Source organism: Scyliorhinus canicula, chromosome 2 (genome assembly GCF_902713615.1).
Source record: "Scyliorhinus canicula chromosome 2, sScyCan1.1, whole genome shotgun sequence".
Classification (NCBI taxonomy): domain Eukaryota; kingdom Metazoa; phylum Chordata; class Chondrichthyes; order Carcharhiniformes; family Scyliorhinidae; genus Scyliorhinus; species Scyliorhinus canicula.
This window is the reverse complement of record NC_052147.1, coordinates 223,176,632-223,320,810: the sequence shown is the minus strand read 5'-3', so window position 1 is coordinate 223,320,810 and position 144,179 is coordinate 223,176,632. Positions and strand designations below refer to the sequence as shown.

The 144,179-nt window shown below is 45.5% G+C and overlaps 1 protein-coding gene across 5 annotated transcripts; it reads right to left on the bottom strand.

Moving 5' to 3' along the window:
- Positions 1-30,116: 30,116 nt before the first annotated feature.
- On the bottom strand, positions 30,117-134,958 carry LOC119961976 (TRAF family member-associated NF-kappa-B activator-like). Of its 5 annotated transcripts, none has more exons than XM_038789658.1 (9): positions 134,939-134,958; positions 109,821-109,955; positions 106,258-106,339; positions 99,706-99,851; positions 93,192-93,377; positions 83,804-83,880; positions 75,975-76,090; positions 69,034-69,590; positions 30,117-30,972 (listed from the first exon to the last, which is right to left on the bottom strand). In XM_038789658.1, the coding sequence occupies exons 2-9, from the start codon at positions 109,920-109,922 to the stop codon at positions 30,805-30,807; spliced, it is 1,434 nt and encodes a 477-aa protein (XP_038645586.1). In that variant the 5' UTR covers positions 109,923-109,955; positions 134,939-134,958; the 3' UTR covers positions 30,117-30,804. The 5 variants fall into 5 exon arrangements, with proteins under 5 accessions (XP_038645586.1, XP_038645584.1, XP_038645582.1 ...); XM_038789656.1 differs by lacking the exon at positions 134,939-134,958 and adding an exon at positions 134,470-134,905 and having other exon boundaries at positions 109,821-109,977; XM_038789654.1 differs by lacking the exon at positions 134,939-134,958 and adding an exon at positions 134,470-134,905.
- Positions 134,959-144,179: the final 9,221 nt, after the last annotated feature.

Below are 144,179 nucleotides of genomic sequence, written 5' to 3'. Positions count from 1 at the left end.
ATACCCATCCCTTCCTCAGCCTTGTCTGATCTCCCAACTTCAGATGCGTCTCCTGAAAGAACACAACGTTCGCCTTCAAACTCCTCAAGTGCGGGAAAACATGCTACTGTTTAACCGGCCCATTCAATCCTCGCAAGTCCCAAGTGACCAGCCTGGCTGTTGGGGGGGGGGGGGGGGGGGGGTGGGGGGGGGGGGGGGGGGGGGGGGGGTCGCTCTTACCCTCGCCGATCAGTCAGATCCCGTATTTGGCCGACTCCCCCCCCCCCCCCCCCCCCCGGTTCGTGTCCTCGCAGTTTTCCAGGCCCACCCCAAGATGTCTGCCACTATCTTTCCCTACTCAACTGTGCCACACCAAGCACACTCATGTCAGCATCTCTTGCTCCCACCACCCTCCCCATAACCAAACTAAAATCCAATGCACCCCACCCCCCAACTCCTCCTGATACTCCCCCATTTCACTCCCGTTAACTACCCAGCATGGTGTCCCCAGCCCCAGACCTCTGACAACCCGTCATCCCCCAATCCACCCCTCAACCCCCATCCCTCCAAAAAACAAACATACAAGGAAAAACAAAAGGCACACTCACCCTCACTGATTCCACCACCCCCGTCATAACCATCGCCAACCCACCCATCCTGTGTGCCCACCTTTTACACACAACTCTACTCCAAAGTTCAATGTCCTCATACTCTTCCCAGTCCATTGTCTCTCATAAAGCCCTTCACCTCCACCGGAGAGTCAAGATAAAACTATTGCTTCTGGTGTGTAACCCACAAGTGAGCGGGGTACAGAACCCCAAACTTCACATCCTTCTTGTAGAGGGCTGCCTTGATCCGGTTGTACCTGTCCCTCAGCTTGGCTAATTCCGTTCACAGGTCCTGGTATATCTCCAGCTCGCTTTCCTCCCAAATGCACTTCTTGATCTGCCTCGCCACCTCAAGATCTTATCCTTGTCAAGGAAATGATGCAGCCTCACCATTAGTGCCCTTGGTGGCTGCCCCACCTGCAACCTCCTTCTCAGTGCTCTTTGTGCTCGATCCACCTCGAGAGGATGGTCAAAGACCTTTCCCGCATCAGCTTCTCCAGCATGCTCGCCATATACTTGGCAGTCTCCGTACCTTCAATGCCTTCAAGAATCCCCACTATCGGCAGGTTTTGCCTTCTCGAGTGGTTCTCGAGATCCTCCAGCTTCTCCCTCAGCCTTTTCTGGCTGCTCATCATCATCGCCATCTCCGTTTCTGGCGAGGTCAACTGATCCTCATGCTCCCCCGCTGACTCCTCCACCTTTTCGATCTCCAGGCCCTGTACCTCCAGCCACTGCTCTTCATGCTTGATCACCACCCTAAGCAACTCCACCACGTTAGCCAAGTCCTTTAAGGCCTCCTCCTTCCTCTGCTGCTGGAACTTCTGTTGTGGAATTCCACCAGCTGCTCCGTAGACCAATGGAACGGCAGTGCTGCCCCCTCTACTCTCCACCATCTTCTGTGTCACACCATAAAAACTTTCTTGCTCAAGTTGCTGTCTCTTTCTCATTGCACTTCGCTTACGATGAGCCATAAACCAACCTCACGAGAGGAATTTTTCCCTCAGTGCTCATGCACCATCTGCCATCAAACACCACATGATTTGGTTGGGGAAGAAAAATTCCACGTGGAGCGGAAGCCACCAAATGTGCGACCACTCACACCATGACTGCCACCAGAAATAGCTCTCAATCTATCTTAAAATCAACATGGCATAAAGTAATATTTGCTTGACAAAACAGATTTTGTTCCTGTTAGAACCGCTTCAGACAATGGATGAATATCTTCAAAAGGCTGGTTCACATGCCATGTTTCAGCTTCTTCCTTGTCCTCAGACAGTACTGCTCTGCTTTAAATAGTATTGCTCTTGTGCCAACCATCCTGCTGTGAGAGAATTGTGGACTCAGTGTCAGACAGATCAGAGTTCAACTCCTCGTTCCAAAACTTTCTGCTCAATTGACTCCCTGTATTCCTTGGTTCCACCCAGCAATAGTATCTCAATATTATCTTCTCAAGCTGAAATATAAATTAACTCTGCAGACTGAATGTACATTAACTCTCCAGGGACATTCCAATGTTAAACCACAGTGCATTAGCCCAGATTGAAAAAAAAATGTTCCTTTGGTCAATTTCATCTTCTGATTCATAAAACCTCCTAGGCTTTTAAATAACAAAATCAATTAAAAAAACATGACCACTGCAGTCAAGCACATTATAATGCAGGCTTTTAATCCTTTAAATTGTCCCATAATTTAGAAGCAATATTCCTAAAATCTTCCATTCGTCACAAAAGTCGTAAATTGTTTCACAAACTTTAAGAACATTACATAAATTATATTTTTAATTATTGTAGATGACAGCTTTAAATCATTTACCACACATCAAAACTCAGAATCATCAACTTATATCAGTAATAATTTGGAAGGAGAAACAATCAGGCAGTTGATCAAACACAAGTGCAAATTTGATACCAGTACAAAAAAAGAAAATGCTGGCCAATCTCAGCAGATCTGACAGCATCTGTGGAGAAAGAATGGAGATAAAGTTTTGAGTGCGGATGGCTCTTTGTCAAAAGATCCAGCATCCGCAGTAATTTTCCTTTATTTAAATAATTATAATAATCTTTATTGTCACAAATCGTCTTTCAGGACTTGTGGGAGGAAACCGGAGCACCCGGAGGAAACTCATGCAGACACCGGGAGAACGTACAGACTCCGCACAGACAGTGACCCACGCCGGGAATCGAACCTGGGACCCTGGCGCTGTGAAGCAACAGTGCTAACCACTGGGCTGCCCCAGTACTGACACAAAATAACAATGTTCAATTAACTAATGTATTATTAGGGGCAGCACGTGGCACAGTGGGTTAGCCCTGCTGCCTCACGGCGCCAAAGTCCCAGGTTCGATTCTGGGTCATTGGCCGTGTGGAGTTTGCACATTCTCCCCGTGTTTGCGCGGGTTTCGCCCCCACAACCCAAAAATGTGCAGGGTAGGCGAATTGGCCACACTAAATTGCCCCTTAATTGAAAAAAAAAATCAATTGGGTACTCTAAATTTATTTTTAAAAACTAATGCATTATTATATTCCACGTTATCTGCTAATTTTTCCGATGGGACAGTGTCATTGTGAATTTTGTAAATCAGGAATTGGAGACCAGCCTCAGCATTTTGATTTTGATGCCGTATTGAAAGCAGGCAAGGCTACGGATCAAGTGGTGGAAAATAGGACGAAAATAAATAGGTTTTGATGGCTGGCGCAGACAAGATGGGCCAAAGGGCCTCTTTCTGTGCTATAAAGCTCTATGACTCTAAATAAGTCTGCAAGTAGATTTCTATAATTCACTTGTCCTTTACAGTTTAGGTGGGAATGGACTGTGCCACTAAAACTCCTGCAGAACAATTTTTTGGAGGGTTGGGAAAGAAAGGGTAAAGGAGTGTACCTACTTTTATTATTCATTTGTTTTTATACTTTAATCAGAATAAAACTAGTACATATTAGAACACAGTCTGCAAAACAGCCTGGTTTTAATACGGTGCACCTGTGGCCTGTGAACTAAATATGGTGAAAGGAACTAGGTTATTAATGAATTTTCAATTATTCAGAAGAGTTGGCCATCAGAAATACATATAAAGGCGTTAAAACATTCAACATATTAAAATCTTATTCTCTATCATTTTATATTCAGGTTTCCATATTTAAAAAAAGAGGAGGAAATCACCCTGTTCTTTGACAGTGTGATTCAGGCTGATTTGGTAAAATATGTGCAAGAATCAAAATGGTGTTATCATTGTTTGGACAATTACTTGAAATTGGACATTGGCTTTTATCTTACTGTCAGTGCAAAGCTGTCTCTTACCCCACTGGCTGCATTTCAAATTACATGTTGACCTTTTTCGTTGGCTTCAGTGTGGATCGATTGTCAAGGAGAAATGCAAGGTCTGGTGGCTAGGTGCAGCCAGGCCCTCCTTTGTTTTAATAAACTGAAGCAATGCCCCTTGAGGTCTGCTTTCAGTTCAATGTTTCCAAGGTCATTTTTAATTAATTCTTTGTTAGAAGTTCCTCCCCCTTCTGCATCCCAGTGCCACTCACGGGCCTCCATGCCCAGGGCCTCATCTTATCCCCCTCCCATCCCTGGCACATCACCACTGTCTTCTGGTACTGCACACCCCTTTCCACTGTAGCCCCGGTGCTGTTAAACACCCTCCTATCAGCCCTACCTCCTGTTACCGCTCTGCACCCTGACTCACCCCCCCCCCCCCCCCTCACCCCCCGTCACCGCTGCCCTTCCAACTAGTGGGGAAGGTGGAGGGGTGAGCCGTATCGGGAGTGAAGGGAGTATGCAAACACTCCTCCTGATTTCCTACACCTATCAGGAACCATGCTAAATAAGCCAGTATGGAAACGTTTTAGTGAGATCATCAACAGGGGTTCTCCGTTCCAATCTAAAGTTGGTTCATGAGCGCCCAGCGTCTCAGCATCCGTACTATTGGGAGTGGAAGATCTGAGGTAATATGTATATTAATTGAAGATGTATTTTAATCCTTGCAGTTGATGTTAAGCATCAGAGCAAAATAAAGTTCATTACACAGGAGTCGTTTGACAATGTGTACCCCCTTTTCAGCTTTGCCATTTGACTTGAATTAGAGAAGTAATCCACCGTGAGGACATAGTCCCAGCCTTGTGCGTGGAAGAGATCAATGCCAACCTTGGTCCATGGGACGACACCAGTTCATATGGCTGCAAAGTCTCTTTCGGCTGAGGCGGCTGGAACCGTTGGCACGTTGGGCAGTTTAGAACAGTGTTGGCGATGTCCTGATTGATGCCAGGCCAGTACACTGCCTCACGGGCCCGCCGGCGACACTTTTCCACCCCCAGGTGACCCTCATGAAGCTGACCAAGGACGAGCTCCCGCATGCTTTGCGGAATGACGATCCTGTCCAGTTTCAACAGAATTCCATTTACCATTGCCAGACCATCTTTAATGTTGTAGAATTGCGGGCACTGGCCTTTTTGCCACCCGTCCGTAAGATGGCGCATGACCCGTTGGAGCAGAGGATCCTCAGCTGTTTCACGACGAATATGGATGACAACATGAGCATCAATTTGGCAAACAAAGTCCGACTGCTCGCACAGCGTAGTGACAGAGTGGGAGAGTGCATCGGCCACGATGCGCTCCTTGCTAGGGGTGTAGACCAATTCGAAATCATACCGCCTGAGCTTGAGGAGGATGTGCTGCAGGCGCGTCGTCATATCGTTGAGGTCGTTCTGTATAATGTGAACCAGTGACCGATGGTCCATTTTGACTGTAAAATCGGGGAGTCCATACACGTAGTCATGGAATTTGACAATTCCCGTGAGGAGGCCCAGGCACTCTTTCTCGATTTGAGCATAGCACTGCTCAGTGGGTGTCATTGAGCGCAATGCGTATGCGACTGGGGCCCATGAGGAGGATTTGTCGCGCTGGAGGAGCACTGCCCCAATGCCGGACTGACTCGCATCAGTGGAGATCTTCGTCTCCTTGGCAGGGTCGAAGAATGCCAGTACCGGGGCCTTGGTGAGTTTTGCCCTGAGTTCACGCCACTCTTGCTCGTGAGCAGGGAGCCACTGGAAGTTTTCTTCACAAGATTGTGGAGAGCTGTGGTGTGAGATGCGAGGTTGGGGATAAACTTCCCCTGGAAGTTGACCATCCCCAGGAAGTGGAGGACCGCCTTCTTGTCCTCTGGTGTCTTCATAGCATTGATCGCCGACACCTTGTCTGCATCTGGCTGCACACCAAACTGCGAAATATGGTCGCCGAGGAACTTTATTTCTGCTTGACCAAAGGAGCACTTGGCTCTGTTGAGGTGGAGGCCATGCTCGTGGATCCTCTGGAACACACGCTTGAGTCGATCGATGTGTTCCTGCGGAGTGGTGGACCAGACAATGATGTCATCGACGTACACCTATACTCCCTCGATGCCCTCCATCATTTGCTCCATTATTCGGTGGAACACCTCCGAGGCGGAGATGATACCAAAAGGCATCTGGTTGTGACAATACCGACCAAACGGGGTGTCAAAGGTGCAAAGCTTCCGACTGGTTGCGTCAAGTTGTATCTGCCAAAACCCCTTGGAAGCATCCAACTTTGTGAAAAATTTGGCACGAGCCATTTCGCAGGTGAGCTTTTCGTGCTTTGGGATAGGGTAGTGTTCCCTCATGATGTTACGGTTCAAATCTTTGGGGTCGATGCAAATGCGCAGTTCCCCTGATGGTTTTTTGACACAAACCATGGAGCTGACCCAGTCGGTGGGTTCCGTTACCTTAGAAATGACGCCCTGGTCCTGGAGGTCCTGCAGCTGCTGCTTGAGGCGGTCCTTAAGGGGCGCCGGCACCCGGTGGGGTGCATGAACCACAGGCGTGGCATTCGGTATTAAAAGAATTTTGTACGTGTATGGGAGTGTGCCCATACCCTTGAAGACGCTGTGGTATCGTGCAATGATGTCCTTCAATTGTGTCTGGATGTCGGCGTCTGGCGAGGCTGATGCCTCAGCGGGCGACATGGAGTGACCCCGCTGTACAAGATTCAGGATCTTCCACGCCTGAGCACCGAGCAGGGAAGCTTTGGTGGACCCTACAATTTCGAAGCGCAGGGTGGCCTTTAAGGACGGTGCGATACCACAAGCTGGCATGAGCCACTGGCAGCAATGGCATTGCCATTGTAGACGAGAAGCTGGCAGGCTAATGGAAGGATGATCGGCTTGACGTGGATGTTGTCCAGGTCAGACTGCAAAATGAGGTTGGCTGAAGCGCCGGTGTCCAGCCTGAAGCGGATGCGAGATTTGTTGACCATAAGGGTGGCACATCACTCGTCGTCCGGATCAATGCTCATCACTGGGAGGGGCTTGTCCTTATTTTTGGAAAGCATCGTATGGTTGGTGATGATGCCCACCCGGAATGGGGATGTGAGATCCTCGGTGTCGGGGTCTGGAACCATGTCGGAGTCGGAATCTGTAACTGGTTGTTTCACGGACCGGACATTCCTGCGCTGCTGCTGGGAGCGATGTGAGGTGGGTAGTTGAGATCTGCACAGGGCTGCGTACTGTCCAAGCTTGCCACACTGGAGACAGGGTCTAGGTTTTTCGGGACATTGCCGCTTTAAGTGGGAGGAGCCACAGTTGTTGCACGTCGTGGCGCCAACGTCAGGACGCTCTGTGCGCCACCGCGCATGCGCGGTGCGGTCGAACATTGTGCGCACCTGCGCAGTTCGGTCCTCGGCCTCGCCGTCCCCTCGGTCGTTGCGCGCATGCGCAGGAGCCCAGGAAAAGTGCACAAAATGTCTCCCCTCATCCAGACTCAGGCCCTGGAGCTGTTTTATGGCCTGCACCCGCTCCGCATTGTGGGGGCCTTGCCGCACCGTCTCTGCTGCTTTAATGTGCGAGTTCTGGTTAGTAGCGTGCTCATGCAGGACGCGGGTTTCGATGGCTATAGCGAGGGTGAGCTGCTTCACTTTAAGGAGCTGCTGGCATAGGGGGTCTGAGTGCACCCCGAAAATGATCTGGTCGCGGATCACGGAGTCGGAGGTGGAGCCGTAATTACAGGATTGCGCGAGGATACGCAGATGGGTTAGGAAGGATTGAAAAGGTTCATCCTTACCCTGCAAATGCTGTTGAAACACGTAGCGTTCAAAACTCTCGTTGACTTCAATGTCACAGTGGCTGTCGAACTTGAGCAGGACTGTTTTGAACTTGGACTTGTCCTCACCTTCAGCAAATGTGAGGGAGTTAAAAATGTGGATGGCGTGGTCCCCGGTCGTGGAGAGAAAGAGAGCAATCTTTCTGGCATCTGAGGCAGCTTCAAGGTCGGTGGTATCGAGGTACAGCTGAAACTTCTGCTTAAAAATCTTCCAGTTGGCACCGAGGTTGCCGGCGACGCGGAGCGGCGGGGGAGGGCGGGCGCTGTCCATATTACCGGATGGCTGATCACTGGTCAAAGGCAGACTACCTCAGGGTAGGTCCGTCAGACTCTAACATCACGCACTGGTACCATGACGTGTTGGGTATGCTGGGTCTGCGAGGACTGCGTTTACCATAGCAGTGAGAGAGACAGGCTTCCAACACTTGTAGAAATCCAACTCTATTTTATTGAACTATGAACTGTTAAACATACTTGCACTGTGGGTTGACACTATGCTAAGTTGACTGGAGACCTGAGGCTAACCTGACCAGACTATCCTGCTACCACATGGTGGATGTTCGTGTTGCTGCTCACGGGCTCTGGCTGTCTCAGAGGCTGCATCCCAAAAGAGCGGGAAAACTAGTGCCCTCTGGCTTCATAGTAGCCATGTCCTGTCTGGTGATTGGCTGCTGTGTTCTGTGTGTCAATTGGTCATTCAGTGTGTCAGTCAGTGTCTGTCTGTGCACCATCATATACTTGTGTGTATATTATGACACATAGTGCTGGTATAGCAGTTTAGGACCTCTCTCTCTTCAGGTACCATGCCCCAGAATGGTAGTCGTGACCATGGACTTACATGTGTTGAGCTTTAGTTTTCCTGGGCAGTGATTTACTGTTGCCTCCTGCAGGTTCTGGCTGACCAGAAAACTCTGCTGCTCCTATTGCCTATCGTAAACATATCAGAAGGATAACATTTTTATTATTTTTTATAGTATCCAATTATTTTTTTCCAATTAAGGGGCAATTTAGTGTGGCCAACCTACCTAAACTGCACATCTTTGTGTTGTGGGGGTGAAACCCATGGGGAGATTGTGCAAACTCCACACAAAGAGCAATCCGAGGTTGGGATAGGATCTGGACCCTCAGCGCCACAGGCAGCAGTGTTAACCACTGCGCCACCGCGCCGACCCATATCAGAAGGATTTGCAGGTTGACAGTCAACCTGCTTGGCCACACCACGAACGTACCATCCTGGGGTGGCACTCAAATGCAGAGCGCGTGGCACAGATGTAGGAATGCTATTCACTGTGCAACAAGACCTCTTGTGAATTTAGAGATTGTTTTTTTTTAAATTTAAAGTACCCAATTCATTTTTCCCCCCCAATTAATGGGCAATTTAGCGTAGCCAATCCACCTAGCCTGCACATCTTTGGGTTGTGGGGGGTGAAAACCACGCAAACTCGGGAGAATGTGCAAACTTCACACAGACAGTGACCCAGAGTCAGAATCGAACCTGGGACCTCGCATTTAGAGATTGTTGATGGATTCTCCGTTTCCCCAGCCGCATGTTTCGCAGCAGCGCGATTCTATCTTCCCGCCGTCTGTCAATAGGATTTCCCATTGAAACCACCCAAGCCGCCGGGAAACCCACAGGTCGGGGTGCGTTGCCGCCGGGGAAAATGAATTGTAACAGTTGGAGAATGCCGCCCTATGAGTTCATAATCTCAACAAAGCAAATTGTGAAAGTGAATTAAATAAATCTGGTATTCTGTATGAGTCTTCTTCCTCTGAAGAAGTCATACGGACTCGAAATGTAAACTCTATTTTCTCTCTGCACAGATGCTGCCAGACCTGCTGAGTTTTTTCCAGCATTTTCTGTTTCTGTTTCAGATTCCAGTATCCCCAGTGTTGTGCTTTTATTTTAATCTTTTTTCCTAACTGCTTTAACTGTCACACGTTTCACTATTTTCTCTGACCACCTGGCAGAATGGCAGAATAATTATCACATGAATGGCCTTTACACAAACATAATGCTTTTTTCACCAATTACCTTTGGATATTTCTTCAGCCAGGAAAATTGTTCCAGTCTTTCAGATCGATGACTTTTCATCAGAATTGTTCTGGCAAAAGCTTATCAACCTAAAATGTTAACTGTCCACAAATGCTGCCAAACCAACTAATTATTTCCAGCATTTTCCATTTTTTTAATAACAGTTTTAAAGGCTTCACAAATCTCTCAGCAGATGGGTTTTGTCCACCTACTTATGTAGCACCAAACAAGATATTCAAGGTATTGAATAGAATTTAATGGTGAATTCTGTGTTGGCCAGGCCTGCATTTGTTGCCTATTCCTGAGGGCATTTAAAAGTCAACCACATGGCTGTGGGGCTGGAGTCACATGTCGGCCAGATCAGGTAAGGATGACAGATTTCCTTCCCTAAAGGACATTAGTGAACCAGATGGGTTTTTACAACAATCGGCAATGGTTTCATGGTCGTCATTCGACTTTTAATCCCAGATTTTTATTGAATTCAAATTTCACCATCTGCCATGGTGGGATTCAAACCGGTGTCCCCAGAGCATTACCCTGGGTCTCTGGATTACTAGCCCAGTGACAATACCACTATGCCACTGCCTCCCTAATCGGACAAAATAGCAATAATGAATTATTTCTATCAGTTTGCAAACTCTCCTTAGCATCTGGAAACATCAGATTATCTGCTAATGCAATGAACGTCTGGATACAGCGACCAACATCAAGAAAGGAAAACCAGTTTCACTAGATAACTTTCATAAAAGAACAAGGATGGGAAAGGATCATAGCTGGTTTATATGTTGACTCGAATTACTCACATTGTTCCAGATCCCTTGGTACCTTTTGTAATAATAATCTATCGATTTCAGTCTTAAACATTTCAATTGGTCCAGAATTAATAACCTTTTGTAGAAGAGTGTTCCCAGTTGCTATTACCTTCTGTGAAAAAGTTCTTCTTAATTCTACTACTAAATGGCCCAACTCTAATTTCAAAATTATGCCTTCTTGTTCTGGATTTCTTCCACTTGTCAGAATAACTTTGACGAATGCATCCGGTCAAATCCCTTCATCGTTTAAACAACTTGAGTAGGTCACCCCTCAACCTTCTAAACTCAAAGGAATACAAGTCAATTTTATGCAACCTGCCCTCATAATTTGGTCCCTTAATATCATGAAGGTGAACCAACACTGTATCCTTTCCAGTACCACGACTTAGCTCAGTGCTCAAAACTGAACTCATACTCAAGGTAAGGTCTGACCAAAGGCACTCAAAACAATCCCTTTATTCCCTACTCTCATACCACCATCCCAAATACCAAGCCATGTCACATGGTTACCTCCATTTCTGTGCTTAGTTTTTTGATAATCTCTTTGTGCATAACTTTATTAAATGCTTACTGGAAATCCATATAGACACTATTCAGAGATACTCAGTCACCTCCCATGCTAGTGGCCTCCGAAGAAAACTTAACTGGACCGGTCAGACATGGCCGACTATTCACAAATCTACATTGACACTCTTTCTTTAACGTCTCCATAATTGATGATAAACTGACAGATCTGTAGTAACCTGGTATCTTCCAGTCTTCTTTCTTAAATAATGGAATGCCCATGGCAATTTTCCGACATTTGAGTAACTTCTTTCCATTTGAAATGTGCCTCAGAACATTGCGCAGTCATAGAATTAATCATTGTCTGAGACGTTGGTCTGCAAGGTTGGTGCATTAGTGCAGATGATGTTGACAGTGCCTCCATTAGACAGGTTCAGAGAGATGAGGCATTCAGAAGTTGTTACTGATAGCCTAATCTGTTGCAGACCGTGTCAATCTATTGCTGACTGAAAAGCCAACACCATGCTCATGGCAGTCTTCTATGCTCTTGCCACGCTAATAAAAGGTATAATTTGCCTCAGGTGTTAAGCCTGTGTCAGCTAATCTGGTTTCCTTTAGTATGGCAATGTTGACATCAGATTTGTGTGGCTCACTGTGAATCAATGCTATATTTTTCACACTTGCTGTGAATGAGAGTTGTTCTTGCAGGGCACCTATTCCTGACACTCCAATTTCCGAGCCTGAAAATCTCTTTTTTCTTTCTTTGCGATTTACCCTGAGCACGGTTTCAGGAGGGCAGACTTTCCAAGCATCTGAACCTCCCATTAGACCTTCCAGGCTAATAGCCAGGGGAAAGATAAACAGCGATATGTATGTGGTGCCTAGTTGGTTGTAGAAGTTGCACTAATCCGGCTAGATAAAGCCCCACCTCATGAGACCCTCTCAAAAGTACCCCAATATCACAATTAAACTCCCTCAATAAAACCTCCATCACAATGCAACATCCTCAATAAAGGTTCCATCACAGCAATGTAACACCCTCAATAAAACTAGCATGCCAATACTAAACTTCTAAATCTCCACCTCAGCATTAAACCCCCTCGGTAAGGACCCAATCTGAGCACTAAACTAACATTACCTGTGTTCAAAATTCTGTGCACTGTATCAACTTGTTCCTCACTTGCTCTGGCTTTTCCACATCCTAAGCCCATGCTAGGCCACCCACCTTACCCGACCTCTTGAAAAACCAGGTCAGGATTTGTCACCAACCAGCTCCTGACTCCAATCCATCCCCGGTGCCTGCCACAGCCCAGTTCCCAAGGGAGACACTCCACATCATGGCCAGTCCTGGGTTACAGGACTCTGGTCTCTGACTCTTGCTGCTGTGCGAACCATGCCCGACCTTCCCTGCTCCACCAACATATGTTTCAGGAGCTCATCAACTTTTGTATTGGCTATTTTAGGTGCATTCTGGGCATCTATAGAAGGGCAAAGTCACAATTGCAGCAGTCCTCTCAAAGGCAAAACTCCCAGGTATGTTGGTACTGATCTAACAGAGGCGGCTTCACTGGCAAACTCACAGGATGGAAGATCGTCGCATACCTAAGGATTTTCTGTAAGGTGAAGTCGTCGGAGCCAGGTGACCGGGAGGACACCTACAGGTCAGCTTCAAGAAAGCTTGCCAGCATGACATGCAGCTCCTAAATGTTGATTCCTCTTCCTGGGAGACACTAGCTGACAACAGAGGAATATGGCAACATCACCATGCACTGGTGTGTGGCATGACAATGAGTTTGTCATGACCACAGCTGTTTGGCAAAAGCACCAACACTAAAAACAAGAAGACACAACTCCTGGTAAGCACGCCATATGCAACACCTGTGGGAGCTTGCTTCTTATTGATTGGTCTCTTCAGTCAGCAGCTACAGTAGCACAGTGGTTAGCACTGTTTCTTCACAGCGCCATGGTCCCATGTTTTATTCGCGGCTTGGGTCACTGTCTGTGCGGAGTTTTCACATTCACCCTGTGTCTGCATGGGTTTCCTCTGGGTGCGCTGGTTTCCTCCCACAAGTCCCATAAGACGTGCTTGCTAGGTGAATTGGATATTCTAAATTCTCCCTCAGGGTAGAACAAAGATCAAAGAAAAGTACAGCACAGGAACAGGCCCTTCGGCCCTCCAAGCCTGCGCTGACCATGCTGCCTGTCTAAACTAAAATCTTCTACACTTCTGGGGTCCGTATCCCTCTATTCCCATCCTATTCATGTATTTGTCAAGATATCCCTTAAACGTCACTATCGCCCCTGCTTCCACCATCTCCTCCGGCAGCGAGTTCCAGGCACCCACTACCCTCTGTGTAAAAAACTTGCCTCGTATATCTATTCTAAACCTTGCCCCTCGCACCTTAAACCTATGCGCCATAGTAATTGACCCCGCTACCCTGGGAAAAAGTCTCTGACTATCCACTCTGTCTATGCCCCTCATAATTTTGTAGACCTCGATCAGGTCGCCCCTCAACCTCCTTCATTCCAGTGAAAATAAACCGAGTTTATTCAACCGCTCTTCATATCTAATGCCGTCCATACCAGGCAACATCCTGGTAAATCTCTTCTGAACCCTCTCTAAAGCCTCCACATCCTTCTGGTAGTGTGGCGACCAGAATTGAACACTATACTGCAAGTGTGGCCTAACTAAGGTTCTATACAGCTGCAACATGACTTGCCAATTTTTATACTCAATGCCTCGGCCAATAAAGGCAAGCATGCCGTATGGCTTCTTGACTACCTTCTTCACCTGTGTGCCCCTTTCAGTGACCTGTGGACCTGTACACCTAGATCTCTCTGACTGTCAATACTCTTGCAGGTTCTACCATTCACTGTATATTCCCTGACTGTATTAGACCTTCCAAAATGCATCACCTCAAATTTGTACAGATTAAACTCCATCTGCCATTTCGTTGCCCAAGTCTCCAAATGATGTAAATCCTGCTGTATCCTCTGACAGTCCTCATCACTATCCGCAATTCCACCAACCTTTGTGTCGTCTGCAAACTTACTGATCAGACCAGTTACTTTTTCCTCCAAATCATTTATATATACTACGAACAGCAAAGGCCCCAGCACTGATGCCTGCGGAACACTACTAGTCACAGCCCTCCAATCAGAAAAGCACCCTTTCAGTGCTACTCTCTGCCTTCTATGACCTAGTCAGTTCTGTATCCATCTTGCCAGCTCACCTCTGATCCCGTGTGACTTCACCTTTTGTACCAGTCTGCCATGAGCGATCTTGTCAAAGGCCTTACTGAAGTCCATATAGACAACATCCACTGCCCTACCTGCATCAATCATCTTTGCGACCTCCTTGGAAAACTCTGTCAACTTAGGGAGACACAATCTCCCTTTCACAAAACTGTCGCTAATACGACCACTTGCTTCCAAACGGGAGTAGATCCTGTCTCGAAGAATTCACTCCAGTAATTTCTGTACCACTGACATAAGGTTCACCGGCCTGTAGCTACCAGTAGGTACCCAAACAGGCGCCGGAATATGGTGGCTGGGGGATTTTCACAGTAACTTCATTGCAGTGTTAATGTAAGCCTACTTGTGACAATAATGAAGATTATTTTTATTATTATTAGAGGTGCACCACGTGAAACTACCCTACCCCTAACTAATTCGATTTGCTGCATGCCCATCATTTTACCCAGGTGAAAGGATGCAACAGGGAGTTAGCAGTTTTCAGGTCGAAAAGTTACAATCCTGAATTAGGAGAGTTATAATATAATGATTACTGAATCTGTAGTTTCCTCATTTAAAAAAATCCTCTTTAATATGCTGAAAGATCTACTTTAGCATTGGCTATGGGGAATTGGAAATTATGCTACTACAAGGAAAAGTTTTGGGATATAGAAGTAGGCTCGGGATGCATATGTTGATTATTAAAAATTACTAAAATGTAGTTCAATTATATTTAGCATGTTTTGGTGGTTTTGCTGACTTTTCACGCTTTAAAAAAAATTCTATTTTAGTTTTAATATTTTAAATATGCAACCCAACAAAGCAAACCACCCCCCCAACAAAAACCCCAAACCCCCCTCCACACCCCAACAAAAGACCCACTTCCCCTCCCCTCCCACCCAGCAGCTGATGGTAACCAACTCCTTAAAATGCAGTATAAACAAACCCCACCTCTTGTGGAACCCCTCACCTGCACCCCTCAAAATAAACTTGACCTTCTCCAAATATAGGAACTCTCTCAAGTCCCCCAGCTATACCGAGGCACAGGGCGGAGAAACTGACCTCCGCCCCAACAGGACCCACCTGCGAGCAATCAGTGAGGTGAAGGCTAAAGCATCTGCCCCTCTCCCGTCTGCAGCTCCGGCAAGTCCGACAGCCCAAATATGGCCCCCAGGGCACAGGGCTCCAAGTCCACATGCAGGATCGTCGACATGGTACTGAAAAAATGACCCCCAAAACTTCTCCAACTTCAGGCAGGACCAGAACGTATGTACATAATTGGTCAGATCCCTCCCACACCGCTCACAATTGTCCTCCACCCCTTCAAACAACCAGCTCATCCACGACTTTGTCAGGTGCGCTCTATGCACCACCTTTAGCTGTATCAGCCCCAGCCTCCCGCACAAGGTTGAGGCGCTCACCCTCCACAGCACCTCACACCACAACCCCTCTTTGAGCTCTATGCCCAACTCCTCCTCCCACCTGGCTTTGACCCCTTCCAACGACACCCTATCCTCCTCCAACATCCTCCCCTAAGTTGACGAGATGAGCCCCCCCTCCAACCCTATCATTGCCATCACCCCCTCCAACAACAAAGAAGGCGGCACCACCGGAAAAGTCGTAAAAAAACCTCCTTTGCAAAATCCCGCACCTGGATATACCTGAAGGCCTCCCCTCGCGGAGTCCCAGCCTTCCCATTAACTCCTTTAAACTCCCGAACTGCCCATCTAGAAATATTCCTGTACCGGCCTCCCTGAACAGGCGCCGGAATGTGGCGACTAGGGGCTTTTCACAGTAACTTCATTGAAGCCTACTTGTGACAATAGCAATTATTATTATTATAGAAAGAAGTCCTTCATATTCGTCAATCCCGTTCCTCCCAACCCCAAACCTTAGCATCTATACATGATTCCCTCATATTTGCATCAACATCAACCTCGCTCCTTACCTAAAGTACTGCTGAAATTGCTTCCATACCTTCAGTGTGGCCACCACCACTAGACTCCCCGAATACTTCCCTGGGGCAAATGGGAGCAGCGCCTGCACCCGGGACCCCTTACAAAAGCCTGCCTCCATCTTCACTCACAATGTCTCCGGCTCCTTACCCCAAACCCGCACCTTCGTGGCATTTGTCGCCCAAAAACAATACAGCAGGTTTGTAAGGGCCAGCCCCCCTGAGTGCCGCCTCCGCTGAAGCACCGTCTTCCTAATCCCTCCACCAGTCCCAATCCCTCGTACTCCATTTTTCCCAGTATCAATACCACTGCCCATCCCAGGCCCTCCACCAGTCCCAAACCCTCGTACCCCATTTCTCCCAATCCCAGCCCTTGCCGCGTGTTCAACATACCCTCTGACCTTCCCCTCTCTGAGGCTGAGCGTGCTGTTCTCAGCAAAGGACCCAGCTTTGTACCCTTACGTCCCCACCTCAATGAATTCCGGGCTCGACATGATATTGAACTCCGTGCCCACTTCTTTGGGCAAGAATCCTCCCCCCGTTCCACTGATCCTTTCATGTGCCTCCAACATTCTGCCTCCAAGTGGACCCCCCCGCCGGGACAATTACCTGCCCTTGATCTTTTCATTGAGAACTGTCGACAGGACATTGGCCGTCTTAATTTTTCTGCCCCCCTCACCCATTCCAACCCCTCTCCTTCTGAACTTTCTGCTCTTCACTCTGTCAGGTCTAACCCCAACTTTGTCATCAAACCTGCCGACAAAGGGGGTGCTGTTGTCATCTGGCGCACTGACCTCTACCTCGCAGAGGCTGAGCGCCAACTCTCCGATACTTCCACTTACCTTTCCCTGGACCATGACCAGACCACTGAACATCAAACCATTATCTCCAACACTGTCAGTGACCTCATTTCCTCCGGATGCCTTCCCCCTACGGCTTCCAACCTCATAGTCCCCCAACCCCGGACAGCCCGCTTTTACCTTCCTTCACAAAAAGGACTGTCTCGGCAGGCCCATTGTGTCAGCATGCTCCTGCCCCACCGAACTTATTTCCTCTTATCTTGAAAACCGACAGGTCCTCCTAATCCTTGCTACTTTACCTGTCCAGACAAATGACAAAATCGACTGTTCCACTTCCATAAAAAATGTTTTTGGCAAAAAGACTGGTAGGCACTGAAATAAGAATAAAAACCGTTGCAAAATATTAATCTTTACTGACTGCACCCAGCCTTATGATAGGGGAATGCTGTACCATCTCAATAAATCCACCTTGACCCTATTCACCAGGCTCGAGAATTTCAATTTACGAAGCTGGGCCCTATGATACAGTGGATATCATAGAATTTACAGTGCAGAAAGAGGCCTTTCGGCCCATCGAGTCTGCACCAGCCCTTGGAAGGAGCACACTACTCAAGCCCACACCACCCTATCCCCGTAACCCAGTAACCCCATCAGCCTTTTTGGGACACTAATGGCAATTTATCATGGTCAATCCACTTAACCTGAATATCTTTGGACTGTGGGAGGAAACCCAGAGGAAACCCAAGGCGGAGGACACTGGGAGAAACCCGGAGGACACTGGGAGAACATGCAGACTCTTCACAGACAGTATCCCAACCAAAATGGTAACCTCCCCCAGACCGGCTCCTGCTGCTGGAGAAGACAACAGAAAACACTCACTCTTTTCCAAATTCAACTTATAACCTGAAAACACCCCGAATCTCATGAGCAGTCCCATTATATCCTCACCTTAGAACCCGGGTTAGAGATGCCCAACAACACATCATCGGCATACAAAGGCACCCTATGCTCCATCCAGCACCCCTCACTAGCCCCTTCCACTTTTCCAAGCACCTCAGCGCAATGGCCAAGGGCTCTATCGCTGCACAAACAGGAGGGAGGGACATGCGGTACACCCTGCCGCATTCCCCGATTTAACTGAAAGTACCCCGAATTCACCTTGTTCGTGTGGACCCTCGCCTTTGGTTCCTTGTATAAAAATTGGACCCACACCACAAATTTAGGCCAATCCCAAACCTTTCCACACCGCAAACAAATAACTCCATTCTACATGATCAAATGCTTTCTTTGCATCCAGTGCTGCCACCTCCTTTGGCTTCCTCCCCTCTGATGGGGAGAGCACCACATTTAACAAACGCCACACCTTCAATGACAACTGCCGACACTTTACGAACCCCGTCTGATCTTCCCCAATCACCTGTGGTTGCACTCTTCCAACCTCACCGCTAACATCTTGGCCAGAATCTTGGCATCCACAATTTGCACATATCAGCCTCTACGACCCACATTCCAGTTGGTCCTTATCCTTTTTTAACAACAATGAGATGGATACCTGTTCCATCGTCTCCGGGAGTGCCCCCTTAACCACAGTATCTTCGAACATTTCCATCAACAGCTGCGCCAACCTATCCAAAAACATCTTATCAAACTCCATTGGAACCCATCCGGCCTCCGTGCCTTGCCCATTTGCATCCTCCCAATCGTCGTCCGAATCTCCTACATTCCCACCGCCTCTTCCAACCCTGCTGTCTCTTCCTCTTCTAGTCCTGGAGCCCAATCCCCCCAAAAAATTCCTCATATTCGACTCGTCCCTTGGGGGCTCTGACCTAAACATTTTCTAAATCCCCTCAATTGCCTTGTTCACCAGCTCCTGCGCCACCAACTCCCCGCCTCATCCCAGACCTGAACAATCTCTCGTGCAGCCGTCTGCCGGTGGAGCTGGCCTGCCAGCAAACAACTGGCCTTCTCCCCATATTCATACACCCGCTTTAACTGTCAAACCGCCTTCCCTGTGGACTTAAGGCCAAAATGTGTCTGCAACTCATTCCTCCTCACCAGGAGTTCTGGAGTGGGATCCTCCGCATACATTCCAACCACCTCCAGAAAATCCTCCACCAGCCTCTGCCGCTCCTCTCTTGCCTCTCTGCTACCTGAACCTTAAACAAGATGATCTTGCCCCCTACCACCACCTTCAGCACCTCCCAGACCTCCCTGTTCCGATTTAACACCACAGTCACCAAACACCTTTCCCATCTTTAGACAAAAAATCGGTCTGAAAGCTTTCCTCACTCCCGACAACAACTTCCTCATAATGAAGAAGTCGATCCTTTAATACACATTATGCACTGGTGAAAAGAAAGAATACTCTCTATCCCGTGGATGCAGAACCTCCATAGACAACTACCCCCCATCTCCTTTATAAAGGCAGCCAATACCCTTGCACCCTACTACCCCAAGGGAGTCAGCGAGCATGGCTTAGATCCATCCACCTCAGGATTCAGCACTGTATTCATGCCCCCCCCCCCCCCCCCCCCCCCCCCCAACACCTCAGAATTAACTGGTGTGTGTCCAAATTCGGTATGGCAGCAACCTTTCTCTTCATAAATCTCACATCATCTCAATTGGGGCCATACACACGAACCAAAACAAAGCACCCTTTACTATAACGTATCTGCCACCCGAAACCTCACTCCCATATCCACCAGTACTGCTACCCCCCAGACCCTGCTGTCGAAGCCCAAGTTGAACAACTGATTCACCCAGGCCTTTCGAAACCTCACCTGGTCCATCACCCTTAGATGGGTCGCCTGCAGCAGCACAACATCCGTTTTCAAGCTCTTCAAATCTGAGAAGGCTCTTGCTCACTTCACTTGCACACCCAACCCTTGCATGCTCCACATTACCATATGATCCTGTGTCCCTCACCTCCACCTCTCCTGCCCAACAAGCAGGACCCAACCATATCCCTGATTACTGCCAGCCAACTGCATCATCCCCCTTGTCAGAACCCCACCCCCACCCCAGTTCCTCTCAAACCCTCCTCTCCCTGCATGGTTCCGATCCCCCAGGCCTATCAAAACCTATCCATCCAGGCTCCATAAGACAATAAGACATAGGAGCAGAATTAGGACACTCGGCCCATCGGGTCTGCTCCGCCATTCAATCATGGCTCATATTTTCTCATCCCCATTCTCCTGCCTTCTCACCATAATCCCGATCCCCTTTTTAATCAAGAATCTATCTATTTCTGCCTTAAAGCCACGCAGTGATTTGGCCTCCACAGCCAGCCTTCTGCGGCAAAGAGTTCCACAGAGTCACCACCCTCTGGCTGAAGAAATTGATCCTCATCTGTTTTAAAGGATCGTCCCTTTACTCTGAGATGGTGTCCTCTGGTTCTAGTTTTCCCTACAAGTGGAAACATCCTCTCCACGTCCACTCTATCTAGGCCTCGCAGTATCCTGCAAGTTTCAATAAGACCCCCCCTCATCCTTCTAAACTCCAATAAGTACAGACCCAGAGTCCTCAACCGTTCCTCATACGACAAGTTCTTCATTCCAGGGATCATTCTTGTGAATCTCCTCTGGACCTTTTCCAAGGCCAGCACATCCTTTCTTAGATACGCGGTCCAAAACTGCTCACAATATTCGAAATGTGGTCCAACCAGAGCCTTATACAGCCTCAGAAGTACATCCCTGGTCTTGTATTCTAGCCCACTTGACATGAATGCTAACATTGTATTTGCCTTCTTAACTGCCGACTGAACCTGCACATTAACCTTAAGAGAATCAACAGCTCCAACAGCCATGCCCCTCCCCCCACCCGTTCACCAGCTAACCTACATTTGCTAGCGAGTTGGCCTCTGCCAGGGCCCAATACCAAAAAGCTCCAACATAAAAACCCCACCATACCCAGTCCCTCCAAACATCCCCACAAAACAGATCCCCCCCCCCCCCCCCCCCCAAGCATAGGGAAACAAATCCCAACATATTACCCCAATGCCCCAAAACCTTCCCCTCCCAACCACAATATGAAAAAAAAACAAAGTCCAAACTCAGTTCAATCCCAGTCTTTCAGCCTTCATGAACACCTCTGCCTCCTCCACCATTTTGAAGTAATAGTCCCTGGAGTAGTGTGTAACTCTCAGCTTCATCAGGTAGACCACCACAAACCGCATGTTGCTCATGTACGCTGCCATTACCCTACCAAAGGTCGCTTGCCCTCTTGCCAGCTCTGCCTTGAGGTCCTGGTGTATGCAAATTCATGTGCCTGCCCACTTCACCTCTCAATTCTGCTTGGCCCATCTCAGCATTTTCCCCTTCACCTAGTAACTATGAAAGCAGACCATCACATTTCTTGTTTGTTCATTTGTCAACATGTCTGCAAAGTATTCTGTCGGCTTCTGACCCGCCAGCCCCTCAGGAAATCCCATGATCCACAGGTTCTGCTTTATAACCTGTTCTCTAGCTATTTTTTACTCTCCTACACCTTCAGCAGCTCTGCACCCATCGAGGTGAACTACTGGTCACTCTGCCACAACAATGCCTCCTCTACCCTCTTCAACGACTCTCTTTGCTCCCGCACTGCTGTTGACATCTTTCCCAAAGCCTCCTTTTTCGGGGCAAGAGTCTCATCCATCCACTCCTTGAGCGAGGCCATCATCTCCTTCAGATGCCTATCAAAGTGTTTGGTAAACACCACAACTATCACTTCAGCTAGTGAGTTTACTGTAATGGGCGCAGCTCCACCTAGCGAACTTTCTCCTGCCATCTTTCCTCTCACTGAACTCCGTACTAAACTACAGTTCACAGGGGCACTATCGCTAGCACCTTTTCTCCCCGTATTCTTCTTCTGGGTTTTCGACATCCTTTTGTTTCCGCAAACTTTCTAGAGATCAATCACATAAAAGTTCCCCCCACATCTGGGTGAAAAGGACCTAAAGCGAAAGCTCTAGAAGGGGCCACCCAGCGTATGACCTCCACCTACATGTCGTCACCAGATATCCCGACTATTCATGCTTGACTCATTCTTTTCATGTGTTCTTACTAGATGCTCATTAGTTTACAAGGGCCTGGTCAGTTTTGATTGGTTACTGTTTATTAGTCTACAGACAAAACTTTACCTAATCAACGATAAGGCACTTTTCAATTGTACTTGTGTGATGCTGAGTGATGGGTGATAGGTTAAATACATGTTCACACAAATTGCTAAAGATCGAGACAAAGGATTTTATTCAAGGAAAAAATAGATCAATACAAATCAGTAGATGGCAAAAATAAAAGAAAGTTTTTTCCCCCTCACCAATTCTGACCCTTCATCTACAGCAGTTATCAACTCACAAAACTTATAGTTCCAGAGGCATAGTTACTCTCCACCACCTCATCTAACTGGATATTATTCATGTGCAAAGTTCAAAAGATGAAAGCTATATAACCAAGGATATCCCAATTGGACTTGGCTTTGATCGTTCCTATGCCCACATTCAGGGAGAATTAAGGGTCAGGCGTCTAAAACAGAAATTTGACAACTTTTCTTCCTTGACCTGAGAACATCAAAACCAAATTTAGCCAACACAGATGACATTATCGAATTTAACAGAGCAGGGATCGAACATGCAACCTTTTTGGTTTAGATAACCAAGATAATTGCTATTCAAGTTGCTAAATTATATAGTCCAGAAAGTATTTCAGCAGTTTAAATAAAAAGTATTTGAATTAATATTTTTTCTAGAAATGCTTACTGGATGAACATTTTAATTGAGAGAAGGCATGTAATCCCTTTTATTAATTAGCAACTTTTGAAGTACATAATTGTATTTGAAATGTGCCATCATAGAAATTCCAATTATTTGTACTCCAACTTTTAATGAACAAACCTAGAAGAAATAATATATAATTTGAAGTACTTCCTTTCCATCGATTTATATATTTTTAAACAAAATACCCATCCATGATTCAAGAATAGTATACAAAACTCTCTCTTATTTCTCATGTCAATCCAAGTTTGCAAAATGTTTTCAAAGCAGAAGTAGAACAGAGAAAAGATGAAGCATCAATTACATTATCTGCAGTTTAAACACTCCAACACAGTCATCTTGGACATCACTTTATTAAGCAGGAATCTATGTAAACAAGGATTTCACTTTTTTTACTTAAAGATTTGTACTTAAAAGCATGTAAAATTAATTTTACATCCATAATGGTTAAAATATGTCAATCTTCAGGTTTTTCCTCACTTAACTATTGTTAAAACACAATGTTAATTTTCACACGTAAAAATACTTACACATATTAAGGATTACACACATTTGGCTGCAAACTGATTTACAGTGGAGAAAGTATACATAATATCCAATGGATATGGACAGTCTATTACGTCAACTACAATTTCATAGTAGTCAATGAATTAAAACTTTTCAAAGTCCAACTTTTGGTCTAAACCTTGACACGATTCTCAGTATTGTACCCAGTCAACTCCAACTTTTGTACATTTCACCTAATTACATAATCTAATTACATAAACAGTAAATGAAAAGGAAACATTGTGCAATATAATGGACAATGAGGCACATGTGGGTTAGATCACATTTTCACATCTCAGGCAAGCGATTGAATGTAGTACCCCTGTAGGAGAATTTATGGTATTCTGGATTAGTCATATGATTATTCTGGAAATATTACAGGTTTCTGGGAAACTAAAATAGATTAATCCTTATGTATGGGAAATCTGAGGCACAAATAGAAGACATATATGAACATCATAGTGTGCTCCCAATTAAGGCTGCTTTTCTATTCAACTGGACTTGAATTGATTAGCGAAAGAAGCATTTCAGGACCTTCAAAATCCTCATTTAAAAAAAGACATTGGCCCAGACCTTGCCGTCTCTGGATGGTCGGAGATGGATGTAAGTGAAAGATGCACTATGGTACCCCTTGGGGGTCCCAACACATGAACTCCATAGGAATTGCTCAGGAAGTTTCAACTTCTTTTTAATACAATTTTAGAGTACCAATTATTTTTTCCAATGAAGGGGCAATTTAGCGTGGCCAATCTACCTAGCCCGAACATCTTTGGGTTGTGGGGGTGAGACCCACACGAACATGGGGAGAATTTGCAAACTCCACACGGACAGTGAGGCAGCACCGTGAGGCAGCAGTGTTAACCACTGCGCCGCTGATGAGTTAAAATTCCTGATGGGCAATTCCTTATTTCCCCAGGACCTTCCGAAAATGTCCCTAACTCTGAGTTAAGAGTTGGAAATTTCTGAGGGTTCTGACTTACTTACCTGGAAAGTTTCCAAGAAATATCAGACTGATAAAAAACATGTTTAACTCCTGGGTATCGATACAACTCATCCCGCACCAAGCCCAGACTGGACACTGGCCCCTCGACTTCCCTCAACACTCCGAATCCTGACCCTTCGAATTCCAACACCCACGCTCGACTCTCCGACTTCCCCCGACCGAAGCTGAGCTGGCCTCACCACCCTACCTACTTATATCACTCATTCACTAATACACTGAAACTCTATTTAAATGTTCCAAAGCATTTCAGTGTATTAATGAATGAAGACTTCTTCAAAAATAAATTTAGAGTACCCAATTATTCTTTTCCAATTAAGGAGCAATTTAGCGTGGCCAATCCATCTATCTGCACATCTTTGGGTTGTGGGGGTGAATCCAGTCCGCAGCAATGTAGGCAGCAGTGCAGGGAAAATTTGCATCAGTGCATTGCGGTCACTACATCCAGAACATGTACCTGAGCAAGGCACCCTCCGTGTTCAAGTGAAGGCAAGCATCCAGTAGAGGGCAGTAGAGCGGAGCTGCTAATTGGCTGTTGCGGGGAAAATTTGCATCAGTGTATTGCGGTCACCGTATCTTGAAGGTGGTTTGTGGAGGAGCTGTTGTCAAGTGACAGTTAGAGCCCAAACACCTCTTCAGTGTTTACCTCCCTACCTCCTCTTCTAACCAAAAAAAAAAATCACTAAGGATCCCAGCCGTGTAAAGATAAAGAGGGAGACTCAAGGGCAGGTAGAAGTAGAAAGAAGTTGAACCATAACGTCACAGCCTACAGGTAAGTGATTGGCTGGTGACTGGTAAGTAGCTTTTCTTTTCCCTGAGGTGTTATCGTGCGGGGCGTAGTGGTTGCTGAGTGAGTGCTTGCTGGGAAGGGGAGTAAATTTAAAAAATACTTAACTGTTGGGAGTTTCCAGCTGAATCCGGTTGGAGTGAGGACAGAGCTGGGTAAGTGGTAAAGATTGAAATTGCTGTTCTTGTGTGGGGCGCAGTGGTTGCTGGTTAAGTGTTTTATTTTTACCTGTATTTAAGTTGGGTGGTTCCTAAACCCTAGACACTACACTTGTAGTGTCCCCCACCATTCCAGCTCCTTTAACCTAAGGGGTAGAGTGAATAACAGATAAGCTTTCTTTCTTTTTCTTTTTCTATCTAGAGGGGGTGGCAGGGAAGGCAGTGCAATGTTCCTTCTGCAGAATGTTTGAGGTAAGGGACGCTGTCAGTGTCCCTGCTGATTTCACTTGTGGGAAGTGCACCAATCTCCAGCTCCTCAGAAACCGCGTTAGGGAACCGGAGCTCGATGAACTTCGGATCATTCGGGAGGCAGAGGTGGTCATAGATAGTAGCTTCAGGGATGTAGTTACTCCGAAGAATCAAGATAGATGGATGACGGTGAGAGGGGCTAGGAGGAAGCAGTCAGTGCAGGGATCCTCTGTGGTCGTTCTCCTCAGTAACAAGTATACCGCTTTGGATACTGTTGAGGGGGACGACCTACTAGGGGTAAGCCACGGTGAACGGATCTCTAGCACTGAGTCCGCCCCTGTGGCTCAGAAGGGAAGGAGGGAGAGCAAGAGAGCAATAGTTATTGGGGACTCGATAGTTGGAGGGACAGATAGATGGTTCTGGGGCAACGTAAGAGACTCACTGATGATATGTTGCCTCCCAGATGCCAGGGTTCGTGACATCTTGGACCATGTTTTCAGAATCCTTAAGGGGGAGGGGGAACAGTCACAAGTCGTGGTACACATCGGTACCAACGACATAGGTAAGAGAAGGGACGGGGATTTAAAACAGGAAATTAGGGAGCAGGGATCAGTGCTGGGTCCTCTGCTATTTGTGATTTCTATCAATGACTTGGAGGGGGGGGCTGAAGGGTGGGTCAGTAAATTTGCTGATGACACCAAGGTTGGTGGAGTAGTGGATGAGGTGGAGGGCTGTTGTAGGCTGCAAAAAGACATTGATAGGATGCAGAGCTGGGCCGAAAAATGGCAGATGGAGTTTAACCCTGATAAGTGCGAGGTGATTCATTTTGGTAGAAAACATTTGAATGCGGATTACAGGGTCAGTGGCAGGGTTCTGAGAAATGTGGAGGAACAGAGAGATCTTGGGGTTCATGTCCACAGATCTCTGAAGGTTGCCACTCAAGTGGATAGAGCCGTGAAGAAGGCTTATAGTGTGTTAGCGTTTATTAACAGGGGGCCTGAGTTTAAGAGCCGTGGGGTTATGCTGCAGCTATACATGACCCTGGTGAGACCACATTTGGAGTATTGTGTGCAGTTCTGGTCACCTCATTATAGGAAGGATGTGGAAACGTTGCAGAGGGTGCAAAGGAGATTTACCAGGATGCTGCCTGGTTTGCAGGATAGGTCTTATGAGGAACGGTTGAGGGAGCTGGGGCTTTTCTCTTTGGAGCGGAGGAGGATAAGAGGCGACTTAATAGCGGTTCATAAGATGATGAGGGGGATAGATAGAGTGGACGTTCAGAGACAATTTCCTCAGGTGGATGGAGCTTTTACAAGGAGGCATAACTATAAGATTCAGGGTGGGAGATATAGGAGGGATGTCCGAGGTAGGTTCTTTACTCAGAGAGTGGTTAGGGTGTGGAATGGACTGCCTGCTGTGAAAGTGGAGTCGGACACTTTAGGAACTTTCAAGTGGTTATTGGATAGGCACATGGGGCACACCAGAATGACAGGGAGTGGGATAGCTTGATCTTGGTTTCGGACAATGCTTGGCACAACATTGAGGGCCGAAGGGCCTGTTCTGCGCTGTACTGTTCTATGTTCTGTGTGCCACCCCAAGTGAATGAAGAGTTACCAGAATAAGGCAGTAAGTGCTGTAAAAAAGGGGTGAGATCTGGCTTTCCCTGATGATTCTGTACTATGAGTATGGATTCCAACAGCAGAAATGCTCTTGCTCTGCATTTCTGAAGAGGCCTGGTTCGGAAGTATGGGTCAGAAATGCAGAGCTCTAACATTGTGCAAAAAATAGGAGTGTGATTGCCACTCCTCAGTTTTAGCCCATTATGATTTAGACAATAAAGAAGAAGAGATATAACACCTAATTGGACTCCTGTTCTTCAAGAAACAAATTAAAATTTGAGATTATATTTATAGCACTTGCCCCTTCAGTTGATTGACATCTTTAAAAAGTATCAATGTGAGCTGAATTGATCACCTTGGTTTGATAAAAGTAGATCTGTCTACTAAGTGGACTTCCATAATGATAAACTAAAAAATTTGAGGTAATTTTTGGTTCACACACTATGAGAGGAGAGGGTGAGACTTTAAGAAGCCAGTTTGTTCCAGAACGATCAAGTCTAGGGACTCTCCTCAAAGATTCAATTTGCAATGGAAACCTTTAGTCTAGATCAGGGGTGGGCAAACTACGGCCCGCGGGCCGCAAGCGGCCCGACAAAGGTTTTTATGCGGCCCGCCAATGAGGTGCCCGGAATCATAACCGGCATTTTTGAAAAGCCGCCGGGGAAAAGCCGCTGAAGTAAATGCGCTTATTCAATAAGCGCATTTACTTCAGCGGCTTTTCCCCGGAGGCTTTTCAAAAATGCCGGTTATGATTCCGGGCACCTCATTGGCGGGCCGCATAAAAACGCGCGTAGTGGGGTGGATGAGTGGGGCTGTCTCATTGGTCGGTTTAGTTGGGTGTGCGACTAATCGGAGTCCAGGTTACAAACAATAAGCCTTATTATTGTTTGTAACCTGGACTCCTATTGGTCGCACACCCAACTAAACCGACCAATAAGGCAGCCCCACTCATCCACCCCACTACGCGCGTTTTTATCGTTGACTCGGCTAGGCTGTGCTTCTGTCAGTGTTAAGGATCAGCACAAGCAACTTGACACCTGATTTCAACAAACTGGTAAATGACTGCAGTCAGATGCATCATTCTCATTGACATTGTTCTGTTACTTACTGAGTTACTTTGTTTTTCAAATAAATGTGCTTTTTTTTTCTTTAAAGACCTTTTATTTTGGCTATTTAAAATATTAATTATTTTACTTAATATACTATGCGGCCCTTTAAAATTGTGAATTTCTGAATGTGGCCCTTGCACGGAAAAGGTTGCCCACCCCTGGTCTAGATGTCGCTTGTTTCAGTTAACGCAACTCTTTATCTAACTTCATCTCTTATGACATAGGCAAATGGGAATTACAAAGGACTTGTGGTGATTTAATAGGCTCAAGTAACTATTAGATAGATAGATAGAACAGTACAACACAGAACAGGCCCTTCGGCCCTCGATGTTGTGCCGAGCAATGATCACCCTACTCAAACCCACGTATCCACCCTATACCCGTAACCCAACAACCCCCCCCCCCCTTTAACCTTACTTTTTAGGACACTACGGGCAATTTAGCATGGCCAATCCACCTAACCCGCACATCTTTGGACTGTGGGAGGAAACCGGAGCACCCGGAGGAAACCCACGCACACACGGGGAGGACGTGCAGACTCCGCACAGACAGTGACCCAGCCGGGAATCGAACCTGGGACCCTGGAGCTGTGAAGCATTTATGCTAACCACCATGCTACCGTGCTGCCCCAATTGACCCAATCAGATATTGATATATCTGAGATTTTGTTTTGTGGAACAGTCAAGGATAATCTCATTTTGGCAGCTTTTAAACCTCAACAGATGAAGGCTTGAATCAATCCTATTTTCCAATGTATAGGATGTTTGTAACGGGCAGCATTACATACTGGAAATTCAGATAAAATTGGCTAGATTTTCCCTGCCCAGTGGTGGCAGGAATGAAGGCCAGGAAAATAACTGGTAGCTGTTCTGGGAGGCCCACGTGTGTTCCTACCACAGGAAAGGTTAACCGGGGTTGACCAAAGAAGCAGATCGCATGGAGGTGGCAGACAATTTAAGTAGTCAATGCCTCAAATAGGGGCAATTGTGCAACACTGACAGTATTCTTTAAAAAAAATAAATTTAGAGTACCCAATTATTTTTTTTCCCAATTAAGGGGCAATTTAGCGCGGCCAATCCACCTAACCTGCACATCTTTGGGTTTTGGGGGTGAAACCCACGCAAACACAGGGAGAATGTGCAAACTCCACACGGTCAGTGACCCAGAGCCAGGATCAAACCTGGTACCTCGGCGGCGTGAGGCAGCAATGCTAACCACTGCGCCACCGTGCTGCCCCACTGCCAGTATTCTGACAGCGGTGGAGTGCCCATTTGCGAAATGGGAAGTTGTCAGGTCCATGGAGGTGACTTCCCTGCAGCAGTCTGGTGGGTGGGGGGCATCAAAGCCTAACGTTATAGCACCCAAAATGGGGGGCCATGAGCAGAAAAGGCACCCCCCACCCATGGCCCTTAGAATACAACTGAAGGAGTTTCCCCTCTGGTTCCAGGGGCTTGTCATCTCCCTCCACCCTGAAATGTTTCATTATTTTCATACCTTTGAGGGTACCTCTATTTTGAGGGTTCCTTCCTGGTTACTCACCAGCCTCAGCAGGGACCACCTTTCCTGGTGAGGCTGCTGACAGTCCAGAGCTACAAGCCCTCTGACTGGATCAGTAGCATCAGGAGTTTTCCCACGCAAGCACGGAGGTGGCCAATTACGAGGCTGTCTCCAGGATAATAGTTCCGCCAGTCTGGCTCCTGCCGAGTGCGGACTGAACCCACATTTGGTCCTGTGTCAGCATCATAAGAAATGGAAAAATCCTGGCCAATACTTCTGATTGTGTGTGATTTAGCATTCATCTATCCAGCAGCCTAAAGCAATGTGGCAAACATCTCTTTCTGATGGCTTAAAGGAATTACTTAGACAGTCTCAATAATTTAATATTTGAAGCAAGCTCAAAAGACAAATTCTTCATAATTCTCTACTAACTCATCAAAAAATTCATATTAATGCAGGATATGAAAATGTGACAGCAGTACATTAATGGTTTCAGTTGTGACATTCCAGTTAAAGCATGTTGTGGAAGAGATTGAAGTTTTTTGATGCTGATATTAAGGTGAAAAATGTGCAAGGTGACCGGAAACTTCAAGTATAAACAAATAAAGAAAGAAGCAAACTCACAACAATTCTTCAGAAAAAAATGTAAAAAGATTGTGGGGTAATAACAGTTATTGTACTTAATCCGTCAGCTTTTTAATACTAGAACTCCACTCATGATCTGCTCATTTTTTAATACTGATTTGGATGACCTGAAATTCGAATATTCAAATTCCATGTCACACAAATGACCTGCAGGACTACTTGCTTCAAATTAACTTGCGTCAGAATGAATAACTACATAATATATTTCTTCAAAAACATTTTTCCCCACTTTAAATAAAAAAAACATTATTGTGCCAGCCTTCAATTCATAAATGTCCTTTTGTTATTTGCTATTCCACACTAACAAGAACTATTTTGTTCAACGTGCATACATGTTAAGTTCACAAGACAAGTTTCTTCATCTCAATGTGGAAATGTACAAGCATTAAGATCCATTTTTAACAACCTCCTCAAAAGTGTGAATTAAGATGCCTGAGGAAGTCTTCCCTAGACGTGGGGCCTGCTGGGAAGACTGTCTGACAGAATTCACAGATTTTGGAGTTTAGGTCCAGGTCAGAGTCTTTGGATGCTTGATGCAGTAATTCACCCTCTTTATTGTGGTATGGATTCCACACAGGCTGCAGGAGAGAGGAGACATTTTTCATTACTGAACGTGCTGTGTAAATGGAAAACACACCATATGTCTATAAAAGTCAGATTATAATGCAACAGCTTTAGCAGAATAATCAGCCCTTATGGCAGTCTAGAAAAATATATTCTGATCAACCTTTTTATCTACCTCAGTACTGTGTCGGAAATCAGCTCAAAATACCCATTTTGCACAATTGTTTTTCTAAAACAATGACTCAACAACAATAAATGCACACACGTATGTCCAAAAGATAGTTTCTCAAATTGGTTAAAGTGATTCATCAGTTAATTTGCATTAGAAAAACACCTAATAAGAGCAGCACACTATTATTCAACAGTAACGCAGTTTCTCACTTTCATAAATTCCAGAGATTTTTTTTGTCAATTTTTATACGTCTCAAATACACAATTGCATGTTTATGTATCACAATAATTTGAGAGTATGTGAAGGCTACAGAGCATGCAATTATTAAAATAGTTGATACACAGCACATTTTACTTGATGTCACGCACAACTGATGTATTGGGTCAGAAAAGTAAAAATTTAGCCACCATGTGACAGCTTGTGTGCTGATCTGAACTATTCTTTAAACTTGCTATGCAGCAGAGTGCATGAAATCTAACTGCATAGCTGGGTCAGCATCAATGCATATTAATATCCTAATTTTAAGTGTAATAGCACCACTTCCTGTTGTTAATAAACATTTTGCTTGATGTATGTAACCAGCAGTTGGTGTAAATTGCACATTAAATCTGCTTAGGTGCAGACAGAACATTTATCTAAAGCTACTGAAACATATGTATTTGCTAAATACTGTACTTGACAGAATATAAAACTCATATTGTAACTGCTCCCAGGAGGGTGCAATTTATAAGGGGATTTTGTGTTGCAGACTACTTCTAAATGTTCACTGACTTAAGCTGTCTTTGTACCTTATCTTTGGCATTGGTGCTAGACCAACATTTTCTGCACATAGTGCCAAAACAGTATAAAGCTGCCAGTGCAGGCTGCTACTGGAGGAAATGCCAGCGCTTTGTTTCATTTTATACCAGTGGCAGTATAATGATTTCTGGTGTGATGTCTGCTTTTTAAAACTTACCTATATATTTTTGAAACATAATTCTGGGTACAATGGCTCATCATTTAATTTCGACCAACTGAGAAGAGATTGACAATAATAAACTGCCCCAAGTGGGACTCCAAAAAGCAGTGCTCCATAAATGCATTTAAGAGGTGCAACTGGGCAGTACAACATGGGTCCCTAATAACATCTCAGTTAATTCAAGTCAACAGATACATAAAAACTGATTTAAAGATAAACTTGCAGCAAGCATAATGGCAAACAATCTTTCCATTGAGACTTTCTGTCATCCACCATGCCAAAGAAGGCCAGAGACTAGATTGATATTCAAATTCCCATCCAATGTCTCAGTGAACTTGTTTAGGGACATTAGGGAGGGCAAAGTTGGCCATGTTATCCAGTGACTCCTGCTGGAAATGTACATGTATGGATGGAAGGGAAGGACTGAACTGGTTCAGCTGCTAGGGCCCTTATAGCTGAACAATGAACTCTTTAAAACTTTAGCTTTAAAACTAATATGCAATTAATAGCCACTTAGTGACTTACCATTGGATTCTCAGGACCTGGTAACCGTGTACAGTAAGTATGCAATGTCTTCAGGGAAATAAGGAAGATAATTGGCAAACTAAATCAATAATATGTCGATTCCTGTGTAAATTATAGAAACTCAACTGGAACACAAAACCGATCAACTGAGTGAACTTCTAAAAATGTTAACATAATCAGGCCACTGAATTAGCAGAAGGGCAATATGCCAGTCTTGAAGTATATTTTAATTTTTAATGTAACAGTTGAGTCATTTAAAATTTTGAATAACACAAATAAGTCATAAAAAATATCATGACGCTTGTACTTTGACCTAGACAACTCAATACCAGATTGATTTGAATAACTTCATGCAATATGATAATCTTCCTTTATGTCTAAACAGCATAAGTATTTTGCAAGAAAAGAATAGAATGTTTTGCTCCATGGCGCACAAATAACAGGAAGGAACTTTGGAACAGATAGCTGACGTGATACATTAGCAAACTGAAAGCACACAGAAGGGAGCTATATTCGATGATAGTTAAATAGGTCTACTTCATGTAATTTTATTAATTTCCTTGAAAACAAAGATCTCTAAATAAGTGACAATGTTATGGAAAACCACTTTTTCATCATCAACAATCTCAGATATATTAATGTAACTTTTACGAACTGCAGATTATAATCTGTGAGTATGTAGCCCTTTCTATGCAACTTAGCAGCAATACTTGTTTTATATTTTTAAATAACATGTCTCTTCATAACATGTAATTACATACCAGCTGCTTCATTTGCTTCTGTACAGTTTTGCACTGTACAAAGCAGGGTGCCATCTACTGAAAATAGATACTCAGATAACTAGTAAAAGAACAATCCAATGAGATAATAGAAAAAGGCATTAGTAACAAGTAATGTGATAGAGTGTGTGTGTTTCACAGCTCCACAGGGCTTCTAAGTAATAGAGGAAATAGTGTAATTTGTTTTTGCTAAATCTCTTACAACAGCATCGGTGATAAACATGATGCAAAAGAATTAATATACTGTACTGTCTATATAGCAAGCAACAGACCTTGGGCTAGAACATTTGAGAAATCCTATGGACCACACATTTCTGTCTCAATAAAAATGCAAGACTTTCTTTAGAAGTTGTGTTTGTTACTATGTTCATGTTTGCTCCTGAACAATATGGCCTATAATTTGACAATACTCGTCCTGAACATCCTAAGTTAGACTGTTGTGCGCCCCAGTTCTCCAGCTGTAAATTTACAACACAATTTGTTGGAGAAATAATGAGAATATATGCAGCAAGCATAATAGTGGATTGCAAGCAGTGCAGCTAATGGCTGAAGTAATGTAACTTAGACCGAGATGTGTTTAAAATAGATGTGTAAAAGTTGATGAGTAGAAACAAGCACATTAAATGCAATAATGACCTCTGAACAACACAAAAAAAAATGACTCCAGTATTGGCAGAGCAGAAACTGCCTCCAATTAATTATCGTGAGGCCTGGTGCCATTACCTTTGGTTCCATACCACAAATTCTGTCCTCTAAGTGGTAAAGGTTACAAATTTGGGAGGTACTGTTGAAGAAGCCTTGGCAAGTTACTGCTGTAGATTAAGCAGATAGTATACAATGCAGACACAATGGAGAAAGTAGATGTTTTAGGGGTGCAATCAAGTGGACTGATTTGTCCTGGATGCTACTGAACTTCTTGAGTGCTATTGGGGCTAAACCCACCCCAGCAAGTGGAATGTATTTCATCATGCATCTTCTGTTGTGCCGAAAGGCCTTGGCAGTCACGAGGTGAGCCTCTCGCTACAGAATATAATATTATCAGCCTCTGATTTTCTCTAGAAGCCACAGTCCTTATGTAGCTGGTCCAGTTGGATTTCTGGTCAATGGTAACCCCAGGATGTTGATATTGGGGTTTTCAGTAATGTCATTCAACATGTGGTGGAGTTATGATCTTATGTTAGAGTTATGATCTTATGTCACACTTGTGTGACCTGACAGCTACTTGCCACTTACAAGTCCAAGCCTGGATGTTATCTAGTGTTGCGCGCATGGACTCATCATCAGAGGAATTCCAAATGGAACAGATTCTAATCATCTGCAAACAAAAAACACTTCTGATCTTATGATGGAGGGTAGGTAACTGATGAAGCAGCTGAAGATAGTTGGGTCTTACACAATTCCGTTTTACACAGACCCCTTGGTGGAACATGTGGTCATATGATCCCTTGATATCAATGGTATTCTCACCTCACCTGTCAATCTCAACACCATCTTCCACAAGGGATGCATTCAGTTCCAACCAACCATCCACAGATCCTCAAGTGTGTTATCTTGCAGTCAATCTGATCTCAAAATGATCCAACTTATTTCCTCCACCACTAAAGATCATGGACACTGGTTGGTTATAGATACCAGTTGGTGGTTATAGATAGTAGTTGGTTATAAGAGAACTACGTGGTTTGAGTTTATGCCCTCACTAGATGGATAGTAAGTCTCAGGAATTTGTCCAAGGAGAGCACAACCCACACATTTTATGGAGCGGTGTGCACTGCCACGATTCTGCCGGTCATGTTTGAACACAGATATTAACCCATTAAGTTCCAGTAGTTGGAGGTATAAAGTTGAAGGAACTACTCACTTCTCTACAGCTCAGTCAAGGTAGACATTGACCATTGATAAATGTGCATGTGTTTATACAATCAGCCTCCAACTGTTGTTATTCCTAGCCTGAAGATTTCCATCATCAGCTACACGATTAATTCCTACCTTCAAAGTAGTAGAAGGAGCTATACATGACAGTTGTCTTGATGCTCAAAATCCAAGTCTAATGCCAATTACTAGGTTTACTGATAAACAACCGTTTAATATGGCTGATTATGAAAATGCCTTTGGCAAACAAACATATTCACCACAAAACTGATTTCCTTTGCAGGCAACTAAGCAGCAAGTTGAAGTGTTTGAAGCCCTCCCTCCCTCTCGCCATCCATCCAACCATTTGCTTTTTCCCTCTAGATCGTACACAGGCGAAAGACAATTCAACTTCCAACTATGAAAGAGAACTCGTACTACCGTATTACATCCAGGGTTAACCTGCACTGGGACTTTGAAGGGGATGGAAAGCGGACAGTTTTCTTCACCCCTTCTTAAGGAGTAACATCCAAGCTCTTTATCCAGCAAAATGCACAGATATTGTTATGAATAGACAACCGGGAAATACATCATTCATCTCCCAGAACTATCATACTGTGCTAGATGGCAAACAGCATCCTATTCCACTGGTTACTCATTATTCAAGATGGTGAACAGTGCACATTAGATCTTGAACAAATCCACTAACACCATCTGTGAAAACAAGCATCACGACTTTTTGAGAAACAGCTTGAATTGACATTCAAGCTGCTGTGTTTAATACAAAAGCAAAATACTGTAGATGCTGAAAATCTGAAATAAAATAGAAAATGCTGGATATACTCAGCAGGTCAGGCAACATCTGTGGAGAGAGAAACAGAGTTAAAGTTCTGATGAAAGCTCATTGATCGGAGTATTCCAACACTTTCTGCTTTCATTATAGTGCTGTATTTAATGCCCTTTGAACCTGTTCCCTCAAGGTCCTCTGCATTGTAATAGGAGTAGGCAATTTCCTCCCCTCTTATCAATATTACTTTGTAGTTTGCGTTGGTCTTCTAAAGAAAGAACTGAAACTCCTATTTTGGTTTCATCTGCAAATTTCAATATAATTTCCTCGAGGGCTATATAAGCAGCGAGTGGTTAGGATCTGCAATGTACTGCCTGAGAATGTGACGAAAGCAGATTCAATAATGCCTTTAAAGAGAAGTGGATCATTATCTCCAGAGGACAAAAAATGCAGGGTTATGGGGAAAAGGCAGGTGAGCGGCACTAGGCGAATTGTTCTCGCAGAGAACTGGCACAGACACAACAGGCCAAATGGCCTCCTTCTCTGCTGCAATCATTCTGATAATGTCCATTTAAAAATAAATTTAGAGTACCCAATTCGCTTTTTCCAATTAAGGGGCAATTTAGCGTTGCAAATCCACAACCTTGCAAAGCTTTTTGGGTTGTGGGGGTGAGACCCACGCAGACAAGTGGAGAATGTGCAAACTCCACTTAGACAGTGACCCGGGGCTGGAATCTAAACCGGATTCCCTGTGCCGTGAGGCAGCAGTGCTAACCACTGCTGCCCTAATATCCAATTTAAAAATATTGCTACACCCAGTGAACAGAAGGAGCCCCAGAGTATTACCACCCTCTTCCAACCACTCTGATAAATAGCCCTCAATGTTTTTTATTTACTCTTCCACAAGGTGTGGATGTCGCAAGCTAGGACAGCATTTATTGCCCATCTCTAATTTCCATGGCTTTTCCCCCTTCTAGCTAAGTTTTAATCCAGTTTCCAAATTCCCTTGATTTCCATTTTCCTTAAGGTTCCCTAATAATCTCCATTGGGTAATGTTGTCAATGACTATCCTACATTCACTATACTTCTCGAATCGACCATACCCGTTACATCCTTAATAATTGTGATGATGGTCTCTTTTGAAATCAATGTCGACAGCTTATAACTATTTTTTCTTTATCCAGATATATGGTAATTTCACCAATAATCGAAGGCTCCAAAATATTTCCTGCCACATTTATTGAGCAAACTAGCCTGTAATTGCCCAGATTAACATGTTTTCTGTTCTTTTTAAAAAATTAAAAAATCGACACTGGCCACTCTCCAGTCCTCCAGCACAGACACCCACACTCAAGACTGCCCTGAAATATAATTATTTGAGCCGTTTCAATTTCTTCCCTTCAGGACTTTGTCTACCTTTAGCTGGAAAATTTCCTTCCATCTAACACAATATCACTCACCTTGCTCTTAATCACATTAGGATTCATGTTCTGCGAAACTCTAGTACTGCAAAATTCAGTTTGGTTAAATCCCTAGGTGTCATCCCATCCAGCACAAACCCACTTGCAAACTCAAGAACAATTGTAACAAAGCACGAGGGGCGGAATTCTCCCTTCTGATGGCACAGTGTTTTTTTTTTTTATAAATGTTTTTATTCAGTTTTCATATTTTATATTGAACAAATTACAAATTGTTAGGAGAGAAAAAGAACAAAAAAAACAAACAAACACGCAAAAATTAACATACATATTTACAGGTAAGCATCTTCGTAGTAGTAACTGCGCCCGCCCCCCCCCCCCCCCCTCAACATGTTTATTTAGTTTGGTTTTGGGCCTTAGCTAGCCATCGAACCCCCGTACCGAACCTGTAGCCCCCCCCCCCCCCTCCCGCTACCTTCCCCCGACTATTCTTCCTCTTGTGCATTGGCCACAAATAGGTCCCGGAACAGTTGCATGAATGGCTCCCACGTTCTGTGGAAGCCGTCGTCCGACCCTCGGATGGCAAATTTGATTTTCTCCATTTGGAGAGATTCCGAGAGGTCGGACAGCCAGTCCGCAGCTCTGGGCGGTGCTGCTGACCGCCAGCCAAACAGGATTCTACGGCGGGCGATCAGGGAGGCAAAGGCAAGGGCGTCCGCCCTCCTCCCCAGGAATAGATCTGGCTGTTCTGAAACCCCGAAGACCGCCACTATCGGGCATGGCTCCACCCTCACTCCCACCACTTTGGACATAACCTCGAAGAAGGCTGTCCAGTACTCCACGAGTCTGGGGCAAGACCAGAACATGTGGGCGTGGTTGGCCGGGCCTCTTTGGCACCGTTCACATCTGTCTTCCACCTCCGGGAAGAACCTACTCATACGGGTTCTTGTTAAGTGGGCTCTCTGTACCACTTTTAGTTGCGTCAGGCTGAGCCTTGCGCACGTGGAGGTGGAGTTGACCCTATGCAGTGCTTCGCTCCAGAGTCCCCACCCTATCTCCATCCCCAGGTCGTCCTCCCATTTCCTTCTTGTTGCGTCCAGTACGGTGTCGTCCCTATCTACCAGTCGGTCATACATGTCACTACAGTTCCCTTTCTCTAGGATACTTGCGTCCAGTAGGTCTTCCAGTAGTGTCTGTCGTGGAGGTTGTGGGTACGTCCTTGTCTCCTTTCGTAGGAAGTTTTTGAGCTGCAGGTACCGTAGCTCGTTCCCCCCAGCTAGCTGAAATTTCTCTGTCAGTTCGTCCAGTGTTGCGATTCTGTCGTCCGTGTATAGGTCCCTGACTGTCAGTGTCCCCCCGTCCTGCCTCCACCTTTTGAAGGTGGCGTCAGTCAGTGCTGGTGTGAACCTATGGTTGTTGCAGATGGGAGCCCTGTTCGACATTTTGGTCAGGCCAAGTTGCTGCCGCAGTTGGTTCCAGGATTGGAGGGTGGCTGTCACCACTGGGCTGCTGGAGTGTTTTTTGGGTGGGGATGGGAGTGCTGCCGTGGCGAGGGCCCGGAGGGAGGTTCCCATGCAGGAGGCCTCCTCCGCACGCACCCACTCAGCCTCTGGCTCCTGGATCCATCCCCTTACTCGCTCGGCTGTTGCTGCCCAGTGGTAGAATTGTAGATTCGGGAGGGCTAGCCCTCCCCTGGTTTTTGTTTTTTGTAAGACCTTCTTTGGGATCCTAGCATTTTTACCCCCCCATACGAACGCCATGATGAGTTTGTCCAGCGCTTTGAAAAAGGCCTTGGGGATGTAGATCGGAATGGATCTAAACAGGAAGAGGAACCTGGCAGTACGTTCATTTTGATCGTCTGAACTCTCCCCGCGAGGGAGAGCGGGAGTGTGTTCCATCTTTGCAGGTCCTTTTAACTTCCTCCGTCAGGCTGGTGAGGTTCCATTTGTGGATCCCTTTCCAGTCATGGGCTATTTGGATCCCCAGGTAGCGGAATTTATGTCGGGCTTGATTGAACGGCAGCCCCTTTAGTGCTGCCCCCCCCCCCCCCCCCCCCCCCCCTTGCGGGTGTACTGGGAAGATCTCACTTTTGCTCATGTTGAGTTTGTAGCCCGAGAAGGCTCCAAACTCTTTCAGGAGCGCGATGATTCCGTCCATGCTGCTTTGTGGGTCCGAGATATAGAGGAGCAGATCATCCGCATAGAGTGAGACTCTGTGCTCTCTACCTCCCCTTCGGATTCCCCTCCAATTTTTTGCTGCCCTGAGCGCGATTGCTAGCGGTTCAATTGGTAGTGCAAACAGCAGCGGGGACAGTGGGCATCCTTGTCTGGTGCCCCTGTGCAGCTGGAAGTATTGGGAGTTGGTATTGTTGGTCTGTACACTCGCCATGGGAGCGTTGTACAGGAGCTTTACCCAAGCGGTGAACCCTGTTCCAAGCCCGAACCGCTCCAGTACCTCTATGAGGTATTTCCACTCGACTCTGTCGAAGGCCTTTTCTGCGTCCAGGGAGACGATCACCTCTTGTGTTGTGATGGCACAGTGTTGACGCCATCGTAAAAACCGGAGAGTTTAACGATGGCGTCATCGGACCGCTAAGTGTCGCGATCTTCTGCCGCACAGGTGGCCAGCACGGCACTGGATTGACTCACGCCACTCCAGCTGCCGATACTGGCGTCAAACGTGCGCCGCAGGTCGGCGCATGCACACTGCGGCCGGCATGAATGCGCGCTGCGACCAGCGTGAACTCGCGAATGCGCGGTAGCTTCCTTCTCCGTGCCAGCCCCAACGCAACATGGCGTAGGGCGACATGGGCCAGCGCGGAGTAAAAGAGACCCCCACCAGGAGAGGCCGGCCGCCGATTGGTAGGCCCCGATCGCGGGCCAGGCCATGGTGGAGGCCCCCCCCTCTGCGGGGTCGGATCCCTCTCCCCCCCAACCAGGCCGCTCCTTGCAGGATGGACGCCAAGGTCCCGCCGGGTAAGACCACATGTGAAAGGCGCCGGGGGGCTCGGGCTTTCTTGGTGGCCACTTAGCCTATCCCGGGCGGACAATCGCCGGGGGGGGGGGGGGGGGTCACGTAGTGCAGGCCCTGACCGGTGGCGCACTGATCGTGCCAGCCGGAGAATCAGCAGCCCGGCGATTCTCCGACCCGGGCTCAGAGTGAGAGAATCCCGGCCCATATCTTAGCACTTCCATTCTAAAAAGGTGCAGAACTCGCTCCAAATGTTACAGAATCCAAGATTCCACTCCCATATTACTAAACCCCAGGATTTCAATTCTCCACAGTTTAGGATGCCCATCTCCACATTGCCAAATATCAGTAACCCAACACCAGATCTTCCAAATTGCACACGCGCCCAAGCGCTCCAAAGGACAAATTCCCCCACTAGGTGCTGCCAAGTACGAATATTTTAGAATATTTTGTCGACTCCCATGACTTAGTCTGTCATAGTTAATAATGATCTTGGTAATACATTGCATATTACACAGCATAACACTCCTATGTCACCCACTCACCATGTGCAACACCACGAGAGATCAGTTTGTAAATCCAAGGAGATGTCTCAAACGGCTGCACATGAGAAGCCAGATGATATACTTGAATAAACAGAGGAGCATTATATAATGCAGTGTCGAGTGTGTGATTCAGAGACTAAGATAAAGCTGTTGTTTTCAGAGAATAAAACATAATTGGTGTCAAGCTCAGAGAGGAGCAGTGAATTCAAATTTAATTGGTTTTTGATTACATTGATTAAGCCAGTGATTCCCAACCTTTTATCTGTCACGGCACACCTTTATACTATAAAAATCTTGAGGCATACCTCCGATATTCTTCTTTAATAATCTTTATTATCAGTGTCACAAGTAGGCTTACATTAACACCGCAATGAAGTCACTGTGAAAATCCTCTAGTTGCCACACTACTGCGCCTGTTCGGGTACACTGAGGGAGAATTCAGAAATTCCAATACACTTAAGAATCAAGTCTTTCGGGACTTGTGGGAGGAAACTGGAGCACCCGGAGGAAACCCATGCAGACACGGGGAGAACTTGCAGACTCCACACAGACAGTGACCCAAGCGGGAATCAAACCCGGGACCCTGCTGCTGTGAAGCAACAGTGCTAACCATTGTGCTACTGTGCCGCACACTGAGTTGCCCTCGAACAAAACCCTTTTATCTCTAAAACTTCATAAAAGCACATCAAGGTGCCATTTAATGAAATTATCACAAATTTAATTTTTCGATGGAAGCATTATCACCATTTGCATGTTAAATACAATATTTTCATTCAAAATGTATGCAATTTAAAAGTGTTTTCCATTAAAGTTTCAATTGTTTAAAGTTTTTTTTAAGTCTACATTTCTCAATGTGAAGGTTCATAAATGAAGGAAATATTGTGGGCAGCATTTTACCTATCGTAATGTGACACCCGAGTCTGCCTCTGTGAGCAGTCTCTTAATCTGGGGAGGATCTTTATAGTAATAATAATATATATTAGTGTCACAAGTGGGCTTACATTAACACTGCAATGAAGTTACTATGAAAAGCCCCTAGTCGCCACACTCCGGCGCCTGTACGGGTACACAGAGGGAGAATTCAGAATGTCCAAATTAGCTAACAGCATGTTTTTTGGGACTTGTGGGAGGAAAACAGAACGCTCGGAGGAAACCCACGCAAACACGGAGAACGTGCAGACTCTTCACAGACAGTGACCCAAGCCGGGAATCGAACTTGGGACCCTGGAGCTGTGAAGCAACAGTGTCAGAAGAGGGCTTACATTTACACTGCAATGAAATTACTGTGAAAAGCCCCTAGTCGCCACACTCTGGCGCCTGTTCGGGTACACGGAGAGAGAATTCAGAATGTCCAAAGCAGCTAACAGCATGTCTTTCGGGACTTGTGGGAAGAAAGCAGAACACTCGGAGGAAACCCACGCAAACACACAGAGAACGTGCAGACTCTTCACAGACAGTGACCCAAGCTGTGAAGCAACAGTGCTAACCACTGTGCTACCATGCCACCCATTTTATAATCCAAATTTGCACAATGTCACTTTGCCATGGCAAGGCCAGAATTTATATTGCTCCTCACTTTCACGGTTGGATATTGAACAATGGGCCATCCCACCAGGGACGAGAGGAAACTGTCTGGTGTTTGGGAAGACCCACACTTTAGAATGAGCTGATCTGGGGTCGGAGACCGGAAACTCTCCGAATTGCGCAGAACCCTCACGTTACTTGGACATGTTTTGGTGAACCCTAGTCCTGCAGCTTATTCCAGAATCCTTCCCACCCAAAGCCATTAGAAAAGAGCCAACCTTCCATCAGAGAATTATTCAAGGACAAATGAGGAACTAAAACTATTCTTCATACATAGATACAAAATGTTCTCGCCCGAAACTCCAGTCTTGGTCAACAGACCCGTCAATCTTCTTGGCAAATAATTTGAGGAAAAATTTGACACTCCAATGTAACTCTAAGGCTGCAGATGCTCAACAGGCCGAGCATCATCTATTGATGGTGAAACAGTAGAGTAAATGTTTCAGAGTGCTAACCTTTCATCAGAACTGGATGTTGGTACAAATAAGTTAGGAACATGAGTAGGCCATCCAGCCCCTCGAGCCTGCTCTGCCATTTGACAAGATCATATCTGATATGAACGTGATCTCAACTCCACTTTCCTGCGTGATCCCATAACTTCTTCGTCATCCATAAATCTATCTAACTCGGCCTTCAATAAATTCAATGACCCAGCCTTCACTGCTCTTCAAGGAAATAAATTCCACAGGCTAATGATCCTCTCATTTCTGACCTAAATGGGAAACCTCTTATTTTTAAACCATATACCCAAATTCTAGTCTCATCCATAAATGGAAACATCTTCTACGTCAAGTTCCCTCAGGATCTTATGTGCTTCAATAAGATCACACCTCATTCTTCTAAATTCCAATGGGTATAGGTCCAATCTGTTCAACTTTTCCTCGTAACTAATTCCTAATCTGAAGGGATTGAGTGAACCTTCTCTGAACTGCTTTGAAACTTTAAGTAAGGAGGCCAAAACTGTAGACAATACTCCAGATGTGGTCTCACCAATGTCCTGTACAGCTGCAACAACACGCCCATGTTTTTATATTCCATTATCGTTGCAATAAACAACAACATTCTATTTGCCTTCCCACTCACCGGCTGTATCTGCTCAATAAGTTTTAGTAATTCATGTACCAGTACACCTAGATCCCTTTGTGCTGCAGAGTTCTGCAGTCTCTCGTCATTCAAATATTTTCTGCTTTTCTATTCTTCTTGCCAAAGTGGATAACCTCGCATTTCCCCATTTTATACTCCCATCTGTAAACGTTTTGCCCACTTAACCTATTTATATATCCCTCTGTAGACACTTATGTTCTCATGACAACTTACATTCCTACCTATCTCTGTTCATCTGCAAATTTAGTTACCATACATTCAGTCCGTTCAACTATGTCATTGATGTGGGTTATAAATAATTGAAGCCCCAGCATTCATCCCCAGGCATTGCAATGTTCACATGCTGCTAACCCGAAAAAGATTATCCTTCTTGTTGGTTAACCAATCCTCTATCCATGCTGATATGAGGGGCTGGTTTAGCTCACTCAGCTAAATCACTGGCTTTTAAAGCAGACCAAGCAGGCCAGCAGCACGGTTCGATTCCCGTACCAGCCTCCCCGGACAGGCGCCGGAATGTGGCGACTAGGGGCTTTTCACAGTAACTTCATTTGAAGCCTACTCGTGACAATAAGCGATTTTCATTTTTTCATTTCATATGGTTCCCCCTACACCATGAGCTCGTATTTTGTGTCGTAACCTTTGACGTTGCACCTTATCAAATGCTCGGACCTTTCCAGAATCCAGGATTGAAAGGTCACATTCAATGCATCCACTCATCTACAACTTCTGCAGCCTTGATTTTTAATACTCTTGGATATAGGCCATCAGGTCCACGGGACCTGTCCGCTTTTAGCGCTATTAGTTTACCCAGTACCGTTTCCTGTTGATTTTCTTCACAAATGTATTGTTTTGTAATGATGATTCAATGCAAAATCATTAATTCTTCTGCTGAAATGAAAATGTCTCCTTTAAGATTGTAAGATGCAGGCAGTGCGTATGTTCCACCCACCTGATGAAGTTAACAGGAGGCTAACTGGATTTTCCTGATCAGGCCCTACTTAAATATAGAATTGAGCTGCCATCACCATTTCTGCTGTTTAAGGGCAACTCGTGGCTTGAGGCAGCACAAAATTACTGGTGTATCGATTGTATGCACCTTCAGCACCACCTTAATGGAGACAGTCAAAACAATGAAAGTTGGTGGTGGTAGTGGTGGTGGCAGGGGGGTGTGTGGGGTTTGGCAGGAGGAGTCGGGTAACAAATTTAAGTGTGTGATGAATGGAGGATTTTAGGACCATTCGGTGGGATTCTCCGACCCCCCCGCCGGGTTGGAGAATCCCCGGGGGGGGGGGGGGGGGGTTGTGGTGTGAATCCCACCCCGCCGCTCCGATGCCGGCTGCCGTATTCTCCTGCGCCGGTTTTCGGGGGTAGTTGGCAGCGGCCCCCCCGGCAATTCTCCGGGCCCCGATGGGCCGTCAGTTCCTGGCAAGTCCCATCGGCGGAAAATGGATATGGTCCCACACGGCAGGACCAAGCTGGGAGGCCAGCTGGAGCAGTCCTCTGGGAGGCGCGGGGAGGCACGGCGGTCTGGCCCGCGATCGGGGCCCACCGATCTGCGGGCGGGCCTGTGCCGTGGGGGCACTTCTTCCTTTGGCGCCGGCATGTGTAGGGCTCCGCCATGACCGGTGTGGAGAAGAAACCCTCTGCGCATGCGAAAGAACATGCCGGCGGTTGGCGATTCTGCGCATGTGTGGGACCACGGCGACCCTTCGGCGCGGCGCCAACTTCTCCAGTGCCGGCCTATCCCCCGGAAGTGCGGAGGATTCCGCAACTTCCGGATGGCTCGATGCTGGAGTGGTTCACACCGTTCTTGCCGTCGGCGTCGGTCCATCCTGCCGATTGCGGGATTATCCCGCCTATTGGCGTTGAAATATTGGGCAATTTAAGAGTTAAAAGCCTGGAGTAAAATTGTGCTTGACTGCAGTGTCATTTAAAAAAAAAGGATTTTGTTATGCAGGGCCTGGAAGGTTTTAGATGCCATAGGGTGAAATTGACCAGTAGAATGTAATTAGCACAGGCTAATGCACTGTGGTTTGACTGGGGAAAGTCCCTAGGAAGGTAATGTGCTTTCAATTGTTTTGCAGCTTGGGGAGATGATGTCATTGTTGGGTGGAGTTGAGAGACATTTTGGAAAAACTTTGGAGAGCAGTTGAAGTCTGATCTGTCTGAGACCGAGTTCACAATTCTCTCACATTTGGACAGTTAGGAAAAGAGTAATAGTATTTAAAGCAGAGCAGTTGTGTGAAGACCAGGAAGAAGCTGAAACCCGCCAGTGAGCTAGCTTTTTAAGATATTCAGCCAGAGCCTGAAGGGGTTCCAACAGGAACCAAATCCGTTCTGTAGAGCAAATATTGCTCTCTGCCATGCTGATTTTAAGATGGAGTGAGAGCTGTTTCTTTTAAAAAAATATATATCTTATTCTAAAACATACAGAAAGTTCCACATGCATAAAAACGTAATTTCAAAATTTTTCCTTTTCATCCCTTTTACAAACTTAACTAACTCTACCACCCAAACTCTCCTCGCTCCCCCCCCCCCCACCCACTCGTTGGCAACAAACAGATCCTTGAAAACAGAAACAAATAGTCTCCATTCTCCTCTGACCCCAAAAGGGCAAACTTTTGGCATTTGCGGAAATTCCACCACATCCCCCAACTATGCAGACCCCCTCGGAGCCCCGTTAGCTTGCAACCCAGTAGGATCTGTCGCCGAGCAATCAGAGAACCGAAGGACATGACATTGGCCCCCTCCAGCAGCTCTGAAATAGCAAAGATTGCCACAAAAGGGCACAGCTCCACCCTCAAAATCTTCCACAATGTCTCAAATACTGACCTTCAAAATGCGACCAATTTCAGGCAGGACCAAAACATGTACACATGATTCCTCGGTCCTCGTGTTTTTTAAAAAAAAGTATTTTTATTAAGGGTTTGCAGAATTTTTCATAATAAAACAGTAGTAACCATAAAACAAACTAGAGTGAACATTAACATAGTGCAATAAGAGAATATACAATAACAATTAAATAGACATTGCCCCACGCGTCCCAGTCTTCCCACACCATCCCAATGAAGCACTCGCCCCCCCCCCCCCCACGGATTGCTGCTGCTGACATTTTAATTTTCCCCGAGAAAGTCGACGAACGGCTGCCACCTCCGAGAGAACCCTAGCGTAGACCCTCTTAAGGCAAGCTTTATTTTCTCGAGGCTGAGAAACCCAGCTATGTTGTTAACCCAAGTCTCTACACTCGGGGGCTTCGAGTCCCTCCACATTAATAAAATCCGTCTCCGGGCTACAAGGGAAGCAAAGGCCACGACGTCGGCCTCTTTCGCCCCCTGAACCCCCGGGTCTTCTGACACTCCAAAGATCGCTATCTCTGGACTCGGCACCACCCGTGTGTTAAGCACCTTGGACATTGCCCATGAGAACCCTTGCCAGAACACTCTAAGCTCCGGGCATGCCCAAACCATGTGGACATGGTTTGCAGGGCTGCCCTTGCATCTCATATAACTGTCTTTTACCCCAAAAAACTTGCTCATTCTCGCTGCCGTCATGTGTGCCCGGTGGACCAACTTAAATTGAATTAGACTGAGCCTGGCACATGATGAGGTGGAATTAACCCTGCTCAGGACCTCTGTCCACAGACCCGCTTCCAACTCCTCACCTAGCTCGTCCTCCCACTTGCCCTTGAGCTGCTCCACTGGGGTTTTCTCCACCTCCTGTAGTTCCTGGTAGATATCGGACACCTTCCCCTCCCCCACCCAGGTGCCGGAGACCACCCTGTCCTGTATCCTCAGTGTCGGAAAGGCCACTACCTGTTTTTTCAGGAAGGCTCATACTTGCAGATATTTAAAGGCGTTTCCTGGCGGCAGATTAAATTTGTCCTCTAGCGCCTTCAAACTGGGAAAGCCTCCGTCTATGAACAGATCTCCCATCCTTTTGATGCCTGCCCTCTGCCAGCTCTGGAACCCACCATCCATCCTATCCAGGACAAACCTGTGGTTGTTGCATATCGGGGTCCAGACCGACGCTCCCTCCCCCTTCTTGTACCTCCTCCACTGTCCCCAGATCCGCAGTGTCGCAACCACCACCGGACTTGTGGAGTAACGGGTCGGCGGGAACGGCAAAGGGGCCGTTATCAAAGCTCTGAGTAATACCTTTACATGACGCCACCTCCAGCTGCTCCCACGCCGCCCCCCCCCCAATCACCCACTTCCTAATCATAGCTATATTGGCCGCCCAGTAGTAGTTTCGAAAGTTTGGCAGCACCAACCCACCGCCCCCACCCCCCGACTACACTCCAACAGCAATCTCCTTACTCGCGAGGTCTTATTCACCCACACAAAGCCCGTAATGATCCTACTCATCCGCTTAAAAAAGGCCTTAGGGATGAAGATGGGGAGGCACTGAAAGACAAACAAAAATATGGGGAGGACAGTCATTTTCACGGTACGCACCCTCCCTGCCAGTGACAGCGGGAGCATGTCCCACCTTTTAAAGTCCCCTTCCATTTGCTCCACCAACTGGGTCAGGTTGAGCCTGTGTAGGGCATCCCATTTCCTGGCCACCTGTGTACCCAGGTAACAAAAACTTTTCTCTACCATCCTGAGCGACAGCTCTTTCAGTCTCTCCTCCTTCCCCTTGGTCTGGATCACAAACAGCTCGCTCTTTCCCATGTTCAGTTTTTACCTTGAAAAGCTACCAAAATCCCTCAGGATCCGCAGAACTCCCCCATCCCCTCCACAGGGTCCGAAATGTACAGGAGCAAATCATCCGCGTATAGCGAGACCCGATGTTCCACCCACCCCCCCCCCCGAACCAGTCCCCGCCAGTTCCTCGAGGCTCTCAGTGCCATAGCTAGTGGTTCTATAGCTAGCGCAAATAGTAACGGGGAGAGGGGACACCCTTGCCTCGTTCCCCCAGTGAAGCTCGAAGTACCCCGACCTCAGCCGGTTTGTACATACACTTGCTACAGGTGCCTGGTACAGCAATTTCACCCAGCCAATAAAGCCCTAACCAAACCCGAACCTCCCCAGCGTGTCCCACAGGTACTCCCACTCCACCCGGTCAAAGGCTTTCTCTGCGTCCATCGTTGTTACCACCTCCGCCTCCCCTCCACTGAGGGCATCATGATAATATTCAAAAGTCTCTGGACATTGGTATTGAGTTGTCTGCCTTTAACAAACCCAGTCTGATCTTCCTCCATCACCACTGGGATTCAATCCTCAATTCTTGTGGCCAGAACCTTAGCTAGCAATTTGGCATCCACGTTTAAAAGCGAAATCGACCTGTATGACCCGCAATGTTCTGGGTCCTTCCCTCGATTAAGAATGAGTGAGATCAAGGCCTGTGACATTGTTGGGGGGAGGGTTCCTTTCTCTCTAGCCTCATTGAAGGTCCTCATCAGGAGTGGGCTCAATATTTCCGAAAATTTCTTATAGAATTCTACCTGGTAACTGTCCGGCCCTGGGGCTTTACCCGATTGCATGCCCTCTATACCCTTGACAATCTCCTCCAATTGAATCGGGGCCCCCAGCCCCTCCAACAGGTCCTCTTCCACCTTTGGAAACCTCATCCCTATCTCCCCTTACTATGCCTTTCCAGTCCTTTGACGCCTGAAATGCAATGACCAGGGGCTTGGTAGCTAGCATAAATAACACCAGAGATAACGGGCATCCCTCTCTCATGTTCGTGTGGAGCCTTAACTATCCCAAATTTGCCGCATTGGTTCTCATACTCATCAGGGGTTTCATAGAGCAATCTTACCCAGAAGATGAACATTGGCCCGAATCCCAACCGTCCCAGGATCTCGGACAGGTACTTTCACTCCAACCAGTTAAACGCGTTCTCTGCATCCATAAAAATAATAGCTTCTGGCACCTTCCCCCGAGACGCAGTCATCACCACGTTCAGAAGCCACCTAATGTTACTTGACAACTGTCGCCCCTTGACAAAACCTGTCTGATCCTCAGAGACCACACCCAGCACGCACCGCATAAATCGCCTCCCCAAAACCTTTGCCAGCACCTTCACATTCGTATTCAACAAGGAGATTAGCTGATAAGATCCACACTCCACCAGTATCTTATCTTTCTTTGGGACCACGGAGATAGATGCCTGCACCAATGTGGCAGGCAATTCTCTCTCCCCCCCCCCCCCCCCCCCCCCCCCCCCGCCCGTACCCATGAATCATTATATATCCCTAGGAGATGCGGTGCCAGCACTGTCGAAAACTGTTTATTAAATTCCACCGGAAAGCCATCTGGCTCCAGTGCCTTCCCAAATTGCTCAATGCACTCCATTATCTCCTGCAGTCCCAATGGTGTCTCCTGTCCCTTCCCCTCCTCCACTTCTAGGAATTCCAAACACTCTAGAAAGTGCTCCATCTCCGTGTTCCCCACCTGGAGCTCGGTCCTATACAACTCCCCATAACTGCTTCAATGCCCTGTTATTTTCTTCTGAGGTCGTCACCAGCATGCTCCCCCCAAATCCTTAACTGTGTTATCTCCTGTGTGGTTGCCTTTTGTCTCAACTGGTGGGCTGACAGGCGAATGACCTTCTCCCCATACTCATAAAACTCTCCCCTTGTGCGACGGAGTTTTCCATTGCCTTCCCTATCGATATCAGACTGAACTCCACCTATAGCCTCCATCTTTCCAATAACAGCTTCTGAGTCGGGGCCGCAGATACCGCTTCCACAATGGTCTTGACCAACCTCTGCCTCTCTGCCCTTTCAACCTTAACCCTATGGGCCTTCTAGGATATTACCTCCCCCCTAATCACTGCCTTGGATGCTTCTCAAAACGTGGAAGGTGAAACCTCCCCATTCTGGATAAACTCCAGGTAATCCTCTATGGCCGAGGCTAACTTCCACAGGGGACGCTGAGCTCGGCCCGTTTCGAACCTCACATCCACATAATGTGGCGCATGGCCAGATATTACTATATATTTACCAATAAATACTTCCTATAACTATTTACCAATAAAAATGTCGTCCAGCTCAGAGCCCTTTCACCATCACAAAGCGCCTCTCCCCCAGATCCAGTATATTCACCACAAAAGCCACCCTCCTGTTAAACATAAGCGCATCCCCTCTCGATACTGAATCGAAGCCCGAGTGAAATGTCGGTCCAACCCATCCTTTCCTTAACCTAAACTGATCCTTTACCCTCAAGTGCATCTCCTGTAGGAAGACCACCCCCACCTTTAAGCTCTTCAAATGGGCTACTCGCGATCTTTTAACCATTCATCCCTCACACATTCCATGTCACCATCCTCACGGGAGTCTCTGGACCATCCCCCCCCCCAAAACTATTAAGGTCCGCCATCCCAATCTAACGCGAAAATCCCACTAACACCAGGGCCCTCTCTAGTGCGGGCCCACACAAAATAGCTGCCCCTTCCATTTCTATCTACACCTAACCAAAAAAACACATGCGCCGCTTTCGTCCTCCCCCCAACCTTCCCCTCCCACTGATCCACTGTCCCAAAGCTCCCGGCCCCACTGTACCTACTCGTACTGCCCCCCACCTTTCCTGGTGACCTGCTACAGCCCCCTCCCCAATACTACTTATATTTTCTAGCATCCCTGCTAGCACGGCAACCCCGACCTGAAGATCCACACAAAGGACCCTATCCACAATGCCAAACTACCCTTCTCCCCCACTCCTCCTCCCCAACCATTACTCTTTGGAAATTAGTCCAGGTTCCCCTCCCAACAATACCCTCTCCCCTCCCACCTCCAGCAGGAGAAGGAACCCATGACTCAGAACCGTCTCACTATTGACCATAACAAAAAGACCAACACGTGCAGCAATAACACTTCCCAACAATCACATTACAAAAACATCAAAAGATACATGATTCCTCCATTAGCCCTCCCCTAAACCAAGCTTCCTACAAAGTCATTTGTATCTTCTGGTGTGTTCAGATAATGTTCTTTGCCCTTGTACGTTACCCACAGTTTAGCCGGATACAACATCCCGAATTGGACCTTGCTCTGAAAGACCATTGCCTTGGCTTTATTAAAGCCCGCACACCCGTTTGCCAGTTCGGATCCAATGTCCTTATAGATCTGACTCCGATGACCCTCCCAGCTACAGTCCCAGGTGTACTTCATCCACCTCAGAATGCGCTCCTTCTCCTGAAACTTGTGCACCCAGACGATCCAATACCCACGGCAGTTCTCCAGCTCTCGGTCTCTTGACCCAGCAACCGATGTGTCAGATCAACCTCCAGGGGTCTCCCCCCTCCCCGACCAGCTTCCCGAACATCTTCGTCACATTGTCGGTGGCACTTGACCCTCTCCGGCAATCCGACTATTTGTAAATGTTGCCGCCTGGATCAATTCTCCTGGTCATCCACTCTTGCCTTCAACAACGTATGGGTCTCTCCCAGCATTGTCGCCTCTGCCTCCAAAGACACAATCCGGTCACTGTGATCAGACACGTCCCTCTCTAACTGAAGGATCGTTGTATCCTGTGACTCCATATGCTGCTCCACTCGTCCCAAAGTCCCGCGACGAGCGATTGCCCTGGACAAGTCCTCCTGCATCTCCTGCCGTGCTTCTCAAATTCACCTTTGGTGAATTCCGTCAACTGATCCACATGCAGTGGGGCAGGTGACCACGACATGGCAAGCTCTGCCATACATTGTGTTGCTGCACCATGAGGGCCATCCACCTCTTGAGCCAAGGCTTTATTCGATTTAAGTCGGGTGTTGTAATCTGTCGATCTCCACATTATAGGAGACCGACACACTCCAGTTCTTTTACACTTTTCCTCACCAAAACTCCCATTAACCGGGTAGAAAGGGCCAAAACCGGAGTCTCCAAGTGGGAGCCACCTTTTGTGCAAGTGATCAGGTCATGGCTGCCACCGGAAGTCATTTTTGTCTTGTGGTTTAATGGAGAATTAAGTAGTAGCATTTAAGGGGTAATTGTAAGCTATTGTTTCCGGGTGTGAAGTTAAAGAGTTAAATGCTGTATTCCTAATAAAGTTTTGTTTTAAAAATACCAAATTCCTATTCCTTCAAGCAATCACTCCCTGAGCGAATTATTCTTTCTCCAGTCTTACAAATAAATCAAAATATTGGGGTTTCGGTCCAGTATCCCAGCCACTGTTGTGGTCTGGTCTGGGATTGTAATAAATCACAGGAAATAACGTACAAGAGCTCAGCAAGTAGTGATTAGTTCACATTTAAGGATTGAATGTCCCAAGAAATGTCTTTGCACACTTGCTTCCAGCCTTGCCCAAACGTAGCTTATGATCCTTAAAGGGCAGCACGGTAGCATTGTGGTTAGCACAATTGCTTCACAGCTCCAGGGTCCCAGGTTCGATTCCCGGCTTGGGTCCCTGTCTGTGCGGAGTCTGCACATTCTCCTCGTGTGTGCGTGGGTTTCTTCCGGATGCTCCGGTTTCCTCCCACAGTCCAAAGATGTGCAGGTTAGGTGGATTGGCCAGGCTAAATTGCCCTTAGTGTCCAAAATTGCCCTTAGTGTTGGGTGGGATTGCTGGGTTATGGGGATAGGGTGGAGGTCTGGGCTTGGATAGGGTGCTCTTTCTAAGAGCCGGTGCAGACTCGATGGGCCGAATGGCCTCCTTTTGCACTGTAAATTCTGTAAGTAGTGCTGTGAATGGCTTTCTTCCAACCAGAATACCTGCGATTGAGGTAGTGACAGTGCTTACTGACAAAAATGGCAGTGGGGCTCAGTAGAATTCTTTATTTTCACCGAATCTCAGAACTTGTACGGCGCAGGTGGTGGTCGTTCGTTCAATTGTGTCTGCACCAGCTTTCTGAATGAACGACTCATCTTGGGCCACTCATCCTTTTCAGATAACAGCGGTATACAGTTCTGAATGCTTCATCTGAGCCTGCCTCCACCAAACTCTCAGGCAGTGCATTCCAAACCCTAACCATTTGCTGGATAGGAACACTTTTGCTTCTTTTACTAATTACTTTAAATCTGTGCCTGCTTGTTCTCAATCCTTTTCCAAGTGGGAACTGTATATCCCTATCTACTCTGTCTGGACCCCTTATGACTTTGAAAACATCTATCAAATCTCCTCTCAACCTTCTTTTCTCCCAAGGTAAAAAGACCTAACTTCTCCAATATATTTCCATAAGTCTTGGACCCTTAGCCTTGGAACCATTTTTGTGAATTTTTTCTGCACCTTCCACACCGATTTCACATCCTTCCGAAAGTGCAGCGTCCAGAGCTGAACACAATATTCTAGCTGAGACCAAACTGGTGACTTAAGAAATTCAATAACCTCTTTGCTTTTGCATTTTATGCCCTATTATTAAAGCCCAGGATACTGTGTACCTTAGTAACAGCTGTTGCAACCTGTCTTGCCACCTTCAATGATTTATGCACATACACACTCAGATCCCTGTGCTCTTATGGAGTACATAGAACATACAGTGCAGAAGGAGGCCAGTCGGCCCATCGAGTCTGCACCGACTCACTTAAGCCCTCACTTCCATCCTATCCACGCAACGCAATAACCCCTCCTAACCTTTTTTGGACACTAAGGGCAATTTTGCATGGCCAATCCACCTAACCTGCACGTCTTTGGACTGTGGGAGGAAACCGGAGGAGCCGGAGGAAACCCACGCAAACACGGGGAGAACGTGCAGACTCTGCACAGACAGTGACCCAGCAGGGAATCAAACCTGGGACCCTGGTGCTGTGAAGCCACAGTGCTATCCACTTGTGCTACCGTGCTGCCCTTTATACTCTTTATATTACACTAACTGGGATTTTCCACCCGCCCCGTCCCCCAGTGTATTTTTCGGTAGTGGAAGTGATTTGCCATTGGTCACAGATGAAATCTTCCAGTCCCGTCGAGGTCCATGGTATATTTTATGGCTCGCCCGCCCTGCTGCAAGGAAACCTGCTGCTGAGTGGTCGCCTTTGGCAGTACTTAAAGATCCCGCCAACAGGAAGGACCAGGAAATCCTGCTCAGTTTCTCTCCCTGCTCTTCCTACCAATTAAAGTCAATTACTTATACACTCATTGGTTTCAGGTAGGAGTATTGTTGAGGCCCATCTGAAGATTGCAATGGCCTTCAGCAATAGGTTGGCAACTCCTTTTTTGGCTGTAATTTTCTTTCTGATACTGCCAGTTAATACACAGAGAAACAGGGAAGCAGGGAACTAAAACATCAAACCTTGTAAATTCAGAAATTAATAGCTGGAGCTTAAGGTGTCAAGCTGTAGTTGTTTCTTTTGTTTGGTTCAGGCAGAGGTTTGAGATGATCAGGTGCCAAATAATTATTTTCTACAATTGTGGCACTGAAATTTGAATGTGATATTTGAAACATGCACGTAGGAAATGTTTGGAAAAGTCGGATGAAAAAAATGTTTGGATCTCCAGGAAAATGTTAGAATCATAGAATTTACAGTGCAGAAGGAGGCCATTTGGCCCATCGAATCTGCACCAGCCCTTAAAAAGAGCACCGTACTCAAGCCCACGTCTCTACCCTATCCCCGTAAACCATAACCCCCATTTAACATTTTTTGGACACTATGGGCCTTTTTTGGACACTAAGGGCATTTTCTGCAGGGCTAATCCACCTAAACTGCACATCTTTGGACTGTGGGAGGAAACCGAAGCACCCGGAGGAAACCCACGCAGAGCCAGGGAGAACGTGCAGACTCCGCACAGACAGTGACCCAAGCCGGGAATCGAACCTGGGACCCTGGAGCTGTGAAGCAACTGTGCTAACCACTAAGCCACCGTGCTGCCCATTGGTCACCGGCGGGATCTTCCAGTCTCTTTCTTGTTTGTTTTCACTCCATCTAATCCTTCATTTTTGGTAGGTGGAGTAGTGTGGTGTCTACAGAGGCTGTAGACGGCTACATTTGCAGTAGGACTTGCAGGCAAACAGTGATTATGTCCATGTTTTCATGGAAAATACAAGTCAGAGGCTGTGATTATTGCATATTCCTGCAGTTTTTACTTAATTTTGTCCAATTATTTTTTTAAGTTGAGGATTTACAGAAACAGCAGAATATCTTTCATGTTCCAGATAAGTAGGAGGACATTAGAAGTATTGAGGAGAGGGAGTTGATATGGGTCAGCTGTATTGGGAAGCTGGGTTCGATCTTTGGAAAAAATGGTGTAAGTTGGTGGGATATGAACATTTTGTTTTTATATAATTTAGAGTACCCAATTCATTTTTTCTAATTAGGGGGCAATTTAGCGTGGCCAATCCACCTAACCTTTGGGTTGTGGGGGCGAAACCAATGCAGACATGGGGAGAATGTGCAAACTCCACACGGACAGTGACCCAGGGCCGGGATGAACCTGGGACCTTGGCGTTGTGAGGCAGCAATGCTAACCACTGCGCCACCGTGCTGCCCTGGGATATGAACATTTAAGACTAATGGGGAGAAGGGTCATTGGGTCTTGGAGCAGTGGCCAGGGATTCTAAGGCCTGGACTTTCAGTTCAGTGGATAGATGTGATGGAAGAGACAGTGCTAGAGTGTGATAATGGTGTAAGGTTGTTCTTAGGATATCGAAGCACTGGGATAGTGTGACAAAATGGGGCATATTGAAACTTAAACCTGGTTTCTGGGACAAGGTTGAGAACACCATGACCAAGGTTGGCTCAGAATCTGGTTGTCAGTTGGAAACATACGAAAAGACGGAGTGCCTGGCATAGGTGCTGTGGGTGTGGAAAGCAGAAGCAGTAAAGTGCGTGGGGGGGGGGGTGGGGGCAAGCGGAGAGAATGGGCATTAGGAAAGGTAACAGGCAAGTGTATTTTAGGTATGGTTGATAGAATAGTGGATAAAAAGCAGAATAGAGTTTGAAAAGTCTTCCTCAACTCTCCAAATTATTGCCCACCAGGAGAAGTTTTCCAAATGGTCTGCTCCATTAGTGAGACTACCACAATTATACTATAATTATTACTAATATGTACAACTGTATGGAATAGAGGCTTTATCAGTTCAGTGCTAGACAGACTTTTGGGAAATCCCACCTTGAGTGAAATAAGTCATATTAAGCCCTTGTTGTACTTCAACTAATTTTATAAAATTAGACCAAGTGCTTAAACAGCACACACCTGGAGCTGATGCCAGGGATGTGGTTTACCGCATTGTGGCCATGGGAAGAAAGTGTACTTTAGGATGGGTTAGTGAAAAAAATGAAATGAAATGAAAATCGCTTATTGTCACGAGTAGGCTTCAATGAAGTTACTGTGAAAAGCCCCTAGTCGCCACATTCCGGCGCCTATCCGGGGAGGCTGGTACGGGAATCGAACCGTGCTGCTGGCCTGCTTTAAAAGCCAGCGATTTAGCCTTGTGAGCTAAACCAGCCCCTAGTGCATGGCAAATGATGACAAAGATCAAGAGGAATGGGTGCTTGGCTGCCTCTGGGCAGTAAACAAGACAGGATAATAAAAGAGAGTCAGATTGATGGTTAGAGTTATGGAGAACATCTTGACCTGTCTTGGAGAGATGGTGGGGAGGCTTTGGTTTTGGACAAACATAATGAACAGCTAAGTAAGTAAGATGAGCAAGTTCCAACATAATGTGAAAGCATAATAAATTGCACATTCTGCCCATTTTATTAGTTAATGGGTGACGTCTTCCAGCTGCTCACATCAGCGGAATCTTCCAGTCTCTCCAAAATGCACCCCTGCCGTGGGTTTCCTGGCGACATGGAGTGGATTGAATGGGAAATCCCATTGACTATTAGTACAGCTAAGTGAGGCAACGAGGAGGAGTGGAAATCCCATTGTCAGCAGCGGGACCAGGGGATTCTGCTGCCGGCCAATGGCAGGTCACCGCCAAGAGTCATGTCACAGAAAAGCCAGAGAATCACCCAATGTTTCTCTATCCCTTCCATATTTTGCACCACTTTTTGATTTTTACATGCCTGAGGTGATCAGACATTAAATACATTGTTAATTTGAAACCTTCTTCCAAAATCACTTTGTATCTTGCCAATACGAAGAAGGTGGCAATGATCCAAGGACAAATGTATTTAATAATGAGAAATGGAAAGCAATAGAAATAAAATAATAAATTCAATTGTGTAATAGAGTAAGAATAAAATCTTATAGTCTGTCAAATTATGGATCAAATCAATCAAAGATCATAGCTGCAGAATCGCATCAAATGCTGGAGTATGCAAACTGATACATGAGTGACAAGTCCAAGAAGTGTGAGTTACACTGTACACAACACTCCTGTTGTAGTCAGCATAAATAGAAAATAATAGAAAGACAGTAGAGAAAATTGCAAGAATAAAGTTGATTCTGGATTATCTGTTATGAACAGAAGCTAAGGAATATGAATTTATGCTCACTGGAAAAGAGTGAAGTATATGTTCTTAGTTCTTGAACTATTGAAGCAACTCATTGGCTGCAGATGCAGAGAAGTATTTAATATGCATGAAAAAGGAGTCAAAGATAAAGCCAAGTTAAAGAATAACATCTTGATGCTTAAAACTTCAATTTATAAAACAGATTTATCTGGTGCAGAACATAGTGACCGAGTTAAAATATTGCAAATAAATTAATTTGATTCCCAACTCTGCACAGTGGAAGCACAGGTTTTTAGAAATCAGAATGAACCCCGAAATATAATAAAATGAGGGAGTGAATTGAATAGGGGTGCTTCTCAATTCTACTTTCTTGTGCTTTTATTAAGTATAGGGTGTATGATTGCTGTGCCTTAAAAAGATAATTCTCAATTAGATTAACTGCCGCTCATTTCCATGTACAAATTCAGCTCATGATTAAATTGGGGGCGTACCCTGACACTACAGCATTGCTCATGATTATGAACTATGTGAGGTTTTAAGTCGTGATTAGATGCAAGCCGAGCCCGACTTGTTCCAGACAAACCATTTAATTTTAGTTCACAAAAAAGGTGATGCCATGCCACCAAGATATGGGGAGTGCTATATATTGTTTCTTACTCCTACAAACACCAGAACCTCCACATCAGCTGTCTATTTTGAACAAAGACATCAATTAATTAATTATATGATTCTACAGGCAGTAATGGTGTATGTGTATTGTTCCAGTGTGGCTGTTTTGCAAATACCATTACCTGGAACCTAGTTAAGCAATGTTCTAGATATTACAGAATTTATGATCTTTAATTTTATCCATGCTTTGCTTCCTAAGAGATGACAGCAGTGTAGATGTATTCTGAAGTTGCCTAGCTAGCCTCTGCCCTGCTTGATAACTGATTAGTCTTCAATAACAGGGAATACATAACTGTACCAGCTTCAGAAGGTACTTGGTATAGATGTTGTAGAACAGTTTAAATCAGCGAGAGGAGAGCTGGGAGTTTCAGTGTTTAAACCAGCGAGAGGAGAGCCGGGAGTTTCAGTGTTTAAACCAGCGAGAGGAGAGCCGGGAGTTTCAGTGTTTAAACCAGCGAGAGGAGAGCCGGGAGTTTCAGTGTTTAAACCAGTGAGAGGAGAGCCGGGAGTTTCAGTGTTTAAACCAGCGAGAGGAGAGCCGGGAGTTTCAGTGTTTAAACCAGCGAGAGGAGAGCCGGGAGTTTCAGTGTTTAATCCAGCGAGAGGAGAGCTGGGAATTTTATAGTTTAAACCAGCGAGGGGAGAGCCGGGAGTTTCAGTGTTTAAAACAGCTAGAGGAGAGCAGGGAGTTTCAGTGTTTAAACCAGCGAGAGGAGAGCTGGGAATTTTACAGTTTAAAACAGCGAGGGGAGAGCCGGGAGTTTGTGTTTAAAACAGCGAGAGGAGAGCCGGGAGTTTCAGTGTTTAAACCAGCGAGAGGAGAGCCGGGAGTTTCAGTGTTTAAACCAGCGAGAGGAGAGCCGGGAGTTTCAGTGTTTAAACCAGCGAGAGGAGAGCCGGGAGTTTCAGTGTTTAAACCAGTGAGAGGAGAGCCGGGAGTTTCAGTGTTTAAACCAGCGAGAGGAGAGCCGGGAGTTTCAGTGTTTAAACCAGCGAGAGGAGAGCCGGGAGTTTCAGTGTTTAAAACAGCCAGAGGAGAGCCGGGAGTTTCAGTGTTTAAACCAGCGAGGGGAGAGCCGGGAGTTTCAGTGTTTAAACCAGCGAGAGGAGAGCCGGGAGTTTCAGTGTTTAAAACAGCGAGAGGACAGCCGGGGGTTTCAGTGTTAAAAACAGCGAGAGCCAGGAGCAGAGAGGAGCAGACTCTGTGCGGGACATTGCGCTGCAGGTAGAACAGCTGCTTGTCTGTTTGTTCATTTCAAATTGAAAAAAACCCGGTAAGGTGATGTCGCAAGATACTGTGACCTCATTGGCTGAAAGGCAAATTGGGCTAAATTTGAATATTTGTGGAGTTACTAGTTTTAATTTGATTTAAATTACTATTTTTAAGTTGGTTTGAATTACTATTTTTAAGTTGGTTTGAATTACTATTTTTAAAATTTGACTTAAATTACTATTTTAAAGTTGATTTGAATTACTACTTTTTAATTTTTAAATCTCACTTAAATAACTATTTTGGGTTGATTTAAATTACTATTTTTATGTTGATTTCAATAACTTTTTAAATTTTAATTAAGTAATTTTAATTTCAATGAAATAACTTATTTAATTTGTTGTCAGATCAAGCAAGATAAATACTCAGGGATGATGCTAATTAAATAGTATACAGGAGATTGTACATAATGAGACACAAAAGCATCTTTCTAAAGTTTAGAACATAGAACATAGAACAGTACAGCACAGAACAGGCCCTTCGGCCCTCAATGTTGTGCTGAGCCATGATCACCCTACTCAAACCCACGTATCCACCCTATACCCGTAACCCTACAACCCCCCCCTTAACCTTACTTTTATTAGGACACTACGGGCAATTTAGCATGGCCAATCCACCTAACCCGCACATCTTTGGACTGTGGGAGGAAACCGGAGCACCCGGAGGAAACCCACGCACACACGGGGAGGACGTGCAGACTCCACACAGACAGTGACCCAGCCGGGAATCGAACCTGGGACCCTGGAGCTGTGAAGCATTTATGCTAACCACCATGCTACCCTGCTGCCCCGAATTTCAAAAGTTTAATTTAAAGGAATAAATCATGGCAGGACAGCTCCGAGGCGTGGTCTGCTCGTCTTGCTCCATGTGGCAGGCTGGGGACAGTTCCAGTCCCCAGGGTCAGCATGCGTGCAGGAAGTGTCTCTGGTTACAGCTCCTGGAAGCTCAAGTTTCAGAACTAGAGCAGTGGCTGGAGACATATGGAGCATCCGCGAGTCGGAGGGCATCGTGGATAGCACGTATAGAGAGGTGGTCACACCGCAGTCTCAGACTCCGCAGGCAGGAAGGGAATGGGTGACCACCAGACAGAGAAAGAGAGCGAGGCAGGTAGTGCAGTAATCTCCTGTGGCCATTCCCCTGCAGAACAAATATATCGCTCTGGATACTGTTGAGGGGAATGGCCTCTCAGGGGAAAACAGCAATAGCCAAACTCGTGGCACCACAGTTGGTTCTTCTGCAGAGGGGAGGGGTGATAATTGTGACAGTGCAATAGTTACAGGGGATTCAATTGTAAGGGGAATAGACAGGTGTTTCTGTGGCCGCAAACAAGACTCCAGGATGGTATGTTGCCTCCCTGGAGCAGGTACAGGACATTCTGGAGGGGGAGGGTGAATAGCCAGTGGTCGTGGTACACATCGGTACAAACGACATAGGTAAAAAAAGGGATGAGGTCCTAAAAGCAGAATACAGGGAGCTAGGAGGGAAGTTAAGAAATTGGACCTCGAAGGTAGTGATCTCAGGGTTACTACCAGTGCCACGTGCTAGTCAGAGTAGAAATGACAGGATATATAGGATGAATACGTGGCTGAAGGGATGGTGTCAGGGAGAGGGTTTCAGATTCCTGGGGCATTGGAACCGGTTCTGGGGAGGTGGGACCTGTACAAACTGGACAGGGTTACACCTGGGCAGGACTGGAACTGATGTCCTAGGGGGGCTATTTGCTGGAGCGGTTGGGGAGTGTTCAAACTAATGTGGCAGGGGGATGGGAACCGATGCAGGAAGTCGGAAGGTAGTAAAACAGGGACAGAAACAAAAGACCGTAAGGGGGAAAGTGTAAGGCAGAAAAGCCATAGTCAAAAACCAAAAAGGGCGACAGTACAAAGTACAGTGACTGAGGGGAGCTCAGTGAATAGGCCCAGTAATATTAAAAGGAATAAAACTGGAAGTAAAAACATAAATGGAAAGCAATGCGGCAGGTTGTTACATGAAGATACGAGTTCAACGACAAGGAGAAGGAGGAGAAAAGTTAAGAGGAAAAATAACTTAGGAGAGGTGCTGATCAAGGTGTTAAGATTCAAAACAGAGGTATAAAAGCCAACATAAGTGGACTTTACCTGAATGCTCGTAGTATTTGGAATAAGGTAAATGAGTTGATGGCGCAAATCATTGTGAATGACTATGATTTAGTGGCCATTACTGAAACATGGTTAAAGGATGGTCACGACTTGGAGTTAAATATCCAAGGGTATCAAACTATACGGAAGGGCAGAGTGGATGGTAACGGAGGTGGTGTAGCTCTGTTATTTAAGGATGACATCCGAGCAATAGTAAGGGATGACATCGGTGCTATGGAGAATAAGGTTGAATCCATTTGGGTGGAAATCAGGAATAGTAAGGCGAAAAGGTCACTGATAGGCCACCAAATAGTAACATTATGGTGGGGCAGGCAATAAACAAAGAAATAATGGATGCATGTAGAAATGGTAAAGCAGTTATCATGGGGGATTTTAATCGACATGTCGATTGGTTTAACCAGGTCGGTCAAGGCAGCTTTGAGTTTATCAAATGTATCCGCAATAGTTTCTTATAACAGTATGTAATGAAACCTACGATGGAACAAGCGGTCCTAGATCTGGTCCTGTGTAATGAGACAGGATTGATTAATGATCTCATAGTTAGGGATCCTCTCGGAAGGAGCGATCACAATATGGTGGAATTTAAAATACAGTTGGAGGGTGAGAAGGTAAAATCAAACACTAGTGTTTTGTGTTTAAACAAAGCAGATTACAATGGGATGAGAGAAGAGCTAGCTGAGGTAGACTGGGAGCAAAGACTTTATGGTGAAACAGTTGAGGAACAATGGAGAAACTTCCAAGCGATTTTTCAGAGTGCTCAGCAAAGGATTATACGAACAAAAAGGAAGGACGGTAGAAAGAGGAAAAATTGACCGTGGATATCTAAGGAAATAAGGGAGAGTATCAAATTGAAGGAAAAAGCATACAAAGTGGCAAAGATTAGCGGGAGACTAGAGGACTGGGAAATCTTTAGGGGGCAACAGAAAGCTACTAAAAAACTATAAAGAGTAAGATAGATTATGAGAGTCAACTTGCTCAGAATATAAAAACAGATAGTAAAAATTTCTACAAATATATAAAACAAAAAAGAGTGGCTAAGGTAAATATTGGTCCTTTAGAGGGTGAGAAGGGAGATTTAATAATGGGAGATGAGGAAATGGCTGAGGAACTGAACAGGTTTTTTGGGTCAGTCTTCATAGTGGAAGACACAAATAACATGCCAGTGACTGATCGAAATGAGGCTATGACAGCGGAGGACGTTGAGATGATTATGCTACAATTATTATGCGGGGTTATGCTGCAGCTATACATGACCCTGGTGAGACCACATTTGGAGTATTGTGTGCAGTTCTGGTCACCTCATTATAGGAAGGATGTGGAAGCATTGGAAAGGGTGCAAAGGAGATTTACCAGGATGCTGCCTGGTTTGCAGGATAGGTCTTATGAGGAAAGGTTGAGGGAGCTGGGGCTTTTCTCTTTGGAGCGGAGGAGGATGAGAGGCGACTTAATAGAGGTTTATAAGATGATGAGGGGGATAGATAGAGTGGACGTTCAGAGACTATTTCCTTGGGTGGATGTAGCTGTTACAAGGGGGCATAACTATAAGATTCAGGGTGGGAGATATAGGAGGGATATCCGAGGTAGGTTCTTCACTCAGAGAGTGATTAGGGTGTGGAATGGACTGCCTGCTGTGATAGTGGAGTCGGACACTTTAGGAACTTCCAAGCGGTTATTGGATAGGCACATGGAGCACACCAGAATGACAGGGAGCGGGATAGCCTGATCTTGGTTTCGGACAATGCTCGGCACAACATCGAGGGCCGAAGGGCCTATTCTGTGCTATACTGTTCTATGTTATCACTAAGGAGGTAGTGATGGGCAAGTTAATGGGGCAAAAGGTAGACAAGTCTCCATCCCCTGATGAATGCATCCCAGAGTGCTAAAGGAGATAGCTAGGGAAATTGCAAATGCACTAGTGATAATTCACTAGACTCTGGGGTGGTCCTGGCGGATTGGAAATTGGCAACATGACACCACTGTTTAAAAAAGGAAGTAGGCAGAAAGCGGGTAATTATAGGCCAGTGAGCTTAACTTCAGTAGTAGGGAAGATGCTGGTGTCTGTCATCAAGGAAGAACTAGCGAGGCATTTGGATGGAAATTGTCCCATTGGGCAGATGCAGCATGGGTTCATAAAGGGCAGGTCATGCCTAACTAATTTAGTGGAATTTTTTGAGGACATTACCAATGCGGTAGATAACGGGGAGCCAATGGATGTGGTATATCTGGATTTCCAGAAAGCTTTTGACAAGGTGCCACACAAAAGTTTGCTGCATCAGATAAAGATGCATGGCATTAAGGGTAAAGTAATAGCATGGCTAGAGGATTGGTTAATTAATAGAAAGCAAAGAATGGGGATTAATGGGTGTTTCTCTGGTTGGCAATCAGTAGCTAGTGGTGTCCCACGGGGATCAGTGTTGGGCCCACAATTGTTCACAATTTACATAGATGATTTGGAGTTGGGGACATGCTGCTGTGCAGAGAGACCTGGGCGTGCTGGTGCACGAGTTGCAAAAAGTTGGTTTACAAGGGGCAGCACAGTGGTGCAGTGGGTTAGTCCTGCTGCCTCACGGCGCCGAGGTCCCAGGTTCGATCCCGGCTCTGGGTCACTGTCCGTGTGGAGTTTGCACATTCTCCCGTGTCTGTGTGGGTTTCGCCCCCCCCAACCCAAAGATGTGCAGAGTAGGTGGATTGGCCAAGCTAAATTGCCCCTTAATTGGAAAAAAATAATTGGGCACTCAAATTTATAAAAAGAAAGTTGGTTTATAGATGCAACAGGTGATTAAGAAGGTAAATGGAGTTTTGTCCTTCATTGCTAGAGGGATGAAGTTTAAGACTAGGGAGGTTATGATGCAATTGTATAAGGTGTTAGTGAGGCCACACCTGGAGTATTGTGTTCAGTATTTGTCTCCTTACCTGAGAAAGGATGTACTGGCGCTGGAGGGTGTGCAGAGGAGATTCACTAGGTTAATCCCAGAGTTGAAGGGGTTGGATTACTAGGAGAGGTTGAGTAGACTGGGACTGTACTCGTTGGAATTTAGAAGGATGCGGGGATCTTATAGAAACATATAAAATTATGAAGGGAATAGATAGGATAGATGCAGGCAGGTTGTTTCCACTAGCGGGTGAAAGCAGAACTAGGGGGCACAGCCTCAAATAAGGGGAAGTAGATTTAGGACTGAGTTTAGGAGGAACTTCTTCACCCAAAGGGTTGTGAATCTATGGAATTCCTTGCCCAGTGAAGCAGTTGAGGCTCCTTAGTTAAATGTTTTTAAGGTAAAGATAGATAGTTTTTTGAATAATAAAGAGATTAAGGGTTATGGTGTTCGGGTCGGAAAGTGGAGCTGAGTCCACAAAAGATCAGCCATGATCTCATTGAATGGCGGAGCAGGCTCGAGGGGCCAGATGGCCTACTCCTGCTCCTAGTTCTTATGTTCTATGTTATAATGAATATCAGTAGAACTAATGTGAAATCACACACACATACGTGGTCGCATTGGCAAATTCATTTGCTCAAATCTGTTTGGTGGCTGAGCAATCTTCATTTGAAATATGAGGGCCCAGATCTTCTGTGAAGCGGCAATCATTGTCAGATTGTTGCTCCACTTAAACTTTTCAACACTCTGGAAATACTCCACATTTCTGGCTGGGTCTTGCAAGCCTGGCTTCTTCAGAAATGTGGAGTATACAGTCCCACGGAGAACTCCACTGTAGCAGCGTAAGGTAAGTTTAAATGTCCAATGTGAATGTTAGTGAATGGTTGAATGAATTAATGTACAGAGTGGTAGAGTGGGTAGGTGGATGAGCTGGCTACGTAGATTGGGGACTAGTTGGGTCAGGTCGGAGGATAGCATGTCTAGTCAGGGATTAGCATGATCGTGAGGGATGGTCAGGATGCTTCGGGAGCTTTGTCGGGGTGGGTAGTGTCAGGGTGAGCAATTGGTGGGTCAGTTCTGTGGTTAGCTAAAATTAGACTAGGATTTTTCTGTCAAACGTTTCCAGCGAAGTCCCAAGGAATTGTCTGCAGTCTTTGACTCTAGAAGAAATCACTGACTCAGCAATCACCCCATTTTAATAGGGTGCAATAAACATGAAGGTTTAAGATTTTAGATGTAACATTTGGGACAGATTAAAGGCAAGGGCAGACATCAAAGCATTCAGGGCCAGCACACTGAATAGCTTTAATTAGAATTGGGCATTGAGTGTGAAGCTGTATTGTTTGCAGATGCCACTTTGGTGTTCCTTCTTGGATTTGTCTGGTATTGACCAGCTAATGCGGTTTAGGTGTTCTGAGGCCTTAATTGAGAATCTTTGACATCAAATTGTTGTTTGCAAAATAATGATAATTAATTGGCTTTGAAGCACATTGGAAAACCTGAGAATATGAAAAACAATATATCAAGTCCAAGTATATCTTTGTTTGCGATCTGGTATGCTTGTCTAGAATGGTGGGACGATTTAGCGAGGAAAGTTGAGACAAGAGGGTGGCATTACTCGCTGGACAATGTTTTCTTGATGATCTGGCAATACATTTCTACAGTAGCCAGGACTGTTGATTTTGTAGATTACAGATCTTCCTTGACGTTGGCCTCAAGGTCATTCTTCCAGAGCTGCCAATCATCCTCAAATGAGGCCTCCAATGATGAGGCCAAAGCAATAACCAAAGTTTAAGGTTCCCATTTGGAAGCCCGTTCAGCAAGATCAAAGCACGGTAGTACAGTTGTTAGCACTGTTGCTTCACAGCTCCAGGGTCCCAGGTTCGATTCCCGGCTTGGGTCACTGACTGTGCAAAGTCTGCACGTTCGCCCCCTGTCTGTGTGTGTTTCCTCCGGATACTCCGGTTTCCTCCCACAAATCCCGAAAGACGTGCTGTTCCTTAATTTGGACATTCTGAATTTTCCCTCTGTGTATGCGAACAGGCGCCGGAATATGGCGACTAGGGTATTTTCACAGTAACTTCATTGCAGTGTTAATGTAAGCCTACTTGTGACAATAAAAAGATTATTATAATAAAACCTTTAGTATTCTAATTTTCCTCTTATTGACAAGAAGAGTTCCTGCATTTGCCTCACTGTACCAATGTTCAGCTGCAAAGATAGACATTAAGTGAATCCAAAAGCCAGGTAACAAAGGTTGGCTTCTGTCACTGAGAAACCGTCTACACATAACTACCCAGGTCTTCCTCAAAACCAGCAAACTAAAATGTAATGTGACAGCTTCCAGGAAAGCAGGTACTGGCACACAAGGCTTAGAGCTTGGTTAGATACCAATTGGACATTGAGGAAGTGGGATCCTTTTCTATCTGAGAAATTCAACGGGTTATTACAAGGGCTTCATAAGGCAATGTGGATCCCACCTAGAGCTTCCTCAAGTTGATAAATCCAGCCACATAATAACATTGTATCACTCAGCTATGCTGTTGCCACGTTACCATACCAAAAAGTAAAGTTTGCATCTTTCTGAAATATAACTTGTGTCCTGGTGAATGAAACATTTACTGAATCTTGGATAATGATCTGCAAATCTCCCACTGCAGCAAAAAAATGTGATTAACCCATCTTTGCCATACTCTTCCAACCATGAAAGGGTATAATACTTCGGGACAATGGCAATCTGAATCAGTCATGGATAGCTTATGTGCAATAATAAATTTTATACAAAGTAGTTTTATTGAATGACAGTGTTATTGTTCTTTAGAAGCTGGAGGGTTTAAGCTACAAACTAAGGTTAGATGTTGATTAACATTGTATTACGTTTAATCATGAGGATCACATGATTAGATCTTGTATTAGAATGAAAATGCTGGCATTGCACTCCCCAGTTTCTACAAAAAATAAACTTACCTTCTGGGGGCTAGCAGGGACCTGGGGAGCTTCACGCAACTTTGGCTGCAGATACGGGCCCCTGCACTTCCGGTTTCGAGTCCATGCATGCGCACGGCGGCGGCCTACAGCAGCCGCGCAGAGTGCCATGGCGGACTCGGACCAACACCAACAATCTAGGCTCCCCTGATCGGTGGCACGCCCGAGGATCCTTCCGGCCTTATCACTGCCCCGGCTGCCCATAAGGCACCCCTGCCAGTGCTCGGGGACCCCGCCCTCTGCCAGGGCGGCCGTGGACTGAATCCGCTGACGCATTCGAGAGTCCGGACCGGCCATACCACATTAGTTCCACGCCATCGGGAACTCGGCCGGTCGGGAGCGGAGTATCGCTGGGTGGGCCTCTGGCAATGGCCTCCCCAGCCGCGCGGCGTAAATTGCGGACCCGCGATTCTTTGGGGCCTGGAGAATCGCTGGAGCGGTGCTGGGTCCGATTCGGTCGGGAACTTCGATTCTCCGCCCCCGCGCCAAACGCGATTTTGGTGCGGAGAATCCAGCCTTGGATCAGAGTACGAAGTTAAAGTCCAACAGGCTTGTTTGGAATCACTAGCTTTCGGAGTGCAGCTCCTTCATCAAGAAGGAGCTACGCTCCAAAAGCTAGTGATTCCAAACAAACCTGTTGGACTTGTAAAAGAATGACTGGATTATGAGAGACAGAAAAGAAAAAAAACTTTTAAATATAGAATTTTAAAAATCTCCAGCAATTAATTCCTGAAGGACTGAAACTCCACATTTGTAATTGTTAATTTTCAAGAGATTGATTGGCAGCAATGATCACATTATTAAGAGCATTTGCGATTAAAAGGAATGACAAAAAGTAATTTCCTGTGACAAGCTTTTGTATTATTGTGTAAATGCAGCAACTTCAACATTCAAAGGATGGTGAGGCAGTTCGCAAAATGCCATTTTTGTGAAGCTGATACAGAATGATGACAACTCAAAAAAGACTTTTGGATAGTGGTACTTAACCATATGCGCCCTTCTCACCTGAAGTTATTCTCTTCATGCATAGATAATTCTAAACATGTGAGCCTCAGTGCTGCTTTGACAACAAAACAAGATGACCAATAATTGGAAATTTAGACTTGTGTCACTAAGTAACTAAGAATACAATGAAAATGCATTATTTAAAGTGCTGGTTTTGGGATGTTTTGACTTACCTGTTGCGGTCCTCTTATCTCTGTTGGTGCTGATGGAACCATCTGATGAGATTCAACATTTAGAAAAGGATTTGAAGGTTGAAGAGCGGAAGGGCTTGAAGGATTTCGAAATGTGGTCTTACCAACTGCGGTACCTACGGAAGTGTTAATGTTTGTAGGTTTTCCTTGCTCATCATAGAAAGGATTATGTGTTGCTTTATTAGTTGGTCCCACAGTAAATGGTTTAAATAAAGTGCATTCTTCCTTGTTTTTATGTTCCAAGTCTTGGGTATCATCTTTCAACAACACCTCTTCAACTTTACATATAGGATCTATAAAGTGACCTTTTGGTCTTAGTTTTTCTGGTGTGCTGTTTAGGAAATCATAGTTGTCTGAAGGTGGGAATTTGACATCTAGATCAGACAGAGACTCAACAACTGGAAGTTTTTCCATCTGCATTCTGTACCCTTGTGTTCCAGTTGAGCTCTTTGACATTGTTTTGTTCTTCTTCCCAACAAAATGTTCTTCTACTTGTTCTCCTTCCTCTGTACACTGTATAGGCATTGAGAAAGACATATCTAGAATAATTTAAAGAAAAATCATCAATAATTAGATCACAAACTCTGTGGAAAAATCAAAAGATAATGAAAGAAGAACAGTACTAGAATTTTGATATCAACCTGTAGGGCAATGTTCAAGCTATTTATGTCATTAAGACTTCTCCTCTTTCGAAGGACAAAGGCAGCGGATTCAGAAGAACGGTCGTTCCCCTGAGTAACAAGTATACCGTTTTGGATACTTGTGGGGGGGACGACTTACCAGGGGTAAGCCATGGGGTACGGGCCTCTGGCACGGAGTCTGTCCCTGTTGCTCAGAAGGGAAGGGGGGAAAGGAGTAGAACACTAGTAATTGGGGACTCAATAGTCAGGGGCACAGATAGGAGAATTTGTGGGAGCGAGAGAGACTCACGTTTGGTATGTTGCCTCCCAGGTGCAAGGGTAAGTGATGTCTCGGATCGTGTTTTCCGGGTCCTTCAGGGGGAGGGGGAGCAGCCCCAAGTCGTAGTCCACATTGGCACTAACGACATAGGTAGGAAAGGGGACAAGGATGTCAGGCAGGCCTTTAGGGAGCTAGGATGGAAGCTCAGAGCGAGAACAAACAGAGTTGTTATCTCTGGGTTGTTGCCCGTGCCACGTGATAGTGAGATGAGGAATAGGGAGAGAGAGCAATTAAACACGTGGCTACAGGGATGGTGCAGGCGGGAGGGATTCAGATTTCTGGATAACTGGGGCTCTTTCTGGGGAAGGTGGGACCTCTATAGACAGGATGGTCTACATCTGAACCTGAGGGGAACCAATATCCTGGGGGGGAGATTTGTTAGTGCTCTTTGGGGGGGTTTAAACTAATTCAGCAGGGGCATGGGAACCTGGATTGTAGTTTTGGGGTACGGGAGATTGAGAGTATAGAGGTCAGGAGCACAGATTTGACTTCGCAAGAGGGTGCCAGTGTTCAGGTAGGTGGTTTGAAGTGTGTCTACTTCAATGCCAGGAGTATACGAAATAAGGTAGGGGAACTGGCAGCATGGGTTGGTACCTGGGACTTCGATGTTGTGGCCATTTCAGAGACATGGATAGAGCAGGGACAGGAATGGTTGTTGCAGGTTCCGGGGTTTAGGTGTTTTAGTAAGCTCAGAGAAGGGGGCAAAAGAGGGGGAGGTGTGGCGCTGCTAGTCAAGGACAGTATTACGGTGGCGGAAAGGATGCTAGATGGGGACTCTTCTTCTGAGGTAGTATGGGCTGAGGTTAGAAACAGGAAAGGAGAGGTCACCCTGTTGGGAGTTTTCTATAGGCCACCTAATAGTTCTAGGGATGTAGAGGAAAGGATGGCGAAGATGATTCTGGAAAAGAGCGAAAGTAACAGGGTAGTTGTTATGGGAGACTTTAACTTTCCAAATATTGACTGGAAAAGATATAGTTCGAGTACATTAGATGGGTCATTCTTTGTACAATGTGTGCAGGAGGGTTTCCTGACACAATATGTTGACAGGCCAACAAGAGGCGAGGCCACATTGGATTTGGTTTTGGGTAATGAACCAGGCCAGGTGTTAGATCTGGAGGTAGGTGAGCACTTTGGAAACAGTGACCACAATTCGGTGACCTTTACGTTAGTGATGGAAAGGGATAAGTATACCCCGCAGGGCAAGAGTTATAGCTGGGGGAAGGGCAATTATGATGCCATTAGACATGACTTAGGATGTGTTGGTTGGAGAAGTAGGCAGCAAGGGTTGGGCACACTGGATATGTGGAGCTTGTTCAAGGAACAGCTATTGCATGTTCTTGATAAGTACGTACCAGTCAGGCAGGGAGGAAGGGGTCGAGCGAGGGAACCGTGGTTTACCAAAGAAGTGGAATCTCTTGTTAAGAGGAAGAAGGAGGCCTATGTGAAGATGAGGCATGAAGTTTCAGTTGGGGCGTCGGATAGTTACAAGGAAGCGAGGAAGGATCTAAAGAGAGAGCTGAGACGAGCAAGGAGGGGACATGAGAAGTCTTTGGCAGGTAGGATCAAGGAAAACCCAAAAGCTTTCTATAGGTATGTCAGGAATAAAAGAATGACTAGGGTAAGAGTAGGGCCAGTCAAGGACAGTGGTGGGAAGTTGTGTGTGGAGGCTGAGGAGATAAGCGAGATACTAAATGAATACTTTTCGTCAGTATTCACTCAAGAAAAAGATAATATTGTGGAGGAGAATGCTGAGACCCAGGCTATTAGAATAGATGGCATTGAGATGCGTAGGGAAGAAGTGTTGGCAATTCTGGACAAGGTGAAAATAGATAAGTCCCCGGGGCCGGATGGGATTTATCCTAGGATTCTCTGGGAAGCCAGGGAAGAGATTGCTGAGCCTTTGGCTTTGATTTTTAGGTCATCATTGGCTACAGGAATAGTGCCAGAGGACTGGAGGATAGCAAATGTGGTCCCTTTGTTCAAGAAGGGGAGTAGAGATAACCCCGGTAACTATAGGCCGGTGAGCCTAACGTCTGTGGTGGGTAAGGTCTTGGAGAGGATTATAAAAGATACGATTTATAATCATCTAGATAGGAATAATATGATTAGGGATAGTCAGCATGGTTTTGTGAAGGGTAGGTCATGCCTCACAAACCTTATCGAGTTCTTTGAGAAGGTGACTGAACAGGTAGACGAGGGTAGAGCAGTTGATGTGGTGTATATAGATTTCAGTAAAGCATTTGATAAGGTTCCCCACGGTCGGCTATTGCAGAAAATACAGAGGCTGGGGATTGAGGGTGATTTAGAGATGTGGATCAGAAATTCGCTAGTTGAAAGAAGACAGAGAGTGGTAGTTGATGGGAAATGTTCAGAATGGAGTTCAGTTACGAGTGGCGTACCACAAGGATCTGTTCTGGGGCCGTTGCTGTTTGTCATTTTTATAAATGACCTAGAGGAGGGCGCAGAAGGATGGGTGAGTAAATTTGCAGACGACACTAAAGTCGGTGGAGTTGTAGACAGTGCGGAAGGATGTTGCAGGTTACAGAGTGACATAGATAAGCTTCAGAGCTGGGCTGAGAGGTGGCAAATGGAGTTTAATGTGGAGAAGTGTGAGGTGATTCACTTTGGAAAGAATAACAGGAATGCGGAATATTTGGCTAATGGTAAAATTCTTGGCAGTGTGGATGAGCAGAGGGATCTCGGTGTCCATGTACATAGATCCCTGAAAGTTGCCACCCAGGTTGATAGGGTTGTGAAGAAGGCCTATGGTGTGTTGGCCTTTATTGGTAGAGGGATTGAGTTCCGGAGCCATGAGGTCATGTTGCAGTTGTACAAAACTCTAGTACGGCCGCATTTGGAGTATTGCGTACAGTTCTGGTCGCCTCATTATAGGAAGGACGTGGAAGCCTTGGAACGGGTGCAGAGGAGATTTACCAGGATGTTGCCTGGTATGGAGGGAAAATCTTATGAGGAAAGGCTGATGGACTTGAGGTTGTTTTCGTTAGAGAGAAGAAGGTTAAGAGGTGACTTAATAGAGGCATACAAAATGATCAGAGGGTTAGATAGGGTGGACAGTGAGAGCCTTCTCCCGCGGATGGAGGTGGCTAGCACGAGGGGACATAGCCTTAAATTGAGGGGTAATAGATATAGGACAGAGGTCAGAGGTGGGTTTTTTTACGCAAAGAGTGGTGAGGCCGTGGAATGCCCTACCTGCAACAGTAGTGAACTCGCCAACATTGAGGGCATTTAAAAGTTTATTGGATAAGCATATGGATGATAAGGGCATAGTGTAGGTTAGATGGCCTTTAGTTTTTTTCCATGTCGGTGCAACATCGAGGGCCGAAGGGCCTGTACTGCGCTGTATCGTTCTATGTTCTAACACCTGCAAGTTTCCCTCCAAGTCACACACCACCCTGATTCGGAACTATATTACCGTTCCTTCACTGTCGCTGGGTCAAAATCCTGAAACTCCATCCCTAACAGCACTTTGGATGTACCTACATCGCATGGACATGCAGTGGCTCAAGAAAGCAGCTCGCCACCACCTGTCTCAAGGCATTTAAGCATGATCAATAAAAATAGCAAATTTACTTGCTTCTACCAAATCCATTACTAATAAGCTAGATCCTGATACGTACAGCATATTACACAGAGTGAAGGAAGGGGAATAAATGTACTTAATGTATCACACATTTTGTTCCAAAATAATGCTAGGGTAATTAGCCGCCGGGTAATTCCGGTCCCATGCCAGCGCACGGGGCTCTTGGCAATGAGTGGTGCTGTCATGGGGAAATCCCGTTGACAATGGCAGGGTCAGAAGATCCTGCTGGCGGGTCGCCTCCACTGTCGAAAAGCACGTGGCGGAGTGGTCAGTAAATCCCGCCCTAACTTTTTTTAACCTGTGAGAATAAATGTTAATTTTCATCAATACCTGGGAGGCCATTTAAATTCCGGCCAATACAATGATTTCTAAATTGTTCTGGAGTTCAAACACCAGTATCTTTGGCTAGAAAGTGCTGCAGTCTACATGTTAGTTTTGCAGCTAATGACTAACTGTTCTTCTGCAAGACCAGCATAGCAGAATGGACTTCTTAGGATCTAGCTCCATGCATGAAATTCTGAAAACGAAACCCCTAGTTTTTCAATCATCGTTACATCGGGTGGTGCGGCAGCACAGTGGGTAGCACTGTTGCTTCACAGCTCCAGGGTCCCAGGTTCGATTCCCGGCTTGGGTCACTGTCTGTGTGGAGTCTGCACATTCGCCCTGTATCTGCGTGGGTTTCATCCGGGTGCTCCAGTTTCCTCCCACAAGTCCCAAAAGATGTGCTGTTAGATAATTTGGGCATTCTGAATTCTCCCTCTGTGTACCCAAACAGGCGCTGGAATGTGGCGACGAGGGGTCTTTCACAGTAACTTCATTGCAGTGTTTATGTAAGCCTACTTGTAACAATAAAGATTATTATTATTATTTTATGAGTGGTTCACCCATTTGTATTAAAATAACAGTGATGGGAAAATCTTGGTTTAAGTATCTGATCTCTATTCTTTCCCATAAGGAGTTCTGAATTAGCTGCGAGAGGCCTCTTCACAGACAAAGACAAATATAGACCTCCTGGACTGAAGACAAAGGTCTCAAGGATGAGAATGGTGTACGGTAGAAGAAAAGAAAGGGGATAGCTGAAAATACCTACAGCGGAAAAATGAGTGAATTATTCATTCTTGAAAATACTGAATTTTCTCGAGATTAAAATGAGTAGCTATGTACACTATTGAACTATTAAAGGAAATATTAACCTTGTTACTACATTTTGAAATACGGAGGTGAACTGTTTTACTCTTAATCTTTTCCACTGTAGATTTAGTGTAAGCAATCCTTTTATTTACAAAAAACCCAAAACAAAATCAAATTTTTACTACTGACAACCCAACTTGCTGCACCACACAGTGACAATCAGTGGTCTAGAGCTTGTCCATAGTGGGGGGAAATTGGAGGCCAAGTGAAACTTAACTTGTACACCTTCCAAGGACTGCTCAAGAATAACATTGGTATAATTCAGGGAGTAGTCACTTGCTTCCCCACACTTCCATCCAAATTATGCGACTGGGAACGGCTAAAGGCAGAAAACAAATGTGTGGCAAAAGTTGTATTTCTATTCATAACTTTCTTTAAAGCTGCCTGAAGTGAAGGAAAGTTTACATCCCTTTCTAACTCATGACATAAATAACCAATTGATGGAATTGACCTTTATTAAAAAGTTAAGCAATGAGGTTGTGAAATCAGTTGTTTTGACGGGTCATTCAGGGTTTATCGGAAACATCTTGTAATTAGGTGCTCATCGCTTTAGTATCACCAATACTGACATATTAAACACTCCTTTTCATCAGTTCCTGGAATTGTTACATCATCGATGTAAAGGCAGATCTTGTATTTTTGGTATTCTCAAATTAGAAAGGAAAAGACGCAGGGTTGGTGAAGGAATTCATATTTGGCAATCATTGATAAATTTCTAACAGTGCTTTGATCACATGAAAGATTTCTACAGACTAAATTTTGATTTAACTTCTTGTTTTCCCCCCCATTTCATAAATGTTAAGACATTTATTATTACAGTCAGACGTAATAATGCATTTCTATAGGTTGACATGAATTACTAATATGTAATGGTATAATTAATGAGCAGTCTTCAACATTGCGTTTTCAACACTGTCCAGAAACCCTGCAGGTTTCCCTCGATAATTAAATGTTTGTCCATCAGTATTATTTTAAAGTTGTTTCAAATATGGTGAAAATACAAGGAAGAAACCAAAGGATTCAGATAATGATGATTTACAAGGAAGGATATGACATTCTAGTCAGTGGCAAATAATCCAGGTATGCATTTTTGCAATTTTACAAAGATGCCGTTCGATTCCCCCCCTAAATGACTGAAGTACAATGCAAAGAAAATGTGCACAGTACTCACTTATCATTTCTTTGTTGTAGCTACATATAGTCAGAAGTTCCGTTTGTTTCTTTGTTAAGGCAGACAGTTGTTTAAATTCTTGACAAACCTCCTGAAAAGCAAATTCCAACGTCTCTCTGTAATACAAGTATTGGTATGTCAGAAAAGCAGTTTAATGTTAATTTTCCTATATAAATCACTTGTCATTACACAGCCTTCTTCAGTAGAAAGGAGGGACGGTCTAGGTCTCAGACTTGGCCGTGACCATAATCAATGCTGTTACACGATCAGCTGACAGAAGGTGCGCTTATAGCAAAGTAGAAAACTGCCAATTTTTCACATTTCCTGAACCTGTGATCATCTGGTTGGGAGGCAGGCCACCAGGTGGTGATAAGAACCACATTCTGAATAAATGGCTTTATTTCATTGTGCAGGTACGAATACCAACATCCCTTTGCATCAAACCTTTATATATAGATACAATGACATTTATTGAAGAGGTAACCTATAATATTTTGCAACTAAGTATTAGTTTCATGGGAGAATATCACATTTGGAACTAATTCCTCAACACAGAAGTCGAATGTTTTATAACCAGTCTATACTGCCAAGTTTGTGTCCAATTTAAATTTGGCATTTACAATGATCCAGCACTAGACTGGCACTATAAATCCTGCTGAATTACTACTTCAAGCTCGTACCAGCATGGCAAGATAATCACCCCTTCAGGGGTTGGTATCATGCCAGTAGGAATTCAGAGGTACTTCAATGAAGACTCTGGCATGAATGCAAACTGGCTCCGTTATCCTGGCACCCCCTGTACCCATCTATAACATATCTGGTCTGCTTTCATTGATGGTTTATTACTACCAGTTAATAACTGAATAAAAGGATCTTGTGAACTGTAAAATGTGCTCCGATAACACAAAACATACAAGAAACAATTCATTTTCTCTCTCAATTTTCTTCCTTTTCTTGGGGAACAGCTTCCAAGTTGTGATTAACTAGCACAACAGAACATGCATGTAATTCTCTGATGCAGAGTGCCCACGCCGGCAGTGGGATTTTCCATCCCCCCAGCCGCCCAATGGGGTTTCTCATGGTGGGCAACCCAACTCTTTCGGGAAATTCCCCGCCTTGTGCGTGCTGCCGGTGCAACGGAGAATCCCGATAGCGGAGAATCCATCCCCATTTTTCAATTCTAAGGTCACATATGTCAATTGGCCAATGTGCTGTGGCAGGCATCACAGCCAAGCACCCTTATATGCATGTGGGTAAACTTCCAGCTGGTCACTGTGTAGTCATGAGGAGCAATATTCTTCTTTGATTTATTTCCCCAACCAAGCCAAGAGTACAGGGGCTAATTGTGATATCTTTAATACTGTCCCATGTGAGATCAACTGCTGAGCACAAATATTGGAGCCTTCTGCTTTAGAACATAGAACAGTACAGCACAGAACAGGCCCTTCGGCCCTCAATGTTGTGCCGAGCATTGTCCGAAACCAAGATCAAACTATCCCACTCCCTGTCATTCTGATGTGCTTCATGTGCCTATCCAATAACCGCTTGAAAGTTCCTAAAGTGTCCGACTCCACTATCACAGCAGGCAGTCCATTCCACAACCTAACCATTCTCTGAGTAAAGAACCTACCTTCGATATCCCTCCTATACCTCCCACCCTAAATCTTATAGTTATGCCCCCTTGGATTGGATTTGTTTATTGTCACGTGTACCGAGGTACAGTGAAAAGTATTTTTCTGCAAGCAGCTCAACAGATCATTCAGTACATGGAAGAAAAGGGAATTAAACAAAATTCAAGAAAATACATGAGAATACATAATAGGGCAACACAAGATATACAATGTAACTACATAAGCATTGGCATCGGTTGAAGCATACAGGGTGTAGTATTAATGAGGTCAGTCAATAAGTGGGTCATTTAGGACGAGTGGGGAAATAGCTGTTTTTAAGTCTGTTCGTGCGTGTTCTCTTGTAACAGCTACATCCACCCGAGGAAAGTCTCTGAACATCCACTCTACCTATCCCCCTCATCATCTTATAAACCTCTATTAAGTCGCCTCTCATCCTCCTCCGCTCCAAAGAGAAAAGCCCTAGCTCCCTCAACCTTTCCTCACAAGACCTATCCTGCAAACCAGGAGCATCCTGGTAAATTTCCTTTTCACCCTTTCCAATGCTTCCACATCCTTTCTATAATGAGGTGACCAGAACTGCACACAATACTCCAAATGTGGTCTCACCAGTGTCATGTATAGTTGCAGCATAACCCCGCAGCTCTTAAACTCCAGCTCCCTGTTAATAAACGCGAACACACTATAACCTTCTTCATGGCTCTATCCACTTGAGTGGCAACCGTCAGAGATCTGTGGACATGAACCCCAAGATCTCTCTGTTCCTCCACATTCCTCAGAACGCTGCAGTTGACCCTGTAATCCGCATTAAAAAATTTTCTACCAAAATAATCACCTCGCACTTATCAGGGTTAAACTCCATCTGCTATTTTTTGGTCCAGCTCTGCATCCTATCAATGTCTCTTTGCAGCCTACAACAGCCCTCCACCTCATCCACTACTCCACCAATCTTGGTGTCATCAGCAAATTTACTGACCCACCCTTCAGCCCCTTCCTCTAAGTCATTGATAAAAATCACAAATAGCAGAGGACCCAGAACTGATCCCTGTGGTACACCGCTGATAACTGGGCTCCAGTCTGAAAATTTTCCATCCACCACCACCTTCTGTCTTCTATGTGATAGCCAGTTACTTATCCAATTGGCCAAATTTCCCTCTGTACCACACTTCCTTACTTTTTTCATGAGCCGACCATGGGGAACCTTATCAAACGCCTTACTAAAATCCATGTATATGACATCAACTGCTCCAACTTTGTAGGGCAAAGTTGTGCCTTTTACGCACTGGACTACTATGGGAGCTTAATTTTTAGAGATAGTTTTATTTTGACAAAAAATGCTGCTGCAAAGTAGATTCTTCTAAACTGGATGGTGAAACACTTAGAATTACTGTATATGAAAAAAAATGGCACTGCTTAGGAAGAGGAGGAATGAACGTTTGTGACAGCTAGAACAATTTTCAATTGGTGAGTGGGGCAGAGCCAAAGTGGAGGAGAAATGGAAAATCTTCATGGAACAGAGGTGGTGGCATAATGGTATTATGCTGGAGTAGTAATCAAGAGACCCAGGATAATGGTCTGGGGATCCGGGTTCGAATCCCACCATGGCAACTGATGAAATTTAAACTCAATAAAATATAGGGGATTTTCCACAGTAACTTCATTGCAGTATTAATGTAGGCCTACTTGTGACAATAATAAAGATTATTATAAAAACGGGCGGCACAGTGGCACAGTTGCTAGAACTGCTTCCTCACAGCTCCAGGGACCCTGGCTCAACTCCGGCCTCAGGTGACTGCCTGTGTGGAGTTTGCACTTTCTCCCCGTGTTTGCATGGGTTTCCTCCGGGTGCTCCGTTTTCCTCCCACAGTACAAAGGAGTGTAGGTTAAGTGGGTGGATTGGCAATGCTAAATTGTCCCTTAGTGTCCAAAACTGTAGTAGAGATTATGGGGATAGGGTGGAAGTGTGGGCTTAAGTAGGTGCTCTTTCCAAAGGCTGGTGCAGACTCGATGGGCTGAATGGCCTCCTTCTGCACTGCAAATTCTATGGTTCTATGAACAGAGAAAGATCACAATTGAAGATCAGGATGGAAGAAAGGTAAAGGAAATAAAAAAGGGTTTCAAAAAAGTCCAAGTACATACAATCAGATATGAGTAATTAATTTATGTTTGGGGTTGACCATAAATCAAAGAGATTGTGGGAAACAGAGGCCAGGGAAAGAAACCAAATCACAGAAAAGGAGACGGAAATGATTACGAAGACCTGAAAACACAGAAAGACCTTTGCAAACAAATCGTACTGGAATAAGGGTTATCTTATTAAGTGAGAGAAATGCATAAACAACTTTCATGACTTTAAAGGATTTTTTTATTGGTTTATCATCTTAGAAATGTTACTTGTACAGCTGTCAGATTACAAATGACAGAGTGGCTTTGAAAGAATAAATGTGGCACTCAATTTATTGAAATGCAGCCTTGTGTGGCTGATCTAAATTTCAGTTAATTAGCATGTTTGTGTTGTTTATTTAAGTCAAAGAGAAAATTGGGACACTTGGTTTTCATTCAGCTACAGCTAAATTTAATACACCACTACTTTTAATTATAAATAGATAATTTTTTTCACATCATCAATCGGATGAGATTGAAAGCATTGTCCAGATCTACATAGGCACTTTTAACAGCAAATATTAGCTGCAATGGTAGATATGTGACTTGGCACCTGCAGTATAAAGGACAATCGGAATTAAATTTTCAGAATAAATAATAAGAAATACTGGGATGGATATGTTATCTTCACAAAAGACGGCATGATAAAATCCATTAAATTGATACACAAGCTGGCTGTCAAAGAAACAACCCCAACTTACAATATGTGCAGACAGTTCCTTGGCAAAATGGCATATACACGGATTGAAAAACTGATTAAGGTCCCAAAGGTATTAATTTACTGGTCTGTCCATTCCATCAACTTTCAGGGCCAGAAAGACTGGTTAAAAGGAGTCCCAGGGTACATTTTTTTCACCCAAATTTGGGGCCACAGAACTGATGCTTTGAATATCTTTGATTGCACAAGTTATGAGTCAATCCAACCAAATAATTCAGGTTTAGCCTCCTTGAATATTCATTGCAAACTCCCAGCCCCACATCAGGGACTCTGCAACTGTAATTAAAAGTAGAGTTCATTTTGTTAACAGTAAGTGCATCACAGCAGTAACGTATTGCTGCAAGTAATGGCATATAAACAGCTGTGCAGCTCCATGAAAATATGGTTATCCCACTCAGCATCACAGGGCACTCCCTACACAAGAGCCATCTGGACTTTATGAAAGATGGTGGAACAAAGAGTACACATGGTGGCTTACATTCAGAGGACTTAGTTACATATGATAAATACATTTTCCTACTTCAGAATATCTAGGTACGACCTCTGCAAAGCCATCAAGGACACCAAGAGACAATACCAGGCTAAGCTAGAGTCACAGACTAACAACACGGACTGTCACCTGTTGTGGCAAGGCTTAAAAAACATAACAGGCCGAAAAGCCAGTAGAATCTCCGGCAAAAGCCTCCTTGATGAACTTAATGCATACTATGCTCATTTTGAGCAGGAAAGCAACAAACCATTGTCAACTGCCCCAACAGCCTTGGACACACCGATACCTACCGTCACAGTGTCCGAAGTGAACCCAGGTTATTCTCTCTTCCAATCCCTTCCAATGCGCTGGAGATACAAAAATTTGAAAACACGCACAAACAGCTTCTTCCCCGCTGTTACCAGGCTCCTGAATGACCCTCTTATGGACTGAACTGATCTCTCCATGCATCTTCTCTACTGTATAGCGCTACACTCTGTATGCTTCACCCGATGTCTATGTATTTACATTGTGTATTTATCATATGCCCTATGTTTTTCTGCCTGGACCATACGCAGAACAATTCTTTTCACTTAGTGCAGATAACAATAAATCAAATTAAATATCTGCAGAAATAATCAGGATTTTCCGACACAAGAGCATAGGAAAAATATGGATACTACAAAAACGTTTCCTCTCAACTTACTCCGCTTTGACTGAGCCTTCAAGCAAAGCACTGAAATTACCTTTAGCTCTTTCCCAGGTTCATTGGTAATATTGCAGAAGGGCAAATTCTCCAACTACAACTTAAAATTGGAACTATTATTATGTTGCAAATGTCTTGTATTTTGTTGGACACATATTGAAAAAAATCTTAAAAGTGTTTCAATTGGGGCAGCACGGTGGCCTAGTGGTTAGCACAACCGCCTCACGGCGCTGAGGTCCCAGGTTCGATCCCGGCTCTGGGTCACTGTCTGTGTGGAGTTTGCACATTCTCCCCGTGTCTGCGTGGGTTTCGCCCCCACAACCCAAAAATGTGCAGAGTAGGTGGATTGGCCACGCTAAATTGCCCCTTAATTGGAAAAAATAATTGGGTAATCTAAATTTATAAAAAAAAAAGTGTTTCAATTGCAGGACAATTGCAGGCTGTACTCTATTTGAATTGGCAAATACACATCCAAGATGCATTCTCTCAAGCCACTGAGCTAAACTAACTGTGGGAAAAGCAGAATGCAGAGGCTTTATTGGAAAACATGGTCCAAGAGATGGTCTGGACCCACGGAAACGGGTTAACGGAGGAAAACCGTTATCAATGGGATATTATCTATCAGCATAGGAGATAATGCCTTGCCAAATCAATTATCAATAAAGAGGTCAGTGAGTCAAATACGGCTCGCAGAAGGGTCATCACCAACCGAAAACATTAACTCTGCTTCTCTCCTCTGATACCGACTCCTGCTGAGTCTTTCCAGCATTTTTTGGTTTTACATCCAGGAGGGCCTGGCACAATGGGAAAGGTCCATAAATGCATTGGTATTTCCGAAACAGTGCCTGCCTTTCCTGCAATTCCATTTTTGCATATTTTTGATCAAGTTTCTCTCCCCACCACCCAATTGACTAAATTTTGCTTTGGAGTATACAGAATAATTAAAAATAAAGATTCACAAGTAAACCACTATATGACTGAGAGAACAAAGCTCTGATTTAAGGTATGAAATAACTTGAATCAAAGTCACAAATTAATTCTATGCCTTCCTTGTTTTCTCTGAAGATTTTGGCATGGTTGCGCACAACATTCTCCTCCACTGTCTAGCTCTGTGAGACTGACTTTTTTTTTGTTTAATATCACAGCCACAGCATTGTCTGTTGAAGTTAAAGCAGAGATTGAGAGGAAGATTAATAGAATTTCAACCGCGATCTGGACTAAATAACGAACCTGTATGGATGCCTCTGCACCATTCTAGCCACTGTCTGACAAGTATTACTTTCAAACCCCCCACAACACAAAGATCTAGTATGCCATTCAGCTCCTTGAGACTGCCAGATTTTCTTTAAATCTTTGTGTTAAGAAATGTTTCCTGACATCAGCCTGAACAACCAAAACTTGTTCTGAACTGCCTCAACCAAAGGAAATAGTTTTGCTCTATCTGCCCTACCAACTCGTTTAATTATCTTAAATACCTCACTTAGCTCACCCCATAATCTTCTACACTTAAGGGAATACAAACCTAGTCTATGCAAATTGTCTTTGTAATTAAGCCTCATCACCAGTCTGAATCCAAAGCCAAGGCATCCTTCCTGAGATGCCATGTCCAGAACTGAATGCAATACACTAAACAGGATTTAATCAGAGTCTAGACCCCATGAGACAAAGGCCAACATTCCATTAGCCTCTTGAATTATATTTTGTGCTTGTACATTTAGCTCTTCATGTAATTGGAGCTTTAAATTTCTGTTCCTTCACAGTTTCCACTTTTCATTCTTGGCCAATCTATTTAATTTGGCCAGATCCCTTTACACATAACTAGGTTATAATGGTGAAAGAGATGGATAGCAATTATTGGTGTCATGTGCGTGAGATTCAGCAAATTAGACATTAATTTGCAACTGCAAAGAATGCCATTGATGCTAAAAACCAGTGTTCATAAAATCAGGTTTCCTCAATATTGTCACATTAGATCAATACAACTAAAATATTTGGCACACCAGTAGATTATATGAAGAATTTAAAAAAAAATTCTACTCTTGCTACTGGAGTATCCTTTATCACTGATGAGAGTTTGTTACCAAAGTGTATTATTTGAATAAAAAAAACTTTCCATTGAAGGTGGGGGGAAAAAATAAATCATACTTATTCAGAGGATGATGATCTGTGCCTGTCAAAGGAACAGCCTTCTTTGATGATGATTCAGCCATCTTCCAGTTCACCTTGAAATACAAACAGTTTTAACCCAATTGACTAAATTCTGCTTTGGAGTATACAGAATAATTAAAAATAATCAAAATAATTAAAAATAGAGACACAAGTAAACCACTATATGACTGAGAACACAAAGCTCTGATATAAGGTATGAAATAGAATATATGTTAAATACTTTATGATGAGAATAACTATTAATGCAATGTATGCTGCAAGCCTGGAACTGCTGATTCCAACTGACTGAGCATGTGGGTGATCAATGAGCACCATCTGCTGAAATTGTGTCACACTACAAGTATTAATCTAACATGATTGATCACGTCTTTTAATCTTAGCGCACAAAACAACTTGAGGGATACAATCAAATCCACATTACTATTAAATTATATAGACCACATTTTACCGATCCCAACAACTTGGAATTTTAATGTGTGAATTATCTGCCAACAGTGCTAAGATTAACCCGCTTCAAACCTCCAGGCCCACAAAATTCAGGCAGTAGGAATGAGTAAATAAGAAAGAATCCCCAAAAGGGTTGAACTGGTTGGACTTTGCAGGTTGGATCACTTGGATGCCTGCATGTGCAGCTTTTAGGCTATTATCTGCGTGCTAATTTAATATTTCAGAAATAATTTCTGACAGCTCTATATTTAAATTAATTTTTCAAAATTTTAAAATTGTATCCATCCCTCTCATTCCCTGTGGGTTCAATTTCTGATATTTGATTGGTCAGAAAATACCACAAGCCCACAAAAGCCATGCTCTTGAAAGTTGCTATTCAAGTGAAAAATTCAGTGATTATCATAACCATTCCTACAAGTCTACCTACAAAAATGTCAGAGGACTGTTTCCCCAAGTAGGGAGGATCCACCCAAAGTGTTTCCTGACAAATCCTTTCAAAATGGTTCCAGGTCTCTGCTGTGTACAGCCAGAGCATTCCCGACTCCATGCCCATCTTGCTCTTCACAGGTTACCAAGTCTTTTGACACCTTCATAAGCCTTAATCCTCTCCACTAACATTTTGCCAACCTCCCTTTCTCCTCACCAGCCCTAACGCATGACCGCCTTGCAACCCAACTTCTCTCATATCTGTACATGCCTGTGGGGGACATATAATGCATTGCATGCTTCCTAGGAGTGCTCAGCTCCAGGGATGGAAGTAAGGATTAAGGTGACTATTTGAACTCCCCCAGTCTCCTTAGAACTCATCTCTTAACTTTTCAAGAAAATGTATGTTTACAAATGAGAAAAACCTAGTGAGACTGATAGATACCCCCTAGAGTAGGAAACATTGGCCATCCATTTAGAATGTTTCTGTCTTGGTTCACAATGTATTTAACATTATCTTCACCATCTGGCATACATTCCAGATAGCTATTGGGAGAGTGCCCCATGGTACTAAAAAGTACACCATATTTGGATGGAGAGCCAAGACTTTATATTCAAGGAGAAAAAGTAATTTTGATTGTCAGAGGATCTCACCATTAAATGTATCTCTGTGGCCAATAAATGGTAAGACACAAACAAGTGCAAGACACAGAGAGAAATAGAGATTCAGTAAAAATCAAGTAGAAGATAAGAAAACTGGCAGAATTGTGAGAATACCACATATTGACTAGGTTTGGATTGTTTTCGCTGGAGTTCAGAAGAATGAGGGGGGATCTCATAGAGACTTATAAAATTCTAACAGGACCAGACAGGGTAGATGCAGGGAAAATGTTACCAATGATAGGTGTGTCCAGAACCAGGGGTCACAGCCTGAGGATTCAGGGGAAACCATTTCGGACAGAGATAAGGCGACACTTCTTCACCCAAAGAGTGGTGAGCCTGTGGAATTCATTACCACAGGAAGTAGTTGATGCAAAAACTTTGAATATATTCAAGAAGCGGCTGGATATAGCACTTGGTGAGAATAGGATCAAAGGCTATGGGGAGAAAGCAGGATTAGGCTATTGAGTTGGATGATCAGCCATGATCGTGAGGAATGGCGGAGCAGGCCGAAGGGCCAAAAGGCCTCCTCCTGCTCCTATCTTCTATGTGTGGTGATATGCATCACTGTAAATCGCAAGGGGTTATTGTAAATACACTACAATTAAGTAAACACTAGAGGGAACACCAGAGACATCATGACATGCAGACAGACAGCTAATGAACACATAGAATAGGACATGACCAATGGGCAACCAAGACACCCAGAGGTGACACTACCACAAGGGGGCAACCCATATAAAAGGACAAGGCACACATGCTCTTTCTCTTTCTACAGGGGACACTCAGAGAGGAGGACAGGGGCAGATCAGAAGCATCACACCCACCGCATGGCTTGGAGCAGACTGGTTAGCTAGACTGAGTTACTATAGCAAGATTAGCAGGAGAGTCAAACTCAAGTCGGAGAATTGTTAACTATTCAATAAATGGGTTTAACCTATCTCTAAGTCTGAACCTTCCTTTGTCAGAGCATACATCAAGGACGCAGCTTATGCTACATGAAGAAGCATAACACAACATGGTTCCAGGAGTGCCTGTTGAATCTATATAGTTCAACTCAACATATCCGTGACTAACATCAACAGCACCCAGGCAAGATGTTTGAGATTCCGGTTCCTCAGCAGCTCAGGTACCACAACAGTCTCAGTGCCAACTGGTGTGCATTCAAACGAGATTTGAGATTTACATGTTGGCATCCGACCGAGATGGCGTGGCCGATGATGAGAAGATAAAGCTTCTACTCACCATTGCGGGTGAAAGTGCAACAGAAATCTTCAACTCCTTCAGGTACTCCAAAGGGCAAGAGAAGAGAGACTTCCAGACAGTCCTGGTCAAGTTTTAAAACTACTGCGAGGTGAACACAAGAAAAGAAACCGGTAAAACTGGAGCCTATACTCACCACGAGGCACAGGTAGGCTTGCAGCAGAAGCAAACAGCAGTTTTGATTGGCAGCCATCTTGCAAAAGGAGCCGCACATGCGCAGTTCCCCAGAAGACACCACCTGGCAAAAGTGTTCTGCGCATGCGCGAAAAGCCACACATGCACAGTTGGGCAAAGTCAAGGAAAAGCCATCTGCGCATTGCCAATCCATTTCTATTCACAGCGTCGCAAGCGTCATGACGTCAGAGACCATGTGGACCATGCTCACTTAAAGGGAAAATGTCCCAAAATAGTGAAAAAATTTTTTATAGCCACAAAACACAATTCTTTCGCCTGGAATGACAGCACAATGCCTGAACTTTGACCAGTAGCTGAAAGTAACCTCTGCAGAACCCTGCAACAAGCAGTTAGCACCGCCCTAAGAGACGATTTGGTCCTTGAAGACTACGACTCAGACGTTGATTTCTTCCTTGGACATGGCGAGCACAATGACAGCTCCGACACAAAAAGTGATGATGCGGTCCTTGAAGACTCCGACTCGGAAGATGATTTTATCATTGGACATGGCCACCTCAGTACCAAATCCGAACCGCAACGAGATGGGTTGTACAGTGAAGCATCCGACACAGTCATGGACGGGTTCTTCGGATTTGAGGATCCTCAGCACAGCATAGACGGCATCCTGACCCAGGAGTACAGGATTCTGCTGCGGCCTGACGCTAAGAGACAGAGAACGGTACAAGCCTACAGAGAGTGGCCTGAAGCTACACCAGTGGTCCACGCACCACAAACAGTGCTCCATGAACCACGAAGTGTCTCCGACTCTGCACAGAAAGCGATGACAGACTTAACAGCGAGACCATTGCACGTCTCTACACAGAGAACACAGATCGACTCCACAGCGAGACCACTGCATGACTCCACACAGGGAGTGATGCCAGACTCTACAGAGAGAGCAATACAAGCTTCCACAGCGAGCTCGTTGACAGACTCCATGATGGAAGCAACGCAAGACTCCAGAGCGCAGTCCTTGCATGAAAAAGACCATGAAGGTCTAGTAACCTTATCTGAGCAACCAGCAGCAGACGATGCAAGACTGCCACGCTCAAGTGCACAGCAAGATGACTATGACAGTCTACCACGCTCACGTGAACAACAAAAATACTACAACAGTCTACCTAGATTATTTGAGTCACCAGAAGAAGACTCTGACAGTCTACCCAGCTCATTTAACCGACAAGGAGACACTGAAGGTCTACCCACTGTATGTGCGACAAGTGACAGAGGCTTCACAATTCTCATTCAAGATGTGCGACATCTCAGCGAGATTGGCAGATCTCATCTAGTGTGTACAGAGGCATTCGACAATCAAAGTGAGGCTACTAGTGACCCCAGTGACACCACGTTAATTCAAACCTCATCCACTCGAGCCTCTCCACAAGACAATGCATTCCTGAATGTTTTGCCTCTGGATCGGGAGCATCAAGACACCTCAGATGATTCAGGTGACACCTCAGATGATTCAAGGGAACCTGAAATAACTCCGGACGGGGAGGGCCAAGAAACCAAAGCTGATTCAGGTGAACCAGAAAGGGCTCCAGACGGGGAGCATCAACAAGCCAAAGATGATTCAAGTGAACCGGACATGACTCCAGATGGGGAGCACCGAGGAATCAGAGACGGCACCCTCAATGAAACAGCAGATGCCACAAAGGACACTGACACAAATAGCTTTGTGAAGGACTCGATTCTCTAATCGGTGTGGTCATTGAGCGCAACAGGCACAACAACAAAACTTACAAAAACAACAACAAAGACAACAACAAGAAGTGTACCAAAGGCACCAACGTCAACAACAAGCACGACAAAAACAACAACACTGGAACAACGACTGGTACGACATGGTACAACTCTGCAAATGCACAGCTCCTAACACTGGCAAGAATGCAGCCATACCATGGCATGACAGCAAATCTCACCGATTCAAATTTGCTCCACTAAAAACAAGCAAACCAGCTTTCAAGGCAGATGACATACTGCATCAATATCGCCACCACAAGAAACAGTCCAGGTTGGGCAACACAGATGACATACTGCACCGCTACCACAAGCATTGAAAAAAAAGAAGAGTCCAAATGAGACAACAAAGTGATTTGACCATTTGCCCACCTCCCGATGATTTCTTGGTTCCTTAAGCACAGGGACACTGACGGCGTTCACAAGGAAATTACAACATTAACATCGACACTTCAATAACAAAACAAGAAAGCCACTCGACCATATAAATTCATGATATTTGGACTCATACATATTATTTGATATTGCATAATCATCACAGCCAGCATGACTTGTACATGTCATCACCTATCTACCTATTTTGTTCAATTTTCTTTAACATTGTACAGAAGATATGTAACACGAAAAAAGGGGGATGTAGTGATATGCATCATTGTAAATACACAAGGGGTTAATGTAAATACACTACAACTAAGTAAACACTAGAGGGAGCACCAGAGACATCATGACATGCAGACATATAGCTAATGAACACATAGAATAGGACACGGCCAATGGACAGTCAAGACACCCAGAGGTGACACTACCAGAAGGAGGCAACCCATATAAAAGGACAGGGCACACATGCTCTTTCTCTTTCCACAGGGGACACTCAGAGAGGAGGACAGGGGCAGATCAGAAGCACCACATCCGCCGCGTGGCTTGGAGCAGCCTGCTTAGTTTGACTGAGTTACTATAGCAAGATTAGCAGGAGAGTCGAACGCCTGAGAGTCGACGTAGGAGAATTGTTAACTGTTCAATAAATATGTGAAACCTATCTCCAAGTCTGAACCTTCCTTTGTCAGAGCATACATCAAGGAAGCAGCTTATGCTACATGAAGAAGCATAACACAACACTATGTATCTATATTGACAGTGGGAATCATTCTAAAGGCAATGAAAAGAGAAAAGAGATAAGATGCTCAGGAGGGAGAGAGAGAACTAAATTAAACTTTGAAACAGCCAGCAACAAAACATATGAAACAGAGCTAAGAGGTTAATGGTACACATTGTGAAATACTCCACCTTAAAGAGAGAGCGCAGAAGACATAAATGGAAGATTATATTCATCATGTCCAGGGCTGGTTTAGCACACTGGGCTAAACTGCTGGCTTTTAAAGCAGTCCAAGGCAGGCCAGCAGCACGGTTCAATTCTCGTACCAGCCTCCCCGAACAGGTGCCTGAATGTGGCGACTAGGGGCTTTTCACAGTAACTTCATTTGAAGCCTACTTGTGACAATAAGCAATTTTCATTTTAGTTCAGATAATTTAGAAATGAGAAGAAATGCAGTTCTTTTTGTCAAGAATAGGGATACTGTGGAAACATCCAGTTTTTGGTTTGATGGCATAATGTAGCACTCGTGAGGTAAATAATAATAATAATCTTTACTGGCACAAATAGGCTCACATTAACACTGCAATGAAGGTACCGTGAAAAATCCTAGTTGCCACATTCCAGCGCCTGGTCGGGTACATGGAGGGAGAATTCAGAATGTCCAAATTACCGAACAGCACATCTTTTGGGACTTGTGGGAGGAAACCAGAGCACCTGGAGGAGCCACACACAGACATGGGCAGAACATGCAGACTCTGCACAGACAGTGACCCAAGCCGGGAATCGAACCTGGGACCCTGGCGCTGTGAAGCAACAGTGCTAACCACTGTGTTACCGTGCCGCCTTGCCATCACTTTCATTGTGTGTCATTCACTGGGTGATGGTATACCATTACACCTCCTACTCACTGATATTGTCAACACAGTTCCACTCTGCGTGAAAAGTTTCCATTTAAACTAAAACAAAACAAACGACTGAAGGTGTTGAAAATCTGAAATAAAAACTGAAAATGTTGGAAACTCAAAGCATGCCAGTTAGCACTTTGAAGAGAGCGACAAGTTATCATTTCAGGTCCAGATCCTTCTCCCAAACTGTTTTGAATGGACCACACCCAAACATAAATTTGTCTGTCCCCTCTGCACATGCAGATTGATCTGTGTTTTTCCAGCAATTTCCGTTTTGAATTGAGAAAAATGATCAGAGTCGGGTTCAAAGACGAAGATTGCCTAACAGATTTCTTGCTTTAATCAACACTTGCACAATGAAAAATAATAATTTTCCCTTCAAGATAGTCAAACCAGATAATGGATCAAATTGTAAGGTGGAGTATCTCACAGTTTGTATCGTAAATTAGGCCGGCTCCAATACCCTTTAGGTAACAAAAATGTTGTGTCTTAACATGCAGGAAGGTCAAAACAGGGTGCTGGGACCTTTGGGTACATGAAGACCAACAGTGTATCTCCCTAATCAAAGAGATTTAAGGATTGGGACAGAAACCGGGAAACACGAAGGAGGGTGAATTTGAGCCAAAAAAGAGAAACAAAGATGGAAAGAAAGATGAGATGAGAGAATAAAGGAGGAATGGTAAAAAAAACCTGAAAAGTCAGAGTTTAAAATTATACTTTTGAAACTCTCCAATGCCAATTGGCTAAAAGCAGGAACAAGATTGAACAGTTTACATTGTCCTGTTTCTGGCCAGAGGTTGATTGGCTTGTATAAACAATTAGCATGCTGTTAAAAGGTAATGTCACTCATTCACTAATCCTAACTTTCTATGAACTTCAGTGGCATATAATGTAAGAAATCAAGAAAATTCTGAAAACATAAGGGCCAAGCTAACATCAAGATGCTATTTGTGTGAAGCAAAGAGTGCAGCAGCATAAATCAACCAGCTAATTCTGGAAATTTTCAACTTGCGGCATCTCTCTTTTATCCCTCGAATTTGCTGGCTGATTTGAGCATACATCATGGTGTATGTTGTTAACATGCCATTATTACTCCAGCAAGATTCAGTCCAATGTATGATATCCCTAATACCGGCAAAGCATTATATACACAGAAGCAGCACCTGCATACTACTCAGACAGGCAACAACATAAAACCACTTTTAAGTTTAACATTCATAAATGATGTACTTTCAGGACAGTCATTCCACACAAAAATAAAGAACATGCAGATTCTCAAGACATAAGGGGCAGCATGGTAGCATTGTGGAAAGCACAATCGCTTCACAGCTCCAGGGTCCCAGGTTCGATTCCGGCTTGGGTCACTTTCTGTGTGGAGTCTGCACATCCTCCCCGTGTGTGCATGGGTTTCTTCCGGGTGCTCCGGTTTCCTCCCACAGTCCAAAGATGTGCAGGTTAGGTGGATTGGCCATGATAAATTGCCCCCTGGTGTCCAAAATTGCCCTTAGTGTTGGGTGGGGTTACTGGGTTATGGGGATAGGGTGGAAGTGTTAACCTTGGGTAGGGTGCTCTTTCCAGGAGCCGGTGCAGACTCGATGGGCCGAATGGCCTCCTTCTGCACTGTAAATTCTATGTAAAAATAAAACTGGATAAACCTCAGGTCTGTCCCATCCATTATCCATGGTATGCAGTAGCATTGCTATTGTTTGCAATAAACGGTCTCATTTATATTCAGATTTTCAGTTCATAAAATATTTAATACAACTGACACCAATATTCAGTGTCCAAAAAGCAACAGAAACAGTGAAAATAAACACCAAAAAAGTGTATTGCGCCACAAAAACTTAATTAGGCCTCATCTGTACCAATTAGACAATACAAAAGGAAGGTGGATCATGTTAGGTCTTGTACTTACAGCAGCATGCAAGTACAGTAGGTCACACTCAGTTAAGAAATTAAAACAGAAAATGTCAGAAATAAAGACATCTGTCAGCGGTTGTTTAAAGAAGCATGGTGCTTCTTCCCCAATTAAGCAAGAGATGAATGTTGGCATGCAGCAAAAATCCAACCCATGACTTCACTAGATTGCACTAGAGAGATGCACACGGGTGTTGCCAGGAATAAAGAATTTTAGTTTTTAGGGATGATTGGTCAGGCTGAGGTTATTTTACTTGAAAAACAGGAGGCTGAGGAGATATTTAAGTGAGGTGTATAAAATTTAGGAGCCCAAATAGAGTAGATATAGCTGGAAAGTGAAATTAGGATGAATAGCTCTTTTCCTCGGCTGAGGCCCAATGGCCTCCTTCTGTGCCTTAAATTTCTGTCATTCTGTGATTCACTGCTGCCCCTATTTCTGATGGCTGTCCATGGAAGTGATGACTGGAAATAATCCCACAACTAATCTTCCCCCACGTTGTACAGTTGCGTTGGAACCTTTAAATCCCCGCTTAGGTCACGTGCAAGACAGCCCCTTTAAATTATATGTGCAGAACCATGCAAAAAGGTCATCATGTACTCCAAAAAAAAATCAAACGCTACCTATAAGCAGTACCCAGTATGAGAAAATAAATCCATGCTTCCGATTTATAGGAGCTACTTTGTCAATAGGTATTTGATTTTAACATTTTTGTGAGAATTAATTATCTTTGCATCTTACCTTTAAATCTGGTGCACAGCAGAGCTGTTCACTACGTCTAAAGAAGTCAGTATGTTCCTTTAATTCCTTTCTCAGCTGTCTGAGTTCATGGTCTCTTTCTTCAATACCTCTTTTAAGTTCCTTTTGAATTTTCTGATAATCCTTTATCTGTTCTTTTAACCGATTATTTTCAGTTGCCAACTGTTCCTGGAAGTATAAAACAATTAAGAGTAACAAAAATTTGTATCAGGACATATTGTGCAAAAATAACCAAGCATATTCAGCAGATTCATAGAGGGCTCAAAAATCTGATAAAAATCATCCCCAGGACAAATGCAATTTTGAAAGCTGCTCACACAATGAATTGAATTTGACTCCAGTGCCAGACTACCTGAGGTTTTTTTTTCACAAGGAATCATTGTATTGAATACATGGCTCATTACTGGTACTTTATTATTATATTTGCAATAGGTGTCAATGCAACATGAAAATCACAGCACAAGGGCATCATTGGATTTGTGCAAAGGAATAGAACTGGAAGTTGTATAAATTCTTGTGAGCTGTTGAATTTTCAAAAATGGCAATCTTGAAACTTGCCAAATTTAGAGACTACACAATGAAACAGGTGATTGGATGGCACTAGGAGTTTCAGTCAATGTCACGATAACTCCAGGTGGGAGACCAAACATTGTCGATACTCTCTGCATCCCCCAATCTCTATTATCAAGTTACAAAATATAGACAACATAACTGTGACAATCATCAGTAGAGATGCCCAATCAGGTAATAATATCTATCGATCAAGCTGCATTATGTATTAGTGTCAGCCATGGCTCAGTTGGTAGCACTCTTGCCTCTGATGAGTCAGAAGGTTGTGTGTTCAAGTCCCATTCCGGAATTTGAAAACATTAAGCTGACAGTGCAGTACTGAGGGAGTGCTGTTCTGTCAGAGATGCAATCCTTCAGATAAGATGTTAAACCAAGACCCTGGGCGGGATTCTCCGACCCTCTGTGCCGAAATCATGCTCCGCGTGGGGGCGGAGAATGATCTAACATAGACCCCCACGCTGGCACGCGATTCTCTGGCGGGAACTCGGGAGATACGGTTGATGTTGGTGTTATGGTGGGGGGGGTGGGAATCGGACATCGGTTGGGGGGGCGGCCTCAACAACAGGCAGGCCAGCGATCGGGGGCCGCCGATGGGCGGGCCTTTGCGATCCGGGAGCAACCTATCTTCCTCCACGCGGGCCTGCTGTGTGGCTCCGCCATGTCGGCGTGTGGCAACCCACGCTGAACCTGCTTGGGCCACCGTGTGCATGCGCGGCCTGTCCAGCAGAGCCCCGCTGGCATCTAGAGCTGCGGGATGCACGCTGGAGGCCTGCTAGTCCCGTGGAGAACGGGGAATCACCCCAGACTTTCGAGGAAAAAGACGAGTGATTCTCACCCGTTTTCCGGCGGGCGTGGGGACTTAGTCCCCCAAAGGGAGAATCCCACCCCCTGTCTGCCCTCTCAGGTAGTGGTAAAAGGCATCATAGGACTATTTCAAAGAGGAGATGGGCCATTTTCTCCAATATCTTGGCCAATGTTTAGCCCTCAATCAGCACCACAAAAACAGGCTGTTGTCACATTGCTGTTTGTGGAAGCTTGCTATACTCAAATTGACTGACAAATTTCCTCCATTACAGCAGTCATTATACTTCAAAACCTCTGAAGACAAGTCTTATGGACTTAAAACATTAACTCTGTTCCTCTCTCCACAGATGCTACCAGACCATGGGCGGCATTCACATCTACCCGGCGGGACGGGGGGTCCCGGCGTAGGGGAGTGGCGCCAACCACTCCGGCGTCGGGCCTCCCTAAAGGTGTTGAATTCTCCGCACCTTTGGGGGCTAGGCCCGCTCCGGAGCGGTTGGCACCACGCCGCCTGGCGCCAAAACCGGCATCAGCGGCCTTTCAGGCCCGTCGCCCGGCCCTGGGGCTGGCCGAAAGGCCTTCGCCGGTTCTGCTGCTGACGTCACCACCGGCGCATGCGCGCTGAGGGATTCTCTTCCGCTTCCGCCATGGCGGAGGAGAAAGAGTGCCCCCCAAGGCACTGGCCCGCCCTCCGATCGGGGGCCCTGATCGCGGGCCTGGCCACCGTGGGGGCACCCCCCGCGGTCCGATCACCCCGCGCCCCCCCCCCCCCCCCCAGGATCCCGGAGGCCCGGTCGCGCCGCCGATCCCGCCACCACCAGAGGTGGTTCAGACCTCGGCGGCAGGAGAGGCCTCCCAGCGGCAGGACTTCGGCCCATCGCGGGCCGGAGAATCGCCGCAGGGGCCTCGCCGATCGTCACGCCGATCGGCGGGGCGTGATTCCCGCCCCCGCCAATTCCCAGGTGGCGGAGAATCTCTGCCACGGCAGGGGCAGGATTTTCGGTGGCCCCAGCCGATTCTCCGACCCTGCTGGGGGTCGGAGAATTTCGCCCCTGTCGAGTCTTTCCAACATTTTCTGTTTTTATTTCAGATTCCCAGCCTCCTCAGTATTCTGCTTTATTTCAAAAATACTTGATTGGTTGCCAAGTGCCTTTGTCTTGTGCTTGTGAAAGAAGCCATAAAAATGCAACTCTCTTTTTCCCCATATGAGCCAACTTGCATTGGTGGCAATTACCTCAATAATGAAACTGTAGGATCCTTTTGTCCTTTAAGTTGTGTGAAGCATGTTTTCACAGAAACACCGCAATAACCAGTATCACATTCAAAGCCTGTTTACCAGTTTGCCTCACTACCACAAATGGATCCAATAACCTCTCTTATAAAAGAGCTCCGATCATAAATGTCAACTTTAGCAAGTGGTAGTACTCCTGCATTATAGCCAGAAGGCTGAGTTCAAACTCCACTTCAGAGACTTTGCATACAAGCTAGGCTGACAATTCAGCATAGCCCTGAGCTAGAAGCGTATTGTGGAATGTGCTATTTCTTGACTGTGGCATTAGACCAAGGTCCCTATGTCCTCCTGGGTGGATGATACAAGATCCTTCCACACTATGCAAAGAAGAGTAGAGGAATTATCCAGGTGACCTGATGAACACTTTTCAATCAACACCTAAAAAGTAGATGATTTGTTATTTATTCAATTGCTGTTTGTGAGAACTTGCTGTGTACAAATTGGCTGATGCTTTCCTATAGTGCAGTGACTGCTTTCCAAAAGTCATAATTATCTGGCAATAAAGTACTCAGGACATCCTGAGGGCATGACAGGCTCTGGAACCCTTATCCTGCAACCCAAAAACCGGAAGGACCCAAAAGCTGGTTACACGCGACTATGGTGCATGAAGTAGCAATTGGCATGCAGAGTTCTTAAAACTGTCACTTTATTCGGTGGCGCCACCGATTCCATCTATTACACAAAGTTTGAATACTGTTTGAAGAAGCATCTCTCTGCAATAATAATCTTTGTTAGCCTTGGTTTCATGTCGAGCAAGGCAGCAGAAAGTCCCATGGCTGGCGGAATTGCCAAGAGGAAGCATTTGTCTCTGAGTATTAAGCAGAAAATGGAATTACAAATGCATTGAAAGAAGGGTGCCTCAGTGAAAAGATTGTGAAGAATATGGTGTTGGTATAGCAACCATTTATGATTTGAAGAAGCAAAAGGAGTTACTTGAATTTTATGTTGTTAGTGATGTGCCAAATTAATGGATAATTGTAATGGAAATTACGGGCAGCACGGTAGCACAGTTGTTTCACAGTTCCAGGGTCCCAGGTTCGATTCCCGGCTTGGGTCACTGTCTGTACAGAGTCTGCACGTTCTCCCACTGTCTGCATGGGTTTCCTCCGGATGCTCCGGTTGCCTCCCACAGTCCAAAGATGTTCAGGTTAGGTGGATTGGCCATGCTAAATTGCCCTTAGTGTCCAATAAGGTTCGATGGGGTTAATGGGGATAGGGTGAGGTGTGGGCTGAGGTAGGCTGACTTTTCCATGGGTCGGTGCAGACTTGGTCGAATGGCCTCTTTCTACACTATAGGTTCTATGTTCTATAATAGGAAAACACTCCATCAGTCAAAGACTGTCCATGTAGAGAAAGTGTTACTGGAGTGGACCAGGCAGTGTTGGAGTTAAAAATATCCAGTGGATTGCTTTATTATCATGGCCTAAGTGAAAGTTTTCCATGAAGAGTTAGGTCTAAAAACGCCATGTGCATACTCAACAGGATGGTATGACAAATTTTTAAAACGGCGTGGTGCATGTCTACTATGAGTATGTGGCAAAAAGCTGCAACTGACCATGAAACTGAAGAGGCATATTTTGATGAACTTTCCACGATAATATTGGAAGATGGTCTTCCAGCTGAGCAAGTGTACAATGCTGATCAGACCCCACTACATTGGAGCTATGTAATGGTGGATGAGACAGCACAATAGGTTCTTGGTTAATAAGGGGATCAGGGGTTAGAGGGAAAATGCAGGAGAATGGGCTGAGAAAAATATCAGCCATGATTGAATGGCAGAGTGGCCTAATCTTGCTTCTAAGTCTTATGGACTGGGATACAAAGATTCCAAGGAATGGCTTATTGTACCCAATGTTCAACAGCAGGTATCCAAATTGTATAATAAGGGGATCAGGGGTTATAGGGAGAAGGCAGGAGAATGGGGATGAGAAAATATCAGCCATGATTGAATGGCGGAGCAGACTCGATGGGCCAAGTGGCCTAATTCTGCTCCTATGTATTATGGTATAAATTATTTGTTATTGGAAAAAGCTTACATCCCAGGTCTTCCAAGGGGATCAGGGTTTTTCCTGTTCTTCATAAGTAATAAAGCCAATAAGCATGCATGGATGACGAGAAAAGTTTTCTTGATTAGTACGAGAACCATTTTGTCCCTGAAGCCAGAGCTCATCATCAGGTTGTGGGTCTCCCGGGGCTGCAAAATTATGTTAATTTTTGATAAGTACTGCTCAGTCCAATCAGAGACTATGGGCACAATCTTTTTTTTTTTTAAATTTAAAGTGCCTAATTATTTTTTTTTTCCAATTAAGGGGCAATTTAGCATGACCAATCCACCTACTCTGCACATCTCTGGGTTGTGGGGGTAAGACCCACTCAGACAAGGGGAAAATGTGCAAACTCCACACAGACAGTGACCAGGAACCACGATTGAACCCTGGTCCTCATCGCCGTGAGGCAGCAGGGTTAACCATTGAGCCACCATGTCGCCTGAGACTATGGGCGCGATCTAATGGAAATGTTTCTAAGTGTCATTTATGGCTGGTTTTGCTGGGAGCTTCTCACCAGCTATATTGCTGAGTTCCCCACCACTATCAAGCCAAACTTAGTCACTTTATTGGGCCTTGGGAAGTTTATCCCCAGTCAGATCCACATTTACAATTTTTTGCATCACTGGGGAGCTGAACTCTCTGGCCAGCCCAGCTCCTCAGAGATCAGGCCACTATTTTCAAAGGTTGCCCTGATCCCCCACAACTCCCACCCACATCCAATATCACCCTCCACACACCCCACCCACGGGCAATGTCACCAACAGACACATAGACATTATCCCCTCCGACATAAGGATCCTTCACTATGGCATCGCTGAGGGCACAACCTTTTCAGGTTTTCCCAGGCACCCCTTCAAGGACCCTCACCCTTCAACTCTCTTCCCCCAAACCCCCCCCCCCCCCCCCAAAAGAAAACCTCCCAGAGGCCCCTAATACCGCCCTTCACCCCCAACCAACCATCCTTTCCTGGGCATGGCCCCACCCACCTCAAATCCTGACCCTTGGCAGTACAAGTCTCATACCCAGGCACTTCCATCTTGGCAGCGCTCCTGCCAGTGCCACCCCAGCTTCTAGGCAGTGCCAGGGTGGCAGCGTCAAGCAGGCAGCCTTGGCCATGCCAAGGTTCCCGGGTCCCATTTGTAGAGCTAAGGTGCCACCCTGTCCTGTCGCTGATCACACGGGGATCTTCAATGGCCTGGGAGATCCCCCAGGTGCTGTGACACCTGGTCCACGTATGAGTCGTAGAGAACAAATGTGCAATGGGGATTGAAAATGAGGGCAAGTGGAAAGGAGGGAAAGAGGTTACAAAGTGTTGAAGGAGGAGAGAATGTATGTAAAAGAAAAGAGGGACAGGGACAAATGCAAAAGTGGACAGAAGGGGTAAAGAGACAAGAGAGAGTAGTGGCATCATGAATGAACAATGAATAAGAATGAGCAGAAGACAAATGAGGGAAGTACTGATGACTGAGCAAGTTTACCTTGTGAATAGTCTCGGAAGGTATGAGGTTTCAGCCCTAGTCAGTGCAAAACTAGCTCATCTGAGCCGAGGCATTGGTAGAGCACTTTGGCTTGGGTACCATGTTGGCTCCAGTGTGAGGCCAGCTACTGACTGCTATTGGAAGTGCATATTTGTCAATATGGGCTAAAGAGAGAGCAGATTTCACTATGATCTCTCTAAGTGAGAGAGAAAATGAGAGAGACAGAAAGAGAGAAACAGATACTGTACTGAAATGTAGGAGTGATGGTATCCTTCAAGTCATTTGTAAATACAGATTTTTTTTACCTTACAGTATTTTTCTCTCTCTCCTATTTTCAATTCATCTGATGGGTCACATGTATGTTGTGGCTCATTTCTTCTAATTTTCAGCAAATCATTCTCTTTGATCTGTGGCCGAGTGTTCAGACCTTGAGCTTGTCCAGGATTATTGCCTGCAAACAGATCAGAAACAAAAAAGTTAGCACAAAAGTGAAGATAATTTATTACTGTAAATCAATCTGTTGCCTGACAATGAAGCATCAGTGCTGTATGTCCATAAGAATGTATGTTCCGAATTGAAGGAATTCAACCCATCCCTTCATCGATGATACTTTTTTCTCTCCTCCACAACCAGTGTGGGTTTGTAATACTTCCTCCACGAAGTGTATCCTATTCCCTTTAGAGATTAGTGGCAGCCTTTTATCTTGTACAACAATGGTTTGTGCCATGGTGGTCAACTCTGTGTTAAACATCACCTGGTGTAGTTCAGGTGCCCCACTCTGGCATGACAGTCTTGACTGCATTTGCTGCAGAGAAAGACAGTGGCCGAGAAGGTGCCTAATTTGCTGGCCTCTTTGTTCTCAGGACTATCTTCTAATTCGTCCGATTTCTTCCAACGATTTTCCAAACAGTCAGGGCGCAAATCTCTGGCCATGTTGGGCTCTCACTTGAGCGCAACTCGGCCAGAGAATGCCGGGGGTGACTTGCAGTGAGACTCCCGACAGATTCTCCAGAGTCCCGCAAAACGTCGGAGTCCCGCGAGATGGAGACGGCACCCCGCGCCAAATGGGTGGGACCAAATGATGCTCAGTGAAGTAGGTTGTAGACCTACCTGCACAGGATCGAGTGGCCAGTCTATCGTTGCAGGAGTTCCAGAGGGTAGTGTCATACGTCCAACCATCTTCAGCTGTTTCATAAATGACCTTCCCTCCATCATAAGGTCAGAAGTGGGGATGTTCACTGATGATCCAAAATGCTCAGCATCATTCATGATTCCTCAAACACTGAAGTTGTCTGTTTCCATCTGCAGCAGGACTTGGACAATAGTAAGGCGAGGGCTAATTGGCAAGTAGCTCTTGAGCCACACAAGTGCCAGACAATTACCATCTCCAACAAGTAAATCTAATCATTGGCCATGACATTCAGTGGCATTATCATCCCTGAACACGCAATATAAATTACCTGTGACCAGGTTACCAGTGACCGGAAATGGAATTAGACCAGCCATATAAATACTTAAAAAATTTCATTTACGGGATGTGGGCGTTGCTGGTTAGGCCAGTATTTATTGCCCATCCCTAGTTGCCCTTCAGAGGTAGTGGCGAGTTGCCTTCTTGAACCACTGCAGTCCCGGAGATGCAAGTACACCCACTGTGATGTTAGGGAGGGAGTTCTAGGATGTTGCCCCAGCGATAGTGAAGGAACGGCGAAAGATTTCCAAGTCAGGGTGGTGAGTGACTTGGAGGGGTACCTCCAGGTGGTGGGATTCCCAGGTATCTGTTGCACTTGTCTTTCTAGATGGTAGCAGTCGTGGGTTTGGAAGGTGCTAAGGAACCTTGCTGAGTTATTGCAATGCGTCTTGTAGGTGGTACACACGGCTGCCACTATTCTTCGGCGGTAGAGGATTTGAATGTTTGTGGAATGGGGAGCAATCAAGCGGGTTGCTTTGTCCTGGATGGTGTCGAGCTTCTTGAGTGTTGTTGGAGTTGCACTCATCCAGGCAAGTGGAGAGTATTCCATTACACTCCTGACTTGCACCTGTAGATGTTGGACAGGCTTTGAAGAATTACTCGCCGTAGGATTCCTAGCCTTTGACCTGCCCTGGTAGCCACAGTATTAATATAGCTAGTCCAGTTCAGTTTCTGATCAATGGTAACCCGCAGGATGTTGTTTGTGGGGGGCTTAGTGATGGTAATGCCATTGAATGCCAAGGGGCAGTGATTCGATCCTCTCTTGTAGGATGGTCATTGCCTGGCACTTGGGTGGCGCAAATGTAACTTGCCACTTGTCAGCCCAAACCGAGATATTGTGCATTTGGACATGGACTGCTTCATTATCTGAGGAGACGCGAATGGTGCTGAATATTGTGCAGTCATCTGCAAACATCTGCACGGCTGACCTTATGATGGAAGGGAGGTCATTGATGAAGCAGCTGAAGATGGTTGGGCCTCGGACACGACCCTGAGGAACTCCTCCAGAGATGTCCTGAAGTGGAGATGATTGACCTCCAACCACCACAACCATCTTCCTTTGTGCCAGGGATGACTCCAACCAGCGGAGAGTCTTCCCCCGATTCCCATTGACTCCAGTTTAGCTAGGGCTCGTTGATGTCATACTCAGTCAAATGCTGCCTTGATGTTAAGGGGCTGGTTTAGCTCACCAGGCTAAATCGCTGGCTTTTAAAGCGGACCAAGCAGGCCAGCAGCACGGTTCGATTCCCGTACCAGCCTCCCCGGACAGGCGCTGGAATGTAGCGACTAGGGGCTTTTCACAGTAACTTCATTGAAGCCTACTCGTGACAATAAGCGATTTTCATTTCATTTCATTTCATAAGGGCAGTCACTCTCACCTCACCTCTGGCATTCAGCTCTTTTGTAAATGTTTGAACCAAAGCTGTAATGGGTTCAGGAGCCGAGTGACCCTGGCGGAACACAAACTGAGTGTCCCTGAGCAGGTTATTGCTGACTAAGTGCCGCTTGATAGTACTGTTGATGACCCCTTCCATCACTTTGCTGATGATGGAGAGTAGACTGATAGAGTGGTCATTGGCTGGGTTGGATTTGTCCTGTTTCTTGTGTACAGGACACACCTGGGCAATTTTCCACATTGCCGGTAGATGCTAATGTTGTATCTATACTGGAACAGCTTGGCTAGAGGTCCAGCAAGTTCTGGAGCACAATTCGTCAGTACTATTGCTGGAATATTGTCAGGGCCCATAGCCGGTCATTGGCTGGGTTGGATTTGTCCTGTTTCTTGTGTACAGGACACACCTGGGCAATTTTCCACATTGCCGGTAGATGCTAATGTTGTATCTATACTGGAACAGCTTGGCTAGAGGTCCAGCAAGTTCTGGAGCACAATTCATCAGTACTATTGCTGGAATATTGTCAGGGCCCATAGCCGGTCATTGGCTGGGTTGGATTTGTCCTGTTTCTTGTGTACAGGACACACCTGGGCAATTTTCCACATTGCCGGTAGATGCTAATGTTGTATCTATACTGGAACAGCTTGGCTAGAGGTCCAGCAAGTTCTGGAGCACAATTCGTCAGTACTATTGCTGGAATATTGTCAGGGCCCATAGCCGGTCATTGGCTGGGTTGGATTTGTCCTGTTTCTTGTGTACAGGACACACCTGGGCAATTTTCCACATTGCCGGTAGATGCTAATGTTGTATCTATACTGGAACAGCTTGGCTAGAGGTCCAGCAAGTTCTGGAGCACAATTCGTCAGTACTATTGCTGGAATATTGTCAGGGTCCATAGCCTTTGCAGTATCCAGTGCCTTCAGCCGTTTCTTGATAACACGTGGAGTGAATCGTATTGGCTGAAGACTGATATCTGTGATGCTGGTGACCTCCGGAAGAGACCGAAATGGATCATCCACTCGGCACTTCTAGCTGAAGATTGTTGCGAATGCCTCAGCCTTGTCTTTTGAACACGTGCTGAGCTCCTCCATCATTGAGGATGGGGATATTTGTGGAGCCTCCAGTGAGGTGTTTACTTGTCCACCACCATACATGGCTGGATGTGGCAGGACAACAGAGCTTAGATCTAATGCGTTTGTTGTGTAATCGCTTAGCTTTGTCTATTACTAGGTTAGCACTGCTGCCTCAAGGCATCGGGGCCCCAGGTTCGATCCCGGCACTGGGTCACTATGCGTGATGAGTTTGCACATTCTCCCCATGTTTGCGTGAGTCTCGCCCCCACAATCCAAAGGTGTGCAGGGTAGGTGGATTGGCTGTGCTAAATTGCCCCTAAAATTGGAAAAAATGAATTGGGTACTCTAAATTTATGTTTTAAAAAAAGCTTTGTCCATTACTTGCTGCTTATGCTGTTTGGAACACAAGTAGTCCTGTGTTGTAATTTCACCAGGTTGACACCTCATTTTTCAGTATGCCTGATGTTGCTCCTGGCATGCTCTCCTGCACTCTTCATTGAACCAGGGTTGATCCTCTGGCTTGGTGGCAATGGTAGAGTAGGGGATGTGCCAGGCCATGAGGTTGCAGATTGTGCTTGAATACAATTCTGCTACTGCTGATGGCCCTCAGCGCCTCATGGATGCCCGGTCTTAAGTTGCTAGATCTGCCTGAAGTCTATCCCAGTTAGCATGGTGGTAGTGCCACACAACACTGTAGCTACAAGAGGAGTCAAAGACTGGGAATTCTGCGGAGAGCAACTGACAGAGAGAGACTTCCAAATTTGGCTCTCTCTTTTACATTGCTGCTGAAAATGAGAAGCAAACTTTCTCACAAAAGCAGAAAGCATGCTAAATCTATTCATCCACACTCTAGCCACATTATATCAACAGTAGGACACAGAGCAGAAAGTTGTGCTTCCCTGCAGAAAGATGGGACAATTCAGTCAGCTCCTCACTGATGAGTTGTCAACAGCAGATATAAATATATTTTCTACCATTCATTCACTGATAAAATATGCTGCCCTTCTCACTTTAATGTAAGATAAGTGTTCTTGAGGTCAAATGACCTGTTGTGGTCAAAGTCTTCGACCAGAGAATATTGAAATAATATCTAAACCCTGGCACATGAAATGCAAGCTTAGCAGTACGCAAACCCTAGGAACTAACAAATGCACAAGGTTGAAACAAGTAACTTCAGGATCGAAGTGATGGGAACAACTTATGCAAATATTACAAAAGGGTTCATAAATATTGTTCAAATTTATTATTTCACTTAATGTGGATGTAGCTGGTTGGACCAACATTTGTTGCCCATCCCTAATTGCCCTTGAGAAGTTGGTGATGAGCAACTTTCTTGAACTGCTGCAATCCATGCGTGTAGGTACACTCACAGTGCTGTTAGGAAGGCAGTTCCAGGATTTGAACCCAGAGACAGAGAAGGAATAGCAATTCAGTTCCAAGTCAGGATGGTTGTGGCTTGGAGGACAACCTGCAGGCAGTAGGATTCCCAAAGTACTTTTCAGGAGCACTGTAAGCACAATTTGATACCATGTCACATAAAGGGATATTAAGATAGATGGCCAAAATAGCGATCAAAGAGATAAGTTTTAAGGAGGGTCTTAAAGCGGAATCCCAGAGCTTTCGGGTCTAGGCAGCTGAAGACATGGCCACCAACTGGAAATACTCAAAAGTCCAGAATTAGTGAAGGAGATTACAAAGATAGATAGAGGCAAAGTCATTGAGAGGGTTTCAAACAAGAATGAGAATTTTAAAGTTGAGGATTTGCTTAATTGGAAGTCAATATTAGCCAATGAGGACAGTGGTGAAAGGTGAATGGGCCAAATTTAACAAAGGGATCAGATTATGGGAGGAGGGGTTAACCAATTGCTGGGGTAGGGTAGAGGTGGGGACAGCCAATTGCAGAAAGGGAAGTAGGTTGACTTGATGAACCAGGGGAGTTGGGGGAGTTCTCCTGCTCTTCCTGCCCCACACATAGTGCTGGAAAGACACTTGTCTATTAGATCCAGCCTTTCTCACCACGCTCCACTGCCAGGTTTCCCCAACCCTGGGAAACCCAGCGCACCGGCGTTATATCGAAAAACCTGCTGAAATTTGAAGCATGCTGCTTTGTTAGAATATTTAAATGATAGGCCTGCCTGAGGAGAGGTTAGCTGCCCACCCCCAAACTTGCCTCAGTTAGAACTGCAAATGGTTGTGCTGGAGGCAGCTTTGTGGTCTTCAGCATTTTAACCAAGCCACAACCAAATACTCGGGGTTAGAATTCCACCCCACCAAGGCAGCGATTGGCAATAAGGTGAAATGTGCTGACACATTCTGATAATAGAATAAAAAATAATTGCTGGGAAAAAAAAACAATTTTGAACCGTTCCATCACAGAAGCAACTTTATCAAAAGGCAGTATACAAGGTGAAAGCAATTCATCCAAGAATTCATAAAGCTGGCAGATGGCATCTCAGTGAAGCAATATTTGTTATCCTCAAAATTGGAAATACAATGAAGGTAGTCGTATTTCATTCCATCTGCTTCCCAATTATGGGAGCAAAACTTAAACCGAAAATCTGTGCCAAAAGCTGTAAAATGAGTTTGAACAAGACCTGTTACTGTTAGCAATATCAAACAAAAACAGTTTTTTTTTTGACACATGCAGTGAGGAGGAAACAAAGAAGGAAAAGGAAAAAGAAAACATAAACATCAATTAATAACAAGAATATCAAGGGAAAATATAGTTGAGAAACAATGAAAAAGCAAGGTTGAGTAAAAGACCAAAGCAGCATAACAGCTTCACCTCGCAAAGAATACTGAAATGGGATCATTGCATAAAATGTCAAAGGTACCAGTGAGCATACTTAATGAGTTACCTAAACAATAAAGAGGATAAGAAAGGAGAAAATATTTTCTCTTTACTTGGCACACATGTCTTACCTCTGGGGGTGGTAGAGGCAGACTGTGATTGCAATACAGTGGTTTGTTTTATTGTTGCCAGTTCTTGCTCCAAGCAACAAATCTGTATTTGAGCAAAAATAAAATTCAATAATTATTAGCTATATATTTTCTAAAATTATAACAAAAAACTCCACCACAGAATGCAACTCTCACTCACAAAAAATAAACAAAGCAATTATTCAGAAGATATAGAAAAACTCTTGAAGAGCAAAAAACGACAAGAGCCAAAATATGTACAGGGCTATGAACTGAACTTGGCAGAAAAACCAGATTGATCTTCACCCTGAGCAGCATTTAACCTTGGAGTAAACTCATCCAAAGATTATATCTCAAATTGATTTTATCATGGGCACAGTAGCATAGTGGTTATGCCACTGGACTAGTAAACCTGATGGCATTTTGTTAATTTAAATTCAGTTTTGAAAATACATCTGAAATAACGGCTTGGTAGTCTTACAAGTGGCCATGACGCTGGTGGGATTGCTTTCTTTTATTTGGGGGGGGGGGGGGGGGGGGCAGGAAATAGCCCTGTTGTTGTTAGTCAGCACATCCAGCATGTCATCAGCAATGTTTCAAATGCCCTAGGAGGTCACAATCACAATTTTCAAGGCAATAAATGATTGATAATAAATGCCAAATGATTGGTAATAAATGACAGTCTTGCCAGCAATGCCCACATGCTGAAAATGATTTTTTTTTAAAAGCCTTAAAGGGTTTTTCACTACTTAGCCTTATAAGCATTATGTTCTAGGGCACGTGGATACTGTCCTCATCAAAATTACACGTCCTCTGACGAGAACATTGCAAGTAGTAATTAATGGAAATGTTAAAGATAGCACAAAATGTGTTCAACACTCTTCTTGTCACGATTGTCCATTTGGTACATTCCTTCACGTTTTCTGTCAAATTTGATTTTGCCCACTGATTTTATCAACCTTTACTCAAATCCTTCAACTTCCATGTCCAAGCTTCGTGGAGCTATGGTCATAATACCATTTTACTTGAGGTTGAGTCCTGTCAGCCACTTGATCTCTGTAGCAGTAGCTACTATCAAAGGGCTTTAAGTTTCTTACACCTTCAAATGTTTTAGAAATGCAGAATTTTTAACCGTTACTTCAATAAAGAGATTAAGAAATTTAAAAGCCAGTTTCTATTCACGACAATAACCCAACATCTGCAAGATCAGGGGTGGAATCCTCCAACGGGGCTCAAATCTATTATGAGAAACCACACTACCCACCTGTCTTAGCCTAGGCCCCAAACTACTGCTGATCACATTGTATCATCTATTGCTACCTAGATTTTCATACTCCAACACATTCCAGCAACTGAACCACATAGCCCAACCAACACTGTACTCCTTTTTACCATCAAGGATTATGCATTCCATCAGATGCTGCACCCATTTCTTGCCTCAGGGCTCTTGAACAACACTGAATTGCTAGCCCTCCAAATGGTTGGATCAAAAGGGAGTGAGAAAGAGGAATTAAGGGAATAATTCAAAGGAATAAGGGAAGAAATGGGAGGAGTCGATGCCAAAGGGTGGGGCCCCCAGGAACTGTGTTCTGATCAAAGTTTCTGATACTGTCTTTTACTTCTTAAAATGGACACCATAGAGTTGCAATGGATTGTTGCACATGACTTTCATGGAATCTATGAAGGACAAATGGGAAAGAGAACATTAAAATGTGCCACAATTGCAACTACCACCTTCCATTCCATCTACCATGTTCTTCCAAAGGTGAAAGCGAAGAAAAAGGGCACAGACACTGAAGCAATAACGAATAAGGGAGACAGAAATTAAAAAACGAGTAAAGTGTGAAATGCACTGAACTGATAAAGTGCAACTATGAAATGAACAAGACGTTCCATAAGATCCAGCACTAAATAACATCTGATTAAGCTTGATGCGGCAACTGTGCCACTTCAAGGTTTGCAAGTTAACAAACTCACTGGCTCCGCAGATTGTTCTCACTTTCTTGTGCAGCAAACCTCCCTCTTTTATATTCCCACTGTGTTTAAAAATATTGCGTGAAGAAAATCCTTTCTGCACTGCCCCAAGCTATTCTTTGCTGTTTCTGAATTAAATCCACTTAATAATCCGAGTAACAGTCTCTGTCTCACATGGTATTATACACAAGTCAGAAAATAGTTTCTCTCTTTCCTAACTCTGTTGGCTTTCCTCTGTATTATGGCTTCTGCCTTTCTCTCCCAAACATTTCCTTAAATTTCTCTCTCTTTTAAAAGAATGTTTCTTCCTTACTTTCAACTGGGCAATGGTGAGCAGCACAGTGTGGTTCAACCGGGGAAAAGGAGTTAACAAAAGCTGCAAGCTGAAATGTAGTTGGGGGCTGGCACAAGATGGGTGGGCAATGTGGCCGTCAGCAGATCCCTGCGCCCTCACTCATTCTCTTAAATTTTCACTCCCAGCACATTCCCGACTACATCTTCCCATCAATCTATCATTGGTGCTGCCTTCCCCTCTCTGAACAACCTCTCAAGCCCAGTGTGCTTCTCTTTGCTTTGCTGGCACCAGCTCACCCGTTAGTCTTCTATTTGTCTCCCCCAATTCCAATTAACTGCTTCATGGGAGAATGGAGGGAGGTCAGATCTTATCCTCACTCTATTTCCCTTCTCCACTCCCTTCCAATTTGTTTCCCTTCTTTAGAGAGAATTACTTCAGTTTTAATTTTTTCAATATCAAATTTCAAGAAAGGAATACATCAGTATATTGCCTCTTTCTCTCTCATGCCCATAGATATGTTATAATAATCAATTAATCTTTCTATCAAAGAAAATATGGGTAATATAATTGGTTTCAAGCTTTTTAGAAAACCAAACTAACATACTTTCTTGTCTGCTTAACAGACTTTCTGAAGCTGAAAGAACACAAAACAAAAGCTACATCAGCTGGTGTTAAATCAGAAGACCACCCCGACACGCACACCCCAACACCCATAATCCTCAATCCCAGCAACCCCCCCCCCCCCCCCCCCCCCCCCCCCCCGAAAGACAATCTTCCATCAGTTCAGCTGAAGGAACAGACTACCAACACATTCTGCGAAGCCAAGTGCAATATATACGCTCACAATGATGATTGATGACCAAAATATTCAAGTCCACAGCTAGGCTTTTGGAAGAGGCCATGTCTTTCAAATAGAACAAACAAAACAAAGAAAATTACAGCACAGGAAGGAACAGGCCCTACGGCCCTCCCAGCCTGCGCCGATCCAGATCCTTTATCTAAACCTGTTGCCTATTTTCCAAGGTCTACTTCTCTCTGTTCCCCACCCGTTCATATATATTCAAAGACACCCAAAAGATTATTTAGAAATATTTTACAATAACAACTAAATTATGTTCTTAAATATTTGTTTAAACTCTTATTTATGACATTAAAAGTTTCATTATATTGAAAAGTCGACAGATAAGGAAAAGAAAATCAGAAATATAACAAGCATTAGTCCAGTTTTCAGTGAAATATGCATCCTTTATACCTAATTTAGTTCTCAGTTATTTACAATAATTGTCAAACAATGTACCTTTTGTTCTAATGTTTTCTTGATGTTGTCTCGATCCATGCATGCCTGACGATAAGCTTCAAATGCCCTGTTGAGCTGCTCTCCAGCACTATTTTTATCCATATCTACCAAATCAATATTACGAACCTAAAATATCTGCAATAAAAAAACATGCTTGCTATCAATAGTTGCATATACAGCTTCATCACATGCTAAAGCTATTAACTAGTAATTACCAGCCCAAAGTATGTGTAAAATGTTTCGCTTGTATCTACTGCAACTCCCATGACATTCAATAGGGGGAGGTGGTGTGTCGTGGTATTGTCGCTGGACTAGTAATCCAGACACCCAGGATTATCTCTGGGGACCTGAGTTTGGGTCCCAACACAGTGTTAGAATTTGAATTCAGTAAAAAAATCTGGAATTAAAAGTCGAATGATGTCAATTTTCATAAAACTCAGCTAGATCACTAATGTCCTGTCTTTAGAGAAGGAAATCTGTCGTCCTGACCTGGTCTGGCTTAAATGTGACTCCACACCAACAATGTGGTTGACTATTAACTCTGAAATAGCCTCTCGATAGTTTCAAACTGCTAAGAAGTCTCAAAGAATGTAATTGGCCAGGCCACCCATCATTGACCCAGGAAAGGCAATGGCAAATGCAGCTCTATCGACCCTACAAAGCCCTCCTTACTAGCATCTGGAGGTGAGTGTTAAAATTAGGAGAGTAGTCCCACAGACTAGTCAAGCAACAGCCTGACGCAGTCATCCTATGGGATCTTGGGAAGGATTTACCAGTTGTTCATGCCGGTGGGAAATTCTGGTCCCAGTGCATGGGCTTCCTGGCGACGAGGGGTGCTGTCACTGGAAATTTCCATTCACAATGGCGGGGTCAGTAGATCCCACTGGCAGCCCGCCTCCACTGCCAAAAACACGCAGCGGGGTGGCCGGTAAATCCCACCCCTTATCTTCAGACAATTAACTGGGCACATTCCATCATCATCCCTGGATATGTTCTACTGGCAGGGCAGACCCAGCAGAGGGGAGGGCGACACAGTGGTTTACAGTCAGGAGGAAGTCGCTCTGGGAGTCGACAACGTTGATTCCAGACCCCATGAATTTTCATGGCATCAAGGAAACCTCCTGCTGATTATCACCTTACCCCCCTCAGCTGATGAATCCGTACTCCTCCAGGTTGAATACCACTTGAAGGAAGCACTGAAGGTGGCAAGGGCAGAGAAGGCACTCTGGGTGGGGGGCTTCAATGTCCACCACCAAGAGTTGCTTGGTAACACCACTAGGACTCGACCAATTTGGTTAGTACAGGGCATAGCTGCTCGACTGGGTCTGCGACATGTGGTGAGGGAATTGATAAGAACATAAAAGAACATAAGAACTGGAAGCAAGATTAGGCCATCTGGCTCCTTGAGCCTGCTCCACCATTAAATAAGACCGTAGCTGATCTTTTTGTGGACTGAGCTCCACTTACCCACCTGCTCATCATAACGCTTAATTCCATTCCTGTTTAAAAATCTATCTTTGCCTTAAAGATACTTAATGACGTAGCCGCAATGGCTTCACAGGGCAGGGAATTCCACATATTCAAAACCCTTTGGATGAAGACGTTCCTCCTCAACTCCATTCTAAATCTACCCCCCCTTATTTTTAAGCGATGCCCCCTAGTTCTAGTTACACCCGTCAGTGAAAACAAACTCCCTGCTTCTATTCCTTTCATAATTTTATATGTTCCTATAATATTCCCTCTCATTCTTCTAAATTCCAATGAGAATAGTCCCAGTCTACTCAGTCTCTCCTCATAAGCCAATCCCCTCAACTCTGGAATCAACCTAGTGAATCTCCTCCGCACCCCCTCCATTGCCAATACATCCTTTCTCAAGTCAGGAGACCAAAACTGTACATAGTACTCCAGGTGTGGCCTCACCAGCACCCTATACAGCTGCAACATAACCTCCCAGTTTTAAACTCCACCCTTCTAGCAATGAAGGACAAAATTCCACTTGTCTTCTTAATTACTTGCTGCGCCTGAAAACCAACGTTTTGCAATTCATGCACAAGGACACCCAGATCCCTCTGCACAGCAGCATGTTGTAATTTATCACTTAAATAATAGTCCACAAGAGGGAAAAACATACTTGACCTCAAACTCACAAACCTGTCTGCGTCTGTCCTTGACAGTATCGGTAGGAGTGACCACCGCACAGTCCTTGTGAATATGGTAATAATAATCTTTATTGTCACAAGTAGGCTTGCATTAACACTGAAATGAAGTGACTGTGAAAATCGCCTCGGTGCCACATTCCATGCCTGTTCGGGTACACTGAAGGAGAATTCAGAATGTCCAATTCACCTAACAGCACATCTTTTGGGACTTGTGGGAGGAAACCGGAGCACCCAGAGGAAACCACGCAGATACAGGGAGAACATTCAGACTCCGCACACAGTGACTCAAGCCAGGAATTGAACCTGGGACCCTGGCACTGTGAATCAGCAGTGCTATCCACTGTGCTACCATGCTGCCCAGGTCCCATCTTCACATTGAGGATACCCTCCACAGTGTTGTGGGGCACTTCCAATGTGCTAAATGGATAGATTTCAAACAGATCAAGCAATTCAAGACCAGGATGTGTTTTGGGCCATCAGCAGCACTGTACTCGACCACAATCTGTAACCTCAAGGCCTGGTATATCCTCCACTCTACCATTATCACCAAACCATGGTGTCAACCCTGGATCAATAAAGAGTGCAGGAGGGCATGCCAGGAGTAACACCAGACATACTAAAAATGAGGTGTCAACCTGATGAATCTACAAAACAGGGCTACTTGTATGCCAAATAGCACAAGCAGCACAACCAACAATCAGATTTCAGCTCTGCAGTCCTGCCACATCCAACCATGAATGGTGGTCGACAATTAAACAACTCACCGGAGGAGGAGACTCCACAAATATTCCCATCCTCAGCGCAAAAGATAAGGCTGCGGTATTTCCTACATTCTTCAGCCAGAAGTGCCGAGTTGATGGTCCATCTCAGCCTCCTCCAGAGGACCCCAGCATCACAGCTGCCAGTTTTCGGTCAATTTAATTCACTCTACATGATACCAAGAAATGACTGAAGGCACTGGAAACTGCAAAGGCTATGGGCTCTGACAACAGTACTGAGGACTTGAGCTCCAGAATTAGCTGTTTCCATAGCCAAGCTAGTCCAGTACAGCTACAACACTGGCATCAACCCAGTGGAGGCATGTCCTGTACACAAAAGGCAGGACAAATCCAACTCAGCCAATTACCACCACATCAATCTCCTCTCGGTCATCAGCAAAGTGATGGAAAAGGTCATTAACAGTGCTATTAAGCAGCACCTACTTAGAAATAACCGGCTGACTGATGCTCAGTTTGGGTTCCATCACAGTCATTCAGCTTCTAACCTCATTACAGCCTTGCTTCAAAAATGGGCAGAAGAACTTAACTCTAGAGGTGAGGCGAGGTGAGAGTAACTGTCCTTGGCATAAAGACACATTTAACCGAGTATGGCATCAAGGAGCCCGAGCAAAACTGGAGCTAATAGGAATAAGGGAGAAAGCTCTCTGTTGGCTGGAGTCATACCTAACAAAAAGAAAGGTGATCGGGTTGTTGGAGATCAATCATCACAGATCCTGGACATCCAGCGTGTACTGTCCTAGACCCAACCATCTTCAGCTGCTTCCTTCCATCATAAGGTCAGAAGTGGAGATGTTTGTTGATGATTGCATAATGTTCAGCATCATTTGCATCTCCTCAGATACTGAAGCAGTCCATGTCTAAATGCAGCATGATCTGGACAATGCCCAGGCTTGGGCTGACAAGTGGCAAGTAACCTTTGCCAAGGCTGCTTGGACAGCACCTACCAAACTCACAACCAATACCATCTAGAAGGACAAGGGCAGCAGATTTACGGGAGCACCATCACCTGAAGTTCCCTTCCGAGCCACTCACCATCCTGACTTGAAATATATAATTCCTTCACTGTCGCTGGGTGAAAACCCTAGAACTCCCTTGCTAACAGCACTGTGGGTGTATCAACATGACAGTGGTTCAAGAAGGCAGCTCACCACCATATTCTGAAAGATAACTAGGGATGGGCAATAAATGCTGGTCTAGCCAGCAAAGCTCACATCCCTTGAATGAATGAAAGAAAATTGTAACAAATGGGGCAGATAACAAAATGCCACTTTTGCAAAGTGAATGATTGAGCAACACAATATGTGCTGGCATTTAATTATGCATCATCAGCTCTTCGCCCAAAGATGCTGTACCATTTTCACATAAATCATAGCAAAGGCCAGTTGAACTGCAAATTCTGACCAAGGGGTGTCATGCTCGAGTCCCTCAAATAGAAAGGCAAGGCCACAAACCAAGGAATACAGAGGAATTGCAAACACCATCTTTTTAGCCATTGCAGTAATCTTCAGTCCTTCATGTCTTCCAGCTGAAGCTGGCAGTCACTCAAACAGCTGCAAATCTTGTAGGTTTGCCATTATACCTCAGCTCCTGTTGCATTCAATGGTGAGGCCTGCCTGGGGTCAGCTTGTACGAGTGGTGAGACTAGACTATGCAAGTGACAAGACAGAGCAAACTCAGATATTCTCAGACTTGGATAGATGAAGTGCACTTAGGCACTGAGTAGACAGACAGACGCACACACATGGATCTCATGAGTCAATCAAAAATTGTGCTGTATCACTAACAATATGCATTACATGGCAATAACACCTGCAACATATTATTGATGACCATTGCTTTACAATGTCTGAATAAGTAAAGTTCTGAGCAATATGAAGCATCTGTGCAATCAAAAGTATGTTTCGAACTGTCCTGCTGTTTTGAGGATTGAATTCCATGTTTCTTCTTGTTATTTGTGAAAACTGTGAACAAGCAACTGTTATGTTTTCAAGTTATTTTTAAACTCCAGATATTTTATGCTTTCAGTTTCACAGGCCACTCGCTCAGATTAATCTTCAGCCCATTCTGTTTTTTGAAAAAGTGGTTCCAATTGGATAGACAGTTAAGTTAGCAGTATATTTAGAGATCAAATAGGAATCCTCTTCACTTCATTTTGGTTAACCAATCTTATCCCAAGGTCTCATGCAATCTTCCTCAACTGTTGACGGTTACAGATTAACATTAAATTCTGTAAACTATATTGCCCCTCTCTCTCTCACAAGGGCTCAGAGCAGTCCACCCACTCTTACTCCTGACCCCGCAATTTGAACAAGATCTAGGTAGAACAAATGCCTCTTAAATGCAGGCGAGGGTTGTCAATCCTCCCGGAATGGCTGGTATCTACTGGAAACGGCATCAATTTCCTGGTGGCCAAGGAAAGCAATCTGGGACATTTTAAAATTATATTTTAAATACATCAGTCCATCCCCCCAACTAATGTTCGATGTTATCCAGTTCTTGAAATTGCATAATGAATAATGCCCATGACTTGTAGAACCCCTCCATCCTTCCCCTCAGTTCAAACTTCCTTTTTGTCATTTGTTCTTTGTTCTTGTTTATGTAAACATGCGGGCTGATGTTTAGGGGTTGGTGGGAGGATGGGATCGTTGTTATTGTTATGGAGGTTGACATATTTGTTGCTGATTATTGTTTATTGTTGGTGGGTGCAAATATGGGAGAAAATGTGAAAAAGGAGAATAAAAATATTTTTAAAATACATCAGTCCAACAGTTCATCATTGGCAACCGCCAAGGAGGGGAAGAGTGTACAACTCCCCTCATAGGGGGGCAGCACGATAGCATAGTGGTTAGCGCTATGGCTTCAAAGCGCCAGGATCGCAGGTTCGATTCCCGCTTGGGTCACCGTCTGTGCGGAGTCTGCACGTTCTCCCCTTGTCTGTATGGGTTTCCGCCGGGTGCTCCGGTTTCCTCCCACTGATGTGCAAGTTTGGTGGATTGGCCATGCTAAATTGCCCTTAGGTTAGATGGGGTTGTTGGGTTCTGGGGATAGGGTGGAGGTGTGGGCTTAAGTAGGGTGCTCTTTCCAAAAGCCAGTGCAGACTCGATGGGCCGAATGGCCTCCTTCTGTACTGTAAATTCTATGATTCTATGATTCTTTTTTGATTTTTTAAATTCTCTACCTTTTTCACATTTTCTCCCAAATTTACACCCAACAATAAACAATAATCAGTAACGAATGTAATGTCAATCCCCATATCAATAACAACGATCCCATCCTCCCACCAAACCCCAGACATTGGCCCGCATGTTGACATAAACAAAAAGGAATCAGGAATCACCCATAGTCACCATTAACACATACAGTCCCCCTCCCCTAATCCTCCAAGCCCCCAACGCCCCTAATGTTCGATGTGCTCTAATTCTCGGAAGTGCATAATGAATAACTCCCATGAATTGTAGAAACCATCCATCCTTCCGCTCAGTTTAAATTTGACCTTTTCAAGCATTAAGAATTCCAGCAGGTCCCCCCTCCACGCCAGGGCACAGGGTGGAGAGATTGATCTCCACCATAACAGGATCCGCCTTCAGGCGATCAACGAGGCAAAGGCTAAACAACTGCCCCCGCGCCAGTTTTCAACTCCGGCTGGTCCGTCACCCCGAATATGGCCTCCCGAGGGCGCAGGTCCAGTTTCACGTGCACCACTTTAGAGATTACCCTAAACACCTCCTTCCAGCACTCCTCCAGCTTTGGACAGAACCAAAACATATGAACGTGGTTTGCGGGACCTCCCCTGCAATATTCACACACATCTTCTACCCCCTCAAAGAGCCAGCTCATCCTCGCTCTTGTAAGGTGCACTCTGTACACCACCTTCAGCTGTATCAGCCCCAACCTCGCACACGAGGTCGAGGCATTCACACCCTCCGGAGCACCTCAGACCAGAACCCCTCCTCCATACGCTCTCCCAACTCTTCCTCCCACTTTTCCTTGATCCCTTCTAGTGGCGCCTTCTCCTCATCCAAAATAGCCCCGCAAACCGCCGATACTACCCCCTTCTCCAGTCCCCCTGTCATCAGCACCTCCTCCAGCAATGTGGAAGCCGGCTCTACTGGAAAGCTCTGTATCTCCTTTCTGGAATATGAACCTGCAAGTATCTAAATATTTCTCCCTGCTCCAGCCCATACTTCGCTCCCAGCTCCTTTAATCCTGCAAAAACAACCCCCAAGAAATAAATCTTTTAGTGTTCTAAATACTTTCTCCTCCCATCTCCAAAAATGTCCATCCCACTTCCCTCGCTCAAATCTATGGTTCCCCCGAATCGGTATTCCCCTTGACACTGCCCCCAACCCGAAGTGCTGTCGAAACTGCCTCCAAATTCTCAACAAAGCTATTACTACCGGACTCCCTGAGTATCTCCCTGGGGCCGTCGGGAGCGGCGCTGTCGCAAGCGCCTTCAATCCTGACCCCCTAGACAAACTCTCCTCCATTCTGACCCATTGGGAGTCAATCCCTCTGACCCAGCTCCGCACCTTCTCCACATTCGCTGCCCAGTAATAATACACCAGGTTCGGAAGACCCAAACCCCCTGCCTGCCTTCCTCTCTGTAGTAGCACCTTTTAAATTCTGGCCACCTTCCCTCCCCATATGAACGAGATAATCATCCGTTCAATCCCTCTAAAAAATGCCTTTGGCAGGAAAATCATCAGGCATTGAAAAATAAACAGGAATCGAGGCAGCACATTCATTTTAACCGCCTGTACCCGACCCACCAATGACAGAGGGAGACCATCCCGCCTTGCCAGATCATCTTTCGCTCTCCCCACCAAACTAGAAATGTTGTACCTATGGAGCCACCCCCCCTACTCTACCAATCTTGGGCAACCTGCACCCCCAGATATCTAAAGTGAGTCCCTGCCTTATGGAATGGCAGCCCCCCCCACCGCTGCCCCCACCCCTGGCTGAGACACCACAAAATATTCACTTGTCTAGATTTAATCTGTACCCTGCGAAAGACCCAAACACCCGAAGCAGCTCCAGTATTCCCCCTATTGACACACTTGGTTCCGACACGTATAATAACAAGTCATCGGCATATAAGGACACCCCATGCTCTATTTCCACCCCCCCCCCCCCCCCCCCCCCCCCCGGCACTATCCCTTTTCTATGATTCTATGATAAGGCATCGTCATGTGGTGACATAGCATCAGGTGCAGTACCACCCAATCAAATTCAAACATTAAACTAAAGTAAAAAGGCCAGGTAGACTCCAACTGGCTTGGATTTTGGTGGCATGCAATGGGATTGATGTGGTTTGAATTTCACTAAGGGATTGGGCATGAGCAGCGACACTCGAGTGCGATGGACGTGGGTTTGGATCACTTCATATCATTGAAAACAGATGGCGAGAGGTGAAAAAAAATCCTCAGATGAGCAACTATTAATATCCCTGTTGAAACCATGGTATTAGGTCATGCAGCGAGCACCACCCTCCTCCCCCAAAGAGAATGAGAAAAGTTTGGTTTCCCTCTAACCTTTAATCATTATTTGAACAGCATGGTGACAGAATGGTTAATATTGCTGCCTCCTGCCTCATGAGGGACTTCCGGTGGGGATAGTTGCACATGAGGTGGCTCCCGCCAGGGTACTTTATTTTCTCCCAGTTTTCAGAGGCTTTTTGGGTTAAAACTTTACGAATTCAATGGAATAAAGCTCCCACACAAGAGAAATGTCCAGCTTGGGAGAGGACGCCGATCCACCTGCTGAACTCTCGTCAATACTTTGGGAAGCCATACCATCAGTCCCTGGTTATTTTCTATATTTAATCCTAATAACTTTTTTGACACTGTCCCTTTGAATTTCTGTCTCTGACCGTTTCTCTTCCAAGAGTTCTGCAGATATTCCAACAGTTTTAATGTCACCTCTGTCTATAATTACTACTGTCAAGTAGGTATTAATGGTTGAACTCAAGTTAACCTTCTTAAAACATAGTGAACATCTTAGCAACCATTAATTTAAATACAACCCCCAAAGACTACAACACGAAGTAATGCTTTAAGCTTTCCTTTTAACATCCATAAGACTTAAAAACACCTTTTTACAGAAATACATCAGGCTTAACTTCACTACGGAAGACAGTTACTACGTTGAAATCAGCAAATGGACACTCATAAGCAGCTTCTCCAAAACTAAAATGAAATCAAACCCACTCTGCAGCAAAAAGCCTAAAGCGAAAGTAAAAAGCTGACAGACAGCCCAGCTCCACCCACTCTCTGACATCACTGCAGTAATAACAACCCATTTCTTAAAAGGTACTCACTACAGATATTTATATACACACCCATTTATAAAAACCCATTTTGTAAAGGTACTCTCACATGACAAAACTCTATGCATGCATAGACTCTGATGGAGTAAATGAACAATGGACTATTTAGTTGCTCCTTTTTGCATTGTCAGGATTTATGATCTTACAGTAGTAATTCATTTTTGAAATTAGCTTTATTTTTTTGCAATATGTTGACTATGTTCACAGGGTTTCTGGCTTACTTGAAGCAGTGTGCAGCACATTGGCTAAATTTTAATTTTCATGGCAGAAACCATGGGTTGTGTCATTTCCCAACATTGCTATCACACTTTCTGTCCGTCCATGCTACTTTTATGGTGCAGTCATGGGCAGGGGCTGGAGTTGGGGAAACCATCTCCAGAAGCATGCCCAAGGTGAGTTCAGAGGTGAGCAGGTTAGAAGGCCTGCCTCCATTCACTGGATCATCAGCCTAGTTCTGCATATGATTATTAAGCAGCCTAGCCATGAGCTCTCACCTCCTGCAACCCACCCATGACCACTCCATAGCTCCCCGACCAAGTGTCCAATATGGACAGAACTTGTGAATCATGAATAACATTGGGAAATCTTTACAATGCTCATTAAACTATCAAAATAAATACACAGCCATTCAAAAACCTCTTCAGAAAAATATTAATCCTAATTTGCCAATCAAGACAAGTCTAATAGACTCCATGACAGTTGCAACAACAGTCCCTGCTGAGATAAATCCATCAATGGAATTTGGAGCTCAGCCCCCAAGCATTCATAATGGCATTGCACAACTGTATAAGCAAAATTTCCAGAGCTGAATATAGGAAAACATTTGATGTATTGGAAAATATGACCACTGCTACTAAGGCTCAATAGATAGCTCGGTTAGAAAATAAATCACAGGGCCCAAATGATGCATCTCAATCTGATTCTCATTACCGTTGAATGCAGAAGATAACTGTATCAACTGTATCAAGTGCATCTGAATACTTTCACAATGTTGATCAATTTAATATCTTTTCTAAACAGGTCCAATCATTAATCACATATTTAACTTATCATATGCTACTACATTATGACACGTGAAGTTATCAACACCTTTTGAACATATCTATCAAAGGGTACCCAGCTCCAGACTAGGGTTTCTCCATGGTTCACAATACATCCATAGTCTAAAATGCCACCGCTGCAATGGAATAGGTGAAGTACAAGATTGCTGCATACAGGCTCACTACCTATGTCTTTAAAAATCCTAAACAACAGAAATGGGGTCAGGAATCCTGGAATCAGGTTTGCCTGCCACTTTTAAATCCCGCCTGCCTGAGTTCCGTGGCACGACTTTCGATGTCCAGGAGATTTAGTATTTTCTTTTTCATTTAAAGTAATATAATCTTATGATCCTGATCTTAAGCAATATTGATATGCTTCAATGTCCTAGCTATCCTGAAACTATCTGCTGCTTACTTAGAACAGGTGAATTTGTTTGTTCTTTTGTGACATATCCACTTTTGAAATAAATAAATACAGAAGTATCTGGGCAGCAGGGTGGCACAGTGGTTAGCACTGCTGCCTCACGGCACAGACGTCCCAGGTTCAATCCCGGCTCTGGGTCACTATCCGCGTGGAGTTTGCACATTCTCCCAGTGTTTGCATGGGTTTCGTTTCCACAACCCAAAGATGTGCAGGATAGGTGGATTGGCCACGCTAAATTGCCCCTTAATTGGAAAAAATGAATTGGGTACTCTAAATTTATAAAACAAAAAGAAAAAAAACCCCAGAAGTATCAACTAATCTAGCTATCCAAACCTAGGTCACGCAAATTCCTCTCTCCAAAATCTTCCTTCCTGTTGTTACTCAGTCCACCGCAATTTTAAGTCAACTTTTTCACTGCAGGTTTGTATGCCCATTTTTATAATGAAAACCCCTATCGTTCTATAGCAACATAATCTGGGCACTGGTCATTCATTATCCCTTCATCACTCAAAATGCTTTATGAAAGGATAGCCTTTTGTCCCTTCGTAAACCCAAAGTTGTTACCATGAACAGAATTTGCAATGAACCTTCTGAATGCATGTATGTGCCTACCAGTCTCCCGTACTAATAAAATATGTTTTCTAACCTTCTGGCTATTTCTACTCAGTTGTTTAGCAAAAGTATTAGAAGATATTGGTCAAATTTCAAAAACTTTACTTTTTGGGCGCACTGTAGCACAGTGGTTAACACTGTGGCTTCACAGCTCCGTGGTCCCAGGTTCGATTCCTGGCTTAGGTCACTGTCTGTGCGAAGTCTGCACGTTGTGCGAAGTCTGCATGTTCCCCCAGTGTCTGCGTGGGTTTCCTCCGGGTGCTCAGGTTTCCTCCCACAGTTCAAAGATGTGCAGGTTAGGTGGATTTGCCACGCTAAATTGCCCTTTGTATTCAAAAAGGTTAGGTGGGGTTAATGGGTTACGGGGTTAGGGTGGAGGTGTGGGCTTAAGTGGGGTTCAGACACGATGGGCCGAATGGCCCCCTTCTACACTGTAAATTCTATGATCTCACAAAGTTGTGTGCGTACGAAAGAGCGCCTGATTACTTTTCATTTCTTTTTCTATAAACTCCATTCTTGTTGAAAAAAATGCTTTTTATGCTTGGTTAACAGAGAAAGTAACACTGGATTACTAATATTAGAGAGAGCCACAAGTATTGGAACAGAAAAAAACAATGATTAGTGAGATAGGGATATTTGGAAACAAACTGATTTCCTCATTTTTTTAAATAACAAAATACACAATAACATGGAAAACGGATGTTACAGGATGCAATATGAGATAAACAGAACCAACCATGCAAAATTCACCCAGGAGAGAAACACCCTTTCCCCAACAATGAGAACTAAACCCCTCTCCTATCCTAACAGCTTTGGAGATAATTATTTAAAGTATGAAATTAATGTCTGCCACCTCAGGTAGAACCCTTCGACCCCTGACGGTTTGCTTGACATTTTCCAGATGTGAAAATTCCATGAGGTCACCCAACCAAACCGAGGCACTGGGCGGAGCAGAAGATCGGCACTCCAGCAAAACGCGCCTCCGGGCTGTTAACGAGGCAAAGGCAAGAATATCCATCTTCACCTTGTCTGCAACCTCGGCGAGGTCTGCAACCTCGGTGAGTCCGATACCCCAAAAATGGCCAAAATACAACGTTCCAGATCAATGTTAAGAATCGCTGACATGGTGCTAAAGAAGGAGATCCAAACGTTTGACATCCTGGGACACAACCAGAACATATGGGTGTGATTAGCAGGTCCCAAAGAACACCACTCACATCTGTCCTCCACTCCTGAAAAGAAACTAGTCATCCTAGCCTTAGTTAGGTGAGCCCTATGTACTACCTACTATATACAATTACTAGGGGGCATAGGTTTAAGGTGCGAGGGGCAAGGTTTAGAGGAGATGTACGAGGCACATTGTTTTTTTGGTTTTTTTTACACAGAGGGTAGTGGGTGCCTGGAACTCGCTGCTGGAGGAGGTAGCGGAAGCAGGGATGATAGTGACGTTTAAGGGGCATCTTGGCAAATACATGAATAGGATGGGAATGGAGGGATATGGACCCCGGAAGTGTAGAAGGTTTTAGTTTAGACGGGCAGCAAGGTCGGCGCAGGCTTGGAGGGCCGCAGGGCCTGTTCCTGTGCTGTACTTTTCTTTGTTCTTTGTACTTTGTGCTGAATGAGACTGGTCATGCACAGGAGGATGCAGAATTTACTCTGCAAACTATCCCAATACCTTCTCGATGTTGGCTGCCCAATGGTAAACAAGCAAGTTGGGTAACATCAGACCCCCGACTGCCAGTCCCACCGAAGGAATGCCCTACGGACTCTTGGGAGTCTTACAGGCCCAAATAAAAGAGGCCACAAACTTCTAAATCCAAGTAAAAAAAGAATTTGGGGAGAAAAATCAGGAGACACTGAAAAAGAAATAAGATCTTCAGGAGAATATTCATTTTTATAATCTGGATCCTGCCTGCCAAGGACAGAAGACAGTTAGCCCACTTTCGCAAGTAAGACCTCATCCTGCTCACTAGTGTAGGTCAATCTACGAGCGATGGCCAGTCGCAGACCACCCGGATATCAGATAACAAACGCTACCTGTGGCAAGGTGAAAAGGTAATACCCCCCGATTGGGTCCTTTCCCCAAGGAGTTAACTGGAAAATATTCACTCTTCTCCAGTTGCAGTTTGCATTCTGAAAGGAAGCCATAACTCCTAAGTAGCTTCATTATTTCATCCATAAACGAGACTGGGTCCGTAATATACAGAAGCAGGTAATTAGCATATAAGGACACCATTTGCTCTTTCCCCCCCCCCCTTGTTTTATCCCCTCCATTTATCAGAAGGTTTCAGCGCTACTGGTAACGGCTCTATCGCCAGTGCAAACAGGAGTGGTGACAAATGATATCCCTGCCTAGTACGCCTACTCAATGAAAAATACCTTGTCTCGAAGTGTTGGTGCGCATACTGGTCGTAGAAGCACTATAAAGCAGCCAAACTCAAAATGAACTTCTGCCCAAGGCTAAACTTCCCCAAAGTCTTGAAGCGGTACTCCCACTCTACCCTGCCGAACGCCTTCTCCATGTCCAAAGACACAACCACTTCTGGTTCAGAAATCAAGGGAAAGAACAACATCAATAACCACTGCACATCCCCAAACAGGCACCGGAATGCGGCAACTAGGGGCTTTTCACAGTAACTTCATTTGAAGCCTACTTGTGACAAGAAGCGATTTTCATTTTCATTTTTTTCATTAGCCAATAATTGCCAACCTTTAATGAAGCCTGTCTGGTCATCCGCTATCACCTCCAGGGCATATGGCTCCAAACGCAGCATCAACACCTAACTAGCAATTTGGCGTCAACGTTCAAAAGAGAAATGGGTCTATATGAACCACACTTCCAATAGTGTGGAGGGAGAGACAGAGTCATTCTTATTCCTCTAGATGTCCTGGAAGGTCCTGGACATGCCCTCACAAAACCCCCTGTCCGCCAATAGCACTACGTGTAGCCTCCATAGCAGGCGCTGACTAGAATATGTTTCCAATGCCAAGTCCACAAAGTGTGGAGCATGGTCAAAGTATTCTCGAAGTACAATTGCCGAGAATTCTGCCCTCCACACCCAGGGTAGAAGGGACCGACCCGTTAAGAAAAAATCAATCCTGGAATAAGATTTTATGCATGTGGGAAAAGAATGAGAACTCTTTTTTTGCACCCCTGGGTGCAAAAGCAGCTACAGGTCTGCAACCCCCCCCCCCCCCCCCCCCCCTCCCCCCCAACCCCACCCCTCCAATCTGTTCAATAAAGAACAGGGGTGCCTTTATCAACCCTGAGGGGGGAAACTATTTAGGCCTGGATGGACCTAGCTTAGGATCCAATACGCAGTTGAAGTCCCCTCCAAAGGTCAGTTGGTGCAGCCAATGGTGCCCTCGGTGCATTCAAGGGCAGCACGGTAGCACAAGTGACTAGCACTGTGGCTTCACAGCGTCAAGGTCCCAGGTTCGAATCCTCGCTGTCTGTGTGGAGTCTGCACGTTCTCCCCATATCTGCGTGGGTTTCCTCCAGGTGCTCCGGTTTCCTCCTACAGTACAGAGACGTGCAGGTTAGCTGGATTGGCCATGCTAAATTGCCCTCAAGTGTCCAAAAGGTTGGGGGGGGGGGGAAGTGAGTGCTTAAGTGGGTCGGCGCAGACTCGATGGCGCGAATGACCTCCTTCTACACTGTATGTTCTATATTCTTGGTGCATGTCCAAGTCAGGAATGGAAGTCTTTCTTCTAATGAATGCCACACCGTTCCAATTTGGTGCACAGGCATTTACCAGTACTACGCACTGACCATCTCGAATCTACCATTGGGATCTGCTATGGTCCTGGAGGCCGAAAAAATGACCCGTTTCTTAACTAAGATCGTGGCACCTCGGGCCCATCCATCAAAGCCAGAATGGAACAGTTGGCTCACCCACCCCTTCCAGTCTGGTCAGGTCTGATCCTTTACCCGCAAATGGATCTTCTGCAACAATACCACGTCAGCACTTCCGATTTTTTAGGTGAGCAAAAACTCTCAGCCTTTTTACTGGCCCGCCCAACCACCTTACATTCCAGGTGTCCAACCGAATTGGGGGCCTCTCACCCCTCCTCATTCCCGAGTCAGCCACTTCCACCGCAAGGGGCTGCAAAGTACCTACTCAAAAAAATACGGGCTCCAAGGCGCATCCAAAATGGCCGCCAAACCCATCCACAGAGTGAGACAAAGAGAGTCCCATAATCACCATCAGCAAACTAACCCCTCCCCCTTATCCCTCCCTCAGCTAACACTCCACCCAAATATACACATTGATACGCGATAAATAACTTCCCCACAACTACTCTCAGATGCTCAGATCATCTAACCACGTGAAACTATTTTGACAACTGCAGTCCCTTCCTTCATCTCACTCCCGTTAACTAGCTGAATTTTAATGCTTGTGGGGTAACCCCTCCCCCAGAATAGAGAAGAAAAAACACAAATTATTACCCACCAAGACGATAAAATAAACTTCCCAAAACACCGCTACAAAATTGAATTCCCAACAGGAGCAATATAATCCCAACTATAATACAAGAAACAAGATGCAACAATTCTCTAGAAGTTAGCCCCCCACCAATAAACAAACCACAAGTGAAGCAAAAATCCCCCGTCATCCCCATAAAAAAAGAGTAAGAAGTCTTACAACACAAGGTTAAAATCCAACAGGTTTGTTTGAAATCACTAGCTTTCGGAGTACGGCTCCTTCATCAGGTGAGTGAAAGTCAATGATACAAGATGATACTATGAATGTGAGTCTTTGCAGGTAATTAGGTCATGCCTGGCGATTGTCGCGCGATGTCTGTTTATCCGTCGTTGCAGTCGCCAGGCAGGAAGGTTCTCTTCCAGTCGGGGAACACTTCAGCAGTCAAGCGCATTCAGCCTCTCATCTTCGGGTGAGCATTCTCCAAGGCAGCCTTCAGGACACGTGACGACGCAGAATTGCAGAACAGAAACTGATAGTCAAGTTGTGTACGGCCTCAAGCGGGACCTTGGATTCATGTCTTATTACATTCACCCTCCCACCAACTGGCCTGAGCTTGCAAAATCCTACCAACTGTCCTGGCTTGAGACAATTCACACCCCTTTAATCTGTGCCCTTTACCCCTCTCTCCAGTCGCTCCATCTGGACCTGTAAATACTTAATTACCTGCAAAGACTCATATTCAAAGTATCATCTTGCATCATTGACTTTGGCTATATCTGTGTTTGTGGAACCCACCTCTTCACTCACCTGAGGAAGCTAGTGATTCAAAACAAACTTGTTGGACTTTAACCTTATTACGTATTACTGTGCCTAGCCCAGTCCAACGCCGGCATCTCCACATCAATACAAAAAAGAGAAACAAGAAAATATTTCACCATCAGACATCAACAACTATATATAGGGTACCCAAAGATTGCTCTCAACCCACAGCAGTCAAAGATCAAACAAAGCACCATTAAAACTTCTTGACAAAGGCGTCCACCTCCTCCAATGTATCAAAGTAAAAGTCCCGCGAATTGTTCGTGACCCACAGCCTCGCCGGATACACCACCCCGAAATGAACTCCTTTTGTGTACAAGGCGACCTTAGCCTTGTTAAAGATGTCTGCTTCCTCGCCATCTCAGCTCCCACAGCCTGGCAGACCCGCACAAGATCGTCCTCCCACTTCCAATGATCCTTAGCCCATTTCAGGATCCAGCCTTTTCCTTGGAAACTAAGGAAACAAACTATTTCTCCACTTGGCGGTTCGTTCAGCTGAGGATTTTGATGACGAGTCCGGTGGGCTCTGTCTAACACTGGAGGGGACGCAATGCGGGTCCATCCTCCCCCAACATTTTCCCAAACATTCATGTAAGATATGTAGTTGGATTTGGGCCCTCCATTCCCTCGGACAACCCTATGACATTGAGGTTCGGCTTCCTGGATAGATTCTTGAGATCGTTGGCATTACCCTTCAGCTTTCTGTTCTCGTCAACCATTGCCACTATTTTGGCTTGTAGCGAGGCAAGCTTCTCACCGTGCCTCCTCCAGTGCCTTTTCCATATATCATGATGCTTTTTCACCGATTCAGCAGTTTCTTTCCAGTTTCACCCAGACAGGGCGCTGGACTTCCTAGAATGATTTTCATAAGTTCTGTTCCATCAGCTTCCACTGTTTGTTGAAATGGGAGTTGAATTCTTTGTCCAGCACACTAGCCAGCATGCCTGATGTCATTCACCATTTTTGAAGGAGATGCGCGACGCCTCTGGGTCAGTCAATTACTTATTTTCTGTGGGTATGTCCTTGTTTTGACATTGTGGCTATGTTCAACAAGAAATGTGTGTATGTGAAAATTTTCCATACCAAAAACGGGGGGGGGGGGGTTCTAAAAAACAGATCCTGGTGGGAGCTGCCTCATATATCATCACTGGATAATACCTTATTTGGTAAGGGGTTCCTGCAGACCACCTCACCGGAGAACGATCATCAACCGGACCATTGGGTGCTTAGATCCCTCCAAGGCATCATTGGCAGAAAGCCAGAGGAAATGGCAAATGGGCATGAAGAAAGCCGGTCGGAGGGATAAAATAGGCATCTAAGGCACATCAGCAGTGAAGACTTGGCATGGGAGGTCACCTTGGCCATACAGAAGACTGACCAGAGAAGAAGGAAGAAGCTGTCGGCGAGCCTAGCCTTCGTGATGACAGGCCAGAAGTACTCAAGAATCGGACCCACAGTTCAAACATCTTTGCGGGTAGTTTAACCAAACCTTGGGTGTTGTATAATATTTGTGGGTTAATATTGTGTTTAATAAAGTTTGTTGAATTTATACTTGTGTTTGTCCTTTGTTCCCCTCACTATTAAAGACACCCAGTTAAACTCTTTGCAAGTAAACTGGTCGAAAGTATCTGAGATTTTACAGATACAACAGTAGTTAACACCGGTGTCCTGACCAACATTTATCCCACAATCAACATCACGCAAAAATGAACATCTTGTCACTGTCACATTGCTGTTAGTGTGTGTGCACAAATTAGCTGCCATGGCTCCTTACAACAGTGACTACATTTCAAAACTAATTCATTGGCTGTAAACAGCCCATGGTTGTGAAAAGTGCGATGCACATGCAAGTCTTCCTTTCTCTTTATTTTTAAACTGGGGGATGTGTTGATGTTGTTTTCTGCTCTCCTCTTGAGAATTTTACAAATTATGCATCCAATTTTCCCCCATCTCCCACACCTACATATGGCCCATCTCTGACTGCGCCCCTCCCTTTCCAGATGTTCCAGTGATGATCTCTCAAAAGATCTGTATTGTAAATCCACTGATACTCACAATCTTGCTTCTTCCCAATCCAATTTCTGCAATGATTCCAACCTTTTCTATCTCCATCTTCTGCCCCAAGAAATTCACTTTCTGAATACGTGATTCAGTGTCCTCCATGTTTATCAGCCAAGATTCCGCATCAACAATGGGGCGGTATGGTGGCACAGTGATTAGCACTGCTGCCTCACAACTCCAGGGAGCCGGATTCAATTCCGGCCTCGGGTGACTGTCGGTGTGGAGTTTGCACTTTCTCCTCAGCTGCATGGGTTTCCTCCAGGTGCTCCGGTTTCCTCCCACAGTCTTAAAATGTGCAGGTTAAGTGAATTGGCCATGCTAAATTGCCCCTTAGTGTCAGAAAGGTTAGGTGGCGTAACTGAGATAGGGTGGAGGCACCAAGAGCCGGTGCAGACCTGATGGGCCGAATAGCCTCCTTCTGCACTGTAAATTCTATGATTCTATGATAACAATGGTTAACAGGACCCAGCAGCATTTGTCCCGATTCTTTTGTCACTGCTTTCATCCCTCATCTCGCAACAATCCCATATGTTGTGAGGTCGGGGCTGGGGCCCCGAAACCGGGGCTGGTTTAGCACAGGGCTAAATTGCTGGCTTTGAAAACAGACCCAAGGCAAGCCAGCAGCATGATTCAATTCCCATACCAGCCTCCCCAACAGGCGCCGGAACATGGTGACTAGGGGCTTTTCACAGTAACTTCATTTGAAGCCTACTTGTGACAATAAGCGATTTTCATTTCATTTCATATGTCCTCAACTTTGGACTCCACCTTGGGCGGCACGGTGGCGTAGTGGTTAGCACTGCTGCCTCACAGCACCAAGGTCCCAGGTTTGATCCTGGCCCTGGGGCTCTGTATGTGTGGAGTTTGCACATTCTCCCCATGTCTGCATGGGTCTCACACCCACAACCCAAAAAGATGTGCAGGCTAAAAGCATATTACTGCGGATGCTGGAATCTGAATCCAAAGAGAAAACGCTGGAAAAAGGTTTGGTGGATTGGCGATGCTAAATTACCTCTTAATTGGAAAAAAATTAAAATAATAATTGGATACTCCAAATTTAAAAAAAAACTTTGGACTCCACCTGCCTTTGCAATTACTGATGATCATCATTTCCAACATCTACAAAATAATTCCATGCCAAGTACATCGTCTATGGCATGATGGCAAAGTGGTTAGCACTGCTGCTAACCAGGGAGTGCCAGGGAGCCGGGTTCAATTCCGACCTTGGGTGATTGTCTGTGTGGAGTTTGTATGTTCTCCCTGTGTCTGTGTGGGTTTTCTCCGGGTGCTCCGGTTTCCTCCCACAGTCCAAAGATGTGCAGGTTAGGTGGATTGGCCATGCTAGATTTCCCCTTAGTGTCCAAAAGGTTTGGTAAGTTTATTGGAACAGGGCTAGGGAGTGGGCCTAGGTAGGGTGCCATTCGGAGGGTTGGTGCAGACTTGATGGGCCGAATGGCCTCTTTCTGCACTGTAGGGATTCTATGGTTCCTGTTTCTTCCCTCTTACTTACTCAATTGCCACCCCAACTGCCATTTCCCTTTTTTTCAACTGAGACAGGAGCAAAATTTGTTAATTAATCTCCTTGCATAGGAGGATGCCAAATACACCTTCTGTGTAACAGCAATTTATATACACTTCCTCCAGTAGTAGTTTGTATTTATTGTTCACTGTGTAGTCTCTTGTACATTGAAAAAATTTGGTGACCACTTTGCCAAACGCAACCAATCTGCCCACAAGTAACAAATGAGTCACAATGTGGCTTATCACTTCAGCTCCAACCCACCCTTCGTCGTTCACATCTTTCTGCTAGGCACCCTGCAGCCCTCTGCCCTCAACAGCAACATCAGTAATTTTAGATCAATAATTTCTTCAATTATCTGTACCAAAAGAAAGTGGTGATATAGAATGGATCAGTTAAAGGGAGACAATTTGAAGTTCTTGTTATAAACCTGTTGTCAGAATATAGTTATACCAGGGGACCTGTACACCCTTGATGTGGGCCTTCCTTCAGCACTGGGGTACCTACTGCACATTTTCTGTTTTTGTTTCAAAATCTCCGCATCGCCAAGGTTCAACTTGCTCCAATTGCACCTTTTTTTGTGTGTTGGTCTTTTGTCACCGTAGCTATTTATTGTATTTTGTGTGTTTCCATGAGATAATTTTCGATCTCACTTAACAAGGTCCTGTTTTTTCTTTTAAGCAAGTTGCATTATCTTCCAATCTGTGATTGGAATGACGTGGCTTTGTCCTGTCCCCTCAGCACAACCCTCATTTAATTAATCAGAATTTAAAAGGTCAGGAAACATTTTCTAAGTTCTACCCAAAACAGTAACAATCTTTTTTTTTTAACAAATGCTGACTAATCCTTTGCCTGCGTTTCCTGTTTTTGCTACAATCCATTTTTCCCCCAATGCATAGCTCTCCAGCATGCAGAAGGGAGGTCCATTATAAGTTAGACATTTATTTAGAGGTTAGTCACTCAATAGATAATTGAGTAGATAATCCATCACTGGGGGTGGGGATGGTCGGGTCAGCATTGACTGGAATCTTAACTAGACCAACCACACATACTGTGACTACAGGTACTGGCAAAAGTTTGGATGTTCTGTGGTGAGTGTGACCGACCTTCTGGCTCCCCAAAGCGTCACCACCATTTACAAATCACAAGTAAGGAGTGTGAACTCTTCACTTGCATGGATTGAGGCAACTGTAACAAGACTAAGCTCAGTACCATTTAGGACAAAGCAGTTTACTTAACCGACAATGCACCACTTTATACACTCTGTCACCAGTCCCCACTACAGTATTAATGCATTTTAGCTGCAGTGTGTATTGCCTACAAGATGCACATCAGCCAAGGCATTTTTGACAGCACCGCAAGACCTGCGCAGAGCTGCCACTACCTAGAAGCAGCACGGCAACAAGCCCATCTCGAAGTTACACACCATCCTAACTTGGAAATAAATCCCCGATCCTTCATTGGCACACGGTCAAATTCCTGGAGCTCCCTTCCTAACAGCATTGTGAGAGTACCATCACCGCACAGAATACAGCAGTTCAGGAAGGCAGCTCGCCAGCATCTTTGCCAAGGTCAGTTGGGGATAGACAATATAATATTGGCTCGGCCAGTGATTCCCACATCCTGTGAATGGATATTAAAAAATTGAAGTACTTACTGCATTGAGGCAACACTTGCTTAGAGTAAGACAGTACAAGGCCAAGATACCAAACCTGTTTAAAAAAAATCTCTACATCCATCTAGTCGCTCAAGAGCTCTCTATGGGAATGCAGGACCATAATAAAATTCACCAAAGAATCAAACCAAAATGATGTTTTAAATGTAGATGAGTAGTCAAACGTCACAAAAATCAAAATTTTTAGAAAGTTTCCACTGTAAATGTTATGGGGTTACCTCCACAACTTGAGCATTTGTCTGAAGTTCATTTGATAAATTCACATCAAATTACATTGATCCAAAGTCAAAACAATTTTCCACAGACACAAAATGCAAGATCCCTATGAAACATTAAAAAAAAAATTTTTTTTTTTTTTTAGAGTACCCAATTATTTTTTCCAATTAAGGGGCAATTTAGCGCGCCAATTCACCTAACCTGCACATCTTTGGGTTGTGGGGGCGAAACCCACGCAGTTCCCTATGAAACATTGATGACGACATACAATCAAAGCAACAAACCTCAGTTCAAATTCAATGTAACTTGAAACATCTGACAAAGAAATAAGTTAACGTTTCAGGTGATCAACCACAAACATTAACTCTGTTTTTCTCTCATCACAGTGATTGTCTCACCCGAGTACTTCCAGTATTTTCTATTCTTTTTCTATATATCTTTTATTTCTCATGGCCAGCATCCACCATTTGAAATACTGATTACCTCCACCACCAGTATATCCTGGCTGCTGTCTTATTACTAGATTCTCTTCAACAACTCCCAAGGCTTCTTTGATAGTACCTCCCAAAACTGCAACCTTAATTACCTAGAGGGAGGTCCTTGAGGGTGGCTATCCACTTAACACAAGACTTGAAATGGCAATGCAATAATTTACATACATACAAACATATGAATTAGGAGGAGTGGATCACTTGGAGCCTCCTCCACCATTCAGTAAGATCATGGCTGATTCAATTGTACCACTTGTTAATCAATAATCTATCTACCTCTGCCTTAAAACATTCAAATACTCTGCTCCACTGACTTTTGAAGAAGCGTTCCAAACACTCATGACCCTCAATGCAAAGAAATAAATTCCCCTCATCTCTGTTTTAAATGGGTGACCCTTTATTTTTAAACAGAACCCAAATTCTAGATTCTCTCACAACAGGAAATATCCTTTCCACATCTACCCTGTCGAGAGCCCTCAGCTTCCATTTCAGGCTTGGGTCACTGTCTTTGCAGAGTCTGCATGTTCTCTCCGTGTCTGCGTGGGTTTTCTCTGGGTGCTCCAGTTTGCTCCCACAAGTCCCGAAAGAGTGCTTGTTAGGTGAATTGGACATTCTGAATTCTCCCTCCATGTCCCCGAACAGGCGCCAGAATGTGACAAGTAGGGGATTTTCACAGTAACGTCATTGCCTACTTGTGAGAATAAAGATTATTATTTTAAGACCCTAGGATGAAGTCTATCAGGATCTTGGGACATGTCAGCCTCAGCTACTACAATTTCCTCAGTACCACTTCCCTGGGGATTGCATTTTTCTCAAGTAAATTCCCCCCCCCCCCCCCCAATCCCCTCCATTTCTTGAGTACACCTATTTCTGGGATGTTACCAGTATCCTCTACGTTGAAGCCCAAAGCAAAATACCCATTAAATTCATCAGCCATTGCTTCATTTTCCATGATTAATTTCCCAGACTTATTTTCTGTAGGACCAACATTTGCCAACTCCTTTATTTTTAACTAACTTGTGGAACTCCTACTATAAAACTCCACAGTGGTTAGCACTGCTGTCTCAGCACCAGGGACCTAGGTTCAATTCCAGCCTTGGGTCACTGTCTGTGTCAAGTTTGTCCTTTCTCCTCGTGTCTGCGTGGGTTTCCTCCGGGTGCTCCAGTTTCCTCCTACAGTCTAAAGGTGTGCGGTTAGGTGAATTGGCTACACTAAATTGCCCCTCAAGTGTCCAAAAAGGTTGGGAAACCAATTATTTATCTATCAATGTACTTTATCGATTATTCTTTTTGTCTACTGTGTACGTCCCCTTGGCCGCAAAAAAGTAGCTGTGACAATAAATCAATGAGGTGGGGTTACAGGTTTACAGGGAAAGGGTGGGGCGTGGGCCTCGGAAGGGTGCTCTTTCAGAGGGTCGGTGTGGACTCGATAGGCTGAATGGCCTCCTTCTGCACTGTAGAGATTTGATGCTTTTACATTTCTAGCTAGCTCGCTCCAATTTTTTTGTCCTCCTTATTAATCTTTGAGTAATTCTTTGCTTTTTGGAAAACAAATTCTGTCCCATCTTCTGCCCTGACGGCCATCCTTGCGCAATTAAATGCTTTTTCTTCAAGCCTGATGCTATTCAAAACTTTTTTTGTTAAAAGTTAACCACGGATGGTGGGTCCTCCCCTTGGAATGTTTCTATTCTGTGTGTTCAGAAATATCCCCTTAAACGTCTGCCAATAAATCGATCATTTCGTTTTCACACCAGATTTATTGAGCAGATGAGAGAGCCAATAAGCTGTTCAGCGGTGAACGTTAGCCAACTAACTGCACTTTTCCTGCTCACAGCCAAAAGGTCTCTCCCTCCTCCTCCTTCAACCAGGAACTGGCACCAGTGCTGGGGTTGGACAGTGGATCATGTCGCTAGGCCTCAACAACACGGTATTCACCTGAGACCCAAAGACAGTTAAGAGGGAGGGGATGGGTAGCGCCGGCTCTGACATCTGCGGCGCTGGCGCACCTGCCCTGCCGTGGGGGACACGCAGCAAAGCGCGGTGCCCGGCCGGCCGGCCCTCGGGCGCCAGGCGGCCTGAGTCAGGGTCCCGGCCACACTCACCGAGTCCCCGCCGCACCGCTCCCTCGGCCCGCTGTTGAATTCTGCCCTGTCCGCCCGCTCATTGGCTGCTGCCGGGCGGGGTTAGGACGGGTGGGGGGGACGACTTCGGAAGTTCCCGGCGGGGAATCCCCGACCTCGGCGCTCGCTGACTTCCGCCTCCCTGCCTCCAGCGCCCCCGTCAGAGAGAAGGAAGCGGAGCGGCGGGCCCAGCTCCCCATCCTGCCGCCCAGGCCGGAGGCTCACGCGGGCCCTGTCCTGCACCAGGGTCATTTAAACCTGCAGAGTTTATCCAGCCTTTCCTGTCTTCATGTCAGATTTCCAGCACATGCCGTATTTGGAGGCACCAGTAAGACCAATAACACTGGAAGGTCAGCAAGCAAAAATAAAGTGCCCCTTTTTCGGCCACCATTAATATAGGGCGGTCCATCCAAACCAAATAAAATGCCCCAAATTTAACATCCAGGGTCACCGTGACTAAAGGACAGCTTCCGGACCAAATCAGAATTTTGTTAGATCTCTCGAGGGCACTGATCACAGAAAGCTGAAGTGTACTGGCAGACATTGGCATACTCCCTCTCCATGCGTGCTGGGCACAGATATTTCCACAGAAGACCCTGGGGCCCCAGCCTGCCACCATTGTGCAAATTGCTGTTGACGTATCTAAAGTTAAAACTGGGATATGGATGTCAAGTTGATTACTTCTCCTAAAAGTGTTCTTTTTATATCTTTATGTCAGGACTCAACTTGACGGTGGAACCAAAGAGAACACCGATTTGCTTTAAAGTCAAATTGGGCACACTTAGCCTTACTTCACATTTGTACAATTTACTAATGATAGTGAGAAAACAAACCACACCCTTCAACACTAAGGTAAATAAATACAGTGCAATGACCCGCACAATGGCACGGTAGCACAGTGGTTAGCACTGTTTCTTCACCTCTCCAGGGTTCCAGATTAGGTTCCCGGCTTGGATCACTATGTGGAGTTTGCACGTTCTCCCTTTGTCTGCGTGGGTTTCCTCCGGGTGTTCTGGGTTCCTTCCACAACCCCTGAAAGACATGCTGTTAGGTAATTTGGACATTCTGAATTCTCCCTCTGTACCTGAACAGGCGCCGGAGTGTGGCGACTGGGGGGTTTTCACAGTAACTTCATTGCGGTGTTAATGTAAGCCTACTTGTGACAATAAAGATTATGGGAATGCTTGACTTCGCTGTGCTCCTCACAGAGTATGAGCTCCCCTGTTAGGGGCGGGGTATCTCATTAATCACTGTATTAAAGGTCGGCCAGTAAGGCACGGACCAGAGGAGAACCCGTGGAGATCTACCAGGTAGTATTCATATCGCAAATAAACACCTTATTTTACATGCCGTGGACTCCCCTTGTGCTTACTAAATTCAGCTTGGTAGCAATAAATGTCCAGTGACATGAAAAGCGGAGTAACTGGGAGTGAATTACACGACTGGTTGCCTCTTGTCTCCTTAAGCTATTTTTCTCTGCCTCCTCACTTGCAACAGGTTTAAGGAGCTCATTGTCTTTGCAACTAATGAGACCATCTGCTATATCTCTCCCTTCCCCATACCCCCTTGTTAAACCTTCCCCCAGTGCTCTAGCCCAACACATACATAGGGTTTCTCTCCCTGAATCATGTTCTGACCTCATCAGGCTGCCATTTTGAATAAGTGACCTGATAGCAAGGTACGGCGGCTGCCCCTCCCCCCCCCCCCCCCGGCAATGCAATTCAGCCTCCCTTGGGATGTCTGGGTCACCCCCTGCTCCTCTGGAGAATCCAGTCCCATTGCTTTAAAACTCACCTGTGCAATAGACCTGTTGGCTCAGGCACAGGAAGCAGCATCTGTCAATTCCTGGAAAGAGAAAAGCTGGGTTTAAACCCCCTCAGATCTGTGATCTGTAAGCCATTCATTCATTTTTCCTTGATATTAGATATCTTCACATCCTCTTTGACCACAGGCGAGGTTCCAGAGGATTGGAGAATAGCCAATGTTATTCCCTTGTTTAAGAAAGGAAGCAGGGACAATCCAGCAAATTATAGGCCGGTGAGCCTGACATCAGTAATGGGGAAGCGTTTGGAAAAGGTACTGAGGGACAGGATGTATGCACATTTGGAGGAAAATAGACTCGTTAGTGACAGGCAGCATGGTTTTGTACAGGGAAGGTCTCACCAACTTGATTGAGTTTTTTGAAGAGGTGACAAAGAGAATTGATGAGGGAAAGGCTGTGGATGTAGTTTATATGGACTTTAGTAAGGCGTTAAAAGTTTTTAGTACAAAAACTAAATTCATAGAATGAATTCAGGGTGGGCAGGCTAAATGGATACAGAACTGGTTTGGTTATAGAGGAAAGAGAGTAGCGGTGGAAGGATGTTTTTCAGAACGGAGATCTGTAGCTAATGGGGTTCCGCAGGGATCAGTGCTGGGACCTCTGTTGTTTGTAGTATATATAAATGATCTGGAGGAAAATGTGTGTGGTCTGATTAGTAAGTTTGCAGATGACATGAAGATTGGCGGAGTTGCTGATAGTGCCGAGGATTGGGGGCCCGGCAGGGCGAAAGCGCGGGCTTTCTGCGGGTTTCCCGCGCTGTGAGATGGTGGGGGCGGGGCCGGGGCTGAGAAGCGCGGGTCGTTGCTGGCTGTTTTCCTTTCCCGCGCAAGAGCGGGGGGAGGGGGACCCATTGACGGGCACAATGGAGGAGGGGCAGTCCCACGTGGGGAGGAGCCAAAGGTAGGGCGGGAGTCGCCGGGGTCAGCAGAAGTTAGCTGGCTCACGGGAGTGCTGTGGAGGGAGGGGCGTGGCTAGCAGGGGTCCTAGCCTGGGGGGGAGGGGAGGGGGGGGGGTACCGGGTTGCTGCTGGAAAGGTCAGGTAGGAGCTGGAGGACGCAGGGGGTGCTGGAGGGGGGGAGTTGCCACCGTGGGAAACTGGCAGAGCGGGGGACGCTGGCCGGGGGTGGGCAAGGGATGGAGTATGGCTAATCGGCAGGGGAGGGGGGCAGGGAGCCCTCGGATCCGGCTGATAACCTGGAATGTGAGGGGGCTGAATGGGCCGGTCAAACGGGCCCGTGTATTTGAGCACCTGAAGGGACTGAAGGCGGATGTGGCCATGCTCCAGGAGACACACCTGAGAGTGGCGGACCAGGTTCGGCTGAGGAAGGGATGGGTGGGCCAAGTATTTCACTCAGGGCTGGATGAGAAGAGTAGGGGGGGTGGCGATCCTGGTGGGGAAGAAGGTATCGTTCGAGGCGTTAAATGTGGTGGCTGACAGTGGTGGGAGATATGTGAGGGTGAGTGGCAAGCTGCAGGGGGAGCGGGTGGTGTTGGTGAATGTTTACGCCCCAAATTGGGATGACGCGGGGTTTATGCGGCGTATGTTGGGCCGCATTCCGGACCTGGATGTGGGGGGCCTGATCATGGGGGGGGGGGGACTTCAACACAGTACTGGATCCCCCATTGGATCGATCCAAGTCCCGGATGGGTAGGAGGCCGGCGGCGGCTGAGGGGCTTCATGGACCAGATGGGGGGAGTGGACCCCTGGAGGTTTGCGAGGCCAAGGGCCAGGGAATACTCGTTTTTCTCCCACGTACATAAGGCTTACTCGAGGATTGATTTTTTTGTCCTGAGCAGGGGGTTGGTGTCGAGGGTGGAGGATGTGGAATACTCCGCTATTGCCATTTCAGATCATGCCCCGCACTGGATGGACCTCGGGCTGGGGGAAGAGAGGGACCAACGTCCGCTCTGGCGCATGGAGGTGGGGTTGCTGGCAGATGAGGAGGTGGCCGAGAGGGTTCGGGGGTGTATCGAGAGGTACCTTGAGGCCAATGATAACGGGGAGGTTCGAGTGGGGACGGTCTGGGAGGCATTGAAGGCGGTGATGAGGGGGAATTGATCTCCATTCGAACCCATAGGGAGAGGGGGGAACAGAGGGAGAGGGAGAGACTGATAGGGGAGATGGTGCAGGTGGATAGGAGGTATGCCGAGGCCCCAGAGGAGGGATTGCTGGGGGAGAGGCGTAGCCTTCAGGCCAGATCTGACCTATTGACTACCAGAAAGGCGGAAGCTCAGTGGAGGAAAGCACAGGGAGCGGTGTATGAATACGGGGAGAAGGCGAGCAGGATGCTGGCACACCAGCTCCGAAAGCGGGACGCGGCCAGGGAGATTGGGGGAGTGACGGATAAGGCTGGGAAGGTGGTGCGGAGGGGAGTAGATGTTAATGGGGTCTTCAGAGACTTCTATGGGGAACTGTACCGGTCGGAGCCCCCAGTGGAGGGGGGTGGAATGGGGCGCTTCTTGGACAAGCTGCGATTCCCGAGGGTGGAGGAGGAGCAGGTGGAGGGACTAGGGGCGCCGATCGAGCTGGAGGAGGTGGTCAAAGGGATAGGGAGCATGCAGTCGGGGAAGGCGCCGGGGCTGGACGGGTTTCCGGCGGAATTTTATAAAAGGTATTTGGACCTGTTGGGCCCCCTGTTGGTCCGGACCTTTAACGAGGCAAGGGGGGGGGGGGGGCTCTGCCCCCAACTATGTCACGGGCGCTGATTTCCTTGATCCTGAAGTGGTACAAGGACCCTCTGCAGTGCGGATCATATAGGCCGATTTCGCTGCTGAACGCCGATGCTAAGCTGCTGGCAAAGATCCTGGCCACGAGAATAGAGGATTGCGTGCCCGGGGTCATTCATGAGGACCAGACGGGGTTTGTGAAGGGAAGGCAGCTGAATACAAACGTACGAAGGCTCCTCAACGTTATTATGATGCCGGCTGTGGAAGGGGAGGCGGAGATAGTGGTGGCATTAGATGCGGAGAAGGCCTTTGATAGGGTTGAGTGGGAGTATTTGTGGGAGGTGTTGGAAAGGTTTGGGTTTGGGGAGGGGTTTATCTGGTGGGTGAGGCTGCTCTACGAGGCCCCGATGTCGGGTGTAGCCACAAATAGGAGGAGGTCGGAGTACTTTCGGCTGTACCGGGGGACGAGACAGGGGTGCCCCCTGTCCCCTTGCTGTTCGTGTTGGCAATTGAGCCCCTGGCCATGGCATTGAGGGAGTCAGGGAACTGGAGGGGCCTGGTGCGGGGTGGGGAGGAGCATCGAATGTCGCTGTACGCGGACGACCTGTTGCTGTATGTGGCGGACCCGGTGGGGGGGGATGCCGGAGGTGATGAGGATTCTTGGTGAATTCGGGGGTTTCTCGGGGTATAAGTTGAACTTGGGCAAGATTGAGGTGTTTATGGTACATCCGGGGGATCAAGAGGAGGGGATTGGTAGGCTCCCACTGAAGCAGGCAGGGAAGAGCCTCAGGTACCTAGGGGTCCAGGTGGTGGGGAGCTGGGGGGCCCTGCACAAGCTCAACCTCACAAGGTTGGTGGAGCAGATGGAGGAGGAGTTTAAGAGGTGGGATATGTTACCGCTGTCACTGGCGGGGAGGGTGCAGTCCGTTAAGATGACGGTGCTCCCGAGGTTTTTGTTCCTGTCCCAGTGCCTTCCCATCCTTATCCCGAAGGCCTTTTTTAGGAGGGTCAACAGGAGTATCACGGGATTTGTGTGGGCGCATGGGACTCCGAGGGTTAGAAGAGTGTTCCTGGAACATGGCAGGGATAGGGGGGGGGGCTGGCGTTGCCCAACCTCTGTGGGTACTACTGGGCTGCCAACGCAGCGATGGTGCGTAAGTGGGTAATGGACGAGGAGGGGGCAGGATGGAGGCGGCGTCTTGTGTGGGCACGAGCTTGGAGGCGCTAGTGACGTCGCCGTTGCCGCTCCCTCCAACGAGGTATACCACGAGCCCGGTGGTGGCGGCTACCCTCAAAATTTGGGGGCAATGGAGACGGCACAGGGGAGAAATGGGGGGCTCGATGGAGGCCCCGATACGGGGGAACCATCGGTTTGTCCCAGGGAGCATTGATGGCGCATTTCTGGGCTGGCACAGGGCAGGGGTTAGGAGGTTGAGGGACCTATTTGTGGAGGGGAGGTTCGCGAGCTTGGGGGAGTTAGAGGGGAAGTTTGGGCTCCCCCGGGGAACATCTTTCGGTACATGCAGGTTAGGGCGTTTGCCAGGCGGCAGATGGATGGGGTTCCCCTTGTTGCCCCCACGTGGGGTACGGGACAGGGTGCTCTCGGGGGTGTGGGTTGGAGGAGGGAGGATTTCGGACATATACCGGGTAATGCAGGAGGTAGACGAGGCCTCGGTGGAGGAACTGAAGGGTAAATGGGAAGAGGAGCTGGGTGAGGAGATTGAGGAGGGGACGTGGGCGGATGCCCTGGAGGGAGTGAATTCCTCCTCTTCCTGTGCGAGGCTTAGCCTCATACAGTCAAGGTGCTGCATAGGGCCCACATGACTGGGACGAGGATGAGTAGGTTTTTCGGGGGCGAGGACAGGTGTGCTAGGTGCTCGGGGAGCCCAGCGAACCACGCCCATATGTTTTGGGCGTGCCCAGTGTTGGGGGAGTTTTGGAGGGGGTAGCAAGGACGGTGTCGAGGGTGGTGGGATCCAGGGTCGAGCCAGGCTGGGGACCCGCAATTTTTGGGGTGGCAGTGGAGCCGGGAGTGCAGGAGGCGATAGAGGCCGGTGTTCTGGCCTTTGCGTCCCTAGTAGCCCGGCGGAGGATCTTGCTCCAATGGAAGGATGCGAGGCCCCAAGCGTGGAGGCCTGGATCAATGATATGGCGGGGTTCATTAAATTGGAGAGGGTGAAATTTTCCCTGAGAGGATCAGTACAAGGGTTTTTCAGGCGGTGGCAGCCTTTCTTGGACTTCCTGGTGGAACGGTAGGGAAATAGGCCGACAGCAGCAGCAACCCGGGGCGGGAGGGGGGGGGGGGGAAGGGGGGAAGGGGGAGGTTTGGATTGGGGGGAGGGAGAACTGTGTACATGGGTCTGTGGGATGTGGCGGGTGCTATCTCCCTTTTGTTGTTTGGGTGCTCTTTTGTTTTTTTTCTTTTTCCTTTTGTTTGAAGTTGCTCTTGAAGTTGGGGGGGTATTGTTCTTGGGGTGTTTCCGCGGTTGTTTGTTAATAGAGTTAAGATGTTTATATTTTGTTAAAATTTCAATAAAAATTATTTTAATAAAAAGATGGGGCAGCAGGGTAGCATGGTGGTTAGCATAAATGCTTCACAGCTCCAGGGTCCCAGGTTCGATTCCCGGCTGGGTCACTGTCTGTGTGGAGTCTGCACGTCCTCCCCCTGTGTGCGTGGGTTTCCTCCGGGTGCTCCGGTTTCCTCCCACAGTCCAAAGATGTGCGGGTTAGGTGGATTGGCCATGCTAAATTGCCCGTAGTGTCCTAATAAAAGTAAGGTTAAGGGGGGGGTTGTTGGGTTACGGGTATAGGGTGGATACGTGGGTTTGAGTGGGGTGATCATGGCTCGGCACAACATTGAGGGCCGAAGGGCCTGTTCTGTGCTGTACTGTTCTATGTTCTATGTTCTATAGTGCCGAGGATTGTCAAAGGATACAACAGGATGGATTGGGGACTTGGGCACAGAAATGGCAGATGAAGTTTAATCCAGACAAATGCGAGGTGATGTATTTTGGAAGATCAAATTGATGTATAAATTATACTGTAAATGGCAGAACCCTTAGAAAATATTAACATGCAGAGAGATCTGGGTGTGCAGGTCCACAGTTCCCTAAAAGTGGCAACACAGGTAGCCAAGATGATTAAGAAGTCATATGGCATGCTTGCATTCATCAGTTGGGGCATTGAGTACAAGAGTTGGGAAATCATGTTGTAGCTTATAAAAGCTTGGTTAGGCCACATTTGGAGTATTTCATGCAGTTCAGGTCACCACATTATCAGAAGGACATGGAAGCTTTGGAGAGAGTGCAAAGGAGGTTCACCAGGATGTTGCGTGGTCTCAAGGGTGTTGGCTATGAGGACAGGTTGAATAAACTAGGATTGTTTTCACCGGAAAGATGGAAGTTGAGGGGCGACCTGATCGAGGTCTACAAAATTATGAGAGGCATAGACAGGGTGGACAGCCAGAGGTTTTTCCCAAGGGTGGACGTATCAATTACAAGGGGGTACAGGTTCAAGGTGAAAGGGGAAAGTTCAAGGGAGATGTAGGGGGGTAAGTTTTTCACGCAGAGTGGTGGGTGCCTGGGATGCTGGAGGATGTGGTGGAAGCAGGCACATTAACAACATTTAAGAGGCATCTGGATGGATACTTGAATGGGGAGGAAATAGAGGAAAGGGACTGAGTAAGGGCAGAAGGTTTTTTTTAGTTAGGGCATCGTGATTGGCACAGGCTTGGAGGGCCGAATTGGGCCTGTTCCTGTGCTGTACTTTTCTTTGGTCTTTGTTCTTTAATTTGGCTGGGATTGGCAGCTTCACACAAACCCAGCTTTGCCAGCATTGTTCCATTCATTTCCCTTCACCTGGAGTGACTTTGAAGAGGTCAGCTGTGAAACTAACCTCAATGTTTATAAACATCAAGCATCGATTGACAGTTCCTAGACTAAATCAAACAGAGTTAAGTGCTTTCCATTCATCTCCCTTCACACTTGAGTGACTTTGAAGTTGTCAGCAGTGAAACTAACAGGCTGCTTGTCTGACATCCAGTTTTGGATGAGTTCACAATATCCACCAAATAAATATTGTGAAAGCCAGAGGATTGACTTCTGCTCCCATCTCATTCCCCACATGTTGCCGTTACCCTGCAAACTCCTTGTAGTTTAGTAAATGAAAAAATCCCCCCCATCCCCTCCCACTGTCTCAGGTCAAATCAGATTAATCCCAGCCTCAGAATTATATTGGACTCTGAGCTGTGCTTCCAGCCCCATATTTTCTTAATCACAAAGACTGCCTATTTACAATGACAGCAAAACCTTGTATTTAAATAACAATTTTAAAGTAGTAAAATGTCCCTTGGTGCTTGGTAAGAGTATGTCTAACACAAAGGAAGATATTGGTCTAGTTTTCCAGTCTTACTTATGGTGTAAACGGAAAAGTTCACTGCTATTGAAGGACGTAAAGAAACCACAATTTCTGGTGAATCCACTCATTCCCCAATCTGGAATTGTGGTGTGCCTGAATGGGCCTCAAAGTTGCCCAACTGATTATTCCACTGGGACATGTAATGCTGCAGCTTGGACTGATTGCCCTTAGTTTATCCAAGTTTTTATGTGGCTATTTTTAGAGCTGCTGCGAGCAGTGTTAGAATGTGGCAGGCAGTAAGAGCTAGGCTGCCCAAATCCCAAAGAGAAACCTGAACAAACCATCACAATGATTTGCAATTTGTATTTTGTGCGAAGTGATGGAATTTTCCATATTTTTTCAGGTCTGACTGAAAACTGACGTGTAGCTCTCCAGCTGCACAGCCAAGTTTTTAGTCCAGATTTTCAGGAACACAAAAAGAAAATGAGAAGGCGGGGTTTATGCTATCTAGTATGGAGGGACCTGATAGAGCCAGCAAGGCTGGCTCAACAGAGATTGGGGCGCCATATTTAAGGGCGCCCCGATCAGCACAGAAAGTAAATGGTCACCAGCACCACCCTCTCAAAGGACATGGAGACCCTGCCTCATAAGCATTGGGGCAACCCTCCACAAATCGGCAACAGCGGGGCACCCTGCCCCCAAACAACAACATGTGCCAGGGACCGTGCTGGTGGCTATACTTACCTCTGAATCTCCCGGGGGAATCCCCTTGACTGATGCACATTTTTAAATAGCTGTTGCAAACCTTGCTGACGTGATGTTACGTCGGTGAGGTATGAATATTAAA

Bases quoted from the DNA above. Each gene is read 5' to 3' on its own strand.
- LOC119961976 (XM_038789658.1), bottom strand. From the start codon at position 109,922: ATGGATAAAAATAGTGCTGGAGAGCAGCTCAACAGGGCATTTGAAGCT. The intron at 99,852-106,257 runs GTAAGACATGTG...ATCTGTTTGCAG, and splicing joins TGCCTCTACCACCCCCAGAG to GCAATAATCCTGGACAAGCT. The intron at 30,973-69,033 runs GTAAGTCAAAAC...TCTCTCCTGCAG, and splicing joins AGATAAGAGGACCGCAACAG to CCTGTGTGGAATCCATACCA.